The following is a 144,179-nucleotide window of genomic DNA, read 5'->3' as shown; positions in this document are numbered from 1 at the left end:
ATAGATCCTGGATATCAACCTTTTGTCTGTACTGTCATTTGCAAATATCTTCTCCCATTCCGTCGGTTGCCTCTTTGTTTTGTTGACTGTTTCCTTTGCTGTGCAGAAGCTTTTGATTTTGATGAAGTCCCAAAAGTTTATTTTCGCTTTTGTTTCCTTTGCCTTGGAGACGTATCTTGAAAGAAGTTGCTGTGGCTGATATCAAAGAGATTACTGCCTATGTTCTCCTCTAGGATTCTGATGGATTCCTGTCTCACATTGAGGTCTTTTATCCATTTTGAGTTTATCTTTGTGTACAGTGTAAGAGAATGGTCGAGTTTCATTCTTCTACATATAGCTGTCCAGTTTTCCCAGCACCATTTATTGAAGAGACTGTCTTTTTTCCACTGTATATTTTTTCCTGTTTTGTCGAAGATTAATTGCCCATAGAGTTGTGGGTCCATATCTGGGCTCTCTACTCAGTTCCACTGGTCTATGTGTCTGTTTTTATGCCGGTACCATACTGTCTTGGTGATCACAGCTTTGTAATAAAACTTGAAATCAGGTAACGTGATGCCGCCAGCTTTATTTTTGTTTTTCAACATTTCCTTAGCGATTCGGGGTCTCTTTTGATTCCATACAAATTTTAGGATTATTTGCTCCAGCTCTTTGAAGAATGCCGGTGGAATTTTGATCGGAATGGCATTAAAAGTATAGATTGCTCTAGGCAGTATAGACATTTTAACAATGTTTATTTTTCCGATCCAAGAGCATGGAATGGTCTTCCATCTATTTGTGTCTTCTTCAATTTCTTTCATGAGTGTTCTGTAGTTCCTCAAGTACAGATCCTTTACCTCTTTGGTTAGGTTTATTCCCAGGTATCTTATGGTTCTTGGTGCTATAGTAAATGGAATCGATTCTCTAATTTCCCTTTCTGTATTTTCATTGTTAGTGTATAGGAAAGCCACTGATTTCTGCACATTGACTTTGTATCCTGCCATGTTGCTGAATTGCTGTATGAGTTCTAGTAGTTTGGGGGTTGAGTCTTTTGGGTTTTCCATATAAAGAATCATGTCATCTGCGAAGAAAGAGAGTTTGACTTCTTCATTACCAATTTGGATACATTTTGTTTCTCTCTGTTGTCTGATTGGTGTTGCTAGGACTTCTAATACTATGTTGAACAAGAGTGGTGAAAGTGGGCATCCTTGTCTTGTTCCTGATCTCAATGGGAAGGCTGCAAGTTTTTTCCCATTGAGGATGATATTTGCTGTGAGTCTTTCATAGATAGATTTGATGAGGTTCAGGAATGTTCCCTCTATCCCTACACTTTGAAGCGTTTTAATCAGGAACGGATGCTGGATTTTGTCAAATGCTTTTTCTGCATCAATTGAGAGGACCATGTGGTTCTTCTCTCTTCTCATATTAATTTGTTGTATCACATTGATTGATTTGTGAATGTTGAACCATCCTTGTAGCCCAGGGATGAATCCCACCTGGTCATGGTGGATAATCTTTTTGATGTGCTGTTGGATCCTGTTGGCTAGGATCTTGTTGAGAATCTTAGCATCCATTTTCATCAGTGATATTGGTCTAAAATTCTCCTTTTTGGTAGGGTCCTTGCCTGGTTTGGGGATCAGGGTAATGCTGGCTTCATAGAAAGAGTCTGGAAGTTTTCCTTCTGCTTCAATTTTTTGAAACAGCTTCAGGAGAATAGGTGTTATTTCTTCTTTGAAGGTTTGGTAGAATTCCCCAGGGAATCCGTCAGGTCCTGGGCTCTTGTTTTTTGGGAGGTTTTTGATCACTGCTTCAATCTTGTTATAGATATCGGTCTATTCAGGTTGTCGATTTCTTCCTGCTTCAATGTTGGTAGTTTATATTTTTCCAGGAATGCATCCACTTCATCTAGGTTGCTAAGCTTATTGGCATATAACTGTTGATAGTAACTTCTGATGATTGTTTCTACTTCCTTGGTGTTAGTTGTGATCTCTCCCTTTTCATTCATAATTTTATGAATTTGGGCTTTCTCTCTTTTCTTTTGGATTAGTGTGGCCAGTGGCTTATCGATCTTATTGATTCTTTCAAAAAACCAGCTTCTAGTTTCATTGATACATTCTACTGTATCTCTGGTTTCTACCTCATTGATCTCAGCTCTAATCTTGATGATTTCCCTTCTTATGTGTGGAGTTGGTTTGATTTGTTGTTGATTCTCCAGTTCTTTAAGGTGTAGAGACAGCTGGTATGTTCTAGATTTTTCAATTTTTTTGAGGGAGACTTGGATGGCTATGTATTTTCCCCTTAGGTCCGCCTTTGCTGCAAAGGCGTTCCTAAGGGCAAAATACATAGTTTGGGTCCTTTTGCCTTTCATTTTGATAAATCTGGCCAGATGATTATTGATTTTATTAATTCTTTCAAAGAACTAACTCTTAGTTTCATTGATCTGTTCCACTGTTTTGTTGTGTTTTTTTTTAACTTATTTATTTCTGTATGATTTACTTCTGCTCTAATTTTTATTATCCTCCTTATTCTGCTTGCTTTAGGCTTTATTTTCTGTTCCTTTTCTAACTCCATTAACAGTAATATTAGGCTTTGTATTTGAGGCTTTTCATGCTTCTTGAGGTAGGTCTGTATTATTTTCATGATTTTTTTTTTCTATCCTCTCACTTTCAGTCTGAATATCTCTACAGGTCTGAAGTGAGCTTGTGTAAGCAGGATAGTGATGAGTTTTTATTCGTATCCATTCTGCCATCCTATATCTTTTGATTAGAGTATCTATACCATTTTCATTTTAAATGATTACTTATAGGTATGTACTAATTGCTTTTTTTGTTAAATAATTTCTGGTTGATTTTGTGGTCGTCTGTTCTTTTCTGTTTCTCTTACTCTTTCTCTTTTTAATGGCTTTCTTTAGTGTCACATTTAGGATAATTTGTGTTTATTTTTCATTTATCTATTACTTTTTTTTTTTAATGATTATTACCATGAAGTTTGTTTATACCATTCTTAGTATACAGCAATTTATATAAAACTGAGGGTCATTTAAGTTTGAATACAATCTAAAAGTATTCCTTTTTATTCCTTTCTTCACATTTTATGTAAATATTGTCATATTTCTCCCCTTTTATTAATAATTTTCTTATTTTTGAATTGTAGCCTCTTCTTTCTACTTAATGAAATCCCTTTAACATTTCTTGTAAGACTGGGTTAGTAGTGATGAATTCCTTTAACTTCTGATCATTTGGGTACTCTTTATCTTTTCTATATTCTGAAAATAGCCTTGGCAAATAGGTATTTTTAGTTGCAGATTTTTTTTCCCTTTAACCACTTTTAATATATCATCCCACTCCTTCTGTCCTGCAGAATTTTTGGCTGATAAATCAGCTGATAGCCTAACATAGTTTCACTTGTATGTAACTATTTTCTTCTCTCCTGTTGTTTTTCAAATTATCTTTTTATCTTTAATTCATGGCATTTAAATAACTATGTGACATGATGCAGAACTCCTTGTGTTCATCTTGTTTGGATCACTCTGTACTTCCTAAATTTGGATGTCTTCTCCCCAAGGTTAAGTTTTCTCAACTTCCTCAGAGAGATTTCAGGTATTATTTCTTCAAATAAGTTTTCTGCTTTTTTTTCTCCCTGTCCTAGGCCCTGTATAATGTGAATGTTCTCTTGATGTGGTGCATGAAATACCTTAACATATCCTGATTTTTTAAAAATTATTTTTGTTGTTGTTGTTCAGTTTGTGTTTGCTGTTGTTGTTGGTGGTGTTTTTATAACAAGAGGCAGTACTGAATGCCAAGAACCTAATCACTATAGACGTTAATAAGATGCCAGAACCAGAGCTCACAATAAATAAAGATATTTGCTGGGCTTGACAAAAGCATAGAAGATTGGGATTGGGGTGGCTCAGTGGGTTAAGCCTCTGACTTCAGCTCAGGTCATGATCTCAGGGTCCTGGGATCAAGCCATGCATCAGGCTCCCTGTTCAGTGGGAAGCCTGCTTCCTCCTCTTTCTCTGCCTGCCTCTCTGCCTACTTGTGATCTCTGTTAAGTAAAATCTTTAAAAAAAAAAGGAAAACACTAGAGAATCGTTTCTGGAGGAATAAAATAACTAAAATTTAACCAAGTTGAAATCAAAAAGGCTATTAATGAGATGCAATAAAAAAAAGGAAGCTCTAACTTCTAGGATAAATGAGGCAGAAGGGAGAAATAATGTTATTTCTATATCAGGCAATGGAGAATAAAGAAGCTGAGGAAAAGAGAGATAAACAATACTGGATTACAAGGGGAGAATTTGAAAGATAAATGATACCATGAAGCAAAACAAAATTAGAACAGTTAGGATTCCATAAAAAGAAGAAAGAAAGAGATGGCAGAAGGCTTACAGGAACAAAATAGAGCAGAAAATATTCCTAATCTGGGGAAGGAAACAGGCATCAAAATCTTGGAGGCACAGACAGGCCCCCAAAAAATAAATAAAAATAGGTCAACATCACAACATCTAATAGTGAAACTTACAAATCTCAGAGACAAAAAGAAAATCCTGAAAGCAGTTGGGGACAAGTGGTCTATAACCTACAAGGGGAGAAACATTAGATTGGCAGGAGACCTATCTATGGAGAACTGGCAGGCCAGAAAGGAGAGGCATGACATATTCAGGGTATTAAATGAGTAAAACATGCAGCCAAGAATTTTTAAGCTAGGATATAATTCAAAATAGAAAGAGTAATAAAAAGCTTCCAGGATAAACAGAAACTAAAATAATTTACAATCAAGAAACCAGTCCTACAAGAAATATTGAAAAGGGTCCTCTAAACAAAGAGAGAGCCCAAAGTTAGCATAGACCAAAAAGGAGGAAAGACAAAGTACAATACCAGTCACCTTACAGACAATACAATGGCACTAAATTCATATCTTTCAGTAGTTACTCTGAATGTAAATGGACTAAATGCCCCATTCAAAAGACACAGACTATCAGATTGGAAGCAATTTTATTTTTGCAAGACCCAACAATATATTGTCTGCAAGAGACTCATTTTAGACCCAAAGATTCCAGATTTAAAATGATAATGTATCATGCTAATGGACAGCAAAAGAAAGCTGAGTGACAATCCTAATATCAGACAAATTAGATTTTAAATCAAAGACTGTAATAAGAGATGAGTAAGGATGCTATATTATAATTAAAAGGTCTATGTAGCAAGAAGATATAACAATTATTAATATTTTAGCACCTAACATGGGATCAGCCACTTATATGCTAATTAATAACAAAATAAAAAAACACATTGTCAATAATATCCTAATAGTAAGGGACTTTTACACACCCCATCCCTTGTAACTGCAATGAACGGATCATTTAAACAAAAGATCAATAAGGAAATATGGGCTTTGAATGACACACTGGACCAGATGGACTTCACAGATATATTCAGAACATTCCATCCCAAAGCAACAGAATATACAATTTTCTTAAGGACACATGGAACATTCTCCAGAATAGATCACATCCTGAATCACAGATCAGGTCTCAACTGGTACCAAAAGATTAGGATCATTCCCTGCATATTTTCAAACCACAATGCTTTGAAACTAGAACTCAATCACAAGAGGAAAGTTGGAAAGAACTCAAATACATAGATGCTAAATCTATGTATTTAGCATCTATAAATGCTAAAGATCATTTTACTAAAGAATGAATAAGTCAACCAGGAAATTAAAGAAGATTTTTTTAAAAAAATTCATGGAAATAAATGAAAATGAAAACACTACTGTTCAAACCTTTGGAATGCATGCAGCAAAGATGTTCCTAAGAGGGAAGTATATAGCACTACAAGTCTTTCTCAAGAAAGAAGAAAGGTAGCAAGTACCCAATCTAACTTTACACCTAAAGGAACTGGGTGAAGAACAGAAAATAAAGCCCAATCCCAGTAGAACAGATCAACAAAACTAGGAGCTGATTCTTTTAAAGAATTCATACAATTGGGGCGCCTGGGTGGCTCAGTGGGTTAAAGCCTCTGCCTTCGGCTCAGGTCATGATCCCAGGGTTCTGGCATCAAGCCCCACATCTGGCTCTCTGCTCAGCAGGGAGCCTGCTTTCTCCTCTCTGCCTGCTTCTCTGCCTAGTTGTGATCTCTGTCTGTCAAATAAATAAATAAAATCTTAAAAAAAAAAAAAAGAATTCATAAGATTGATAAACCCCTGGCCAAACTTATCAAAAGAAAAGAGAAAGGACCCAAATTAATAAAATCATGAATGAAAGATTAGAGATCACAACCAACACTGATGAAATAAAAACGATTATAAGTACATTTTATGAGCAACTATCTGCCAACAAATTAGGCAATCTGAAGGAAATGGATGCATTCCTAAAGATGTATAAACTACCAAAACTTAACCAGGAAGAAATAGAAAACCTGAACAAATCAGGAAATGACAGATGTTGGTGAGAATATAGAGAAAGAAGAACCCTCTTACACTGTTGGTGTGAAAGCAAGCTGGTGCACCCACTCTAAAAATGGTATGGAGATTCCTCAGAAAATTGAAAATAAAGCTACTCTATGAACCAGCAATTGCACTACTGCAAAGATACAAATGTAGTGATTTATCGCAAAGATACAAAGGTAGAAATCCGAAGGGCCATCTGCACCCCAATGTTTATAACCAATATCAACAAAAAAAGCCCCAATGTCCCATCTGTCCATTGACAGATGAATGGAATATTATGCAGTCACAAAAAAGAGAGAGAGAGAGAGAAAGAAACTCTGCCTTTTGCAATGACATGGATGGAATTCGAGGATATTACTAAAGCAAACTAAATCAATCAGAGAAAGACAATTATCATATAATCTCACCAATATGAGGAATTTAAGAAACAAGGCGGAGTATCATATGGGAAGAGATGGAAAAAAATGAAACAAGTTGAAACCAGAGAGGTAGACAAACCATAAGAGTCTCATAATTTTAAAAAACAGGGTTGCTGGAGGAGAAGTAGGTTGAGGGATGGGGTGGCTGGGAGATGGACATTGGATAGGGTATGTGTTGTGGTGAGCCAGTGGGTGTTGTGTAAGACTGATGAATCACAGACCTGCACACCTGAAACAAATAATACACTTCATGTTAATTAAAAAAGATAAAACTAAAAAAGACATATGTTTAAAAAAAATAAAGAAAGAAAGAAAATAGTTTAGATGGTAAATTATATATTATGTGTATTTTACCCCAATAAAAAAAAAGAAAAATTCCAAAAAAAATAATGATTTTTTTTAAAATTTAAGAGAGAGAAGGAGGGAGCTCAAGTGGGGAGGAGAAAAGGGAGAAAGAATCTCTCCGCTGAGCCAGGAGCCTGATTCAGGGCTCGAACCCAGGACTCTGGTATCATAACCTAAACCAAAGGCAGATGTGTAGCTGATTTACCCACCCATATACCCCAGCTTGGATGTTTTCCATTACTACTATGTCCATCAAGTCATCCACACATTATTTTGTATCTTTTTAATCTACTGAAGATACTAGCTACTGTATTTCTCGTTTTAGTTATTGTATTATTCAACTCTGATTAGTTCTTTTTAATATTTTTTCACTCTTTAAGTCCTCACTGAGTTCCTCCACTCTTCTCCCTACTCTGGAGAGCATTCTGTTTAGTCCCTTTTCTGAGATTTTGGTTTATTTTTTTTTAAAGCTTTTACTTATTTATTTGAGAGAAAGAAAGATAGTGACAGAGATAGCAAAAGAGAGCACAGTCAGGAGAGGGAGAAGCAGGCTTCCGCTGAACAGGGAGCCCAATGAGGGTTACAATCTCAGGACCCAGGATCATGATCTGAGCCAAAGGCAGACACTTAATGGATTGAACCACCTAGCAACCCAGGTTTATTCTTTCGTTTGGAGCAAAATCCTCTGTTTCCTCATATTGCCTCACTTTGTGTTTCTATCTATGAATTAGGTGGAATAGGTACTTCTCCTAAATTAGAAATAATGATCTTGAATATAGTTTCCCTCCCTGGTTGACTATGTGTGCTTAGTGTTCTGACTGTTTAGCTTGAGCTATGGTTGTCTTGGGTGGGATGTCCTGAAGCACTCTGGTAGACCTGACCCACTAGGATGGCCAGAGCTAAAGTGGGTATACCTGGGATGGTTTTGTGACTCTTCATGTAGAGCATGCCCTGGTAGGAGAGCTGAAGCTAAAATGAGTGCAAGACATGGGTTTTCTAGTTTCCATGTGCAGAAGACACCCTGGTGAGAAGCTGAAATTGGTGCTAGATCGATTATCATGAGGTGCTTTATATAGGGAATACCATGGTGGGGTAGCTGGAGACAAGGTGGGCAAGGGAAGCCTTCCACTTTTGTCTGGGGTTCCTATCATGTGAATATTGTTTCACCTAAGAGTGTCCCAATATTGATCTAAGTTTCTTTCCATTTTTCATTCTTTTTTTTCTGTTTTCACCTCTAAGTAGAAAATTTCACATGATCATTCTGAGTTCAGATTCTTTCTTCTGGTTGATAATGTATGCTACTGAAGCTCTACATAACACTTTTCATTTCATTAATTGTATAATTTATCTCTATAATTTCACTTTTTAAAATTATTTCTACATATTTGTTGAATTTCTCTTTGTGTTTATGGTTTACTTTTCTAATTTCATTGAATTGTCCATCTAGCTTGCTTAGCTTCTTTAAAATCATTATTTTTAAATATTTGTTAAATAATTTATAGATTTCCTTTTTTTATGTTAGTTACTAGAAATCTATTGGGTTTCTTTGCTCATGTCATATTTCCTTGTTTTTCATGCTACTGGTATCTTTGAATCAATTTTTGCTTATGTGAATAAGTAGTTGCTTCTTACAGAATTTATAGACTGACTCTGGGTTGGTACAAGGGTACTGGTTGTGTGGTGTGCAGCAGCTCCCTTTCCAGGAATTTACAGTTTCATGGATTCTAGACAGCTTCATTACTGAGGCCAGTGTCAGTAAATATTTCAGGGGTTCTTGTTTACTAAGGCTGTGGATATCTGCAGTCGTGGCAGCATTTCTGGGTTCTTTAGTGCTGATGGATGTTGGGGTCCTTCTCTTCTCATTCTCCACCTTCTTGTAACAACACCATGCCTGAAGGATTCCTATCAGCCTTAGGATCTTAGAGAAGAGAGCCATGAATAACTCTCTCCTGTTCTGAAAAGATATAGCAGTATAGAGTCCAGGAAGTTCTGCCCTTTTTGGTCAGTGTGGGCAAAAATGGCAGGGGTTCTCCTTCTCTTCTTTTTCCTATGAGGAAAGTAGTAGTTTAAGTTATCCTTAGAGCTGAGCTGTTCTGGGATAGTGAATGGGAGGACAGATGTAAAATCCTGGGTCTTTTGTTTGTTTATTTATTTATTATTATTATTTTTTTAATGTAGCCAACCTTGTTTTTTTGTGCCCCAATGGGTTGCTGCAGCTTCTCCATTTTAATGTGGCATTTTCTAAAGGTTATGTCCATTTTTGTGAGAGGATGAGGGCTAGAAACTCCTAATCAATAAATTTGCTAACATCATTCCACTATAATTTCTTATTTGGCACATTGAATGATGTTTAATTTCTACATACTTGTTAATTTTTTAGTTTTTCTTCTGTTATTATTTCAAATGTGATCTCATAGTGGAAAAGATACTTTGGTTTTAATAGCTGTTCTATCCATTATTGGAAATTGTTGTATTGGGGGTGCCTGGGTGGCTCAGAGGTTAAAGCCTCTGCTTAGGCTCAGGTCATGATCCCAGGGTCCTGGGATCAAGCCCCACATTGGGCTCTCTGCTCCGTGGGGAGCCTGCTTCCTCCTATCTTTCTCTGCCTGCCTCTCTTCCTACTTGTGATCTCAGTCTGTCAAATAAATAAATAAAGTCTTTGGGGAAAAAAAAAAAGAAAACTGTTGTATTGAAGTGTCAAATTATTATTGTAGGACTATTTATCCCTTCAATTCTGGCAGGTTTTCTTTATATATTTTTGGTGCTCCGTTCTTTTTTGTGTGTACACATTAATAATATAGCTTCTTGACTGACCCTTTTAACAATGTATAATGTTCATTCTTGCCTCTTAATACAATTTTTAAAGCCTAGTTTATCTGACAATATCATAACCATATCTCATTTTATAATATTTTCATGATATTTTTTTTCTGTTTTTAAAATTTTTATGTCATAATTAAGTGTGTCTTTTTTAGACAGCATTTGGTTGGATCAACACAGCTCAATTATTCCAATCTCTACCTTTTGATTGAACAGCTTACTCTATTTACTTTAAACAATTATTGATAAGAAAGGAATTACCTCTGCCATTTTATTTTTTCTATATATTATTTTTTCGTTTAATTCCTCCATCACCACATTCTTTTATGATTAGTTACTATTTTCTAACGTACCATTCTAATTCTTTCTTGATTGCTTTTTATGTTTGTTGATTTGTGTTTGTTTTTGTTTTTAATGGCTATCCTGAAGATTATTATTAGTAACTTAACTTTATAGCTATCAAGATTAAACTAGTATCACCTTAAATGCATCAGTGTACAAAAACTTGGCTTCTTTACAGCTCTGTTGCCTTTATTTTTTTATTATAAAAAATAATTTTTGTACCTTTTATACTTATAACATGTATGTTTGTATTTATCTTTTAAATTGTATATGTATAAAGAAGTTCCAAAGTCAAAGTGCTCTACAATTAGCTTTTATTTTTAGCTATGTAGCTATATTTTCTTGCTCTTTATTTCTTTATATGTATTCTAGTTGCCACATAGTATCCTTTTATTTTAACTTAGACCACTCCCTTTAAGTTTTCTTCTTAGGTGGGTCCACTAGTAACTGGGTCTTTTTTTTTTTAAATAACATCTCAATTTTTCCTTGATATTTGAAGAATTTTGTCATATACAGACATTTTGGTATTCAGTTATTATTCATTTCAACACATTAAATATACATATAGATATAGATGTATAGATACAGATGATAGATAGATATAGATATAGATATATAGATATAGAGAGATAAATATATATCCCTGCCTTCACACTGTTTATGTTGTCTGAAGAGAAATTTGCTTTTAATAAAGATTATTTCTTTTTTCAAATGTTATATATTTGAGTTTATTATTATTAAATTAAATGGAACTTTAAGCAAGCTGATATGTAAGTTAGGAAATCTAAAATTTTTTTAAATTAACATATAATGTATTATTTGTTTCAGGGGTACAGTTCTGTGATTCATCAATCTTACACAATTCACAGCTCTCACCATAGCACATACCCTCCCTAATGTCCATCACCCAGCTACCCCATCTCTCACACTGACCTTCCCTCTAACAACCCTCATTTGTTTCTTGAGATTAAGAGTCTTGTAGTTTGTCTCCCGCTCTGGTTTCATCTTGTTTCACTTTTTCCTCCCTTCCTTTATGATCCTCTCTCTTGTTTCCCAAATTCCTCATATCAGCAAGAGCATATGATAATTGTCTTTATCTGATTGGCTTATTTCACTTAACATAATAGCCTCTAGTTCCAGCCACATTCCTACAAATTCAATTTTTGATGGCTGCATAGTATTCCTGTGCGTGTGTGTGTGTGTGTGTGTGTGTGTGTGTATACATCGTCTTAATCCACTCATCTGTTCATGGGCATCTAGACTCTTTCCATAGTTTGCTATTGTGGACATTGCTGCTAGAAACATTGGGTGCACGTGTCCCTTTGGATCACTACATTTGTATCTTTAGGGTAAATACCCAGTGGTATAGTTTCTGGGTCATAGGATAGTTCCATTTTCAACTTTTTGAGGAACCTCCACACTGTTTTCAGGGTGGCTGCACCAGCTTGCATTCCTACCAATAGTGTAAGAGGGTTCCTCTTTCTCCACATCCTCACCAACACCTGTTGTTTCCTGACTTGTAAATTTTTGCCACTCTGACTGGAATGCGGTGGTATCACACTGTGGTTTTGATTTGTATTTCTCTGATGCTGAGTTTTGAGGAGCACTTTTTCACATGTCTGTTGGCCATTTGGATGTCTTCTTTGTAGAAATGTCTGTTCATATATTCTGACCATTTCTTGACTGGGTTATTTGAGTTTGATAAGCTGAGTTTGATAAGTTCTTTATAGATTTTGGATATTAGCCCTTTATTTGATATGCCATTTACAAGTATCTTCCCCCATTCTGTCAGCTGTCCTTTGGTTTTGTTGACTGTTTCCTTTGCTGTGAAAAAGCTTTTTATCTTGATGAAGCTCCAATAGTTCATTTTTGCTCTTGCTTACCTTGCCTTTGGTGATGTTTCTAGGAAGAAGTTGCTGTGGCTGAGGTCAAGGAGGTTTCTGCCTGTGTTTTCCTCAAGGATTTTGATGGATTCTTGTCTCACATTGAGGTCTTTCATCCATTTTGAGTCTATTTTTTTTGTGGTGTAAGGAAATGGTCCAGTTTCACTTTTCTGCATGTGGCTGTCCAATTTTCCCAACACCATTTGCTGTAGAGGCTGTCTTTTTTCAATTGAACATTGTTTCCTGCTTTGTCGAAGATTAGTTGACCATAGAGTTGAGGGTCTATTTCTGGGCTCTCTCTTCTGTTCCATTGATCTATATGTATGTTTTTGTGCCAGTACCAAACTGTCTTGATGATGACAGCTTTGCAGTAGAGCTTGATGTCTGGAATTGTAATACTGCCAACTTTGGGTTTTCTTTTTCAATATTCCTCTGCCTATTAAGGGTCTTTTCTGGTTCCATATTAAATTTTAGGATTATTTGTTCAATTTCTCTGAAAATAGTTGATGATATTTTGATAAGGAATTCACTAAACGTGTACATTGCTCTAGGTAGCATAGATATTTTCACAATATTCATTCTTCCAATCCATGAGAAATGGAAAGTTCTTCCATTTCTTTGTCTTCCTCAATTTATTTCATGAGTACTTAATAGTTTTCTGAGTACAGATACTTTGTCTCTTTGGTTAGGTTTATTCCTAGGTATCTTATGGTTTGGGGTGCAATTGCAAATGGGATTTAATCTATGTAACAAATCACTCCTTTCTTGCTGTTTTTAAAATTTTTGATCTCTCTATGTTGTCCAAATATGAATCTCCTTGACTTTTTTTTTCTGAAGTTTATTGAGATTCTAGGAGATGTAGGTTAGTATTTTACATCAAGTTTGGAAAATTTTGAGACATTTTATCTACAAAAAAATTTAAGCCCTTTTTCTTCTCTGCCTATGGGACTCCCATTAAGTATATGTTGGGATTCTGTTAATTTTTTCTTAATCTTTATCTTTCCTATTCCTCAGATTCAATCTCACTTGACCTATCTTAAAATTTGCTTATACTTTCTCCTGCTCTCTGGAACTGCTGATGACCAACATCTCCAGCGATTTTTCCCCCTTTCAGCTTTGTAATTTTCAGCTCCAAAATGTCTATTTCATTCTTTTTTACATCTCCTTTTTGATATTCTGTTTGGTGAGGCATTATTCTCCTTGTTCCTGTTAGCTGTCTGTGGGTTGCTTGACCAATCAGAGTATATTTAAGATAGGTTTTGTATAGCACTTTTTTATTGAGTCCAACACCTAGATTTCTTCATGGATAATTTCTATTTTCTTGAATATAAGCTGTACTTTTTTTATCTTTTTTCTTTATATGTCTCAATTTTTTTTTTTTTGGTGTTGTTGAAAACAAAACATTTGATGGTTGTTGCTTGTGTTGTGACTTTTCTTAATAGCTTTTGAAATGTATGTGTTTCTTTTTCTATCTAGCCACTGAAGTGTGTGTCCCAATAGTTTAGTGATGTGCTAGTGTTTTGACAGTTTCCTTAAATATATGGATCCAGAATTTTTTTAAAAGATTTTATTTATTTATTTGACAGAGAGAGATCACAAGTAGGCAGAGAGGCAGGCAGAGAGAGAGGAGGAAGCAGGCTTTCTGCTGAGCAGAGAGCCCGATGCGGGACTCGATACCAGGGCCCTGAGATCATGACCTGAGCCGAAGGCAGCGGCTTAACCCACTGAGCCACCCAGGCGCCCCCAGAATTATTTTTTAACTAGAACTTAAAATGGTATCAACTCTTGATCTGTGCTTGTGGCAATATACTCTAGATGCTGTTTAAAGCATCTAGCACGTATGCTTCTTTTTTTTTTTTTCTTTTCTTTCTTTCTTTTTTTTTTTTTTTTATTTGACAGACAGAGATCACAAGCAGGCAGCGAGGCAGGCAGAGAGAGAGAGAGGAAGGGAAGAAGGCTCCCTGCTGAGAAGAGAGCCCGACAAGGGGCTCGATCCCAGGACCCTGAGACCATGACCTGAGCTGAAGGCAGAGGCTTAACCCACTGAGCCACCCAGGCGCCCCAAGCAGGTATGTTTCTTAAACTATAAATCAGATCATGGCACTTATCAGCATGAATCCACTTGAAGTTTCATATTAGCCTCTGATACTTTAAATGATGCCCCTATCTACCTCCCAATCACATTATAACCTTCTTCATTTTCATCTTTTAGTTACTCGAACATACTGACCTCTGTGGGTTCCTTGAATAGGCAAAATGTGGAAGCATGTTCATAGTTGGTTAAAAAAAAATAGAAAACATAACAAATAATAACAAAAAGTCAAATTATTGATTATTTGTGATTATTATCACTTGCTTAGAAATTGCAGATCAAAATATGTTTCATCATAGGCATTGAATTTAAATTGCTCTTTTTTAGATGGTTAATTTTTGACCACTCAACAGAAGTGTTATGGAAATAAAGTTTACAGCCCCCAAATTTTCAAGTACTTATCTGGAAGAATGAGTTCCAAATGCTCTGGCTTCCTTGTTCTTTGCTCTTAAATAGTATCATTAATCTATCACAGCAATCTTTTTAACTGTATACAACCTCATAGTCCTTCTCAACATAGTATTCTGGGCATCCATTACCAATTGATGATGATATTAATTAGCCATCTTTAATTAATAAATTATGGTAAATACCTTGATCAATTTTATGTTAGTGATGTACAGTAATTGGAATAACTGGAAAAAGTTGATTTGGAATAAAATATGGAGAATTTTGAAAAATCAAATTTTTAAGTGTAAAAGACTACATATTATAGCTTACAGTACACAGTAAAATGAACAGGTACCTTTTATAAAATGTTAAGTATGAAATTTCAATGTATTATTTCAAATATGTAATTTGATTTTGTTAATATATCTTTTGAGTATCAGAATCATTAAAAAATAAATATAGGATAATGGCATGACACTGGGTAGTTTTAAAGGCTTCATATTTACACAGTTGGAAAATAGGAAAAATTACCTTCATGAATAATATTTGTGTGAAAATTTGGAAACTTTAAATTTCAAGTATTTTTATAGTATCTTTTTAGCAAAGTGAGGTGCACAGCAAATTTCTATTAATTCATTCATATTTTACCATTGATTATCATCATGGGAGGAATGTACTGGGAAAAATACTTCTCTAGTACAAAATGTCTATGTGATGAGATGATATTTTCTGTAAAAATAGCAGCTAAACACATTGTGCTAGCAAATATGTCAAGAAAAGTGAAGTTATCTTAATATGGGGAATACTGAAACATATGATCCTAAAAGGAAAAGGAAATTACTAGCTGAGAATGAATGAAAAGTCAAGCCAGCTGGGTTTGAGAACCTCACGATCAGAGTCACATTCTGTAGACAAGCATACACTGACATCAACCAGTAGATTTCATGAATGAATTGTCATACTACATGATTCTCTACTGCTTCTTCTGCTTATGTCTGTTCAGCAAGGCTGAAATTCCCACTCTTGTAAAAGAGCTACCCACTTTTCCTTTGAAATTTGCAATCTTAGTTTCAGTTAGTACACTTTCAAATATATCTCAGTAAAGTACTGTCAAATCGAGATAATTTCTATTTTGGCCTAAACAGTATAGTATTATGGATAAGATCGTCAGTTCAGATTGGTTCAGTCACTTACTTAATATTCTACAACAAAAATAATTTCTTTTATTAGCACTTTTCCATTGTGAAAATGGGGATATCGATATCTTAGAATGCTAAGTCATTTATAGGATTCAATAATAAGTAGAGAAAGTATGTACTATAGTGACTAATCTATAGTAACATAAATATTAGGAACTATATAACTATAATAAATGCAAGCAGGATATCTATTATCATTTTTGTTACTTCTATTAACATAGTTAAAAATGTGAACTTGATAGTATTATTATATAGCTAAGCAAATAGTAACTATATATTTGCTAATACTTTAAAGTTATAACATTCACCTTCATTCCAACATTACTTTGATTTGTAAATCACAAAATCCTATTATAAGTACTAAATATATTATTAAAATGTCAGTAAATATATAAAATCTATTCTTGGAAAACTCGTATCTTTTATTTCTGCCAGGTTTTTGGAAGAATAATAGCTATATTAAAGAAAAGATGAGAACCACTGTTCTAAAGCATTCCCTATAGTGGAATATTTGAAACAACTTTATATTTGAAATTGGAAATCCCAAGATATAAATCCTTTCTTAGCTATTGCCAGTACCGTGGCTTCAGAAATGAGCTTAACCTCTTTAAATCTCTTTTATATTATTTCTAAATAGAAATAATAATTATTGCTTACCACGCAAGGTTGTGTAATATTCAATTTAATTAAGAAAATACATTGTGTGCTTTGAAACAATGTTTTTTTTTTCTTCTGAAAATCAGCTTGATGTAATTAGATTAAAAAAATTAGAGTCAAAACTTGCTGAGGTTCTAATCTTGACTTTACTTACTAGTTACCTCAATGCAAGCACATATTAGACCTAATGATTTAATGTGCAAACTACAGATAGTTATATGTTCTTGCTGGGTTACTGAGAGGATTAAATGAGATAAATAATATATTCCAAAGGTGTGCCTCTTAATAAAGAGACACCATTGCTATAGTTGTTTATAATTGTGATTGATAATATTGTTATTACCCACCTGTAAAGACTTTTCACTTTAGTTGATATTCCTACTATTTGATAATTGGTTAGGAATGTCACTTCAGTCATATGTTTCTAGGCAAACAGATAAAGGTTAGGCAATGTCCACTGTTTTGTGCTTTATTCCTCATCATTTTTTTCACTAATGTAAAATGCAAAGATATACATCCTTCCCATGTACTTAATGACAAAATAATGTGGTATTATCAGCTTAAGGTCACTCAATTGTCATAGCTACATTTTACTTATATTGACAAATGTTGAAAATAACATTTATAGAATTTATAGAATTTGGCTCAGGTTCATTATTTTTACTCACTCACCATGCAGCACAATATACAAAATTAATCAAAATGTTTATTACTATCTTTACCATTCTTATTTTCTCTTGGATATCCTTTCATTGGAATCCTGGATAGGGATAATAATAGTTTCCTACTTGAGGTTAAAATTATTCCCTTTTCAGTCTTTTGTGTGAGATTTTTGCTTCTCGACACAAACCACAATAACATATTTGTGAAATTCATATCATCTTTTGAAAAGCTCTACTTGGTGAAAGCATTGTGGGTTATTATCTAGAGACTGTCTTCTTGTCTTCATTGGCAATGGTAAGCTTTAAGATGAGCAATTATTGTTCTCTCTTGAAAGCAAATGTACTGAAGTGTCCTTAAGATCTCAGTAGAAGTGATTTTTACTTATAATAAGGGAAATTGTATCCATTGTGGATATCCCATGTTTTGCTACAATTTCTTTAAAAATATAGAATGTGGAAAAATGGACTTGATTCTGGAGGAAATTTTCTAAAACCTGGAAAACAGTAGTATCCCTGTTATTTTCTCAAAGATCAAAATGAAAAATCGGCTTTTTTTAATACCACATTCTGCATGTTTTTAGGTATACAACGTATTAAATGTACCAGAATGCACCAGATAGTGACACTACTGTTCATTCTGCCCTATTGTTCAGTTATGGGCATTTCTAATACAACAGTGATATTTTAGTGTTTTTCGTCTTTTGTTTTTTTTATTGCATGATGTTCTGATATAAAAATAATGTTCTCTTGCTGGAGTATCAATCCCAATGCCTGTGTGATTAGTACTTTCTGAACGGTAACTTCACTGTGCTTAGAGATTAATTGCCAAGTTTTTAATTTAGTAGAGAGATACCTGAAAATGTTGTACCACAAATAGGTCACAGATTATTTGTTCAGAAAAAAATAAACATTAAATAATAAATCTATAATAAAAGTACTCAGGATAATAGTACACTGAACTAATAGTCATTTTAGGCAGTCTGGTGAAATTTAAACCAGAGTGAGACTGTTAAAGGAGTTCAGGAGTCAGTAACTTAGCTTCATTTTGATTTTAAGAAAAGATGCTCCTGTTGAAATGATATGCCATTTCTGAGGTTTGTGGCATTTATGTGCTCATAAAACTGTATAACCATAAAATATCAAAGAAATTTTACAAAATTAGCCTCAAGGAACAATTTGAAATCAGTTGGTTGAATGAAATTACCTTGGCAATTTTTTTGTTTGTTTGTTTTTAAGACACACAAGAGCCAGAGAGGAGATTAAATGGAGGTTCAATCTCTTTCTTAAGTCTCTAAATGTCATGATTCCTACCTAATGGTCCTCAGGTTTTATTTTCCTCTGTATCACTTTTCTAAAACAAGTAATTCATTTGGAAAATACATTGTAAAAAACTACATTTTTGCCTAAATCCTTTGCCATCCCTGCTTTGCAGGTAGTCAGAATGACTTTCTTTCCACCAGCCTGGGAAACTTTCAGTTTGAGGTGAGACAATAGAGGGAAATTCGTATCCTCTCAAAGTTTTGAAGGCATTTCCAGTTCACATATTTCAGGATTGTTTTAAACTTTTGTTTATGCCATATATATATAGTATATATGTGGTATGTGTATATACACACACACACAGTATATATAATTACAGTATATATATTTTATATATACATGTATAATCTCTATCTACATATGCATTACAGAAAAAATATTTATCAGAAAAGATAGACTCCATATGCAAATGCACATCCATTTCACAAAGGATAAGAAGTTATGTCACCTTAAGTACACATACCAGTGCTAATTATGAAAGGAAAAAATTAAAATATACTAAATATCCTTAATAAATAAATAATTAAAACGACATATTCAAATGAATACAAACATTCATGGCAAACTTTCTATAAAATTTAATTGTAGGAGGGCGCCTGGGTGGCTCAGTGGGTTAACCCTCTGCCTTCCCCTCAGGTCATGATCCCAGCGTCCCAGGATCCCATGGATTGAGTCCTGCATCAGGCTTTCTGCTCAGCAGGAAGTCTGCTTCCCCGCAACTCTCTCTCTGCCTACTTGTGATCTCTCTCTCTCTCTCTGTCAAATAAACAACAACAAAAAAATCTAAAATTTAATTGTAGGAAAACAAACTAAATGCCAGATAAAGTGTTTATTTGATATGATGTTAATTTTGTTTAAATTTGTTTAAGAGTTTGTAAATGTAATAATGATTGCTTTTGACCATAGGAGTTATAAAATCAATTTTCTTACTTGTATTTCTATTAAGTTCACAATATCATGCATTAAAAAATGTTTAAAAATCTAAATAGATGATTTCATTGAAAGAAAACTCAGAAACAACTAATAATGATAAATGTAATGTTATTTTTAAGTATTGAAATTGTATGGATGTCCACCAACTATATGATTGAATTAAGAAATTAAAGTTATATGTGTTGCTTTCTATATATTTATTTGAAATTGCCTTTTTTTGTCATTACACCCTGTTTCATTAATTCTACACAAATATTACTAATTAAATTTAGTTGCAAATTTGTTTCTATTAGACATTAAAATTAATATAGTCATGATTCTATAGTACAATTTTTGTGGTTACAAAATTTTGTGGTTACCTACTCAACTGCTTATTGGGAAAATCTGATACATTTTTACATACATATTACACATAGATGGTGTTAAAGATATGTTGCCGGGAAGTTATTTAACTTCAAATTTAGTTTAAAAATAACACATGGTTTTACAGAAATGTCTTATTTTGTTTGTTGCCAATAGCTATTTTTTCACTAGATTGGATTTTGAATCTGTCGTGAAAATTGTACTTTGAAAGGAAATTCCAATACCTAGAAAATAACTTACTCTACATGAGATGTCTATAATTTGGAACCCACTGTTGTGTGATTCAGAATTAAACAGTGACTTTAAAAATATATATATATTTTTCCCAGATGGATAACTGCACAGGCAGAAAAGACAAAATTTTGCCATCAGATTTGTAAAATGATATGCATACCACTGGACTGGAATTAAAGAAAATGAAAGAGTAAAGGAAAAAAAATATGCTAAAATACATCTATAGAAAGTGTTTTACAACTATTTCAAGATGATTTATTCTAATTAAGATTCATTTTATGAACTTTAATATCACTTGTGACTAGGAATAGATATAGAATATATAAAACATATTTTGCTCACTTGAGGTAAGTTTAAATTTCTCAATTAAAATATCATGAAAGAAATTTTAAATAAAAAGCATATTTAATAGCACTGAAAATGTTTTAGCACTTTAAACTTTGCCTGAAATATGTTGTGTTTAATTTCCAAAACATCTCTTTGGTGCTTCAGGGCAGATGTTATTTTCACCCTTTCACCAATGAGACAACCAATAAGGCACAAAGAAGTTGAATTTGTGGCTTCAAATGAGGAATGTTTTCATATCTATATCACTAAAATTCTTAAATATTCTATTATTATAAAAAGTCCAGAAGGTAACTTTTTTTTTTTTAATAAATAAGTAGTGTAAATGGCATGCAATGGTTGCTTTTGTATATGAGAGGTAGTTTGACTCATTTCCTCACCACAGGGAAAGACAAAACACGATGATCCTTAAGCTATTTTTAGTAGAATGCCTAGAATAAATAATGGAAATAATGCTTGTTGAATGAATTAAATAAGTGTTTTCCCATAACTCGGAGTAGAAAATGGAACCCTTTCATCAAAATTCCTTTTTTTTTTTTTTTTTGAATTTCATTTACTGATTTGAGAGAGAGAGACAGTATGAGAGGGGCAGGGTCATAGGGAGAAGCAGACTCCCCACTGACTGGGAGCCTGAAGCAGGATTTGATCCCTGGGCACTAGAGTCATGAAATGAGCCAAAGACAGACACTTAACCAACTGAGTCACCCAGATATCCTCAAAATTCCTTTATTTTTATATTCTGGTTCATTCAACTAGATATCATGAACAAAACATTGAGAGCCCAGACACAAGTTCAAGTTGTATATGGTTATAGAAAATTGACCCACCTACTCGGTATGACAAGTATGACTACTGTAGATCTCAGGATGCTCTTTAACCATCAGCCTACAAAATGTGGGCTGAGGATGCGGGGACAGTTCTCCAGCTCTAAAGCTATTACTCTTCGTTTGAAGCATTATTTTGACATTGGTAACATTCAACTATGTTTGTGTCCTTTGATATTGGTAGAATTCTTAAACATAAGTTGCTTATTTTTAAAGGAAAAAAATGACACACAATATGCACTAGGAAACTAACTTTGGGTGTTGAATGTGTTCTTTGAGAATACAATGCAAATAGACATATTTAAAATTTACGGGAAATAAAACTTTTCCACTAGAACTGAATTTCTAAAACTGAGTTTAATAGAAACTGGATTTCCTACAATGTTAGTAAATGTCAAGTTCTCTGGGAAAATTTACAAAAAGTTTAAAAATTTTATTTACAATTATTTTCATGATGCACTCAAGTCATTTTTAAAGGTTCTGAGAAGACATTCTTCATGTAACTCAGTTAAATTTAATTTTCAGCTCTTCAAATTCATTATCTATGTATAATGTATATCTCTATATATCTCTCTCCTCTTTGTTTTTGTTATTGTTGTTGTTGTTGTTTTTAAATGTATGGAATTCCTTTTAGTAGCTTCAGAATCCACTGCTGCTTAAATCATGGGTTGGAAAGTGCTGCTCTAGCAGCATTTATGATATAAAACCTCAGTTTGAGTCATAACTCTGTCAGTTAAATTTGTTCTATAATTATTCTATAAATTAGATATTCTATAAATTAGAATATTAGTTTCTCAAGATTTTTTTTAACTTTGAAATTAATTTCTTTAAACGTTTAGTATATGTGTGTGTATGTGGTAAATACATTTTTTTTCAAGTATTTTATTTACTTGAGAAAGAGAGCATGAGTGGGGGGGTGGGAAGGGCAGAGGGAGAGAGAGAAGTAGGCTTTCTACTGATCATGGACCCTAAGGCAGGGCTCAATCCCAGGACCCCAGGATCATGACCTGGACTGAAGGCAGATGCTTAAGTGACTGAGCCACCAAGGTTATATATTTGGGAGCCATATTTATATATACGCACATACACATCTATAAATGCATACACATTGTATATGTTTATATGTCTTAATGTCTTTCACTCTCTTTTTAATCAACATATAACACTGCATTAGGTTTAAGGGTAGAACACAGTATATAAACATATATACCACATGGAGAGTTGACCATTGAAAAACAGGGGTTTGAAATTCATGGGTCCATTTATATACATATATTTTTGATAAATACAGTACTATACTATAAATGCATTTCACTTCCTTATGAGTTTCATAACATTTTCCCTAGCTTACTTTATTGTAATATAGTATATAAAACATATGATGTAAAAAATATATATATATTAATTTACTTATAGGAAAGATTTCTGATTAACAGTAGGCTATTAGTAGTGATATTTTGGGGGAGTGAAAAGTTATACATGCATTTTTTACTGCACTCGGGGTCAGCGCCCCAACCCCTCCACTTTGTATAAGAATCAATATTGCAAAGTGATTAGCATAGTAAGATAATATCTATTACCACACATAGTTTTTCTCATGATAAGAACTTTTAAGTTCTACACTCTTAGCAGTTTTCAAAATACAATATTAACTATACTCATCATGCTGTCCATTCCATCCCTGAGACTTATTTATTTTATGCTAAAAGTTTGTACTTTTTTACTACTTTCACCCATTTTGCTCCCCTCCCATCCTCATCTCTGGCAATGACCAACATATTTTTTGTATTCATGAGTTGTTTTTTGTTGTTGTTGTTGTTGTTTTATTAAGCATAATGTCCTCAAGTTCTAACCATGGTGCTCCAAATGGCAACATTTCCTTTTTCATGGTCAAATAATATTCATTGTATATAAATATATATACCACATCTTCTTTACCCATTCATCCAATGATAGACACTTACTGCTGTTTCCATGTATTGGGCATGGAAAATAATACTGGGAATAACAAGAGTGCAGATATTTTTTTGAGATTCTGAGTTTGTTTCCTTTTGGTCAATAACCAGATGTATAAATGCTAGTTCATATGTAGTTCTATTCCGAAATTTTTGAAGAAATTCCATATCAATTCCACAGAAGTTTCACCACTTCACTTTCTCACCAACAGTGCAGAAGAGGTCCCCTTTCAATACTTGTAATCCCTTGTCTTTTTTTTTAATTGTGTATTTATAGATTTATTTTTTATTTTTTTGTTGACACACAATGTCACATTACTTTCATGTGTGCAAATTAGTGATTTGACAAATTTATACATTATGCTATGTTCACAAGTATAGCTACCATCTGTCCCATTACTTTATTATTACTATATTGTTGACTGTATTCTTTATGTTCTGCTTTTTACTCTCATGATTTACTCATTCCATAACTAGAGGTCTATTTCTCTCTTTCCCCTCATTCATTTTGCCCAATCCCTTACCCCCTCCCTTCTTGTAACTATTATTGTGTTCTCTGTATTTATAGTTCTGATTATGCTTTTTGTATGTTTGTTCTTTTTTTCGATTCCATTTATGAGTGGGATAATATGGTATTTGTCTTACTCTGACTTATTTCACTTAGCATAACATCTCTAGGTCCATCCATGTTTTCTCAAATGACACAAGTTTATCCTTTTTTATGACTGTATAATATTCTAGTCTATATATATGTTCTAGTATGTGTGTGTGCGTATGTATATATATCTGTGTGTATATGTGTGCATATATACACTTTTTTTATATATACAAACATATACATTGTATATACACATATATTCATCCATTGATGGACACTTAAGTTGCTTCCATGTCTTGGCTATTATAAATAATGCTTCAGTAAACATAGGGATGGTTACGTTATATCTTTTGGAATTAGTGTTTTCATTTTCTCTGGGTAAATACCCAAAGGTGAAATTATTGAATAATATGGTATTCCTATTTTAAATTTTTTGAAAAACCTCCATACTTTTTTTTTTCTACAGTGGCTACACCAATTTAGATTCTTACCAACAGTGCACAAACATTCCTTTTCCTCCACATCCTTACCAAAATTTGTTTCTTATCTTCTGGATAACAGCCATCTAACAGCTTCAAGATGATATTCCATTATGCTTTTGATATGCATGTTCCTGATGATAAATGATGTTTCATTTACCCATAGGCTCTCTGTACTGCTTCTTTGGAAAAATGTTGATTTAGATCCTCTGTCCATTTTTTGTCTAATTGTTTCATTTTCCTACTGAGTTTCATAGTTATATATTTTGGATGCTAATGTCTTATCAGATATATGATTTGCAAATACCTTCTCCCATTCCATAATTTGCCTTTTATTGTGTTGATGGTTTCCTTTGCTGTACAGAAGTTTTTAGTATAATGCCATCCCATTTGTTTGCTTTAGTTGCCTCGACTTCTGGTGTCATATCAAGAAAGTCATTTTCAATACCAATATTGAGGAGTTAACTGTTTATGTTTTCTTCTAGGATTTAATATAGTTTTAGGCCCAGTAATTCTTTCATCCATTTTTGGTTTTACATATACAGTATAAGATAATGGTTTGTTTTCATTATTTTGCAGCTGTTGTCTATTTTGCCATTACCATAGTATTCTGCAGTCAAATGCTCTACCACTGAGCTATACCCCTTACAACAGAATACCATAGTATTCTGATTACCATATGTTGTAATTTAAGTTTAAAATTAAGAAGTATAATCCTTCCAAATTCATTATTCTCTTCCATGATTGTTTTGGCTATTCAGTGTCCTTTGTAGTTCCATACATATTTTAGGATTACTTTTTCTGTTTCTGTGAAAAATGCTATTGGGATTTTGATAGGGATTGCATGAGTCAGTGCAGACACTGGAACAACATTAATTCAACAGTCTATGAGAAAAGGTTATTTTTCTACTTATTTGTGACTTCTTTAAATTTTCTTTCTGATAGTTCATTGATTTTGTATCTTATAACTTTACTGATTAATTTGAGTTTTTAAAATTATATTTATTTATTTAACTGACAGAGATACAGCGAGAGAGGGAACACAAGCAGGAGGCAGAGAGAGTAGGAGAGGGAGAAGCAGACTTCCTGCTGAGTAGAGTGCCCAATTCAAGGCTCAATCCCATGACCTGGGAATCATGAGTGAGCCAAAGGCAGATGCTTAAAGACTGAGCCACCCAGGTGCCCCTAGTTTATGACTTCTAACAGTTTTTGTTGTTGTTGTTGTTGTTGTTGTTTTAATCATTAGGGTTAGATAAAGAGATACACAATTTGCATCTCTACAAATCAATATTACACAACACAGCTGTAGCAAACAAAAAGGCAGTTTTTACTTGGCTACCTGCCTAGGGTTCGATGCAGAAGAAGCAGACAAAACCATCCATTTCTCACTCTTCCTGAAAATGCTTTATCTGAATATTTTAAAAGCCGCTGAGAAGCTAGCTGTAGTCTTTCCTAAAGACTGGATGGCGTATTTCCCACGTTTTCTCTTCATCCAGCATCTCTGGAAGGAACGTGTACATATGTTTGGCATCAAAACTTTTGTCATTGCCATCTGAGAGACAGGCCTCTGATCACTGGCTTGATAGTCAAGAGGGTCTATGTTAACAAGTCCCAACACACTGTAGAAAACTAAGAAGCAGTTCTAATAGGTGCAGGAGTACTACTTCTGTGGCTTTATATCTGAGAAGGCAAAAATTTTCACCTCCTAATTTCTTCTCGGGTGTTAGTGATATACTTTTCTGGCAGGTATGAGGGTCCAGCCTCTAATCAGTTTACAGCAAGGTGCTGATTATAATTATACCCTAATGGATACTGATGGCTCTTAAGGCACCGTTACCTACTAGAAGCCTCTAAAGAACAAAGGAGGCAGCTTAATCACAAAACTTTGAGAGGTGTAAGAGCTCAAGCTGGGCTAACTGACATGATTTATCTCCAACACAAGACCATTCTATCAAGACTGGGAGAGATGAATGTTTTATCTAGTACACAGAAACTAAATGAGATATTTAAGGAAAATGAAGAAACAGAAGAACAATTTCTAAACAAAGAACAAGAGAAAACTCCCAAAGTAGATTTTAAAGAAACAGATAAATGATTCACTTGAGAGAGATTTCAAATTAGTGATCAATGAAGGCCAGGAGAATCATGCATAAACAAATTAAGAATATCAACAGAGAGAAAATATTTAAAAGTACGAAGCAGAAATCACTGAATAGAAAAATGCAGCAATTTCACTAGAAATTATAATAGTTGGTTTCAACATCAAACTAGACAAAAGAAAGAAAGGATCTATGAACTTGAAGACAGGGCACTAAAATTCTTTGAATCATAAGAGCAAAAAGAAAAAGATTTTAAAAAGAGTGAAGATAGAATATGGGTCTTATGAAACACCATCTACTGATCCAATATATTTATTATAAAGTGTCCCAGGAAGAAAAGAGAAAGAGAAAAGGCCAGAAAACTTATTCCATGAAATAATTGCTGAAAATTTCCTTAACCTGGGCGGGTGGGGGGGAGTGGGGGAACAGAAATCATAGACAAACAAAAAGAGTTCTAGAAAAGATGAATCTAAAGAGATACAAAAGAGAGACTCTTGAAGGCAGCAGGAGAAAAAATCATCATATTCAAGTGAATCCTAATAAGTTATCAGCAGATTTCTCAGCAGAAAGCTTGCAGACCAGAAGAGAGTGGGATGATTTATTCAACATGCTGAAATTGCCAAACAGGAACTCTAACCAATAATATTGTCCTTCAGGGGGCACCTGGGTGGCTCAGTGTGTTAAGCTTCTGCTTTCGGCTCAGGTCATGATCTTGGGGTCCTGGGATCGAGTCCCGCATTGGGCTTTCTGCTCAGTGGGGAGCCTGCTTCCTCTTCTCTCTCTCTCTGCCTAGCTCTCTGCCTACTTGTGGTCTCTCTCTGTCAAATAAATAAATAAATAATCTTTAAAAAATATAATAATACTGTCCTTCAGGATTTGAAAAAGGAACAGTTTTCCAGATAAATAAAAGCTCTAGGAGTTTATCACCATGAAACTGGTCTGACAAGAAATGCTAAGGTAACTTCTTCAAATGAAAACTGAAAGACGTCTTGAGGAACCTCTATACCATTTTCCAGAGTGGCTGCACCAGCTTGCATTCTCACCAACAGTGTAAGAGGGCCCCCCTTTCTCTGCATCCTTGCCAACATTTGTGTTGGTGTGATGAAGTATCTCTTTGTGGTTTTTGATTTGTATTTCCCCAATTCCAAGTGATGTGGAACATTTTTTCATGTGTCTATTGGCCATTTGTACGTCCTCTTTGGGGAAATTTCTGTTCACGTCCTCTGCCAATTTCTTGTCAGGATTATTTGTTTTGTGGGTGTTGAGTTTGATCAGTTCACATAAAATGATAAAGAAGTGTCTCATATATATATTCATATATATATATATATGAGAGAGAGAGAAAGGTAGATATAAGGATAGATATAGATAGATATATGTGTATATATAAATATCTAGATATGTGTAGATATACATGTATCTGCAATGGAATATTACTTAGCCATCAGATATGATAGTTACCATTTTTATTGATGTGGTTGGAACTGGAGCATTTTTTTTTTAAAGAATTTATTTATTTATCTGACAGAGAGAGATCACAAGTAGGCAGAGAGGCAGGCAGAGAGAGAGGGGGAAGCAGGCTCCCTGCTGAGCAGAGAGCCCGATGCAGGACTCGATCCCAGGACCCTGGGATCATGACCTGAGCCGAAGGCAGTGGCTTAACCCACTGAGCCACCCAGGCACCCGGAACTGGAGCATAATATGCTGAGTGAAATAAGTTAATCAGAGAAAGACAATTATATGGTTTTACTCATATGTGGAATATAAAAAACAGTGCAGAGGATCATAGGGGAAAGGAAGGAAAACTGAATGGGAAGTCATCAGAAAGGGAGAAAAACCGTGAGAGACTCACAACTATAGGAAACAAACTGAGGTTTGCTGGAGGGAAGATGGGTTGACTGGGTGATGTGCATTAAGGAGGGCATGTGATATAATGAGCATTGGGTGTTACATGCAACTGATGAATCATTATACTGCATCTGAAACTAAAAAGGTATTATATGTTGGCTAATTTAATTTAAATAAAAAAAAGAAAACCAAAAGGCTCTCATTAGTAACATGAAATGTATAAAACTTGTGCTAAAGAAGTGAATCCCTTATAAATCTAGTATGAAGCTTAAAAAAACAAAAGTATTAACTATAATTTCAATAATTTGTTGTGAAAACTACATAAAAATGGGATATATTATGACATCAAAAACCTAAGATCAGGAGAATACATATGGCTTTGCTATGTGTTCAGAGTTAAGTTGCTAATAGCTTAAAATAGACTGTTATATCTATAATATGTTTTATGTAAGCCAAATGGTAACTATAAAGCAAAAACCTACAGCAGATTCACAAAAGATAAAGAGAAAGTAATCAAAGCATACGACTAGAGAAAATCATCAAATCACAAAGGAAGAAAGCAAGACAGAAAATAAGGAACAATACAACTACAAAAAAACAATAAGAAAACAATGAACAAAATAGCATTAATAAGTACCTACCCACCATTACCTACTTTAAATGCAAGAATTTAGACTAAATTCTTCAATCAGAAAACAGAGCAACTAAATGGATCAAAGAGACTTAGTTGAAATCTAAGGACACATGTCGACTGAAAGTACAGAGATTAAAAAAAAAAAAAAAAAGATAATTCATGCATGTAGAGACCAAAAGAAAGAAGAGGTTTTGATACTTATATTTGACAAAATAGACTTTATGCCAAAGAATATAACAAGAGGCATTGTCATTATCAGTGATAAAGAGATTAGTTCATCAAGAGGGTATAATATATGCAAATATTAATAGACTGAAGAGAGAAATAGCAATACAATAATAGGAGCACATTTCCATATTCCAATTTCACTAATGAATACATCTTCCAGACAGAAAACCATCAAGGTAACCTGTATTTACACTACACTTTAGACCAGATGTACCTAATAAACAAAACATTCCATATAACAGCAGCAGAGTACACATTCTTCTCAAAAACACATGAAAGATTCTCTAGGCTAGATCATGTTAAACCACAAAATAATTCTTACTTAATCAATTTAGAAAGATTGAAGCCACACCAAGCATATTTCCTAACTGTAAGGGTATGACACTAGAATTTAATTTCACAAAGAAAACAGAAAGAACAATAAAAAATATATGGAGATTAAACAACTTGCTCCTGAAAAGCTATTGAGACAAAAAAGAAGTCAAAGGAGAAATAAAAGAATAAGCTAAGACAAACAAAAATGAACACACAGCCTGCTAAATTTTATAAGATGCAGCAAAAGTCATTTAACAATAAATGCCTATGTAAATAAACAAGAAAAATTGCATATAAAAAACCTAAGTTTATACATCAGAGCGTTAGAATAACAAGAATAAATGAAACCTAAAATTATTAAAAGGAAGAAAATAAAGATTAGAGAAGAACTTAAAACTAAAAAGGCAATAGAAAAGATCAATGGAAATAAGAACTGAGGTTTCTTTGTAAATAAAAAATAAACCTGTGGGGTGCCTGGGTGGCTCAGTGGGTTAAAGCCTCTGCCTTCGGCTTGCATGATCCCAGGGTCCTGGAATCGAGCCCTGCATCAGGCTCTCTGCTCCACAGAGGGCCTGCTTCCTCCTACTTGTGATCTGCCTGCCTCCCTGCCTACTTGTGATCTCTCTCTCTGTCAAATGAATAAATAAAATCTTTAAAATAAATAAATAAATAAACCTTTTACTAGATTTACCAAGAAGTGAGGGGACACAAATAAAATTATACATGAAAAAGGATATATTACAACTGATACTGAAGAAATACAAATGATTCTGAATCTAGTGTTATTAAAACATACAACCTAACAAAGCTGACTTGAAGAACTTCTTTACATATCAAAATATTTTGTGTTTAATAAGAAAAAAAGTAGCAATCCTTTATGGTCTCAAAAAATGCTGTCTTTTGGATAGAATTGATAAGATTTTTAAACTTTAGCTAAGGCAAAACTTAAACAATTAACTAAATATGAAAAGCTCTTTAAGTAGACTTTGCAAGAGTTCCAAATTCTATAAGTAATCTACAACTATACAAACCTGATTATTATTAATAATAATGGACAGGTGTGATTTTTCAGGCAAATACTGCCAACTTAGAATAAAATTATGAGCATCATTTCCATAATATAATTTACCTTAAGTGATTTCTACCCATCAGTAAGCAGTTAAAAACAAAATAGAATGCTATATGATTTTAGTGACAAAAGAAATTTCTAGCTTATATGTAAAAGGAAAGTTTCTTTGTAACTGAAAAGAATTGGAGTCTGTATCTGAACTTAGAGCATGTTTAAAAATATGGTGACATATATATATGGTGGGTTGAAGTGGGTTAAAGCCTCTGCCTTCGTCTCAGGTCATGATCTCAGGGTCCTGGGATCGAGCCCCACATTGGGCTCTCTGCTCAGCGGGGAGCCTGCTTCCTCATCTCTCTCTGCCTGCCTCTCTGCCTACTTGTGATTTCTGTTTGTCAAATAAATAAATTAAATCTTAAAAAAAAAAAGAAAAATATTTAATGTTACAGACGATGAAATGATGATTCTTAAAAAACAACAACAACAACAAACAAAATTGGCTAAGTAAATTAGAGAAATAAAAACAGCTCCATGTTTTTATATCTTATTATGTTCCAGGAAACTTTTTTTTTTTTGGCCTTTACTGATAATCAACAATTACTTCTCATCCACATTAACTGTCTGAAGATTTTTGAAAGTGGTGACAGATACAAAGGTAAAAAATGTGTAGAGTTTGTTTGGTAAATCTTAAGTTTTCTGGATAACCACACACAGGTACAGTATGGAACATTCCTTATTCTTTTGGCCCAGGCAACTGTGTTGAGCCTGGTGTCAGTGCACACACCACATCTCCTTATTGGCAAATTTCCAGATCTCTTTGAGTGCCCAGGGACACGCATCTTGAAACCCACTCCATGAATGTGTGTGTGAATGTTGATGATGTATTCTCTGGTCACTCCTTGTTAACAATAGAAAGGCCCTTCTCACCACTCTTCTTCACGGGAGCCATGCTGCCAGCCCTGGTTAGAAAGAAGAAAGCACGAGGTATTATGGGAGAGGGAAAGCAGCCTCAAAAGCATCAGCTTTTTTTTTTTTTTTTTTTTAACGTGGTATAAAATTTATTTCAACTTTTGCAAGTTACAGTGTAATTATTTGTACAATAAATCTTTAGAAAGAGATGATGTAAAAAGACTGCCTAATTATGTTCTGGAACTCTGCATATGAGCAGAGCAGCAATATCCATGCCTAAGTAAAATATTCTTACTGAAAAACTTTTCTCTTTATTGGTAACTTACAATTGCTAAAGCACATTCATATTCACTGCCTCATTAAATCCCTATATCAAACCTATGAGGTAGATTTTATTATCTGTTCTTAGTTTGTGAATGACTGGGGTTGAAAGATGCTTGGTTTGATCGAGGTCATCCACTAACTAAGTAGAAGATAACTAAATTAAATGCTGTTTGTTAAATTCAAGACCTAGTCTCTTACCAATATACTAATTGTTTTTCTTGTTTTTATTTTCTGGTTTCAAATTACATTTGAGTACCATGTTTTCTACTGTCATACTTGTTTATATTCTCTGGCTATATCATGTACATAGAATTTATTTTTTTAATCAAAATTAAGTGTCTTGTGAATAGGGACAATTTCTCTTTGTATATATGTGTATATTTCCTGGTTTACTTCTTACATTTTTCTGCATATAGTAGGTATCCAGTAGAGGCTTGCTGGATTAACATCTGATGAAAGTGCTACTCATTAATTTTATGTTTAAATAGTTTTACTTGGAACATTTTCATGAGTTAAGGAGGTTAAAACTCCTAAATATCTGAAAAAACAATTTCCCTTTAAAAGAAAATCAGGTGGGCTTATATTCTTTATGGGAGACTGTTAAATTAATCTTGATTCAGCCCTGGTGGAGCATGCAATTTTGAACTAGTTGGGTTATTTCATTTGCTTTCACTGCCTGTAATTTGATAGGACCTTTTAGTCTTCTCAGGGCTTTAATGGTATTCATGGAAAAGCAGACTGAATTTTTTAAAGCTAATGAGGTGTCAGCTTCCTCAGTGACTCATTTTCTCTTTTGTCCGCTATTTTCCGTTCTTTGCCTCTGAGACAATATAGAGTAACTAAAGCATGAGACTATTAACAAGAAAGCATTTGAGAACCTCGCTAAAACACTTAGTAAAAATCAGAACCAAGACTCAGCATTAATTTTAACAACTACTTAATATTTTCCTCCATTTCTAATTTACATCACAGAAAGATTGCTTATTTATAACCATTCATCTGATGATGATCTTTCAGCTCCGTCAACATTCTATCATCTTAGCTCTTCTGATGCTCTGGTAATAGATTGAGCCTCTGCCCACTAACACTAATTTGAAGTTTTCTAAACATTCTCTTATAAGCAATAGATCTTCTCTTTGGCCATTGTTGTCTGAAATTTTTATATTTTATTCCTATTACTCTGAGTAAGATTTTTATTAAAATGCAAGCATAGTAACTTGAAATTAACATATAAATATATTTATATGTTAGCACATATTAACCAACACATGAACAGAATGATTTGGAATGAATGCTTGTGACTGACATGATTTTTCTCCTAAGAAAGGGCCACTAAGAGGCAAATTCAGAAATCAAAGATGATGGGTGGTGATGGAATCAGGAGTACCACAGGCCATAATTAGGCACTCTCTTCATTTACATACTGAGGTGCAAATATAGTGACATCCACAAGATCTTGGGCATTGAGGGTTTATCAGTCGGTGTTGACTCTGTTAGCAACTGCAAAGGCTCATGACATAGGAAAATTGCTAATTATTTTTAAACACAACTTTAAATAGCATGTTTTATGACTGATATGGATAAGAGAAACAACTGTTTGTTTAAAAAAGTGTCACTTAATTTGACAAGGGATTATGTCCTATCATCAAAAATCCAGTTTCATGGGAGACTATGGACTCTGAAAAACAATCTGAGGGGTTTGAAGTGGCAGGGGGGTGGGAGGTTGGGGTACCAGGTGGTGGGTATTATAGAGGGCACGGCTTGCATGGAGCACTGGGTGTGGTGAAAAAATAATGAATACTGTTTTTCTGAAAATAAATAAATTGGAAAAAAAATTGTATTAAAAAAATCCAGTTTCATTCTTGTTTTGTAATTCCTATTTCAACACAAGTTTTAACTCATTGTGTATTTCTTAATTTCTAAGCAGGTTAGACTTTTGTAGGGCTGATTTTTTATTATGTATTTCTAATTTTATTTTATTATGAGTTGAGAAAAGGACTCATAATATCTCTAATTTTGACACCTTAGGTTTTCTATCTTTCTATACATATAAACAATATCCTTTGAGTTTATTAATATTATTATTTGGGTCTTCTTTGTCATTACTTGATTGTCTACAGATTTGGTCCATTTCATTGAGACAATTCTTATATAATACTTCCAATTAAGTTGTATTTTTAATCAATAAGCTCTCTTTTTCTCTCATTATAATTATCTCATCTATTATCTATCTATCTATCATCTATCTATCTATCTACTTTCTCCTTAATGGACTTTGAATATATAGATTAGGATCTTTTTTTATCTGAAGAATGGATTATTTTGTTACCTTTTTACTTTTTACATCTGTTCCATTTGTTTGATTTTATCCTACATCTCCAACTAAGCATTAGCTCCTCTGGAGTAATCCTCCAGTTTTGTTTTTTCCTATTCCTTACAATTTCCAAATATTTACATTTTGGGGGGCACCTGGGTGGATCAATGGTGTAAAGCCTCTGCTTTCGGCTCAGGTCATGATCTCAGGGTCCTGGGATCGAGCCCTGCATCAGGCTTTCTGCTTGGCTGGGAGCCTGCTTCCCTTCCTCTCTCTGCCTATCTCTCTACCTACTTATGATCTCTGTCAAATAAATAAATATTTTTTAATTACATTTTTCCATACTGCTTTGAGATATTTTCTATCTTTGATCTTTCATTCTGTACATGCCAGTTTATAAAATACTTGGCTCATTCAATTCATCTACTGCAGTTTTTTTTTTTATCTTTAGAAAGCCTTGTTTGAGGTATTATTTCTTATATCTTTATGTCGGTTTGTCCTACCTTAGTTCTGGTCCTTTAGAATTGTGCTTACTTTGTTCTGACTGACTTTTCTTTCTTTGATTGATGAGGAAACTTTAATGGTTCCACCGTGTTTTTGTTTGCCCACAAAGAAAGCTTAAAGTCTGAGATGGTTATTAAAAGACACTGTGTTTGGTAGAAGACAATGTGTTTGTTCACCAGCAAACTACTGGGTAGAAAAGGCAGCCCCTGCTGAGGAATCTGAAAGAGTCCACTTTACACTAGAGTGTTTTAAATAGCCTCTCAGCCTCAAAGAAAGTAGGACTCAGGCTACAGTGTAAGTTCCTTCATCCATATTGGACCAGACACATGACATACTTTATGAAAAATTGATACAGACTTTCCCTTGCAGTTCCCAGATCACTGAAAGTCATTTCTATGTAGACTTTACTTTGTATGCCCTAGAGTTCTATTGTGTTCTGGAATGGACACCAAACATTATGGCAAAAACCTGACACACAGTCTCCCTGCAGGGTCTCTTGCAGAGCTAAGGCATCACTTGTACCCAGTGGGCAGTCAGCCCAAACAGCAATTTTGCTCAGAGAGGAAGGTAATTTGGAGTTGCAGGGTAAGTTGGGTTGGAAAGAGAGCTCCATCATGGCCAAGCCCTAATTTGATCCCTGGAGTCACAACAGCAAATAAGAAAACCATATTTCCTACTCTAATAATTTCTGTGTTCTAGTTGAAAGAAGAAGAAAACATGTAAACTTACATACAGAAAAAAAAAAGTTAACAAATCTCAGTGATATACTATGAAGATAATCCAATAAGTGATAGGATATGCCTGGGAGATTTCAGAGTTGCATATGATTGGATAAGGAGGGCAGTGATCTGAAACAGATAGTAAGCTAAGAACTGCCGGATGTGCAAAATTCTTGGGTTATACATTCAAGGAATAGAAATGGCAAGAGCAACAGACCCAAAACAGGATTGGATTTATGTGTTAGAAGAATAAAGAGAAAGTCAGTGAAACTGGAGCATAATGGTCCAAGCATACTGATTGATACAGATAAATGCAATAACTTAAAAAGGGATAAAAAATATCTTTGTCCAACAGTGTTCTCAAAATGAGGTCAATGGCAAGTATTGACATTAATATTAACTAAAGATTTCTTAAAAAGAAAGAAAATATTCTATATCTTATCTAAAATTAAGAAAACTGTTACATAAGCACAAAAATATTTAAAAATAAAAAATGTTGGGGCACTTAGGCTGCTTAATTAGTTAAGCATCCAATTCTTGGTTTCAGTTCCAATCATGATCTCAGTATCATGAGATCAATTGCCACATCAGGCTCCACATTCAGTATAGAGTCTGCTTAAGATTATTTCTCTCTGCTCCTCCCCCGACTGTCTCTTTCAAATAAATAAATAAAATCCTTATAAAAATAAAAATACAAAAATGTATTTTGTAAAACTATTTCAAATAAGTGTATAATTCTCTGCACAGGAAGGTTTTCATTGTTGAAAATATATACCACAAACTTCACTGAGATATCTAAATATACAAAAATTTGCATATGATGTTAATTATCAGATCTATAATATTTATACCTCCAAAATATCAGGCAATTTCCTATTTTTATTCTATTCTATTTATACTGTTCCTTTAGAATGATAAGTAATATTTTTATTTTCATCTCCCTTAAAAATAAATTTCAGGACTAAAGACCAAAATGGACACATAGTAGAATCTAGCCTCTGTCCTTGCAACAAAGATCAACAATTAAAATACCCAACACATATATATATGAATGATATACACACACACAATGGAATATTAGCTAATAGAAGGATGAATATTTACCATTTACATAAACATGGATGAAACTGAAGGGTATTATGCTGTGTAAAATAAGTCAATCAGAGAAAGACAATTATATATTGTTTCATTGATATGTGGAATATAAGAAACAGAGCAGAGGATCATAGGGGAAGGGAGGGAAAACTGAATGGGAAGTCATCAGAGGGGGAGAAAATACATGAGAGACTCTTTGTTGTAGGAAATAATCTGAGGATTGCTGGAGGGGAGGTAGGTGAGAGGATAGGGTAATTGGTTTATGGGCATTAAGAAGGGCACGTGTTGTGATGAGCACTGGGTATTATACACAACCGATGAATTATTGAACACTACACCTGAAACTAATGATATATGTGAGATATTTGAATCTAAATAAAATAAGATAGCCATCCTCAAAGAAACACCTCTTGGCAGAACCCTAGAGTCCACTTAAGAAAATTTAGCAACACAATGGAACAAAAAACCCTGAAGATAACCGCACAGAAAGAGAAGGAGGGCTTAATTTTTTTTTTAAGATTTTATTTATTAATCCGACAGACAAAGATTACAAGTAGGCAGAGAGGCAGGCAGAGAGAGGAGAAAGCAGGCTCGCCGCTGAGCAGAGAGCCCGACGTGGGGCTGGATCCCAGGACCCCGGGACCATGACCCGAGCCGAAGACAGAGGCTTTAATCCACTGAGCCACCCAGGCGTCCCATGTCTTCATCATGCCCTCCCTCAAACCAGCACTGTCCACCACCAAAAGAAAATGTCCTGTCTTGGAAGAGTTCCCTGCACTAGGAAAGGAAGAGTGGGGTGAGAAATTAGTTTTCCAGCCTTCTGAAACACCCCATCGAGGTCTTGCTCTAGTTTCATTTCGCCAAGAAAAACTATGAAATGTAGAGATAAGTAGGAACAAAGAAGAATTACAGTGGATACCAAGAACAGCCATGTCCCAGGAGTGATAGTGGAACAAAGTGACATGCTTTGCAGACAACCCAGCAGATTGAACTGAGGAGGGAACAGAAGGCAAGCTGTGGACAAAGCAGAAACTGACACCCTGCAAACCCCCCAACAAAGGGATATTTGTGACCTCCCTCAGGCACTGCTGGCTGCCCTAAAGGAAAAACAAATAATTAACTTGTAAAGATCACAATCCTATAAGACCTGAGTCTTTCTCAGTTTATAATTGTCCTAGTGATTTATAAGGAAGAAGCTTTCTTAACAATAACCTAACTTCCAGAGACCCATAACTTAGTTCCTGAAGCCCTAACATCACCCTCCCCTCCATAAAATTGAGGAAGGCTAAGGTAGAGGGAAATGTAAATAAAGGTGAATTTCTTCTAAACCTAAAGCTCATTGACAAGGACATGTGGTAGGAGTGTGACATTCCTCCAGGAAGCTCTCAACTATCTTACTGTTAATGCCTTACTAAAAGGAAAAACAACCTTAACTTGACAAATAACAAAGCTTCCAGTATCTGACGTCTTCTTTAATACATGAAAGTTCTTTCAAACCCTCACCCCTTTTCAATACCTCCCCCACCCCCACAGTATACAACCAGCCTAACCAGCCTTCCCTCACAACCCTGGGGCAGCAACTCTTTCTATCCATGGGTCCTGTCCCCATGCTTTTAATAAAATCACCTCTTTGCACCAAAGATATCTTAAGAATTCTTCCTTGGTCATCAGCTCCAGACCTCACTTATATTCTAAAACTTTATCAATACAATTGAAAAAACTAATGGCCAGCACAGTCACTCATCAGATTTTACCAGCTTTCACAAGCATTTGCACAGCCCAGGCCTCCATGGTGAGTGTAAGATGCCAGCCTTGAACTGCATTGGGATGTCCATTCCAGGCATGCACTCGGGACAAGCCTGCTAGCTGTGTACTTGCATGCTGCTTGACATGCCTATCACTAACCTTCTCCATAGTGAGCAAGTCTAGGAATAAAAACTCTAGCTACAGGAGAGCATGCTGACAAGCCAGGCCCCTTATAGCTGTAATAAGCCAATAGCTGACCACACTTCTTGCTGCATGCCCTGCTTCCACCACAAAATTGTCAGTGTTAGCTATTTCCCATAGCATGCATGTCCACACTACTGGCTTCAGCCACTGCCTGCTTGTCCTTAGTTGCTGAGTTAGGAGGTGCTACTGAGGAACCCCAGCAGTCCTTGCCAGTAACACATAGTTGTTGATACTATAAACTACAGAGATTTGAGTTGAAGAATAATTACAAAGTGCTTGTCCTAATGCTACCACAAGTCCTCAGTCTTGGAGTACTGTACCACTCAACCAGGATCATAACATGCTCCCATCTGTAGGTGAAAATCTTCCCTTACCAATGTCAGTTAACAAAGTCTAGAAGAGATGACTTGTTCAAGTGTGTAAATACCTATGCAAGGCAATGGGAAACATAAGAATCAAACCTGACCTCCTTGTAAACCTTCAATAACTGGCACCAAAGAAGTGGAGATCTAAGTGTTGCCCAAAAAAGAATTTAAATAATTGTTATAAAGATGCTCATAGAGGTGCAAGAGAATGCAGATAAATAATTTAATGAAACCAGAAAAAAATCACATGAGCAAAATAGAAAGTTCAACAAGGAGACAGAAAGTTTAAAAAGAACAAAACAGAAATTTTGGAGCTGAAGAATACAATAAATGAAAGACAGAATTCAACAGAGAGTCTCAACACTATGCTTGACAAAGTAGAAGAGCGGATCAGTGAGTTAGAGGATAGATAAATTGAAATTATCCACTCAGAAGAACCAAAAGAAAAAGCTTTCAGGGGACAACATCAAGAGAAATCATATACACATCACTGGAGTCCCAGAAGGAAAAGAGAGGGAGAATACAGTACCAAACTTAAAGGAAATAATGGTTGAGAAGTTCACAAATCTAGAGAGACTTGAGCATCTAAACACATTAACCTAATAGGTCACCACAAATTTTCAATTCAAAATGACAAGCACAAAATTCTACATAGGGTTCCTAAGAAGGACAGGGACACAGGACAGGATGCAACAACTCCCCTGCATTCTGTAATGTGCTTGAAGGAAAAGAGATGAGAAGGAACACTTGAGGTTGAAAACACTGATTTTATAGGCAACTTTTTTTATATGTTTATGTTTATGACATAATAAAACTATCTATTCAAAGACAAAGAAAAGATTTTAAAAGTAAGAAGACAATTTCCTTTTTTTTTAAATATTTTATTTACTTATTTGACAGACAGAGATCACAAGTTGGCAGAGAGGAAGCCAGAGAGAGAGGGGGAAGCAGGCTCCCTGCTGAGCAGAGACCCTGATGTGGGGCTCGATTCCAGGACCCCAAGATCATGACCTGAGCCAACGGCAGAGGCTTTAACACAGTGAGCCACCCAGGCGCCCTAAGAAGAAAATTTTCTTATACAGGAAACCTCCATAAGTCCATAGAAATTAATGAAGCTAATAGAACATATAAACTCAGTGCAAAAAGACCTTCTCCAAGATACATTATAATGAAACTTGTCAAAAAGCGGTGATAAAGAATTTTAAAATTATACAGGAAAAAAAGAAAAGTAATCTATAAAGGAAAACCCATTGGCCATCAGATTTCTCAGTAAAAACCGCATGCCAGGAGATAAAATGACATATTCAAAGTACTGAAAGATAAAAATTGCCAGACAAGACTACTGCTGTACTTGACAAAAGTTATCCCTTAGAAATGAAGAAGAAATAAAGGCTTTCCCAGATAAACAAGAGCCAATGGAGTTCACCACAAATAGACTTGACTTGCTAGAAATGCTGAAAGTAGTTTTTTAAGCTGAAATGAAAAAGTCTCCTACTAGGGACACACAAGTAAAAGAAATAACACAAAACTGATAAAGGTAACAAATAGGGATGGCTGTGTGGCTCACTTGGTTAAGCCACTGCCTTTGGCTCAGGTCATGATCCCAGGGTCCTGGGATCAAGTCCCACATCAGGCTCCTTGCTTAGCGAGGAGACTGCTTCTCTCTCTTCCTCTGCCTGCTTGTACTCTCTCTCTTTCTCTCTGACAAATACATAAATAAGTAAAATATTTTTTAAAAGGTAACAAATAGTAAGGATTAGAAAACTGTAACTATTTTAGAATAGTGTATTAAACATTTAATTATACTATAAAATTTAAACAAAAGAACATCACAAAATGTAGCCACAATTTGTTAGTGAATTCATAGCATTAAAAGTGATAATCTGTACCATCAAAATATAAAAGCAAGGTGAAAAGGGTAAACCCTTTGTAGGCAAATGAAAATAAACTTCTATTAACATAAAAAATGATTATTTTATCTATGAGTTGTTTTATATAAATTTCACTCAAGGTAACCAGAAAGGAAAAATCTGGAACAGAGGGGTACCTGGGTGGCTCAGTGGATTAAGCCACTGCCTTTGGCTCGGGTCGTGATCTCAGTGTCCTGGGATCAAGCCCCACATGGGGCTCTTTGCTCAGCGGAGAGCCTGCTTCTCAGTCTCTCTCTCTCTCTCTCTCTGCCTGACTCTCTGCCTACTTGTGATCTCTCTGTCAAATAAATAAATAAAATCTTTAAAAAAAAAAATCTGGAACAGAGCACTATATATAAAAGCAGTAGTGACTTAGGAACTCACCATGGAAAACCATCATTTTAGGCATTTTAGGCAGACAGAAACAGAAGGAAAAAAGATACCATAGAGGTACAAAATAACCAGAAGTCAAAAGATAAGATGACAACATTAAGTTCTTACATATCAATAATTATGCAAAATGTGATATACTGAACTTACCAATCAAAAGATATAGAGTGTGTAGAAGGAAGAAAAACTAAAACACAACTATAAGCTATGTGGAAGAAATTTATTTCAGCTTTAAAGACACACAAAGGCTCCAAAAAGGAAGGAAGTAAGATGGTTCAAGCAAGTGGAAACCAAAATGAGGCAGAGTAATGATACTTCTATATCAGATAAAATAGACATGAAGGTAAAAATGGTAATAAGAGACAAGAAAGGCCAGTATATAATGATAAAGGGAAAAAAATTTGAGAAGAAAAACTAATCATAAATATATAAGATCCCAAACTTGAACACCAAAATATATTAAGCAAATACCAAAAGATATAAAGAGAGAAATAGACAATAGTAGTAAAAGACATCAATACCCCAGCAATGGATAGATCATCCAGGCAGAAAATCAACAAGGAAACGTAGGAATTGAATCATACTTTAGACCAGGTGCGGGGAGAGAGAGAGAAAGAGTGTGTGCATTATATCCAACAGCAGCAGAATACACATTCTACTCAAGTGCACATGAATTTTTTTTTTTCCAGGATACATCGTATCAGAGAACATCAAACAAGTCTCAGCAAATTTAAGAAGACTGAAGTCATACCAACTCTCTTTTCTGACCACAACTATATGAAACTAGAAATCAGTAAGAGAAAAGTAAGAAAATATACAAATATGTGGAAACAAAACACACTTCTCAACAATCATGAGTCAAAGAAAAACTCAAAAAGGAAATACAAAATTATCTCAAAACAAATGAAAATAAAAATACAATACATAATAACATGGAAAGCAGCAAAACTGTTCATAGAACAAAGTATATAACAATACATGCTTGTATTAAGAAATTAAAGCCCAGCCTAATTTTATACCTCAAAGAACTAGGAAAAAACACATTAAGGCCAAAGTTAGCAAAAGGAAACATGATAAATTTTGAAGAAAAAAATGAATGAAAAGACATGAGAAAAACTAAAGAAAGGATAAAAAAAATAAGAACCTTCTCTGAAAAGATATAAAAAAAAAAGACAAGTTTCTAGTTAGATTCACACATGCACTCAAAAAGACAAGATTCAAAATAAGAAATAAAGTGGAGGCATTAAAGTTGATACTACAGAAATACATCAGATCATCAGAGACTACTATGAATAAGTATATGTAAGCAAATTAGATAAACTAGAAAAAAAATGTCCACTTCTAGAAACACATAACCTACCTGGACTGCATCTGGAAAGAATAAAACATTTGAACAGACCAATACCAAATAAAAGATTGAATCAGTACTCAAAAACCTCCCAACACAGAAATCCCTAAGATTAGACAGCTTCCTTAGCAAATTTTGCCAAGTGTTTAAAGATGACTTAAATGAAAGATGTAATGTAATAAAAATTACATGATCACCTAAAAAGTACAAAAAAAGTCATTTGACGAAATACATCATTTCATAAAAAAAATCCTTGACAGACTGGATATAGATGGAACATACCTCAACATAATAAAAGCCATATATGAAAAAAAAGAATCTCCCTATTATATTCAAAGGAGAAAAAAAAAATGAAGGCTTTCCCTATAATATCAGGAACAAGATAAATTTGCCCACTCATACCACTGCTATTCAGTGTAGTATGAAAAGTTCTAACTATAGCAATAGTTCAAGACAAAGAAATAAAAATTCATCCAAATCAGAAGGGAAGAAGTAAAATCGTCACTACTTGCAGATGACATGATGTTATATATAGAAAACCTTAAAGATTCCACAAAAACTCTGAGAACTAATCAACAAATTAAGTAGTTTAAACATATAAAATCAACATACAGAAATCAGTTGCATTTTCATAAAACAATAATGAAATACCTGAAGAAGAAATAAAACTATCCTATTCACAAAAGCCTTAGAAACAATAAAATACCTAAGAATAAACTTAATGAAGTAAGTGAAAAATCTGTACAATGAAAACTACAAGAAGTTATTGAAAGAAATTTAAGAAGACACAAACAATTAGATGGCTTGAGTACAAGGATTGGACTAGAAATATTAATATTTTATCAGTATTGATATTAAAATACCAAAGTCATTCTTCACAGAAATAAAAGAAATAATCCTAAAATTTGCTTGAAACCACAAAAGACCCAAAATACCCAAAGGGACTCAGGAAAATAAAGATATAAATATCACACTTCCTTACTTCAGAGTATACTGCAAAGGTCTCATAATAAAAACAATAGGGTACTGGCACAAACCATAAAGCAATGCAACAAAATAAAGATCCCAAAATTAAATCCCTTGGTTTAATTAATATTTGATAAGGGAGCTAAGAACATCCAATGGGCAAAAGATAATTTCATCAATATATAGTGCTGAAGAACTGGATAAATACATGAAGAACCTTAAGGTGGATGCCCATCTTATGCCGCTCACAAAAACTAACTTGCAATGCACCAGAAGATATAAACATAAGACTTACTACTCTCAAACTCCATGAAACAAGATGGGATAGGGAGGGAGACAAACCATAAGTGACTCTTAATCTCACGAAACAAACTGTGGGTTGCTGGGGGGAGGGGGGTTGGGAGAAGGGGGATAGGGTTATGGACATTGGGGAGGGTATGTGCTTTTGGGTAAATGGAAGGGGAGATGAACCATGAGAGACTATGGACTCTGAAAAACAATCTGAGGGGTTTGAAGTGGTGGGGGGGTGGGAGGTTGGGGTACCAGGTGGTGGGTATTATAGAGGGCACAGCTTGCATGGAGCACTGGGTGTGGTGAAAAAATAATGAATACTGTTTTTCTGAAAATAAATAAATTGGAAAAAAAATAAAATAAAATGACATTAAAAAAAAAAAAAAAAAAAAAAAAAAAAACTCCTTGAAGAAAATGTGTGGGAGAAGCTCCTTGTTGTGGGTCTCAGTAATGAGTTTTGGGTATAACTCTAAAAGCACAACAGGAAAAAAAAAATCAATAAATCTGAATTCAACAAACTTAAATGTTTCTATAAAGAAAAAAAAAGAAATTACTTTTAGAATCCATAGAGTTTTTTGAAAACCATATACTGGATAAGGGATTTATTTCCAAAATATATAAATAACTCATATATTTAGTAACAATGAAAACATAAAATATATATATATATATATATATATATTTTTTTTTTTTTGAGAGAGAGAAAGATGTTGTGGGGCAAAGGAACAGAGATAATTCTTTTTTTTTAAGATTTTATTTATTTATTTGACAGACAGAGATTACAAGTAGGCAGAGAGGCAGGCAGAGAGAGAGGAAGGGAAGCAGGCTCCCTGCTGAGCAGACAACCCAATGCAGGACTCGATCCCAGGACTCTGGGATCATGACCTGAGCTGAAGGCAGCAGCCTATCCCACTGAGCCACCCAGGCACCATAAAATATAATTTAAAAATGGGAAGAAGGGGTGCCTGGGTGGCTCAGTGGGTTAAAGCCTCTGCCTTTGGCTCAGGTCATGATCCCAGGGTCCTGGGATCGAGCCCCACATCAGACTCTCTGCTCAGCGGGGAGCCTGCTTCCTCCTCTCCCTCTCTCTGCCTACTTGTGATCTCTGTCTGTCAAATAAATAAATAAAATCTTTTAAAAAATAATAAAAAAAAATAAAAATGGGAAGAAGTAAAGAGGTATCTTTTCAAGAAAGACATCCAAATGACAAACAAGTACATGAAAAAACTGCTTACCATCACCCATCATCAGTGAAATCCACATCAAAACAATAGTGAGATACCACTTTAAGAAGATAAGATAAAACAGGTGACATGATGTGGTGAAAAGGAAACCCTTGTACATTTTCAGTGGAAATGTAAGTTGGACCAATCACTATGGAAAACAGTATGCAGGCTCCTCAAAAAAAGAGAGAGAGAGAGAGAGAGATCTACCATAAGATACAACAATTTCACAAAAAAAAAATTGAAAACAGGATTTTGAAGATATAGATCTACTTTCATGATGATTGAATCATTCACAACAGTCAAAATATGGAATTGACTTATATGCCCATCAACACCATTGGATGAAGGATAAAGAAAATGTAGCGTGTGCATATTATACCTGTATACTATTATAATAAAATATTATTAAACCATGTGCAAGGAGGACATTCTATCATTTACAAGTCCATAGATTGACCTTGAGTAATTATAATAAATGAGATAAGTCAGAGGAATACAAATACTGTATGATATCACTTACATAAAGCATTTTATAAAAGGAAAACTCATGAAACAAGAATAAAATAATGGTTGTAATGGGATGCAGGGGTAAAGGGTTAGATAGATGCTCTTTAAGAGTAAAAACTTGCAATAAGTAATAAGTGAGCAACAGAGATCTAATAAACAACACAGGTTTGAACTGTGTGAGGTGACTTATGTGGAGTTTTTTTGATAAATATCAATACAATAAATGTATTTTCTCTTCCTTATGATGTTCTTAACATTTTTTTCTATAGCTTACTCTATTATAAGAATATAGTATATAATAAACACAACATATAAAATATATGTTAACTGTTTATGGTAACAGGGCTTCTGGTCAACAACAGATTATTAATAGTTAAGCTTTGGGTGAATCAAAAGATATAAGTAGATTTTGATTGCATGGAGTGTTGGTGCACCTTATCCTTCCAGTGTTCAAGGGGCAACTGTAAAATGAATATAGACAACACTATTGTGCTATAATCATCAAGCCAGCTAAAAGACTGGAACTTAATTTTTCCAACCATTAAAAAGTAAAGATAATTATGTAATGTGATAAAGGTGCTAAATATTCCAGTGATGGCAATCCTATCACAATACATAGATGTATCAAATTAATATTATGCTTCTTAAATTTACACATATGGCAAATAATCAAATAAAAATAGTTACAATTACAATATGTTAATGGATATGCAACATAAGTATGTCAATTATGACATTTAAACATAAAAAGAGGGAAAGTAAAATGTTGAAATTTGATGTGAGTGAAGTTAAATTGTTACCAGAATAAAATACAGTGTTATATCTATATTTTATGTAAAGCTCATGAGAACCATAAAACAAATGGCCATAGATTTAAGAGACAAGTGAAGGCAATAGAATACCGCAATAGAAAAATCATTAATTTGTAAAAGAAGGTAGGGGCTTCTGGGTGGCTTAGTTGGTTAAGTGCCCATCTCTTGATTTACAGTCAGGTCATGATCTCAGGGTTGTTAGACCAAGCCCTGTGTCAGGCTCTGTGCTGGAAAAGGGTGGGTGGGGGGGAGAAAAGAGAAAAGAAAAGAAGAGGAGGGGAAAGGAAAGGGAAGGGAAGCGAAGGGAAGAAAAAGGAAGGGAGAAAGAAAGAAGCAAGAGAGGAAGAAACAAGGGATCTACATATAGCCAGAAAACAATAAGATTCAATTTAAAGGTTTTACCTAATCAATAATTATGCTGAATATAAATGGAGTGAACTCTCCAAGCAAAATAGACATACTGCTGCCTAGATAGATTTAAAAAATAAATAAATAAAACCCTCCATATTCTGTCTACAAGAGACGTACTTCAGATTTTAAAACATATAGGCTTTACTAAAAATATAACAAAGACACTCCATGCAATATAAACCAAAAGAGGGTAGTAGTAGTTATACCTATACAAGACAAAATTGACTTTGTCAAAAATCATAAGAAAAAAGTCATTATATAATGACAAGGGGCCAATTCAACAAGAGAATATGACAATCATAAATATTAATGTACCCAATATTGGAACACCTAAATATATTAGGCAAACTAAAGGAGCTTAGCAAGAAATAAACAGCAAATAGAATATTAGTAGGGAAGTCTAATACACTACTTTCACCATAGATAAATCACCCAAACAGAAAAATCAACAAATAGATGTTATACTTGATATACACCTTACCAAGTAGACCAAAAAAAATATACAGAACATTCCATCCAACAGTAGCAGAATACACATTCCTTTAAAAGTATACATGAATATTATCCAGGAAAGATCTCATGATCATTCACAGAAGTCTTAGCCAATATAAAAGGATTAAAGTTATACCAAGTATATTTGTCTAGCACAGTGGTATAAAACTAGAAATCAATTACAAGAGGAAAGCTGGAAACTTTACAAATATGTGGAAATTAACACACTCCCAAATAACCAATGGGTCAAAAAAGGAAGGAATCAAAAGGGAAGTCAAAAATATCTTGAAACAAACAAAAATCGAAGCACAAGAGATGAAGCCTTATGGGATACTGCAAAGGAATTCTAAGAGGGCAAGTAAAAGCAATACAAAGAGAAAAGAAAGATCTCAAGGGAACAACCAAACTTTACAGCTCAAGGAACAAGAAAAACAAGAATAAACTAAGCATAACATTAGTAGGAGGAAGGAAATAAAGATCAGAGAAGCAATGAATGGAATAAAGACCATAAAACAACATAAAAGAGGGCTCCTGAGTGGCTCAGTGGGTTAAGCCGCTGCCTTTGGCTCTGGTCATGATCTCAGGGTCCCAGGATCGAGTCCCGCATAGGGGATCTCTGCTCAGCAGGGAGCCTGCTTCCCTCTATCTCCCTCTCTCTGCCTGCCTCTCCATCTACTTGTGATCTCTCTCTGTCAAATAAATAAATAAAATCTTTAAAAAAACAAAAACAATAATAAAACAACATAAAAGATCATGAAAATTAAGGCCTATTTTTTTTCAGAAAGATAAATCAAATTGATAAATTTTAGACTAAGTAAAAAGATTTAAATTTTTAAAAATAAGAAATGAATTATTAAAACTGACAATTTAGAAATACAAAGGTTGGGGCACCACAGTGATACAGTTGGTTAAGTGTCTGCCTTTGGCATGGGTCATGGTCCCACAGTCCTGGAATCCAGGCCCATGTTTGGCTCCCAACTCACAATGGAGTCTGCTTCTCCCTCTGTCTTTGCCCTTCCCCCTGTCAATGCTCTCTTTCTCACTCTTTCTCAAATAAACAAATGAAATCTTAAAAAAAAAAAAAAAGGAAATACAAACGTTAATAAGAGACTATATGTACAATATTACACTGAAGTAGATTAACCTAGAAGAAAACATGAAAAAATAGAAAATGTGAATACACTTATAGTGAGCATGGAGATTAAATTGTTATTCAAAAGCCTCCTAACACAGAAAAAGCTCAGGACTACATGGTTTTCCTGGTAATTTCTACCAAACTTCTAAAGAAAAATTAATAACAATTCTTCTCAAGCTCTTCCAAAAAATTGAGGAGGTAAAAACCCTACAACACTCATCTTACTGGAACAGCATTAGCCTTATAACATAAACACATAGAGACATTACAAGAAACTTATACTACAAATCAGTATCCTTGATTAATACAGATACAAAATCATCAACAAAATATTAGCAAACTAGATTCAATACCACATTAAAAGGAACAAACACAACAATTAAGTGAATTTATTGCTGACATGCAAGATTGGTTCAATAAATTTGGTATACCGTGTTACAAAAATAAAGGATAAAATCATATTATTGTAATAGAGAGAACACTTTTGAGGAAAAAATAATCTTTTTATTATAATTCAACAAACTGGGTATAGAATCTACACACCTAAGCAATTATAAGAGACATATATGAAAATCCCACAGCTAACATGATATTTAACATTTAGACATTGAACACTTTTTCTCTAAGATCAAGAACAAGATAAGTACGTCCACTCTTACCACTCCTGTGCAATATAGTAGTAGAAATCCTACCCAGGGCAATCAGACAAGAAAAAGAGATTAAAGATCCAAATCTGAAAGGAAGAAATAAAATTGTATTTGCTTGCATAGGATATATATAGAAAATACTCAATCCTCTGCAAAAAAAAAAAAAGAAAAAGAAAGAAGGAAAGAATGAAAGAAAACAAAAACAATAAAACCCTGTTAAAACCAGTGAACCAACTCAGTAAAATTGCAAAAAACACAATCAATATAGAAAAATCAACTGCATATCTATATACCAGCAAGGAAGCATTCAAAAAGAAATAAAGAGTACCATTCACAATAGCATCAAAAACAATAAAAATCCTTAGGAATAAAATTTATTAAGGAGTTGAAAGGTCTGTTCACTGAAAACTGTATGACTTCAATGACATGCATTATGATGGAAGAATCCACAAATAAATGGAAAGATAGTCATGTTCATGAATGAGAATAAAATAATATTATTTGAATATATGTACTAACCAAACCAAGTATAGATTCAGTGCAATTCCATCAAAATTCCAAAGGTAATTTTTGTAATAATAAAAGCATCCTAAAATTTATGTGGAATCACAAAAGAGCTCAAATAGCCAAAGCAATCATGAGAAAGAACAATGCAGGAGGTATCACACTTCTCAGTTCAAAATATACTACACAAAGCTATAGTAGTAAAAACAGTGTGCTACTGTAATAAAAAAAGAAACATGGGGAGGAGTCAAGATGGCGGAGAAGTAGCAGGCTGAGACTACCTCAGCTAGCAGGAGATCAGCTAGAGAGCTTATCTAAAGATTGCAAACACCTGCAAATCCATCGGCAGATCGAAGAGAAGAAGAACAGCAATTCTAGAAACAGAAAAACAACCACTTTCTGAAAGGTAGGACTGGCGGAGAAGTGAATCCAAAGCGATGGGAAGAGAGACCCCGGGGGGAGGGGCCGGCTCCCGGCAAGCGGCGGAGCAACGGAGCACAAAATCAGGACTTTTAAAAGTCTGTTCCGCTGAGGGACATCGCTCCGGAGGCTAAACCGGGGCGAAGCCCACACGGGGTCGGCGTGACCTCAGGTCCCGCGGGGTCACAGAAGGATCGGGGGTGTCTGAGTGTCACAGAGCTTGCGGTTATTGGAACGGGAAAGCCGGCTGCAGAGACAGAGCCGACAGTAAGCTCGCAGCTCGGAGTTGCCTTGAACCGGTCGCAAGCTTGGTGAGCTCGGAGCGCGGCCGGAGGTTAGGCAGACGCGAGTTACCAGGAGCAGTTCGCTGAGGGCGCACAGGGGAGCGGGGCCCTGGGCTCTCGGCTCCTCCGGGCCGGAGACCAGGAGGCCGCCATTTGTATTCCCGTCCTCCGGAACTCTACGGAAAGCGCTCAGGGAACAAAAGCTCCTGAAAGCAAAGCCGAGCAGATCACTCAGCCCCGGCCCCTGGTAAGGGCGGTGTAATTCCGCCTGGGGCAAAGACACTTGAGAATCACTACACCAGGCCCCTCCCCCAGAAGATCAACAAGAAATCCAGGCAAGACCAAGTTCACCTACAAAGGAGTGCAGTTTCAATACCAAGGAGAGAGCAGCAGAATTCCAGAGGAGGAGAAAACAAACCACGGAACTCATGGCTTTCTGCCGGTGATTTTTTAGTCTTGCAGTTAATTTATTTTTTTTTCTTTTTCATTTTTTTTTCTCTTCTTCTGCTAAAATTTTTTTATAATTTTACCCTTTTCGTTTTTTAACGTTTTTTAACTAGATTATCTAATATATATATATTTTGCTTTTTTATACTTTTCTTTATTCATTTTCTTTTTTTAATTCTTTTTTTTTCTTTCTTTCTTTTTGAACCTCTTTTTATCCCCAAATCAGAAGAGATCCTAATCTCTTCAATCTTTTTTTTCTTAACTCTTTTTTAAATTCTTGATTGAATTTTTAATTCAAACTCTTTTTTTAAATTCTTTTTTTCTTTTTTTCTTTCTTTCTTTTTGAACCTCTTTTTATCCCCAAATCAGAAGAGATCCCAAACAGAAGAGATTGGGAGATCCCAATCAGAAGAGATTGGGAGATCCCAATCAAAGGAGATCCCAATCAGAGGAGATCCCTCACCCAATCGTGAGGGGCGAGAAATCCCCCCACATGATTTGGGATCACTTCTGATTTGGTTAAAGCATATTTTCCTGGGATTGTTGCCACCCTTTTAGTATTTTACTTGCTCCCTCATATACTCTTAGCTGGACAAAATGACAAGGCGGAAGAATTCACAACAAAAAAAAGAACAAGAGGCAGTACCGAAGGCTAGGGACCTAATCAATACAGACATTGGTAATATGTCAGATCTAGAGTTCAAAATGACAATTCTCAAGGTTATAGACGGGCTTGAAAAAGGCATGGAAGATATTAGAGAAACCCTCTCCAGAGATATAAAAGCACTTTCTGGAGAAATAAAAGAACAAAAATCTAACCAAGTTGAAATCAAAAAGGCTATTAATGAAGTTCAATCAAAAATGGAGGCTCTCACTGCTAGGATAAATGAGGCAGAAGAAAGAATTAGCGATATAGAAGACCAAATGACAGAGAATAAAGAAGCTGAGCAAAAGAGGGACAAACAGCTACTGGACCATGAGGGGAGAATTCGAGAGATAAGTGACACCATAAGACAAAACAACATTAGAATAATTGGGATTCCAGAAGAAGAAGAAGGAGAGAGGGGAGCAGAAGGTATACTGGAGAGAATTATTGGGGAGAATATCCCCAATATGGCAAAGGGAACGAGCATCAAAATTCAGGAGGTTCAGAGAACGCCCCTCAAAATCAATAAGAATAGGCCCACACCCCGTCACCTAATAGTAAAACTTACAAGCCTTAGTGACAAAGAGAAAATCTTGAAAGCAGCCCGGGAAAAGAAGTCTGTAACATACAATGGTAAAAGTATTAGATTGGCAGCTGACTTATCCACAGAGACCTGGCAGGCCAGAAAGAGCTGGCATGACATTTTCAGAGCACTAAACGAGAAAAACATGCAGCCAAGAATACTATATCCAGCTAGGCTATCATTGAAAATAGAAGGAGAGATTAAAAGCTTCCAGGACAAACAAAAACTGAAAGAATTTGCAAACACCAAACCAGCTCTACAGGAAATACTGAAAGGGGTCCTCTAAGCAAAGAGAGAGCCTACAAGTGGTAGATCAGAAAGGAACAGAGACAATATACAGTAACAGTCACCTTACAGGCAATACAATGGCACTAAAATCATATCTCTCAATAGTTACCCTGAATGTTAATGGGCTAAATGCCCCAATCAAAAGACACAGGGTATCAGAATGGATAAAAAAACAAAACCCATCTATATGTTGCCTCCAAGAAACTCATTTTAAACCCGAAGACACCTCCAGACTTAAAGTGAGGGGGTGGAAAAGAATTTACCATGCTAATGGACATCAGAAAAAAGCAGGAGTGGCAATCCTTATATCAGATCAATTAGATTTTAAGCCAAAGACTATAATAAGAGATGAGGAAGGACACTATATCATACTCAAAGGGTCTGTCCAACAAGAAGATCTAACAATTTTAAATATCTATGCCCCCAACGTGGGCGCAGCCAACTATATAAACCAATTAATAACAAAATCAAAGAAACACATCAACAATAATACAATAATAGTAGGGGACTTTAACACTCCCCTCACTGAAATGGACAGATCATCCAAGCAAAAGATCAACAGGGAAATAAAGGCCTTAAATGATACACTGGATGAGATGGACATCACAGATATATTCAGAACATTTCATCCCAAAGCAACAGAATACACATTCTTCTCTAGTGCACATGGAACATTCTCCAGAATAGATCACATCCTCGGTCCTAAATCAGGACTCAACCAGTATCAAAAGATTGGGATCATTCCCTGCATATTTTCAGACCACAATGCTCTGAAGCTAGAACTCAACCACAAGAGGAAGTTTGGAAAGAACACAAATACATGGAGACTAAACAGCATCCTTCTAAAGAATGAATGGGTCAACCGGGAAATTAAAGAAGAATTGAAAAAAATCATGGAAACAAATGATAATGAAAATACAACGGTTCAAAATCTGTGGGACACAACAAAGGCAGTCCTGAGAGGAAAATATATAGCGGTACAAGCTTTTCTCAAGAAACAAGAAAGGTCTCAGGTACACAACCTAACCCTACACCTAAAGGAGCTGGAGAAAGAACAAGAAAGAAACCCTAAGCCCAGCAGGAGAAGAGAAATCATAAAGATCAGAGCAGAAATCAATGAAATAGAAACCAAAAAAACAATAGAACAAATCAACCAAACTAGGAGCTGGTTCTTTGAAAAAATTAATAAAATTGATAAACCCTTGGCCAGACTTATCAAAAAGAAAAGAGAAAGGACCCAAATAAATAAAATCATGAATGAAAGAGGAGAGATCACAACTAACACCAAAGAAATACAAACTATTATAAAAACATACTATGAGTAACTCTACGCCAACAAATTTGACAATCTGGAAGAAATGGATGCATTCCTAGAAACATATAAACTACCAAAATTGAACCAGGAAGAAATAGAAAGCCTGAACAGACCCATAACCAGTAAGGAGATTGAAACAGTCATTAAAAATCTCCAAACAAACAAAAGCCCAGGGCCAGATGGCTTCCCGGGGGAATTCTACAAAACATTTAAAGAAGAACTAATTCCTATTCTCCTGAAACTGTTCCAAAAAATAGAAATGGAAGGAAAACTCCCAAACTCATTTGATGAGGCCAGCATCACCTTGATCCCCAAACCAGACAAGGATCCCATCAAAAAAGAGAGCTATAGACCAATATCCTTGATGAACACAGATGCGAAAATTCTCACCAAAATACTAGCCAATAGGATTCAACAGTACATTAAAAGGATTATTCACCACGACCAAGTGGGATTTATCCCAGGGCTGCAAGGTTGGTTCAACATCCGCAAATCAGTCAATGTGATACAACACATCAATAAAAGAAAGAACAAGAACGATATGATACTCTCAATAGATGCTGAAAAAGCATTTGACAAAGTACAGCATCCCTTCCTGATCAAAACCCTTCAAAGTGTAGGGATAGAGGGAACATACCTCAATATCATCAAAGCCATCTATGAAAAACCCACTGCAAATATCATTCTCAATGGAGAAAAACTGAAAGCTTTTCCACTAAGGTCAGGAACACGGCAGGGATGTCCATTATCACCACTCTATTCAACATAGTACTAGAAGTCCTAGCCTCAGCAATCAGACAACAAAAGGAAATTAAAGGCATCCAAATCGGCAAAGAAGAAGTCAAATTATCACTCTTCGCGGATGATATGATACTCTATGTGGAAAACCCAAAAGACTCCACTCCAAAACTGCTACAACTTATACAGGAATTCAGTAAAGTGTCAGGATATAAGATCAATGCACAGAAATCAGTTGCATTTCTCTACACCAACAACAAGACAGAAGAAAGAGAAATTAAGGAGTCAATCCCATTTACAATTGCACCCCAAACCATAAGATACCTAGGAATAAACCTACCCAAAGAGGCACAGAATCTATACTCAGAAAACTATAAAGTACTCATGAAAGAAATTGAGGAAGACACAAAGAAATGGAAAAATGTTCCATGCTCCTGGATTGGAAGAATAAATATTGTGAAAATGTCTATGTTACCTAGAGCAATCTACACATTTAATGCAATTCCTATCAAAGTACCATCCATCTTCTTCAAAGAAATGGAACAAATAATTTTAAAATTTATATGGAACCAGAAAAGACCTCGAATAGCCAAAGGGATATTGAAAAACAAAGCCAAAGTTGGTGGCATCACAATTCCGGACTTCAAGCTTTATTACAAAGCTGTCATCATCAAGACAGCATGGTACTGGCACAAAAACAGACACATAGACCAATGGAATAGAATAGAGAGCCCAGAAATAGACCCTCAACTCTATGGTCAACTAATCTTCGACAAAGCAGGAAAGAATGTCCAATGGAAAAAAGACAGCCTCTTCAATAAATGGTGTTGGGAAAATTGGACAGCCACGTGCAGAAAAATGAAATTGGACCATTTCCTTACACCACACACAAAAATAGATTCAAAATGGATGAAGGACCTCAATGTGAGAAAGGAATCCATCAAAATACTTGAGGAGAACACAGGCAGCAACCTCTTCGACCTCAGCCGCAGCAACATCTTCCTAGGAACATCGCCAAAGGCAAGGGAAGCAAGGGCAAAAATGAACTTTTGGGATTTCATCAAAATCAAAAGCTTTTGCACAGCAAAGGAAACAGTTAACAAAACCAAAAGACAACTGACAGAATGGGAGAAGATATTTGCAAACGACATATCAGATAAAGGACTAGTGTCCAAAATCTATAAAGAACTTAACAAACTCAACACCCAAAGAACAAATAATCCAATCAAGAAATGGGCAGAGGACATGAACAGACGTTTCTGCAAAGAAGACATCCAGATGGCCAACAGACACATGAAAAAGTGCTCCATATCACTCGGCATCAGGGAAATACAAATCAAAACCACAATGAGATATCACCTCACACCAGTCAGAATGGCTAAAATCAACAAGTCAGGAAATGACAGATGCTGGCGAGGATGCGGAGAAAGGGGAACCCTCCTACACTGTTGGTGGGAATGCAAGCTGGTGCAACCACTCTGGAAAACAGCATGGAGGTTCCTCAAAATATTGAAAATAGAACTGCCCTATGACCCAGCAATTGCACTACTGGGAATTTACCCTAAAGATACAAACGTAGTGATCCAAAGGGGCACGTGCACCCGAATGTTTATAGCAGCAATGTCCACAATAGCCAAACTATGGAAAGAACCTAGATGTCCATCAACAGATGAATGGATCAAGAAGATGTGGTATATATACACAATGGAATACTATGCAGCCATCAAAAGAAACGAAATCTTGCCATTTGCGACAACATGGATGGAACTAGAGCGTATCATGCTTAGCGAAATAAGTCAAGCAGAGAAAGACAACTATCATATGATCTCCCTGATATGAGGGAGTGGTGATGCAACATGGGGGCTTAAGTGGGTAGGAGAAGAATCCATGAAACAAGATGGGATAGGGAGGGAGAGAAACCATAAGTGACTCTTAATCTCACGAAACAAACTGTGGGTTGCTGGGGGGAGGGGGGTTGGGAGAAGGGGGGTAGGGTTATGGACATTGGGGAGGGTATGTGCTTTTGGGTAAATTGGAAGGGGAGATGATCCATGAGAGACTATGGACTCTGAAAAACAATCTGAGGGGTTTGAAGTGGCGGGGGGGGGGGTGGGAGGTTGGGGTACCAGGTGGTGGGTATTATAGAGGGCACAGCTTGCATGGAGCACTGGGTGTGGTGAAAAAATAATGAATACTGTTTTTCTGAAAATAAATAAATTGGAAAAAAAAAAAAAAGAAACATAAACCAATGGATTAGAATGAAGAACCCAGAAAAAAACTCATACATACACAACTGACGGATGTTTTACAAGGGAACTATGAATACTAAATAGGGAAATGATAGCCTCTTCAATAAACGGCATAGGAAAACTGGCTAAACATGAAATTGGAACTCTATGTTACACCACTCACAAACCTGACTTGAAATGGATTAAAGATTTAAAAATAAGAACCAAAGAGTGCCTGAGTGGCTCACTGGGTTAAGCCTCTGCCTTTAGCTGGGGTCATGATCTCAGGGTCCTGGGATGTAGCCCCACATCAGGCTCTCTGTTCAGCAGAAGGCCTGTTTCCCTCTCCCCCTCTGCCTGCCTTTGTGTCTACTTGTGATCTCTCTCTGTCAAATAAATAAATAAAATCTTTAAAAAATAAAAATAAGACCCAAAACTATAAAACACCTAGAAGAAAACATAGTAAAAATTATCTGAAAGATTGGTATTGACACTGATTTTTGGATATGATACTAAATGCACAAGCAGAAAAAACAAATTATGAAGTGAGACTGCATCAAACTGAAAAGCTTGCGCACAGCAAAAGAAATAACAATGAAAATCCAACCTATGGAATAAGTGAAAATATTTGTAAAGCATTTATCTGACAAGGAGGTAATATCCAAAATATATAGAAGACTCTTACAATTTAATAGCAAACAAATAAACAATTTAAAAGCAGGCATAGGAAGTAAACAGATATATATATATATTTTTTAGAAGACACACAGGGGCACCTGCATGTCTCATTTAATTAGGTGTTTGCCTTAGGCTCTGGCCATGACCTGAAGGTCCTGGGATTGAGTCCTACATCAGGCTCCCTGCTCAGTGGGGAGCCTGCTTCTTCTTGTCCCTCTACCCCTCCCCCTGCTCATGCTCTCTCTCTCAAATAAACAAAATCTTAAAAAAATAATAAAAGGCATGCAAATGGCCAACAGGTACATAAAAACATGCTCAAGTTACCTAATCATTAGGGAAATGCAAAGCAAAACCACAATATCACCCCACACCTATTAGAATTGCTATCATAAATAAGACCAGAGATAACAAGTGTTAGGAGGATGCGGACAAAGGGGAACCCTATGCTTTGATGGTGGGAATGTATATTGGTACAGCAACTATGGAAAACATTACGGAGGTTTTTAAAAAAATTAAAAAATAGAATTACAGTATGATCTAGCAATCCTACTTCAGCATATATAATCAAAGGAAATGAAAATATGATCTCAAAGAGTTACCTGTACTCTCATGCTTATTGTAATATTATTGATAATATCTGAGTATTGATAAGTATCTGTGAATGATGAATGAAAAAAAAGTGGTGTATATACATAGTAGAATATTATTCAGTCATGACAAAAAAGGAGATCCTATTTGCAAAAACATGAGTGGACCTTAAAAGTGTTATGCTAAATGAAATGAAACTGACAGAGAAAGACAAATACAGTATAACTTATAATGTGTATCTAAAGAAAAGGAACCCCTAGAAACAGAACTTAAAATGGTGGTTAGATGGGTGTGGAATTAAGGAGAGACATCAGTCAAAGGAGACAAATTTCCAGTTGCAAGAAAACTAAGTTCTGGAAATATAATAAACAGCATGATGATTTTAATTAATAATACTGTGCTATAAACTTGGAAGTTGCAAAAAATATAAACCTTATATCCTGTCATTACAAAATAGAAATGTAATTATAAGAGATAAAGTTGTTAACTAATCCTAGTACAATAATCATTTTGTGATATCTGTATCAATCACTTTATTATATACCTTAAACTTACACAATTGTATATGTAAATTATTTCTCAATATAGCTGAAAAGTATTTTAAAAGAATCACAAATAATGTGTTATCCTCAGATGATACCTCATCTAGCCTCTAAAATTATTTGAGTTTTCCTTTGTCCCCCCATTGGAAGTTCATGCAAACCTCTATACCATTTATAACAATTAAATAAACCTAAAACCCCCTCCTCCATTTTATGAGTTTTTCTGTTTAAGTCATTTTTCTATACTGAAATCTTAACCCCAATAACTGGCACACAGTATATGTTCAGAAAACACTGGTAATGCATAAGGAAGAGACAAAGCTAATGGAAACATTGAAAGGATAAAAGAAGGGAAGTGAATAGTGCCCAAATGTGTGGATTAAGTATGGAGGCTAGAAGGAAAAGGGAATTGAGATCTAGAAATCAACTTATAATTTGCAGCTTAGGTTGGATCATGTACATCTGTTAGAAACATTAATCTTCTGGATAATGTCAAAATTGTATTGTTATGAACAATGGGGTACGATCACCCTTCTTTTCATTATATCTGGAGAAAATACTCAGTAGTGCAATTGCAGGGTCATAGGGTAGCTCTATTTTTAATTTCTTAAGGAATCTCCAAGTGGCTGCACCAACTTGCATTGCCACCAACAGTGTAAGAGAGTTCCCCTTTCTCCACATCCTTGTTGTTTACTGTCTTGTTGATTTTGGCCATTCTAACTGGTGTAAGGTTGTATCTCAATGTGGTTTTGAATCTCCCTGATGGCTAATGATGATGAACATTTTTTTTTCATGTGTCTGTTAGCTATTTGTATGTCTTCTTTGGAGAAGTGTCTGTTCATGTCTTCTGCCCATTTTTCATAGCAGCAATGGCCACAGTTGCCAAACTGTGGAAAGAACTGAGATGCCCTTCAACAGACAAATGGATAAAGAAGATATGGTCCATATATACAATGGAACATTATGTCTCCAGCAGAAAGGACGAATACCCAACTTCTGTATCAACTTGGACAGGACTGGCGGAGATTATGCTGAGTGAAGTAAGTCAAGCAGAGAGAATCAATTATCATACAGTTTCAGTTACTTGTGGAGCACAAGGAATAACATGGAGGACATAGGGAGATGGAGAGGAGAAGGGAGTTGGGGGAAATCAGAGGTGGAGACAAAATATGGGAGACTGTGGACTCTGAGAAACAAACAGGATTTTGGGGGGGTGGGTGTTTGGGTGAGCTTGGTTTTGGGTATTAAAAAGGGCACGTATTGCATGGAGCACTGGGTGTGTTGCATAAACACTGAATTTTGGAATACATACACACACACACACACACAAATAAAATAAATTAAATTAAAATATAAATAATAATTATTGGAAATGAAAATATTAAATTAAATTAAATTAATTAGATTAAATTTAAAAGTATTTTTTAAATTGTATTGTTATGCAGTTCTAAAAATTTATTGTATATGTATTAATTGGTATGTGGGAAACTCAGAAAAATGGAATATTAAAATACACTAAAGATTAGCATCAAGTGATTCTTTCAAAGACTTATGAACAGAATAAGCCAACCTACAACAAAAGGGAATATTGCTCAGGCTACAGGAAAACCACCACAAATAAGAGATATTTGATTGCTTATGGTATATTTCTTATTCTTACTAGAATCCTACCAATATTCTTGGTAGGATTCATATTTTTCCTGTCTTTACTCTTACCCAGTGAGTAACTGGCTACCCAAGTTAACTAATTCCTCAAGTATGGACTGCTCACAGGAAGTGGCTTTTGCTCAAATACTGCTGAATCCAAAGATCACTAAAATGCATCTCTTCTGGGTTGGACTTCAGGGAAACCTAAGTAACACCAGCACACAGCAGCTGTTTTATGAAGATAAAATACTTAGTGTTAGAAGTGCAATCTTGAGAATGTAGCATAATTGAGTTTGCAGGAAAACTAATACAGCAGACAAATAGGCCCATGAAAGACTTGCAATAAGAGATGGAATAGTTATGAAATCTGGCTATGATCAGATAGGATGGAGAGTGAAAAACCCTGAAGATAGTATGTATTACTATGGCTAAACATCAGAAAATGAAGTTCTCAGCACCATATCAAGAGGGTTTGATTTATTTTGTGTGTGTGTTAATAATTTTTTTATGAGCAGCTCACTTGAATTAGCACAGTGCATTGAGAAAAATATAGTTCAATACTTCATTAAGTTTTAGCTTGTATGTACATATAAAATTCCTGTAAATAGGAGCTTTCTTTATTCCAATGTGATTTAAGCTTGAAACTTCAAGGCCAAATTCTGAAATAGTATTTTAGCAATGGAATTCAGTGCCTCTTCATCCATACGCATCATACTTTGTGACATTTTGCATAGGAAACTGAAATTCTTTAAGTGCCTGTGTGTATTTGTGAAATCTGTGTAATAATTATAAAATTGCATTGTTTCCAGCAGATTAAATGGTGGTTAGTACATAAAGTAACACATATGCATAATTATTTATTTTTTTTTAATTTTTAAAAGATTTTATTTATTTATTTATTTGAGAGAGAGAAACAGAGATAACAAGAGAGAGACAAACAGAGAAGAGAGGGAAAAGCAGACTCCCTGCCAAACAGGGAGCCGGACACAGGGCTTGATCCCAGGACCCGGGGATCATAACCTCAGCCAAAGGCAGACACTTAACTGACAGAACCACCCAGGTGCCCCCACAAATGCATATTTAAATAATAGTTATAGTACATACTCTAATTTGATCGATCAGAAAACATGTCCTGACCAAATTTTTCTAAATGCTATTATTTTTAGCATGCTACAGCTGGGGGAAAAAAAAAAGAAAGAAAAAAAGAAAACAAAACATTTGTTGGCATTCTGCACAATAATGTATACAAGAGTTTTGGGAGGTGGACAATAGCATAGGATTGCAGAAAATCTGTAATGTGAAGGATCAGAAGTGGTTTATATCACTCCTCTCCTCTCCCACACACACTTATCTTCATTTTACCTATGTTGAACTATATCCTTATATCTCAGAGTTGTAGCAGAATTCTGATAAAACAGAAGGGATAATTCAATCCCAGAGATACCAATCTATTCAGCCTCATCCACTGCATTTCAGGTTGCAGTGCTGAATCTTTATTGCAAAGAGTGCTATAACCACCCTATGCTCCCCTCAGACCATCATTATCAAGACCCATTATCAGGGTTGTGCTGCTGCTACTCTAAATACCCACTTACCAGGTTCTAGGTCACAGGTGTGGGAAATCATTGCCAGGGGCTCTGCTGCTCCCTTGAGCCCTAGCCCCTCTCCCAGTTCAAGACTCTGAGCTGACATTACTGAGGAAGGTAACAGCCATGCTAGACTCTTGCTAGGGGTATTGTCATTACCCTGAGTTCTACCCCCATAGTAGGTTGAGGCGCTCACCCACCACTGTTGGAACTGCAACTCACAGCCCTAAGTCCTTGTCGCAGACTGTGCCCTAACCCATTATACTGAGACTGTGCACACTTAAATGTCAACTACACTCACAGGCTAAAAGTAAAAAGATGAGGAAAAAATATTTCAGACAAATGGAAATCAAAAGAAAACAGGGTAGCTTTATTTATATCAGACAAATTAGACTAAATAAAAAAATATAAAAAAGTATAGTCATTATGTAATGATAAAGGGATCAATTCATGAAGAGGATATAACAATTATAAAATATACAAACTGAATCAGAACATACATATTAATTATTAACAGACATTAAGAGAGAAATAGACAACACAATAATAGTAGGGATACCAATATCCCATTTTCAACAATGGATAGATTATCCATACAGAAAAATCAATAAGGAAATAATGGATTTGAATGACATTTTAGACCAAATGGACGTAACAGATATATATAGATTACTTCATTCAATACATCAGAACCATCATTCTTCACAAAAACACAATGAACATTTTCCAGGATTGATCATGTTAAGGCACAAAACAAGTTAATAAATTTTATTTATTTAAAGATCTTATTTATTTGACAGAGATCACAAGTAGACAGAGAAGCAGGAAGCAGGTGCCCTGCTGAGCAGAGAGCCTGATGTGGGGCTCTATCCCAGGACCCGTGGATCATGACCTGAGCCAAAGGCAGAGGCTTTAACCCACTCAGCCACCCAGGAGCCAATAAATTTAAGAGGATTGAAATGATACCAAGTCTCTTCTTACCCTAAAGACATGACACTAGGAATCAATTTCTTAAAAAAAAAAAAAAAAAGATTTATTTATTTATTTTAGAAAGAAAAAGAGAGCATGTGTGAGTTGGGGGAGGGGTAGATGGAGAGGGAGAGAGAGAATCTTGAACAGATTCCCTGCTGAGCATGGAGTCCCATGCAGGGCTCAATCTCAAGATCCTGAGATCATGACCTGAGCCAAAAATCAAGAATTAGATGCTTAACTCACTGAGCCACTAAGGTGCTCCTAGAAATCAAATTCATGAAGGAAACAAACAAAAAATCCAATAACACATGGAGTTTGAACAATATGAAAGTGAACAATCAATAATTCAAAGAAGAAATTTAAGAAATATCTTAGAACAAACAAAAATGGGAACAAAACATATCAAAACTTAAGGGATGTTGCAAAGGCAATGTTTAGAGAGAAGTTTATATTGATGAATGCATACATTAAGAAATAAGAAAGATCTGAAACAAACTCAACATATACTTTAAGAACAAACTAAGCTCAAATTTAGAAGTGAGACGGAAATAAGAAAGATCACAGTAGAAATAAGTGAAAGAGATAAAAAATCAATAAAAAAGATCAAATACAGAGCTGGCTCTTTGAAAAGATAAACAAACTGACAAACATTTGGCCAGATTAACTAAAAACAGGAAGAGCAAAGATATAAATAAAATCAGAAATGAAAGAGAAAATATTATATTTGATACCAATAAAATACAAAGAACCATGACTGATTACGATGAACAATCATATGTTGGGACGCCTGGGTGGCTCAGTGGGTTAAAACCTTCAGCTCAGGTCATGATCTCAGAGTCCTGGGATCAAGTTCCACATCGGGCTCCTTGTTCAGGAGGGAGCCTGCTTCTCTCTCCACCTCTGCCTGCCTCTCTGCCTGCTTGTGTGCTTTCTCTCTTTCTCTTCCTCTCTGACAAATAAATAAATAAATAAATAATCTTTAAAAAACAAATAACAAAAAACAATCATATGTCACCAAACTGGGTAATCTAGAATAAATAGATAAATTTCTAGAAACGAAAAAACATACCAAGACTGAATCATGAATAAATAGTCTAAATTAATAATAAATAGGAGATTGGATCAGTAATCAAAAACCTCACAACACAGAAAAACATGAAACCAGATGGTTTCCCTGGTGAATTCTACAAACTTTCAAAGAAGACTTAACACTTACATATAACATCCAGTTCTCAAATTAACACCAATTCTCACACTTTTCCAAAAAAACTGAAGTGGAAGGGGTACTGTCAAACTCACTTTAGAAAGCCATTATTACCCTGATATAAAAGCCAAAGATAATGTAAGAAAATGAAGTTAGAGTCCAAAATCTTTGATGAATATGATGAAAAAGTTCTCAACAATAACCAAACTGAATTCAATCATACACTGAAAGGGTCATTTAATATGAGCAAGTAGGAATTATCCCCTGCAAGAATAATTGTATGCAAATCAATACATGTGATATACTTCATTAATAGAATAAAATGTAAAAATCATATGACCATCTAAGTAATTGCATAAAAAGCATTTGACAAAATACAGTATCTTTCATACTAAAACTCTCAACAAAATGCACACAGAAATAATGTTCCTTAGCATAATAAAGGCCATACATAAAGCTCACAGCTAACATCATAGTTAATGATGAAAAGTTAAAGTCCTTTCCTCTAAGATCAAGAACAAGCCAAGGCTGCCCAATCTCACCATTTCTTTAGTTAGGGAGAAAAAGAAATACAAGGCACCTATACTGTAAAGGAAGAAGTAAAATTATCTCTGTTTGCAGATGACATTTCTTTTTTTTTTTAAATGTCCTGATTTTATATATAGAAAACCTTGAAGACCCGCTAAAAACTAATTACATTCAATAAAGTTTCAGGATACAAAATAAAAATGCAAAAATCTGTTGCTTTTCTTTATACTAATAACAAACAATCAGAAAGAGAAATTACAAAACAATCCCATTTACAATTGATCCAAAAAGAACAGAATACCTAACAATAAATTTAACCAAGGAAGTAAAGGACTTGTATATTGAAATCTATGACATTAACGAAAGAGGGACTCCTGAGTCAGTTAAGCATTGAACTGCTTTGGCTCAGGTTATGATCTCAGTGTTGTGAGCCCCATGTCAAGCTCCATGCTGGGCTTGGAGTCTGTTTAAGATTCTCTGCTCCCCCTCTTGCCCCTCCTGACTCCCTCTCTTTAAAAATAAATAAATAAATAAATAAATAAATTTAAAAATAAATAAATAAATTAATTAAATTAAATACAGAATAAAAGAAGTTGAAGAAGAACCAAATAAAGATATCCCATGTTCCTAGATTGAAACAATTAATATTGTGACTATGCCCATACTACTCAAAATGATCTACAGGTTTCATGCAGTCCTGATCAAAATTTCAATGACATTTTTTACAGAAATAGAAGAAAAAGTACTATCTTAAAATTTGTTTGGAACCACAAAGTAACCCAACGGCAAAGCTATCCTGCGAAAGAACAAATTTGAGGTATCAAAATACCTGATTTTAAGGAATATTACAAAGCTATAGTAATTAAAGCAGTACAGTATTGACATAAAAACAGACAGATAAATTAAATAGAGAGCATAAATAAACACCTGCATATATGGTTGACTAATTTACAGCAAAGGATCCAAGAACATACAATGGGGAAAGAACTACCTCTTCGATAAACGGGGCTGTGAAAAAACAGAACAGCCATAAGCAAAAGAATGAAACTCAACCACTATCTTATACCATACATAAAAATGAACTCAAAATTGATTCAGAACTTGAATATAAGATCTGAAATTATGCAACTTCTAGAAAAAACCATAGGCAGTAAGGTTCTTGCACTGGTCTTAGCAGTGATTTTTTTTTAGATCTGACACCAAAGCAGAGACATTAAAACAAAAATAACCAGTGGGACTACATCAAACTGAGAAGCTTCTACAAAGCAAAGGAAACTTAAAAAAAAAAAATTCAAAGGCAACATACTGCATGAAAGAAAATATTTGGAAATTATATATCTAAAAAGGGATTAATATCCACAATATATGAATAACTGATACAACAACAAACAAAACGGATAAGCAATCTGATTTTAAAATAGGCAGAGGAATTAAAAAGACTTTTTTTTTTCCCCCCAGAGAACACATACAGAAGGCCAAGAGGACATTACACATGCTCAAGATCACTAATTTTCAGGGACATGTATATGGAAATAATGAGATATCACCTTATACTTTTCAAACTTTTGTAAAGAAGATGACAAACAAGTGCTGACAAATGCTGGTAAGGATGTGGAGAATTCTACAAACTTTTAAAGAAGAATTCACACCGATTCCCAAGCTTCTAAAAATAAAATAGAAGTGGAGGAAGCACTCTCAAACTCATTTTAAGAGACCGTCATTATCTAAATACTAAAGCCAGATGAAAATAATGTGACAAAAGGTTACAGACCAATATCCTTGATGAATACAGATGCAAAAAGAAAAGCAAGAACTTTGATAAAATCTCTGATGAGAAGGATCAGAAATGGCTAATACCATTCCTTCCCTCTCCCCATTCACTTATCTCCATTCTTCCTAGGTTGGTGACTTATTTTTCAGAGTTGTGGCATAATTTTACTAATAAAAACAGAAGGGATAATAGAATCATAGACATCAATCCAGTTGTCAAGTCTACTGAAACTGACTTCACAGACCTCTAGCTATGTGTAAAAATATAAATAAATAAGTAATTTCTACGCTAAATCACTTTAAGTAAGGTTTTCTGACATATACAACTAAATTTAATACAAATTTAGAGAAAGGCTAATTTTAATATTATTTTACTATGGAATTAAAACTCCTCACTGTAGTAAACTTCACCTTCCTGAATAAAAACATGGATTGAACGCTTAAGACTTAGCAGAATATTGTGACAAATAAATGGTTGTATTGACACAACACTAAAAATTTAAATAATGTTATAGGAGTCTATATGTTAATATTAAATATCATAAAAATATAAACAAAAGATATTACTTATAGTATGTATTTCTTTTTTTTAATTTAATTTTATTTTTTCAGTGTTCCAAGATTCATTGTTTATGTGCCTCACCTAGTGCTCCATGCAATATGTGCCCTCCTTAATACCCACCACAAGGCTCACCCAAACCCCCACCACCCTCCCCTCCAAATCCCTCAGTTTGTTTCTCAGAGTCCACAGTCTCCCATGGTTTGTCTCCACCTCCGATTTCCCCTAACTCCCTTCTCCTCTCCTTCTCCCAATATCCTCCATGTTATTCCTTAAGCTCCACAAGTAACTGAAACTGTATGATAATTGATTCTCTCTGCTTGGCTTACTTCACTCAGCATAATCTCCACCAGTCCCATCCAAGCTGATAAAAAAGTTGGGTATTCATCCTTTCTGATGGAGACATTCTGTTGAAGGGCATCTCAGTTCTTTCCACAGTTTGGCGACTGTGACCATTGCTGCTATGAAAAATGGGCAGAAGACATGAACAGACACTTTTCCAAAGAAGACATACAAATAGCTAACAGACACATGAAAAAAAAAAAATGTTCATCATCATTAGCCATCAGGGAGATTCAAATCAAAACCACATTGAGATACAACCTTACACCAGTTAGAATGGCCAAAATCAACAAGACAGTCAACAACATGTTTTGGAGAGGATGTGGAGAAAGGGAACCCTCTTATACTGTTGGTGGTAATGCAAGTTGGTGCAGCCACTTTGGAAAACAATGTGGAGATTCCTTAAGAAATTAAAAATAGAGTTACCTTATGACCCTGCAATTGCACTACTGGGTATTTACCCCAAAGATACAGATGTAATGAAAAGAAGGGTCATCTGTACCCCAATGTTCATAGCAGCAATAGCCACAGTTGCCACACTGTGGAAAGAACCAAGATGCTTTTCAACAGACGAATGGATAAAGAAGATGAGGGAGTCCTGTGAGCATGAACCCCACTGTTGTAGAGCTTCCAAGCAGAGAGCTTCTAAGAACTGTTATGAACTAGGAGGTGTTACACAGGATGTTATAGCTGACCGCAGATTGGCCACCAGGATATGGTGTACATGCTACAAGCAACATCGCACGAACAGCAGACGAGCAGCATCGCACGTACAACAAACAGCAATTTAACCACAAGCGCCTTTGACGTAGAAACTGAACTTGCATATAAGCAGCACTGGCCCTCTGCTTGTCAGAGTGTGCTCTTGGGACACTCTCGCTCAGATCATCCTCCCGGTCGATGCACCCAAAAGTTGTGCTCCAGGGAGGGGATCGGTCACCTTCTCGGTCAATGCACCCAAACGGTGTGCTCCAGAGAAGGGGATCAAGCGGGAGTACCCTGGGCCCTCTCCCTAGCCCAAGTGGGTAGAGTTGTCTGTCTTGTATTAGTTATTGTGTGGCACGCGATAATAAACAGCTTTCACTTTCAGTTCTGGTGTGTGATCCGTTTGCTCCCACCATCGGACTGGCTCACTCCCCTGGGAGTTCCGTGAGCGGCTGAGAGCTCCCAGTTGGCGAGTCAGCCAGGAGGACACAGACAAAGTAGAGTGAGCCATCCTTCAAGCCTCTAAAGCCTCGGTGGTGAGTACTCCCCGAGATCTTGAAACAGAGATCTGAAACTGTCCCAAGAGGGGATAGGAAAAACAGCCATGGGGGCTGGGTTAAGTAAAAATGATGAGAAGCAGCTGCAGCAGGTCTTCAAGGTGATGTCCAGAGTAAGAAAATGTTTGGGGAGTAAGGAGACAGTTACCAGGGGTAACTGTATCTGGGCCTTGAAGACAGCCATTGAGGCAACCAGGACACCGGTTAAGGAGGTGACAGAGGAAACACTAGAGGAACTAATTCGGAGATGGGTAGAAGCAAAAGGAAATAAACCAGATGGGTTATACAAGGTCTGCTTGGAAACTTTATGTTGCATTTGGTGTCTTCTTAAAAAATTTAAGATAAGAAAAGCATAGGAGGAGGAGGAGTCAAGATGGCACAGAAGTAGCAGGCTGAGACTACCTCAGCTAGCAGGAGATCAGCTAGAGAGCTTATCTAAAGATTGCAAACACCTGCAAATCCATCGGCAGATCGAAGAGAAGAAGAACAGCAATTCTAGAAACAGAAAAACAACCACTTTCTGAAAGGTAGGACTGGCGGAGAAGTGAATCCAAAGCGACGGGAAGATAGACCCCGGGGGGAAGGGCCGGCTCCCGGCAAGCGGCGGAGCAACGGAGCACAGAATCAGGACTTTTAAAAGTCTGTTCCGCTGAGGGACATCGCTCCGGAGGCTAAACCGGGGCGAAGCCCACACGGGGTCGGCGTGACCTCAGGTCCCGCGGGGTCACAGAAGGATCGGGGGTGTCTGAGTGTCGCAGAGCTTGCGGATATTGGAACGGGAAAGCCGGCTGCAGAGACAGAGCCGACAGTAAGCTCACAGCTCGGAGTTGCCTTGAACCAGTCGCAAGCTCGGTGAGCTCAGAGCGCGGCCGGAGGTTAGGCAGACGCGAGTTACTAGGAGCTGTTCGCTGAGGGCGCACTGGGGAGCGGGGCCCTGGGCTCTCGGCTCCTCCGGGCCGGAGACCAGGAGGCCGCCATTTGTATTCCCGTCCTCCGGAACTCTACGGAAAGCGCTCAGGGAACAAAAGCTCCTGAAAGCAAAGCCGAGCAGATCACTCAGCCCAGCCCCTGGTAAGGGCGGTGTAATTCCGCCTGGGGCAAAGACACTTGAGAATCACTACACCAGGCCCCTCCCCCAGAAGATCAACAAGAAATCCAGGCAAGACCAAGTTCACCTACCAAAGAGTGCAGTTTCAATGCCAAGGACAGAGCAGCAGAATTCCAGAGGAAGAGAAAACAAACCACGGAACTCATGGCTTTCTGCCTGTGATTTTTTAGTCTTGCAGTTAATTTATTTTTTTTTCTTTTTCATTTTTTTTTCTCTTCTTCTAAAATTTTTTATAATTTTACCCTTTTCTTTTTTAACGTTTTTTAACTAGTTATCTAATATATATATATTTTGCTTTTTTATACTTTTCTTTACTCATTTTCTTTTTTTTTAATTCTTTTTTTTTCTTTCTTTCTTTTTGAACCTCTTTTTATCCCCAAATCAGAAGAGATCCTAATCTCTTCAATCTTTTTTTTCTTAATTCTTTTTTAAATTCTTGATTGAATTTTTAATTCAATCTCTTTATTTTAATTATTTTTTTCTTTTTTTTCTTTCTTTCTTTTTGAACCTCTTTTTATCCCCAAATCAGAAGAGATCCCAATCAGAATAGATTGGAAGATCCTAATCAGAAGAGATTGGGAGATCCCAATCAAAGGAGATCCCAATCAGAGGAGATCCCTCACCCAATCGTGAGGGGGGAGAAATCCCCCCGCATGATTTGGGATCTCTTCTGATTTGGTTAAAGCATATTTTCCTGGGATTTTTGCCACCCTTTTAGTATTTTACTTGCTCCTTCATATACTCTTAGCTGGACAAAATGACAAGGCGGAAAAATTCACAACAAAAAAAAGAACAAGAGGCAGTACCGAAGGCTAGGGACCCAATCAATACAGACATTGGTAATATGTCAGATCTAGAGTTCAAAATGACAATTCTCAAGGTTATAGCCGGGCTTGAAAAAGGCATGGAAGATATTAGAGAAACCCTCTCCAGAGATATAAAAGCCCTTTCTGGAGAAATAAAAGAACTAAAATCTAACCAAATTGAAATGAAAAAAGCTATTAATGAAGTTCAATCAAAAATGGAGGCTCTCACTGCTAGGATAAATGAGGCAGAAGAAAGAATTAGCGATATAGAAGACCAAATGACAGAGAATAAAGAAGCTGAGCAAAAGAGGGACAAACAGCTACTGGACCATGAGGGGAGAATTCGAGAGATAAGTGACACCATAAGACGAAACAACATTAGAATAATTGGGATTCCAGAAGAAGAAGAAAGAGAGAGGGGAGCAGAAGGTATACTGGAGAGAATTATTGGGGAGAATTTCCCCAATATGGCAAAGGGAACGAGCATCAAAATTCAGGAGGTTCAGAGAACGCCCCCAAAATCAGTAAGAATAGGCCCACACCCCGTCACCTAATAGTAAAATTTACAAGCCTTAGTGACAAAGAGAAAATCCTGAAAGCAGCCCGGGAAAAGAAGTCTGTAACATACAATGGTAAAAGTATTAGATTGGCAGCTGACTTATCCACAGAGACCTGGCAGGCCAGAAAGAGCTGGCATGATATTTTCAGAGCACTAAACGAGAAAAACATGCAGCCAAGAATACTATATCCAGCTAGGCTATCATTGAAAATAGAAGGAGAGATTAAAAGCTTCCAGGACAAACAAAAACTGAAAGAATTTGCAAACACCAAACCAGCTCTACAGGAAATACTGAAAGGGGTCCTCTAAGCAAAGAGAGAGCCTACAAGTGGTAGATCAGAAAGGAACAGAGACAATATACAGTAACAGTCACCTTACAGGCAATACAATGGCACTAAAATCATATCTCTCAATAGTTACCCTGAATGTTAATGGGCTAAATGCCCCAATCAAAAGACACAGGGTATCAGAATGGATAAAAAAACAAAACCCATCTATATGTTGCCTCCAAGAAACTCATTTTAAACCCGAAGACACCTCCAGACTTAAAGTGAGGGGGTGGAAAAGAATTTACCATGCTAATGGACATCAGAAAAAAGCAGGAGTGGCAATCCTTATATCAGATCAATTAGATTTTAAGCCAAAGACTATAATAAGAGATGAGGAAGGACACTATATCATACTCAAAGGCTCTGTCCAACAAGAAGATCTAACAATTTTAAATATCTATGCCCCCAACGTGGGCGCAGCCAACTATATAAACCAATTAATAACAAAATCAAAGAAACACATCAACAATAATACAATAATAGTAGGGGATTTTAACACGCCCCTCACTGAAATGGACAGATCATCCAAGCAAAAGATCAACAGGGAAATAAAGGCCTTAAATGATACACTGGATGAGATGGACATCACAGATATATTCAGAACATTTCATCCCAAGCAACAGAATACACATTCTTCTCTAGTGCACATGGAACATTCTCCAGAATAGATCACATCCTCGGTCCTAAATCAGGACTCAACCGGTATCAAAAGATTGGGATCATTCCCTGCATATTTTCAGACCACAATGCTCTGAAGCTAGAACTCAACCACAAGAGGAAGTATGGAAAGAACACAAATACATGGAGACTAAACAGCATCCTTCTAAAGAATGAATGGGTCAACCGGGAAATTAAAGAAGAATTGAAAAAAATCATGGAAACAAATGATAATGAAAATACAACGGTTCAAAATCTGTGGGACACAACAAAGGCAGTCCTGAGAGGAAAATATATAGCGGTACAAGCTTTTCTCAAGAAACAAGAAAGGTCTCAGGTACACAACCTAACCCTACACCTAAAGGAGCTGGAGAAAGAACAAGAAAGAAACCCTAAGCCCAGCAGGAGAAGAGAAATCATAAAGATCAGAGCAGAAATCAATGAAATAGAAACCAAAAAAACAATAGAACAAATCAACCAAACTAGGAGCTGGTTCTTTGAAAAAATTAATAAAATTGATAAACCCTTGGCCAGACTTATCAAAAAGAAAAGAGAAAGGACCCAAATAAATAAAATCATGAATGAAAGAGGAGAGATCACAACTAACACCAAAGAAATACAAACTATTATAAGAACATACCATGAGCAACTCTACGCCAACAAATTTGACAATCTGGAAGAAATGGATGCATTCCTAGAAACATATAAACTACCAAATTTGAACCATTAAGAAATAGAAAGCCTGAACAGACCCATAACCAGTAAGGAGATTGAAACAGTCATCAAAAATCTCCAAACAAACAAAAGCCCAGGGCCAGATGGCTTCCCGGGGGAATTCTACCAAACATTTAAAGAAGAACTAATTCCTATTCTCCTGAAACTGTTACAAAAAACAGAAATGGAAGGAAAACTCCCAAACTCATTTTATGAGGCCAGCATCACCTTGATCCCAAAACCAGACAAGGACCCCATAAAAAAGAGAGCTATAGACCAATATCCTTGATGAACACAGATGCGAAAATTCTCACCAAAATACTAGCCAATAGGATTCAGCAGTACATTAAAAGGATTATACACCACGACCAAGTGGGATTTATCCCAGGGCTGCAAGGTTGGTCCAACATCCGCAAATCAGTCAATGTGATACAACACATCAATAAAAGAAAGAACAAGAACCATATGATACTCTCAATAGATGCTGAAAAAGCATTTGACAAAGTACAGCATCCCTTCCTGATCAAAACCCTTCAAAGTGTAGGGATAGAGGGCACATACCTCAATATCATCAAAGCCATCTATGAAAAACCCACTGCAAATATCATTCTCAATGGAGAAAAACTGAAAGCTTTTCCACTAAGGTCAGGAACACGGCAGGGATGTCCATTATCACCACTGCTATTCAACATAGTACTAGAAGTGCTAGCCTCAGCAATCAGACAACAAAAGGAAATTAAAGGCATCCAAATCGGCAAAGAAGAAGTCAAATTATCTCTCTTTGCAGATGATATGATACTCTATGTGGAAAACCCAAAAGACTGCACTCCAAAACTTCTAGAACTTATACAGGAATTCAGTAAAGTGTCAGGATATAAGATCAATGCACAGAAATCAGTTGCATTTCTCTACACCAACAAGAAGACAGAAGAAAGAGAAATTAAGGAGTCAATCCCATTTACAATTGCACCCCAAACGATAAGATACCTAGGAATAAACCTAACCAAAGAGGCTAAGAATCTATACTCAGAATACTATAAAGTACTCATGAAAGAAATTGAGGAAGACACAAAGAAATGGAAAAATGTTCCATGCTCCTGGATTGGAAGAATAAATATTGTGAAAATGTCTATGCTACCTAAAGCAATCTACACATTTAATGCAATTCCTATCAAAGTACCATCCATCTTCTTCAAAGAAATGGAACAAATAATTTTAAAATTTATATGGAACCAGAAAAGACCTCGAATAGCCAAAGGGATATTGAAAAACAAAGCCAAAGTTGGTGGCATCACAATTCCGGACTTCAAGCTTTACTACAAAGCTGTCATCATCAAGACAGCATGGTACTGGCACAAAAACAGACACATAGACCAATGGAACAGAATAGAGAGCCCAGAAATAGACCCTCAACTCTATGGTCAACTAATCTTCGACAAAGCAGGAAAGAATGTCCAATGGAAAAAAGACAGCCTCTTCAATAAATGGTGTTGGGAAAATTGGACAGCCACGTGCAGAAAAATGAAATTGGACCATTTCCTTACACCACACACAAAAATAGATTCAAAATGGATGAAGGACCTCAATGTGAGAAAGGAATCCATCAAAATCCTTGAGGAGAACACAGGCAGCAACCTCTTCGACCTCAGCCACAGCAACATCTTCCTAGGAACATCGCCAAAGGCAAGGGAAGCAAGGGCAAAAATGAACTTTTGGGATTTCATCAAAATCAAAAGCTTTTGCACAGCAAAGGAAACAGTTAACAAAACCAAAAGACAACTGACAGAATGGGAGAAGATATTTGCAAACGACATATCAGATAAAGGACTAGTGTCCAAAATCTATAAAGAACTTAACAAACTCAACACCCAAAGAACAAATAATCCAATCAAGAAATGGGCAGAGGACATGAACAGACGTTTCTGCAAAGAAGACATCCAGATGGCCAACAGACACATGAAAAAGTGCTCCATATCACTCGGCATCAGGGAAATACAAATCAAAACCACAATGAGATATCACCTCACACCCGTCAGAATGGCTAAAATCAACAAGTCAGGAAATGACAGATGCTGGCGAGGATGCGGAGAAAGGGGAACCCTCCTACACTGTTGGTGGGAATGCAAGCTGGTGCAACCACTCTGGAAAACAGCATGGAGGTTCCTCAAAATGTTGAAAATAGAACTGCCCTATGACCCAGCAATTGCACTACTGGGAATTTACCCTAAAGATACCAACGTAGTGATCCAAAGGGGCACGTGCACCCGAATGTTTATAGCAGCAATGTCCACAATAGCCAAACTATGGAAAGAACCTAGATGTCCATCAACAGATGAATGGATCAAGAAGATGTGGTATATATACACAATGGAATACTATGCAGCCATCAAAAGAAACGAAATCTTGCCATTTGCGACAACATGGATGGAACTAGAGCGTATCATGCTTAGCGAAATAAGTCAAGCGGAGAAAGACAACTATCATATGATCTCCCTGATATGAGGGAGTGGTGATGCAACATGGGGGCTTAAGTGGGTAGGAGAAGAATCCATGAAACAAGATGGGATAGGGAGGGAGACAAACCATAAGTGACTCTTAATCTCACGAAACAAACTGTGGGTTGCTGGGGGGGAGGGGGTTGGGAGAAGGGGGGTAGGGTTATGGACATTGGGGAGGGTATGTGCTTTTGGGTAAATTGGAAGGGGAGATGAACCATGAGAGACTATGGACTCTGAAAAACAATCTGAGGGGTTTGAAGTGGCGGGGGTGTTGGAGGTTGGGGTACCAGGTGGTGGGTATTATAGAGGGCACATCTTGCATGGAGCACTGGGTGTGGTGAAAAAATAATGAATACTGTTTTTCTGAAAATAAATAAATTGGAAAAAGAAAAAAAAAATTTAAGATAAGAGCGTTGTCAGAAGGACTTGTGCAATACAAGGTTTGTTATCCAAGCTTTAGAGATGAGGATGTCAAAAATCCCCCAAAGCAGGATGATCAAAAGGTCCAGGCTGCATATCCATAGTTGTTAGGCATGGCCAACAAGAATATGAACAATTTAATCCCAGATTCTATAGCAGTTGGATGGGCAAGGTACAGGAGTCAGGACTTCTTGCTTAGGCAACTCTCCAATATTTTGGGATCATCACGGCAAGTAGTATTGCTCCGGAGATGAATGAGCTCTTAGACATAGTCCCAGGGGCCTCAGGGCAAAAGGAACTTTTGCTCGCCAAATTGAATGAGAGGCTAGAAGAATATGAGAGGATGCATCCACCACCAGGCCCTGGTGCAGCAGGACCTCGCCACCTGACGGTGGCAGAAATTAGAGGTCTAAACGTGACAAATGAAGAAGCTGCCAGACCAGAATGGAATGTGGCTAGAAACCTATATAGAAACATGATTCTTGAAGCCTTCCAGGATGCCATCAGAGTCTATAAAGGGGCTTCTAAAGCCACATCCATCAGACAGGGCCCAAAAGAACCTTATCTGGATTTCATAGATAAATTATTTGGCCAAATAGATCAAGAAATAACAGATCAGGAAATCAAGGCATACCTAAAACAGCAGCTAAGTATAAATAATGCTAATGAGGACTGCAAGGCAGCCATGAGAAATCTAAGACCAGAAGATCCTCTAGAGGACAAAATGTATGCCTGTAGGGAGATAGGGTCAAATAAACACAAAATGGCTCTCCTAGCCGAAGCCCTGCAGGCGGGGCTGCAACAAGGAGGGCGGGGAAATAGAGGAAAATGTTTTAATTGTGGTAAACCTGGTCACATAGCAAGGCAATGTTGGCCGCCCAAGAAACAACAAAAAATTACTTGCTTTAAATGTGGAAAACCAGGCCACATGCAAAAGGAATGCAAACAGGGAAACGGGCAGCTCCCCCAGGGAATGTCCCCTGGGAAAGTAATACAAGCAAGCGAATCCACCCATCAGGAGGGGAGGACCAACAAACTATATCCCTCTCTGTCCTTAGCCTAAATAGTAGGCCTATAACCCCAGTGTATGTTAATGAAAAGGAGATTCATATGCTGATAGACACTGGGGCCGATAAATCAATTATCAGCAACAAGGAAGCAAGAAAATTGGATCTAGGACCATGCTTAGAGGTAGTCAACATAGTTGGAGTAGGAGGTCTCCAAAGATTTCAAAAATATGGTCCCATAAATATTCAAGTAGAAGGAAAAAAGATTTCTTCAAAAATCTTGGTAGGAGAAGTCCCCCTGAATCTCTTAGGAAGAGATATTTTAAAGAAATTAGGGGTAAAATTAATATGTGCTAATTTATTAGATAAGATTAGGCCCTACAAAGTACAATTTAAGGACCCTACCAAGGGACCCCAAATAAAACAATGGCCCCTTAGCAAGGATAAGTTGGAGGGAATTACAGAAATCATAGAGAAGTTATTAAAGGAAGGGAAAATAGAAGAAGCAACATGGGATAACCCCTGGAACACACCCATATTTTGCATAAAAAAGAAGTCAGGAAAATACAGACTGTTAATAGATTTCAGGGAGCTTAATAAAATGACCTTAAAAGGAGAAGAAATACAATTGGGAATTCCCTTCCCTGCAGGGTTGCCAGAAAAAAAGATATATAACAGTTCTAGATATAGCAGATGCCTACTTTACTATCCCATTGGATTCTGATTTTAGGCCTTACACAGCATTCACCCTACCCTCCTTGAACAATCAGGGACAAGCCAGAAGGTTCCAATGGTGCTGTCTCCCACAAGGTTGGAGTTACAGCCCTGCTATATATCAGGGTACCCTCAGAGATATTCTCTTGCCCTGGAGAGAACAACATCCTGAGATATTGTTATACCAATACATGAATGATTTACTAATAGGATCAGATTTAAGCAAAAAGGAGCATCAAAGGGTAGTGCAAAATCTTAGAGACATGCTACTTCAATGGGGGTTTGAGACCCCAGAGGAGAAACTACAAGAAACTCCCCCATATAAATGGATGGGGGTATGAATTAGAACCTAAAACCTGCAAATTGCAAAAATGGGAACTGGAAATCCCGGAAAAACCAACTTTAAACCAACTGCAAAAGGTATTAGGGAAGATCAATTGGGCTAGCTCCATGATACCAGGATTAAAGATAAAAAACTTATGTAATTTAATGAGAGGCAATATGCAATTAGACTCCCGTAGGGAATGGACAGCCAAAGCTTTATAGGAAGTAAAATATGCCCAACAAAAGATAGCAGAAAATCAGGGATATCATTACTACATACCAGAAAAGGAGGTTTATTGCAAAATTGTAAAGGATTCTCAGGAAATAAATTATGGAATATATCAGGAAGAGCAAGGGAAAAAACAAATGCTATGGGTTGGAAGACAATCATTAAAAAAGGATATTGGGAAATCTATCCTAGATAAATTAGCCATAGCTATTCAAAATATTTGCACAGAATGCAAGACCAGATTAGGGGTAGAACCCATTATTCTACTCCCCATGGAAAAAAGAACCTTAGAAAATTGGTACAGCCAACAAAATTATCTTCGCTGGTTTCCCCATATTAAACTAATAAATGCAGATTTAATGTTTAAGGAAGTCCTAGCAAACCAAAGTGATGATCCTTTAGAGGGTGTGGAAGTCTTTTATACAGATGGAGGGAGAAAGGAACAACAAACAAAGGCAGAGAGTTCCCAGAAGATACAGTCCATATATACATCAGAGTATTATGGTTCCATCAGAAAATATGAATACCCAACTTTAAAAATATATATATTTATTTGACATACAGAGATCACAATAGGCAGAGAGGCAGGCGGGCTGGAGGGGGGAAGCAGGTTCCCTGCTGAGCAGAGAGCCTCATATGGGGCTCAATCCCAGGACCCTTGGACCATTACCTGAGCTGAAGGCAGAGGTTTTAACCCACTAAGACGCCCAGGTGCCCCCAATTTTTCTATCAACATGGATAGGACTGGAAGAGATTATGCTGAGTGAAATAAGTCAAGCAGAGAGAGTCAATTACCATATGGTTTCACTTACTTGAGAGCATAAGGAATAATATGGAAGATATTGGGAGATGGAGTGGAGAAGTGAGTTGGGGGAAATTGGAGGGGAGACAAACCATGGGAAACTTCGGACTCTGAGAAACAACTGAGGATTTTGGAGGGGAGGGTGGTGGGGGTTTGAGTGAGCCTGGTTGTGGGTATTAAGGAGGGCATGCATTGCATGGAGCACTGGGTGTGGTGCATAAACAATGAATCTTGGAACATTGAAAATAATAAATAAATAGAATTTTAAAAATAGGTAAAAATAGAAGCTGAATACCACTTTAAAAAAATTAAAATATTCTAAATGCTCCAATCAAAAGATAGAGGTTGACAGAATTGATACAAATCAAAACTTATCTATATGCTGCTTACAACAAATCAATTTAGAAGTAAAGACTTATGTAGACAGAAAATGAAAGTATAGAAAAAATTATATGAAAATAGAAGTGAAAAGAACTGGAGTAGTACAAAATACAAGAAGAGCACTGCATAATGATAACTGGAGATAATGGAGATAAGTCCAATAGGAGGCTATAACAATTGTAAAGAACCATGCACTTAACATCAGAGCTCCTAAATATATAAAATAGTTACTAACAAATATAAAATGAAAAAATTGTCAGTGATAAAATAAGAGTTGGGGACTTTAACACTGCACTTACATCAATGGAGAGATCATTCAGGCAGAAAATTGATAAGGAAATAATGTATTTAAATGATACATTGAACAAAGATGAACTTAAAGATATATTTAGAATATTCCATCCAAAAACAACACACTACATATTTCTTTAAAGCAAACAGGAACATTCTCCAGGAAAAATCACATATTAAATCACAATAAAAGTCTCAATAAATTTAAGAGGATTGAAATCATATCATACATCATTTCTGACCACAGTGGTATGAAACTACAAGTCAAGCACAAGAAAAATCTGGAAAAAAACACAAACACATAGAAGCTGAACAACTGGATACTAAGCAATTGATGGGAAAATAAAGATACTAAAGAGGAAATACGAAAATGCATGGAGACAAATGAAAGTATGAACAAATAATCCAAAATCTTGAGACATAGCAAAAGCAGTTCTAGGGAGAATTTATAATAACATAGACCTATCTTAAAAAAACAAACAAACAAACAACAACAACAAAAAAAAAAACTCAAAAAAGCAATCTAACCTTATAACCTTATAGCCTGAAGAAGTAGAAAAAGAACATACAAAGCCTAAGGTTAATATAAGGAAGGAAATATAAAAATCAGAGCAGAAATAGAGAATTAAAAAAAAACAGTAAAAATGATTAATGAAACCAAGAACTGGTTATTTGAAAAGAAAACAGAATTGATAAATCTTTAGCCAGAATCATCAAGAGAAAAAGAGAAAGGGCTCAATAAAATAAGAAAAGAAAAAAGAGAAGTAACAACTGACAACACAGGGATGCAAAGGATTATACAGATTCTTATAAGATATTATATGCCAACAAATTGAACAACCTAAGGATTATAAAGACTATTGCAAGAAATTATAGGTCAACAAATTGGACAACCTAGAAGAAATAGATAAATTCCTAGAAACACACAATCTTACAAAACTGAATGTGGAAGACATAGATCATTGAAACAGACCCATTCCTAATAAGGAAATTGAATCAGTAATCAAACTACCAGTTAAACAAAAACCTATAACTAGATGAATTCACCAAATAAAGGTGCATTCTCTAAGCATTTAAAGAAGACTTGATAATTATTTTCCTCAAACTATTCCAAATAACATAAAAGAGAAAGATAGTTTCTTAATACATTCTAAGACTAGCATTACACTGATAACAAAGCCTGAAAAAGGCAGTACAAAAAGCAAGAGACTACAGGCCAATAACACTGGAGAATATAAATGCAGAAATCCTCAAGAAAATATTAACAAATTGTATTCGGTAGTACATTGAAAAGATAGTTCACTGGCATCAAGTGAGTTTTATTGTGGGAAATCAATCAATGTGATACACCATGTTAATGAAACAAAGGATAAGAAAATATATAGTCATTTTAATGATACAGAAAAAGCATCCGACAAAAGTCAACATCCATTCATGATAAAAACTCGCCACACCATGGGTATTAGGGAACATACCTCAACATACTAAAGATCATATACAAAAAAAAAAAAAAAAGATACTTGATGTCCATCAACAGATGAATGGATAAAGAAGATGTGGTATATATATACAATGGAATACTATGCAGTCATCAAAAGAAATGAAATCTTGCCATTTGCAACAACATGGATGGAACTAGAGCGTATCATGCTTAGCGAAATAAGTCAAGCAGAGAAAGACAACTATCATATGATCTCCCTGATATGAGGAAGTGGTGATGCAACATGGGGTCTTAAGTGGGTAGAAGAATGAATGAAACAAGATGGGATTGGGAGGGAGACAAACCATAAGTGACTCTTAATCTCACAAAACAAACAGAGGGTTGCTGGGGGGAGGGGGGTTGGGAAGGGGGGTGGGGTTATGGACATTGGGGAGGGTATGTGCTTTGGTGAGTGCTGTGAAGTGTGTAAACCTGGCGATTCACAGACCTGTACCCCTGGGGATTAAAATATATGTGTATAAAAAATTAAAAATTAAAAAAAAAAAAACCACAGCTAACATCATACTCAGTGAAAAACTGAGAGATTTTCCTTTAAGATCAGGAATAAGACAAGGATGTCCAGTCTTGCCATTTTTATCCAACATGGTACTGGAAATCTTAACTATAGAAATCAGACAAGAAATCACCAAATTAACAAGGAAGTAGTTACACTGTCAGTGTTTGTAGATGACATGATACTGTACATAGAAAATTCTAAAGACTCCACCAAAAGACTATTAGAATAAATGATTTTGGTAAAGTTACATGATACAAAATTAATACACAGGCTTATGTTGCATTTCTATATACTATTAACAGAGTAGCAGAAAGATAAACTAAGAAAATAATTCCATTTACAATAGCACCAAAAAGGATAAAATACCTAAGAGTAAACTTGATCAAGGAGTAGGTTAACCTATCTTCTGCAAACTATGACATTGATGAGAAAAACTGAAGATGATACAAATGAATGAAAAGATATCCTATGTTCATGGACTAGAAGGATATTTTCAAAGTTCATATTACTCAAAGCAATCTACAGATTCAATCCAATCCCTATGAAATTACCAACAACATTTACCACAGACTAGAACACTAATACTAAAACTTATACAGAATCACAGAAGACCTGGAAATTATCAACAAATAAGGCAACCCTACTGAATGGGAAAGATGTTTGCATATGATATATCTAATAAGGGACTAATATCCATACAGGAACTTAGAGAACTTAAAACCAGAAAACAAAACAAAACAAAGCAAATAATCTAATAAAAAGAATGGGCAGAAGACCTACAGATGGCCAAGAGATGCATGAAAAGATGCTCAACATCACAAACCATCAAGGAAATAAAAATCAAAACCACAATGAGATATCTAACTCCTGTCAAAATGGCTAGAATCAAAAAGACAAGAAATAAAAAATGTTGGCAATGGTGTGGAGAAAAAGGAACACTCGTGCAGTATCGGTGGGAATGTAAACTATGCAACTGCTGTGGAAGACATTATGGACATTCCTCAAAAAATGGAAAATGGAAATACCTTAAGATCCAGTAATTCCTCTTCTGAGTGTTTACCATAGAAAATGAAAACACTATTGGAAAATATATATGCATCCCTATGCTTCTTGCAACATTATTTACAATACCCAATTTATGTAAGCAATTAAGTATCTCTCACTTGATGAACAAATAAATGGGTAATTAAATAAAAAAGATGTGATACACACACCACACACACAAACACACACACATACACTTACACAATGTAATATTACTTAGCCATATATGAGAGTAAGTTCTTTCCATTTGTGACAACATGGATGGACTCAGAGAGTATCATTCTAAGTAAATAATTCAGGCAGAGAATGACTAATACCATGTTATTCCATTTATATGTAGAATATAAAGAAGCAAAATCAACCAATGAGGCAATGAGAAAATGAAAATCAGAAATGGATCCAAAAAGGGAGAGGAGTCAAGATGGCGGAGAAGTAGCAGGCTGAGACTACCTCAGCTAGCAGGAGATCAGCTAGAGAGCTTATCTAAAGATTGCAAACACCTGCAAATCCATCGGCAGATCAAAGAGAAGAAGAACAGCAATTCTAGAAACAGAAAAACAACCACTTTCTGAAAGGTAGGACTGGCGGAGAAGTGAATCCAAAGAGATGGGAAGATAGACCCCGGGGGGAGGGGCCGGCTCCCGGCAAGCGGCGGAGCAACGGAGCACAAAATCAGGACTTTTAAAAGTCTGTTCCGCTGAGGGACATCGCTCCGGAGGCTAAACCGAGGCGAACCCACGCGGGGTCGGCGTGACCTCAGGTCCCGCGGGGTCACAGAAGGATTGGGGGTGTCTGAGTATCGCAGAGGTTGCGGATATTGGAACGGGAAAGCCGGCTGCAGAGACAGAGCCGACAGTAAGCTCACAGCTCGGAGTTGCCTTGAACGGGTCGCAAGCTCGGTGAGCTCGGAGCGCGGCCGGAGGTTAGGCAGACGCGAGTTACTAGGAGCTGTTCGCTGAGGGCGCACTGGGGAGCGGGGCCCCGGGCTCTCGGCTCCTCCGGGCTGGAGACCAGGAGGCCGCCATTTGTATTCCCGTCCTCCGGAACTCTACGGATAGCGCTCAGGGAACAAAAGCTCCTGAAAGCAAAGCCGAGCAGGTCACTCAGCCCGGCCCCTGGTAAGGGCGGTGTAATTCCGCCTGGGGCAAAGACACTTGAGAATCACTACACCAGGCCCCTCCCCCAGAAGATCAACAAGAAATCCAGGCAAGACCAAGTTCACCTACCAAGGAGTGCAGTTTCAATACCAAGGAGAGAGCAGCAGAATTCCAGAGGAGGAGAAAACAAACCATGGAACTCATGGCTTTCTGCCTGTGATTTTTTAGTCTTGCAGTTAATTTAATTTTTTCTTTTTCATTTTTTTTCTCTTCTTCTGCTAAAATTTTTTATAACTTTTACCCTTTTCTTTTTTAACGTTTATTAACTAGATTATCTAATATATATATTTTTCTTTTTTATACTTTTCTTTATTCATTTTCTTTTTTTTAGTTCTTTTTTTTTTCTTCTTTTTTCTTTCTTTCTTTTTGAACCTCTTTTTATCCCCAAATCAGAAGAGATCCTAATCTCTTCAATCTTTTTTTTTCTTAATTCTTTTTTAAATTCTTGATTGAATTTTTAATTCAATCTCTTTTTTTTAATTATTTTTTTCTTTTTTTTCTTTCTTTCTTTTAGAACCTCTTTTTATCCCCAAATCAGAAGAGATCCCAATCAGAAGAGATTGGGAGATCCCAATCAGAAGAGATTGGGAGATCCCAATCAATGGAGATCCCAATCAGAGGAGATCCCTCACCCAATCGTGATAGGGGAGAAATCCCCCCTCACGATTTGGGATCTCTTCTGATTTGGTTAAAGCATACTTTCCTGGTATTGTTGCCACTCTTTTAGTATTTTACTTGCTCCTTCATATACTCTTAGCAGGACAAAATGAAAAGGCAGAAAAATTCACAACAAAAAAAAGAACAAGAGGCAGTACCGAAGGCTAGGGACCTAATCAATACAGACATTGGTAATATGTCAGATCTAGAGTTCAAAATGACAATTCTCAAGGTTATAGCCGGGCTTGAAAAAGGCATGGAAGATATTAGAGAAACCCTCTCCAGAGATATAAAAGCCCTTTCTGGAGAAATAAAAGAACTAAAATCTAACCAAATTGAAATGAAAAAAGCTATTAATGAAGTTCAATCAAAAATGGAGGCTCTCACTGCTAGGATAAATGAGGCAGAAGAAAGAATTAGCGATATAGAAGACCAAATGACAGAGAATAAAGAAGCTGAGCAAAAGAGGGACAAACAGCTACTGGACCATGAGGGGAGAATTCGAGAGATAAGTGACACCATAAGACGAAACAACATTAGAATAATTGGGATTCCAGAAGAAGAAGAAAGAGAGAGGGGAGCAGAAGGTGTACTGGAGAGAATTATTGGGGAGAATATCCCCAATATGGCAAAGGGAACGAGCATCAAAATTCAGGAGGTTCAGAGAACACCCCTCAAAATCAATAAGAATAGGCCCACACCCTGTCACCTAATAGTAAAATTTACAAGCCTTAGTGACAAAGAGAAAATCCTGAAAGCAACCCGGGAAAAGAAGTCTGTAACATACAATGGTAAAAGTATTAGATTGGCAGCTGACTTATCCACAGAGACCTGGCAGGCCAGAAAGAGCTGGGATGATATTTTCAGAGCACTAAACGAGAAAAACATGCAGCCAAGAATACTATATCCAGCTAGGCTATCATTGAAAATAGAAGGAGAGATTAAAAGCTTCCAGGACAAACAAAAACTGAAAGAATTTGCAAACACCAAACCAGCTCTACAGGAAATACTGAAAGGGGTCCTCTAAGCAAAGAGAGAGCCTACAAGTGGTAGATCAGAAAGGAACAGAGACAATATACAGTAACAGTCACCTTACAGGCAATACAATGGCACTAAAATCATATCTCTCAATAGTTACCCTGAATGTTAATGGGCTAAATGCCCCAATCAAAAGACACAGGGTATCAGAATGGATAAAAAAACAAAACCCATCTATATGTTGCCTCCAAGAAACTCATTTTAAACCCGAAGACACCTCCAGACTTAAAGTGAGGGGGTAGAAAAGAATTTACCATGCTAATGGACATCAAAAAAAGCAGGAGTGGCAATCCTTATATCAGATCAATTAGATTTTAAGCCAAAGACTATAATAAGAGATGAAGAAGGACAGTATATCATAATCAAAGGCTCTGTCCAACAAGAAGATCTAACAATTTTAAATATCTATGCCCCCAACGTGGGCGCAGCAAATTATATAAACCAATTTATACAAAATCAAAGAAACACATCAACAATAATACAATAATAGTAGGGGACTTTAACACTCCCCTCACTGAAATGGACAGATCATCCAAGCAAAAGATCAACAGGGAAATAAAGGCCTTAAATGATACACTGGATGAGATGGACATCACAGATATATTCAGCACATTCCATCCCAAAGCAACAGAATACACATTCTTCTCTAGTGCACATGGAACATTCTCCAGAATAGATCACATCCTCAGTCCTAAATCAATACTACTCAACCAGTATCAAAAAATTGGGATCATTCCCTGCATATTTTCAGACCACAATGCTCTGAAGCTAGAACTCAACCACAAGAGGAAGTTTGGAAAGAACCCAAATACATGGAGACTAAATAGCATCCTTCTATAGAATGAATGGGTCAACCGGGAAATTAAAGAAGAATTGAAAAAAATCATGGAAACAAATGATAATGAAAATACAACGGTTCAAAATCTGTGGGACACAACAAAGGCAGTCCTGAGAGGAAAATATATAGCGGTATAAGCTTTTCTCAAGAAACACCAAAGAAATACAAACTATTATAAGAACATACCATGAGCAACTCTACGCCAACAAATTTGACAATCTGGAAGAAATGGATGCATTCCAGGAAACATATAAACTACCAAAATTGAACCAGGAAGAAATAGAAAGCCTGAACAGACCCATAACCAGTAAGGAGATTGAAACAGTCATTAAAAATCTCCAAACAAACAAAAGCCCAGGGCCAGATGGCTTCCCGGGGGAATTCTACCAAACATTTAAAGAAGAACTAATTCCTATTCTCCTGAAACTGTTCCAAAAAATAGAAATGGAAGGAAAACTTCCAAACTCATTTTATGAGGCCAGCATCACCTTGATCCCAAAACCAGACAAGGACCCCATCAAAAAAGAGAGCTATAGACCAATATCCTTGATGAACACAGATGTAAAAATTCTCACCAAAATACTAGCCAATAGGATTCAACAGTACATTAAAAGGATTATTCACCACGACCATGTGGGATTTATCCCAGGGCTGCAAGGTTTTTCAACATCCGCAAATCAGTCAATGTGATACAACACATCAATAAAAGAAAGAACAAGAACCATATGATACTCTCAATAGATGCTGAAAAAGCATTTGACAAAGTACAGCATCCCTTCCTGATCAAAACCCTTCAAAGTGTAGGGATAGAGGGCACATACCTCAATATCATCAAAGCCATCTATGAAAAACCCACTGCAAATATCATTCTCAATGGAGAAAAACTGAAAGCTTTTCCACTAAGGTCAGGAACACGGCAGGGATGTCCATTATCACCACTGCTATTCAACATAGTACTAGAAGTGCTAGCCTCAGCAATCAGACAACAAAAGGAAATTAAAGGCATCCAAATCGGCAAAGAAGAAGTCAAATTATCACTCTTCGCAGATGATATGATACTCTATGTGGAAAACCCAAAGACTCCACTCCAAAACTGCTAGAACTTATACAGGAATTCAGTAAAGTGTCAGGATATAAGATCAGTGCACAGAAATCAGTTGCATTTCTCTACACCAAGAACAAGACAGAAGAAAGAGAAATTAAGGAGTCAATCCCATTTACAATTGCACCCCAAACCATAAGATACCTAGGAATAAACCTAACCAAAGAGGCTAAGAATCTATACTCAGAAAACTATAAAGTACTCATGAAAGAAATTGAAGAAGACACAAAGAAATGGAAAAATGGTCCATGCTCCTGGATTGGAAGAATAAATATTGTGAAAATGTCTATGCTACCTAAAGCAATCTACACATTTAATGCAATTCCTATCAAAGTACCATCCATCTTTTTCAAAGAAATGGAACAAATAATTTTAAAATTTATATGGAACCAGAAAAGACCTCGAATAGCCAAAGGGATATTGAAAAACAAAGCCAAAGTTGGTGGCATCACAATTCCGGACTTCAAGCTTTACTACAAAGCTGTCATCATCAAGACAGCATGGTACTGGCACAAAAACAGACACATAGACCAATGGAACAGAATAGAGAGCCCAGAAATAGACCCTCAACTCTATGGTCAACTAATCTTCGACAAAGCAGGAAAGAATGTCCAATGGAAAAAAGACAGCCTCTTCAATAAATGGTGTTGGGAAAATTGGACAGCCACGTGCAGAAAAATGAAATTGGACCATTTCCTTACACCACACACAAAAATAGATTCAAAATGGATGAAGGACCTCAATGTGAGAAAGGAATCCATCAAAATCCTTGAGGAGAACACAGGCAGCAACCTCTTCGACCTCAGCCGCAGCAACATCTTCCTAGGAACATCGCCAAAGGCAAGGGAAGCAAGGGCAAAAATGAACTTTTGGGATTTCATCAAAATCAAAAGCTTTTGCACAGCAAAGGAAACAGTTAACAAAACCAAAAGACAACTGACAGAATGGGAGAAGATATTTGCAAACGACATATCAGATAAAGGACTAGTGTCCAAAATCTATAAAGAACTTAACAAACTCAACACCCAAAGAACAAATAATCCAATCAAGAAATGGGCAGAGGACATGAACAGACGTTTCTGCAAAGAAGACATCCAGATGGCCAACAGACACATGAAAAAGTGCTCCATATCACTCGGCATCAGGGAAATACAAATCAAAACCACAATGAGATATCACCTCACACCCATCAGAATGGCTAAAATCAACAAGTCAGGAAATGACAGATGCTGGCGAGGATGCGGAGAAAGGGGAACCCTCCTACACTGTTGGTGGGAATGCAAGCTGGTGCAACCACTCTGGAAAACAGCATGGAGGTTCCTCAAAATATTGAAAATAGAACTGCCCTATGACCCAGCAATTGCACTACTGGGAATTTACCCTAAAGATACAAACGTAGTGATCCAAAGGGGCACGTGCACCCGAATGTTTATAGCAGCAATGTCCACAATAGCCAAACTATGGAAAGAACCTAGATGTCCATCAACAGATGAATGGATCAAGAAGATGTGGTATATATACACAATGGAATACTATGCAGCCATCAAAAGAAACGAAATCTTGCCATTTGCGACAACATGGATGGAACTAGAGCGTATCATGCTTAGCGAAATAAGTCAAGCGGAGAAAGACAAATATCATATGATCTCCCTGATATGAGGAAGTGGTGATGCAACATGGGGGCTTAAGTGGGTAGGAGAAGAATCCATGAAACAAGATGGGATAGGGAGGGAGACAAATCATGAGTGACTCTTAATCTCACGAAACAAACTGTGGGTTGCTGGGGGGTGGGGGTTTGGGAGAAGGGGGGTGGGGTTATGGACATTGGGGAGGGTATGTGCTTTTGGGTCAATTGGAAGGGGAGATGAACCATGAGAGACTATGGACTCTGAAAAACAATCTGAAGGGTTTGAAGTGGCGGGGGGGTGGGAGGTTGGGGTACCAGGTGGTGGGTATTATAGAGGGCACAGCTTGCATGGAGCACTGGGTGTGGTGAAAAAATAATGAATACTGTTTTTCTGAAAATAAATAAATTGGAAAAAAGAAAAAAATAAATGGATCCGTAAATACAGAAATCAAACTGGTGGTTGTCAGTAAACATGGGGAAGGGGAATGGACAAAATAAGTTAAGGGGAGTGGGAGATAAAGCTTTCAGTTATGGAAAGAATAATTCCTGGCAATAAAATATACAGCAATGATATTATAATAGCAATGGAGTGTAGATGACAGCTACCCTTGTGGTGAGCATAACATAATGTATAGGCTTGTTGAATCATTATGTTGTACACATGAAACTAATACAATATTGTGTGACTCTACTTCAATTTAAAAAACCCACAATACCATTCATAGTTTCACTCTAAAAATGCAATACTTACTATACATATAACAAAATATGTACAACAACAATACCTATAGGAGAAAAACTCCAAATACTGATGTAATACATAGAAAATATATAGAGAAATATTCCATAGAAAGTCCACAGAAAGACTTAATAGTGTCTTGATTTCAATACTTCCCAGCCTGATGTATAGATTCAATGCAACACAAAATTCCAGCCAATTATTTTATGGCTATTGATAAGCTAACTATAAAGCTTATATGGAACAGCAAGAGATCCATAATAGCCAATATTAAAAAAGAACAAATTTGTGGGACTTAAACTATCCAATTCAAGACTTACTTTAATGCTACTATAGTAATCAAGACAGTGTGGTATTGGCAAAAGAATACACAAATAGATCAATGCAACAGAAGAGAAAGCCAAGAAATAGTCCACCATGAACGTAGTTAACTGATCTTTGACCAAGGGGCAAAGGAAATACAATTTTAAAAAGTACTCTCTTCAGCAAATGGTGCTGGAACAACTGGACATCCACATGCAAAAGAAAATCAATCTAGACACAGACCTTATATTCCTTACAAAAATAACTCGAAGTGGATCGAAGACACAAATTTACAAATGTAAAACTATAGAATTCTTAGAAGGTAACATAGGAGAAATCCCAGATGACAATTACTGACTTTTTAGATATAACACCAAAGGCAAAATCCAAGACAGAATTGATGAACTAGATTTTATTAAAGTTAAACATCTCCATGATGAGAAAGCACTGTCAAGAGAATGAAAATAAAAACCACAGGCTGGAAAAATATGTTTACAAAAGACACATCTAATAAAGGACTATTGTCCAAAAGACATGAAAAATAAGAACACAAATAACTCAATTAAAAAAATGGGCCAAATACCTGAATGGATACTTAGCCAAAGAAGATAACAAGTGACCAAAAAACAAATGAAAAGATGTTTTATATCTTATATTATCAGGGAAATACAAATTAAAACAAGATATCACTGCATGCCTATTAGATGGGCCAAAATCCAAAACATGAACAATACCAAATACTGTTGAGGATGTGGAACAACAGGATTTCTCACTCATTGCTAGTGGGCATGAGAAATGTATAACCACTTTGAAAGACAGTTTGGCAGATTCTAACAAAAGTCAAATATATTATCCATATGATCTAGCAATCATCCTTATTTACATTTATATTTACCCAAAAGAGTTGGAAACTTATGTCCATATAAAAACCTGTGCATGGTTATTTATAGAAGCTTTCTCCATAATTGCCAGTACTTGCTAACCACCAAGATTTCTTTCTTTAGATGAATGAATAAATAAAGGGGTATACTCAGATAATGGACTATAATTCAGTCCTAAGAAGAAATTAGCTATCAAGTTATGAAAAACAATGGAGGAAATTTAAATGCATATTACTACATGAAATGACCAATCTGAAAAAGCTGCATACCACATATATGATACTAACTCCATAACATTCTGACAAATGCAAAACTATCGAGACACTAAAGACATCCGTGTTTGTCAGAGGCTAGGTGGGAGGGAGGGATGAATAAGTGGAACACAGAAGATTTTTAGAATGGTGAAAACATGCTGAATGATACCATAAAGATTGAGACATGTCATTATATATTTGTCCAACCCTTCTGAACATACAACACACAGAGTGAACCCTAAAGTAAACTATGGATGTCGGGTAATTATCGTGTCTCAAAGTGGGTTTATCCTTGACAAAAAGAATGTACCATTCCAGTTTGTGATGTTGTAAGGAAGCAGGGTGTGTATGTGTGGGGGTGGTGGCCATATTGAAAATCTCTGTACTTTAATCTCAATTTATAGTAAGCCTCTAATTGTATTAAAAAATAGTCTTTTTTTAAAAAGATCAGTGGTTGCCAGAGGTGAGCAGAGAGGGAGACATGAATAAGCAGAGGACAGAATTTTTAGGGAAGTGAAATTACTCTGGATGGTGAATACATGCCATTATATATTTTAAAAGACATATAATGTGCAATATCATATGTGTACCCTAATGTAAAATATGGACTTTGGATGGAAATACCATGTCGTTAATGGTTCATGAGTTCTGACAAATGTATCACTCTGGTGTCGGATGTTGAGAATTAGGAGGTTTTGCATATGCGGGTTGAGAGGACATGAAAAATCCACATGCCTTCCATCCAGTTTTGTTGTGAACTTGAAGCTGCTTTTAAAAAATAGTCTATTTTTAAATTTAATAGTAAATATAATGCTGTGTGTCTCTGTGTGTGTGTGTGTGTGTGTTTTGTGAGTTTTTCTAGTGCATTATCAAACTTGCACAGGTAGTGGGAATTTTGATTCTACGGTCTGATGGTCATATGTGAGAGAGCTTGAGAACATCCAAACTTTACCCCCTAACATGTGAAGTTTGGCCTAAATCCAAGTAGTTGATTTCAAATGTAATCACAGATTGAAATAGATAAAATAGAAGGCAATGAAAATTGAGCATGATCCTCAAATCACTTCTTAAAGTTTGTCTTTATTTTAGATACTCCTAAAATTTTATCTTACTGACCTTCTGTTTCAAAGGGTCATTTGGATTTTCCACGAGTGACATGATGAGGGTCTTACCCTTCAATTTTTAAGACTCTCAATGAATAATTTGCTTTCATTGTCTACATTTATTCACACTTTTATCTGCAGACCAGCCTCCACATTCCAGCAACAGTGAATTTTACAAAATAGAAAAACTCTTTACATGATTCCATGGGGGGAAAAGGCCTTTAATAGCTTCTCAATGCTCTAGAGATAAATATCCTGACTTAAGATGGTTTCTCGTTCTCTTATCATAGAGTTCTTGGATTTTTCCTTCAACCTCATTCCTACCAAGTCACAAATATCTCCCTACACACAAGCCACTGCAGCCTTCTTTCTGATGCACAAATATGACATGAACTTGCTCCTCATGACTATCTTCTTAAATTCTGTGTATCTTTGGAGTCAGCCATCAGGAGGAGAGAGCCACACTGCCAACATGATGAGGCCAATATGAAATATGGGAAAAAAGAGATGACAGGTACTTTAGAAGTAAAAGAGACAGTCCCTAGTGACAGACTGTTTCTGAGGGGCAATTCACCCCAAACAATGATAAAAATGGAACCAACTGCTATGAAATGAGAGAGTTCGAGTTCAGCTTTCCCATAATTAATGTACTAGGTGAATGCCTAATTCTCTCACATTTTTCTTTATTCAGTTTAGTGAAAAAAAATGATTGAATATTAGAACAACAAAAAAAATTCCTTCCTTGGGATAAAGGCATTATTCACCTAACATTTTCCCTGACACCTTCTCCAGTAATCTGAATATATTAATTAGGCTTCACTATAGACTAGAAAAATAAAGACATATTTGAGTTATTATAATCACATGACATTATTTTAAGAATTATAATTATTTTTAAAGTACCAACAAAAACCTATAGATTATGCTTGAATAGCTGTTTGAGAAATACCACCTTGTAGTGATTTCTTATTTTTGATCCAAGTCTGGTTGCTGAATGAAAGATTTGTCATTTCACATATGAAGTCAACTAGAAATTTTTACTAATTTTTTTTCTACTAAACACTTAACTATAAACAAAGGTAGCAAACATGGATGTTACAAAGCTTAAAAAATGCAGTGGAAATAATCTGTTTTCTAGTGTTAGAATCTTCGAGAATGGAAAATTAGGACCTTGTCAGTCTTCTGCTGTTATTATTTTAAAAAACAAGCCTTCCATATGTCTTCTGTTCTTCAGCCCTTTCCTTTCAAAGGGAAGGGCAAGGGGTCTCATTTCCCCAAAGTCCCTCTTGCCTAACCTAAAGATGTTGCTACAAAAAAATAGGCTAAACAGGTAGACTTAAAAATTAATTACGTCGGGGCACCTGGGTGGCTCAGTGAGTTAAAGCCTCTGCCTTTGGCTCAGGTCATGATCCCAGGGTTGTGGGATCAAGCACCGCATTGGGCTCTCTGCTCAGCAGGGAGCCTGCCTCCCCCTCTCTCTGTGCCTGCCTCTCTGCCTACTTGTGATTTCTGTCTGTCAAATAAATAAATAAAATCTTAAAAAATAATAATTATGTATTGGGGTACCTGGGTGGTGTTGGTTGAGTGTCCTGCTTTTGGATTTGGCTCAGGTCATGACCTCCAGGTCATGAGATTGAGCCCTTGTCAGACTGTGCTCAGTTTCGTCTGTTTGAGGTGTCTTTCCTCCTGCCTCTGCCCTTCCTGCTCATGCGTCCTCTCTCTTTCTTTCTCTCTTTCTCTTTCTCTCAAATAAATAAATAAACCTTTAAAAAATTACATATTAAGGTAAAATATAAAGGAAATTAAATTACATAAATTATTTATTTCCAGAGAATAATATATTTTTTCTCATATGTCTCTTGACTCTGGATTATACAATAAAATGGGTGAAAAGAGTTCTTTCAATTCTTTAAATGCTGTCTTAAGCCATAGTTTATTTTTTAATTAATTAAATGTAAAGATGATTATATATAGGAAATGAAATTGCATCTACATTTTTTCATAGATGGTTTATACATGTATCTTTCTTTTAAACTCTGGATTATGAAATTATATCAGTGAAAAAGTGATTTAATTTTTTAAAACTCTTTGAGCCTTACACATATGCATATATTTTTAATTTCTTGTTCTGAGGAATCAAAGAAACAACCCCCAAACTCTATGAAAGGCAACGTATTTTAAGAAGATCTTTTAGCTATTTATACTATTCAATGAAAAACAAAATAAAGCTTAATCAAATTACACACTCTAACAGTGTACACATGTAGTGAAGGTCATAAGAACATCTATTTGAAGGGCAGGCTAAACCTAATGTATCCTTGAAGTGTATTCGCCTCTTTTGAGGGTAAAAATTTTGAAAGATCTCAGATACATTAGAGAAAAAAGGTTTTATTTTTTATTAAAAATCAATATTACTTATTTCACAAAATATATGTAGACTGGGGCCATTTAGATACCTGCCAGTATCCTCCAAACTCATAATACAAAAGTTTAAATCTCTCTAGAGGGTGGGGCAGGGAGTAGGAGATAAACATTATCTGCTGAATCCCCTTCAATTCTCAGACAATATACTGACTGTGTACCTGGCAGTGTACCCAATCATGGTGTATGAAGCAATAAATACCATGGGTTCATGACCTGAAATTAGCTGAAGAGTTTTGAAAAGTTAATGTGATTTACTCATAGTATGATTTAGAAGGGAAGTCGGTCCAAAATGTGTTAAGTATTGACTGCAAAAGCAATTCCACATTGTGGGAGCTGTGCCAGATTGTAGAAGAGGATAAAAGTCTGGCCTCCACTGCATTCCCCAACCTGTAATTTCTGAAGTTACAAGAAAAAAATTGACTTTGAAAGTATTTCAGAAAGCCCATATGGAGAAAAGTACACTATGGAAAAGGCTGACTTATCAGTGAGATTTTGTATGTGATATGTTTGAAGCTAAATATGGAAATAGCATCCTTGCTGTAATTAAGGACTTGGGAAACATCTAGCAGATTTCTGTATAGTTTAATAATATAATAAATAAAGGATTAGATATTCTTTGTGCTGCTCAAAATTTCTTCAGGAGAAATATATCAGGGTTTGGATCTTTGCAGTGCAATGATGATTATGAAGAATACCTGTGCCCAACACAAATGCCTGACAGGGATTTTATTTTACATTTTGTATTTTACTATTAATGTTAGGATAAACCGGCCGTTTCCTCATTAAGCAGAAATTATTCTGCCCAAATGCTGAAGGGTGCTATAACTAGGCTCTTCATGCCATAAAAGCTTTAAGAAATAAATAGCTATTAAGTGTCACTTATTCCTCTTTTCAGGTATTGCTTGGTAACAGTAAAAATCAACTTCCTTTCACTTAGTCCCTTCATAATCCAATTATAGCTTCAAAGTTTATGCTATGTGTACTAACAAGAAAATTCACATGTAATTTTACATAGAGACATGTAATTTCCAAGTTAATAACTTAATATAGAAATAAATTATTTGAAACTTGACTTCTATTTCCTACAAAATTATTGGCATTTTGATACATTAAAGACATACAAAATACGAAACTGTTTTTGGTGGCAGCCATTTTATATCACTTGATAACTTGTTCTGAAGATCCTGCCATGTCTTGAAGAAGTAAACACTTTCTGCTTTTACAAGAGATAAATTGAAATTTTGGATTCAGTCTAAAACCAGATCATGGTTCAATTGAATCACCATGTGGCCCTGAACAGTCATTCAGACTTCCCTATTTCCCAACATTTTATTGTGGTGATGTATGATGATTAATTAAAGGAGGTTATTTCTCAAAAAGACAAATCCTGACACTTCCTCCTGCTGATACCAATGCTTTTGGAAACCCTAGTCTTATAACTAAATTAGAGTGTCAAAATGTGCTGATGACCTTTGCATTGAAGAGAACTATATGGAAATTAATGGGAATGGGGTATTTATACTGTAACTATCTTATTAACCCAAGCATGTACTATAGCCAACAATAATGTATTGCAAGCATTTTATTATCACAAGGAGTAGAAGATTTGCTTAGTTAAGCAGCTAATGCACAAATATTTGACAATTCTTATCTTTAATATAGTCTAAAAGAATTACAAAATAAAATAAAGCAAGATAATAGAAATATACCATTTCTGTGGATTCAAAGTGCAGAAGGAGCATGGCCAATTTTAACACTCTATACACACACCTATGCATGAATACACACATGCACACACACACACCCCCCCACACACACACACTGGATGTAAATTATTGTCTCTTTTATCTCTTCCCCTTTTCCTCAGTTTCACTTTTTTGATTGGACTCTACCAATTCCATAGTTTAAAAAAAACAACTGCAAGCATTTAGTGTTGAAAATTAATGCTATTAATAAAATGGTTGATACAACTAGATTTTAACTTCAATTACAGTATCTAACTTTATACTATAAAACAGATAATTGTTTTTAAAGTATGCATAAAGACTCTAAGGAAAGGAGGGTTTGGAAGATGTGGAAAGGAAAGAATTAAAAAGTGACAGAGCAAATAAAAGAGGGAAAGAGAAACTTTAAGAGGAAGGACCTGTGCAGGCAGTAAATGTGTTTTGGCGGAGGAAGGAGGCACAACTGGCACATGTGCAAGCAGAAGACACACACTTAGAGGAATTCCAAGTAGAAAAGTTGTGTATATAGAGAGAGACAGCTGTCTCCTGGAAAAATTTATGTCTCCTTGGTAACCCCCAATTGCTCCAGTTGCTCCATTCCTCAAAACCTGAAAATCATCTGCTTGATATCTAATTCCATCTAATTAAGCACAATGTGGATTTGTTCCCTACCACCCTGCCTGGTAGAGTAGGGGGCATATTTGGTTTTCTCTGGTTGGTCCTAAAACGGAAGGGTGAAAAATTAAGCAAACCAATAGTTATGGCCTACGTCCTTTAGTCCATAATTCCAAAAACCAGTTGCTGCAGATTGAGGGTCAAAGTTCAGTTTGTATATATGGTTTGGTCATTGTCAGTTTGCTCCTTTGGTCTCTCGATAGCTGCTCAGATTACTGCTTCTTTCTTCAAACAATCTCCCTTTGAACAAGATGCTGAGATATAACTGACCTGTGAATAAATAACTATGCAGTAACTGTCCATATCTAAATTGTATCAAGTAAGATATAAGTGGCTTGGGGACAACAATGACCATGTTCATAAATTGCTTATCTAGATTTATAGTTAAACATCAAAGATGTAAATAAAACCTTTTTCTTTAGAATGCAAGTGCTCAAGAATGCAGGTTACTTTTTTTTTTTTTTTCCCAGTGAACCTCGGTTTCCATATCTATAAGAAAAAGTACTTGAAAGCCCCTGTCCAGCTCTCACACACTATGCTATGTGAAGTGACAAACTTTCAGACACTTTGGAATTTTAAGGATGCCAGCTAATGTAGACTTCCAGTAGGTATTCCTTTGGCATTCAGGTTTCTGTTTGCCTTGTGAGTAATAGACTCCATTTGAATGAGCTTGCCCCATTCAACAATATCCAATGACTGCAATTCTTTAAAAAGAATTACTTAATTGTTTCTAATTAATCTCTGTTCTAGCTCCTCTCTCCCCATACACAAAAGTGCCTAAAATATTTATTTTTTTCTTAAGTTGGTCCTAAATTTAAATATGACATGAGAAAAGGTAATTAATCATAAAAAATAAAACCTTTAAAAAGCTATTAAGGTGAAAGAAGAAAGCTAACTTCAGTTAACAGATAATCAATTCTCCTTATTAAATATTCAGAAGTTCCATTCTGTATGGATGGTACAGAAACCTCAATTTAAAAATACTGAATCCTGGGACCTCTCTTAAAGTCCATCAGGGAAATCCAAACACTGCCTCCATCAAGAAAAACCACCATTAGTGAATTATTAACTATCAATGAAAATATTCAATATGAAAAATAGCATTATGCCTACTTATCTCTTAAATACATGCATAAGGAAAAATTATGAGAATAGGCCAATGCAGAAAAATAGCTCTAAAGAAAAACATTAAGGTAGTAGAAATAATAAAGATGGGGGAGGATTAAAATCTTGCTTTTTTGGATTTCATATTGTCAGAAAATCATGATCTTAGTTTCAAAGTACATCATTAAGGGTGAAACTCCTATAAGGAAACAACATTTGATACTTTGAAATATAAAAGATTCACTTATAAAATGTATAAATATAAAGATTTTATATCTTAACATAAGATGTAATTATTTTAACAAATTTCTAATATCTAGAAAATTAAGAGTAATATGAATTGTGATTTTAATATATAGAGGCTATCAGAATTTCTATTTTTCAATTTTTCCTTCTGGTCTGTTCCCGTCAGTGCATGTTCATAGTATGCAGTGTTCTTGTTTTAATGGATTTTATAAAATAGTATTGCTTGCTTGTATAATATCGTATCCTGAATTTTTTAGTTGAAACTATATTTTTGGCATTTAGCCTTGTCAATTTTTCAGTATCATTATTTTTAATAATTGAATAATGGTCTATTTTAAACTTTAAGTTTCTAATTTTATGCTCATAAAAAAGAAGTCAATGCATTTCCTTATATGGATAATTCATTAAATCAATCATGCTTATTTCTACATTTTATATTTTACAAAATTATTAGAGTGTATGGATTTTATCGAGGCTTTTGGGTCATTTTTTCATGTTAAGATTCACAAAATTTGGATCAATCAGGTTTACTTAAAAAAAGTCACAAAATAATAGTAAACATGGCATATGATCAGTTATAAAAATAATTGACAATTTGATAGGTGACAATATCCCATTTATTTTTTAAATAAATAATTTTTTAAATAAATAATTTTTTATTTAAAAATATTTAAAATATTGGGGCGCCTGGGTGGCTCAGTGGGTTAAGCCGCTGCCTTCAGCTCGGGTCATGATCTCAGGGTCCTGGGATCGAGTCCCACATCAGGCTCTCTGCTCAGCGGGGAGCCTGCTTCCTCCTCTCTCTCTGCCTGCCTCTCTGCCTACTTGTGATCTCTGTCTGTCAAATAAATAAATAAAATCTTTAAAAAACATTTAAAATATTAAAAATATTTTAAAATATTTTTAAAAATTTTTTAAAATTTTTAAAAATTTTAAAAATATTTAAAATATTTTTAAAAATATTTTTAAATAAATAATTTTTTTAAAAAGGGATAACTGCCAAAAAACACAAAAATAAATAAACTAAATAAAAAGGGTAACTGCTAAAACACATTTCATTAGTCACTAATCTGTTCTTGAAGATTTTACTTCTAAAATGCTATAGTGGCTATACATTATTGCTCTGACTATTGAGATAAATAAAAACAATTGTGTAGTAATGTTCCAAGTTTGCAGTAGCATTAATTGCTTATATTCCAGCAATAATATTATTTCAAACCAGGTATATAATAATACTCAATTGTACCATTCTGAAAATGGTTGGGGTTTCTCAAGAAGAATTTAATGGCTTCAAATTTAGAAGCTTTGAATTCTGTCTCCATTTTTAGATCCTTTCTCTGAGTTCATTCACAGAGTAACTTTGATTAGTTTTTATATTTACTGGGATTTTTATATTTACTGGGATTTTACAATATACAGCATGAACTTGGCAAGATTTATCTCACTTGAGTTCCGCTTCCACAGTTAGATAAGGTAGAATAATTCCACAGTTAGATGAGGTAGAATAATTATTACAATTCTCTCATAAAATTTCTTTATAGCAAATTGACAGAATTTGGAGCCCATTACAACATTAATGTCCTTTGATGCTGAATGGCTAATATTTTACCTACTATTTTCTTTTGTGTAAAATTAATGATATTGAAGGCTATAATGTTAAAATGAAACAGAAAGATGAATGGGACCTAAACACAGAAGATCTGAATCATGCTTCCAATTTTGTCACTTATTCCATGACACCTCAATATGATAGAATTTTGGTAAGTTTAGAGGTCTTTCCTCAATGTGAGTAACACATCTTTTTTTTTTTTTTTAAGATTTTATTTATTTATTTGACAGAGAGAAGTCACAAGTAGATGGAGAGGCAGGCAGAGAGAAAGAGGGAAGCAGGCTCCCCGCTGAGCAGAGAGCCTGATGCGGGACTCGATCCCAGGACCCTGAGATCATGACCTGAGCCCAAGGCAGCGGCTTAACCCACTGAGCCACCCAGGTGCCCCAGTAACACATCTTTCTTAATTCAAATTATAATAGTATCAAAAAAATAACATACTAAGTAATTAACTTAACCAGGATGGTGAACATTTGTAAAATGAAAACTACAAAACGATGCTGAAAGAAATTAAAGAAAACATAAATAAATGAAAGTCTTCCCATGTTCATTAGTTGGAAAATTCAGTATTGTTGTCAATACTATTCTAAGCTATCTACAGATTCATTGAAATTCCTATCAAAATCCCAAGGATGTTTTTTGCAGAAATAGAAATATCCATTCTAAGATTTATTTGGAATCTCAAGAAACCCCATGTAGCCAAAACAATCTCGAAAAAGAGAACAATGGCTCTGGGGAAAACTGAAAATTCACATACAAAAGAATGAAGTTGGACCCTTATCTAACACCATATACAAAAATGAGTTTAAAATATCACAGACCTAAACTTAAGAGATAAACCTATAAAATTCTTAGAAGAAAACAGTGGAAAATATTTATGACATTGATCTCAACAATGATTTCTTGGATATAATGCCAAAAGCATAGGCAACAAAGAATAGACACATTAGATTTTATCAAAATTAAAAACTCTTGTGCATCAAAGGATACTATCAACAGAATAAAAAGACATCCCACAGAATAGGAGAAATATTTGCAAGCTGCCTATTTGATTAGGGATGATATCCAAATATACTAAAAACAAACTCCACAACGACCAAAAACCCAATTAAAAAATAATCAGAGATGAATAAACAGTTTTCCAAAGACACACAAATAGCAGTGCATGAAAATGTGCTCAACATCACTGTCAGGGGAATGCAAATCCAAATTACAGTGAGACACTACTTCATAGTCATTAGGACAAACAATATTTTAAAAGGTAATAGTAAGTGTTAGTAATGATATAGAGACATTGCAACCCTTGTGCACTGGCAGAGGGAATGTAAAACACTGTTGTAGTCACTATAGAAAAAGTAACACAGTTCCTCAAAAAATTAAAAATAGAATTACCATATGATCCAGAAATCTCACTTCTGGGTTTATACCTAAAATAACTGAAACTAGGGACATGAACAGATATCTTTACATCCATGTTTATAGCAGCATTATTCAGAATTGACAAAAGGTAGAAGCAACCCAAGCATACACTGACATTTGTATGTGTAAACAAAATATGGTACACTCATAAAATGGAGGGTTATTCAACTTTGAAAAGGAATGCAATTCTGATACATGCTACCACATGAATGATCTTCAAAGACGTTATGCTAAGTGAAATTATGCTAAGACATTATGCCAGTCAAAAAAGACAAACACTGTATGATTCCATTCATATGAGGTAACTAGGGCAGTCAAATTCATAAAGAAAACAGAATGGTGCTTACAATGGGCTGGATGAAGTAGAGAATAGGGATTTGCTTAATGGGTCCAGAGTTTGTTTTACAGATGAAAAAAGTTCTAAAGATAGATGGTAGTGATGAATACACACCAAGATGAATATATTTTATGTAAGTGTAAATGTACTCTTAAAAATGATGAAAACTGTAAATTTTGTGTTATGTATATATTACCAATTTTTTTAAAAAAATCAAACACAAATGACAGTACAGACAAAAGGTTGATATCCAGGATCTATAATGAACTCCTCAAACTCAACACACACGAAACAGGCAACACATCAAAAGATGGGCAGAAGATATGAACAGACACTTCTCCAATCAAGACATACAAATGGCTATCAGACACATGAAAAAATGTTCATCATCATTAGCCCTCAGGGAGATTCAAATTAAAACCACATTAAGATATCACCTTACACCAGTTAGAATGGCCAAAATTAACAGAACAGGAAACAACATGTGTTGGAGAGGATGTGGAGAAAGGGGAACCCTCTTACACTGTTGGTGGGAATGCAAGTTGGTGCAGCCTCTTTGGAGAACAGTGTGGAGATTCCTCAAGAAATTAAAAATAGAGCTTCCCTATGACCCTGCAATTGCACTCCTGGGTATTTACCCCAAAGACACAGATGTCGTGAAAAGAAGGGCCATCTGTACCCCAATGTTTATAGCAGCAATGGCCACGGTCGCCAAACTATGGAAAGAACCAAGATGCCCTTCAACGGATGAATGGATAAGGAAGATGTGGTCCATATACACTATGGAGTATTATGCCTCCATCAGAAAGGATGAATACCCAACTTTTGTATCAACATGGACGGGACTGGAAGAGATTATGCTGAGTGAAATAAGTCAAGCAGAGAGAGTCAATTATCATATGGTTTCACTTATTTGTGGAGCATAACAAATAGCATGGAGGACAAGGGGCATTAGAGAGGAGAAGGGAATTTGGGTAAATGGGAAGGGGAGGTGAACCATGAGACACTATGGACTCTGAAAAACAATCTGAGGGGTTTGAAGTGGCGGGGGTGGTGGGAGGTTGGGGTACCAGGTGGTGGGTATTATAGAGGGCACAGCTTGCATGGAGCACTGGGTGTGGTGAAAAAATAATGAATAATGTTTTTCTGAAAATAAATAAATTGGAAAAAAATAAAAATAAAATAAAAATAAAAAAATAAAAAATCAAACAAAAATCATATGCTGCAAAAGAAGCATTTCAAATGGGACAGAGTTCAAGCTAGTGTAATACCGATGAGTGAATGTTTTGAAGCCGCTCAAGTACTTAGGCCATTAAAATAAAATTAAGGAAGGGGAAGAAAGAGCATTCCTTTCAAATAATCTCTCTGTTGGCTTTTTAGGAAAACAAGTAACTGCTAAATGGCTGAGTCATCAAAATGATTACACATATTTACAACTTTGAAGCTTGCTTATAAAGTTTTAATTTGAAACCTTTACCTGACATTGTCAGCAGTGAGAACAATTATGGTTTCCAATAAAAATCTCATGTTTTTTGTATTTTGAAAATATACTAAAAGTGGAGGAACTCAAGACTTGTAAATACAGACAATTCAAATTGTCACATTGGCATTTTGTTATTTTCTTAATAAATATAACTAAAGGAGTTACCTGCAAACTCATTTTTAAAATGCATTTTGGAAAACTAAAACAATCACAAAACTCAATGTGTTGAAAAAATTTTTTTTAAAAATTTAGAATGCATGTGTGTGAGTTTAGCCCCCTTGAGGTAGGGATATATAGGAGAGGGTATATAGATTTTTTTTTTCCCTTCTTAACAAATAAAGTTTTTATCTTATTTTTTTGGAAAGAGTTGCTATATAGAATAGTGTTGGGTTCTTAGTTTCAAGTATTGGAAACATACTCTAACTTCAGTGGGAAAGGAAATTATTAAAAAAGTGTGACTTAAGTCTTCAGAAAAATCAAAGAATCAAGTTGGGGAGTTACATATCTAAGAGAAATGCTACAATAATGCCAAATAACCTTTTAATTCTATCCTGTCAGCTTGTACTCCTAGACACTGAGCTAATATTTCCACTACTGTATTCACCTGCAATTGGATGAGTCTCCCGCTGCCATGCTTTCTGAGATGGGCTATATTCATTCCCAGCTGTTCACCTAATTTGTAATGTCTATCACGGGGTGGGCATCACTGACTTGAGCCCTCAGAATAAACGAAGTCTTATAAACACAGAAGGCCAGGAGAGTAAAGAGCTGGTATTATCAACTTTTATCATGAGAGATGCAGAAATGGAGGTCACATGTTAGACTGTGGAACAAAATGAAAAATATCAAGAGGGTTGAGCACTCAAAAAAAAAAAAATGAGAGAGAGAGAGAAACAGAAAGATTCAGGGGGCTATTCAAAATTAAGGTTCTATTATTAGTTTGCTGTATGATATTTAACATCTGACCAAGATGGCCTTAATGTTCTCCTCAGCTTGACTAAACTTTAGACAGGTTTCCTCCTTATTTAAGTCCCTTAGAACATGCACTCTAGAAAACTTGAAAGTGTAAATTATTTCCCTCTCTGTTTGGATGTAAATCTTTTTCTGCCTCTTGCCAGTTTCATATCTGAAGATAGTCATTCTCAAGGACATGGGAGCCATTCCTTTGAAATACAATCATCTAGAATATTAGGGCCTTTATCTCCTGCTCTTTGTGGAGGAAGCCTAACTTCAGTAAATACCAATTAGCAAACACAGATGGGCTTAAACATATGACAACTTCCCCACTAATGTCCATTCTACTGGTTTTCCACTAGCTCGCCCAAGCATCTGCATCTTTTATGTTAATGGATTTCAACCTCTCTCCCTATTGGAGTAGTGTTGATCCTTATTGCATTATCTTTATTTTTTTAAGATTTTATTTGTCAGAGAGAGAGAGTGCACAAGCATGGAGAGCAGCAGGCAAAGGGAGAAGCAGGTTTCCTGCTGAGCCAGGAGCCCCATTTGGGACTTGATCTCAGGGTCCTGGGATCACAACCTGAGCCAAAGGCAGATGCCCAAACCAACTGAGCCACCGAGGCATCCCATTACTGCAGTAATCTTGAATAAAGTCCTCCATACCCATTTAATTCCATGTAGTGTAATGTTTCTCTGACACAAATGATTAAATATGTATAATTATATTAAAAAGGAGGTACAGATATGATATATATGATAATTGTATAATACACACATACATATATTACATGGCATATCTCTTTATCCCTGTCCTACTAAAATGTAATTTTCATAAGAGGATAAAATCATCACTCACATGCAGATATAAAAATGAATTCTGTGGAAAAACACATAAATAACATTTATTCTTGTTTTTTAAAATAATGCTAAAAGGCTGAAGTAAAATGTAAGAAGCTATAAATAAACAAATCTATTATTTCCTTTTGTGTACAGAACAAGCCTCTTTTTCTGTTTGGCACCTCTGTCATTGCGTGTTCTAAATATTTTACATAGCTTTCTCCAAGATTGTGTTTTGATCAACCTCCTGGCAGGACTGGGACTTGCTCATTTCTGCTTCTAGTATATATGTTGCTCAGATTTTGTTGTTTTGTTTCATGGAATTCAATACAGTGGAAGAGTGGCATATTCCTCTAGGGAAATGGGCTCCTGAGTTGACCCACAAAATAGCATGATGTTCTTTGAGTTTTGCTTCTTAGCCTTGCAATGGAACAATCTGAAACGGTATTTCAAAGTCCATGAAAAAATGTACAAAATAGTAAGAGAAATTATATTGTCAGCAAAGCTATGGAGAATGTTTTACTTAGAGTGTGTGAATGGTATAGTTCTCAATGGAGGACTGTGATATTCATGTCCAACTTTTACCCAAGAGAATGTATGCAGTGCATTTCTAATTAGATTCTCTTGCATGGAAGTGATGAATCATAATTTTAATCCTTGATATATGGCATTTTATTATTCTGACCTTTCAGTAAAGGTACATGCTTGATTAGAAAACATTTGAAACACCCTTGCCATTGGAAGACAGAGTTGTAAATGGTAAAAGCAATGAAATAAGCCCCCAACTCAATATAGACTCTCCAAAGGTCAAGATGAAGCAGCCCGTCTATTTAACTGCACAAATATATGAGTCATTCATTGAAGTACAAGGCAGTTTCATGACAAAGATCATAAAACAAAAGCAATGGCCTTACATTGAGTTTATAGTCTGTATTAATAAGATAAAATTCCATGTATTTTAATATACATATATGTAATATTCTAGAAACTATAAATCTGTAGGTGACAACAGCAATTTTTATTCTATAAAGTTTGACAGATATTCCATTAGTTTAAGAAGGCTGCCAATGAATGAAAGAAGTTTCATCAACAAAGGCATTCCTAATAACTTCTTAAAAACAAAACAAAACAAAAAAACTTTCCTTATTCAATTTTGTCACTGTTTTGCTTTTCTCTGAGAATTAATGGAGTGTTTTCTGTTCTCTTGAATTATTAAGCTTCCTGATATACTTTTTTTAAGCCACTGTCTGTAAAGGCTACCTTCAGAACTGTTGCCTCAGCACAAATAAATGAGTTTGAAAAATCAAAACAAAACAAAAAACTATTGACTTAAACACAGATATATTTGAAGGGGGGAAAAGGAAATAATGTTATCATTAGGCTTTTTGTGTTTATAGTGTATACTTTTAAATCATATATTGTGACCTGACTAAGGTAATTCTAGTTACCTGAAGGGAACTTTTTAACTTTTTGAATTTTTTTTTATTCATCCAATTTATAAAATGGGAAAAGCTAATAGGGTTTTTTAAAAGTATTAAGTATTTCAATAAAACAGTGAAGATACAAGTTCTTCAGTCCTAGAAATTGTTGTTTAATCTATTTAAGTAAGGCTTTGTTGAGTTTTAAAAATATAGTTTTCCTTATATTAATTTGATATATACAAATGGACCAATTGCTTCAATTCTTATTCCCCATTTAATCATACTACTGAACAAAAGTTCTAAAAATCCTTTTGCCATCATTCACAAATATTTTATATTTGAAAATCTATTACATCAATATTCCTCTACATATCCTATGTACTTCTTATGTAGAGCTAACTTTTCTCAATATTTAATTGTCCTCTTCTGGCTTTCATGGAATAAATTAACTTGACCTCATTATTTATACCTTTGACCTACATGTAGGGCAATGGGATTTATGTGTGATGTTCACTGGTACTGTTAAACAGGATGCTCATTTTCTAACATGAATGAGACATTCAGAACATTTTTTTTCAAGTCTCATTGCTTTGCCATTCATGAGAATGAAGTATATTAATGTGATATAGGAATAAAGGGAAAATTAGCAGTATTTTTAATTATAATACAATATGATATCTTCTGGGGGAAAAACGTGAATTATGTACATTCCTCAAAGATAAAATAAAAGCACCAATATTATAGGATCTTTACAGGCTTCAAAACACTATAATAATATTGTTTCATAAAATTAAACAAGATTGCTGGGATAATATAGTAAGACTATTGTGCCCATGTTAAACAACGAGAACACAGAAAAAATGAAGAAAAAGAAAAAAAGGAATAAATGACTCACATGTGTCTGAAAAGCAATTTAGTAACTGAAGCAATCATTTCACAATGGCACTAGCTGCAAAAGGTTCAAAACATCATTTTCTCTCAAACTTTCAGACTGTTTCTAATCTATACAAGTTAACATAAAGGAGACTGGAAGGAGAACCTGGAGTAGTTAAGTGTTTAGGGTGGGGAAAGTGGTCTGTGTTGGAAGTAGATGACTCAAGATTGCTCCCACTCAGAGGAAGAAGAAACACTGTGATTCAGTTTGTAGCTATTAAAACAGCTAAGTTCATTTTAGTTTGTCTCCATATGTAAAAATCTTAACCCCTTCTTTGACACTTTACCCATTTCCAGCATATCATTTAGGAATCAAGTTTGCTTTTTAATGAACCTGACCTTCTCATAAAACAAGTCTACAATTAGCAGAGGGAGTTTAGGCATCCTTGGCAAAGAAGGTTGAATTAATAACCACTTCATTGAAAACAAGACTAAAAAGACAGAATTTCTGACAGTACTTTAGAACAGGGAAGGGCTAGGGAGCAAGTGGAGGGACAGCCTGGTGTGAGGGCAAGATCCCAGCTATAGAAGGCTGATTAAGCACTGGGTACTTGGAAACATGGAATGAATAAATGGAATTAAAATTTTGATTCTCGGTACAATGGTTAAAGAATGTCTTTAAGTCTCTTGTATATCCTGTAGATGACAGCGAAGGTCTATGTATTCTTTAGATATTTTCTTTTATTTAGGCATGTTAAAATTTATTAGTTGTCTTTTTTAAGGTAAGGTTTTCAGTTAATTCTTTTATATATTACTATGTTTTGCTGAACGTGTTTTACTGGTTGTCCCCAGAGCACAAAAGTAAACCCTATTCCACCCATAATTAATATGGATGTCCAAGCACATGATACCACACACATGCTAATGAGATACAAAAAGATCTCCTACTCATATATTGAGGTTTTCTGAGGAGCTGAGGGTAGCCAACCAAACTGGTCTGAAATGGCTTGAGCAAGGAGTATGCTTCTGATTGCAGATGGGCAGGGGAGTAGGGAGACGGGAGGATGTTTTTGTGGGCTCAGATTTCCATGGATTGAACTTTCTCACCAATGATAAGGGAGGCACCAAGCATGCAGTATCATTTGTTCATCCAAATGTGGGCCAAGAAGGAAGTGAGGAAAAGTAGTCAGCATTCAAAAATCAAAACTTGATCTGACTGCCCTTGTTAGATGGATAAATAAAAAAATACAATTTTATTTAGAGACAGAAACATCAGGAGTAAAGTAAAAGTCAAGCTATCCTCTACAATTTTCTGTTTTAGTTATGAGCCCTAATAAAAACTTTCTTCTATAAAATGATCCCTTTTCATGACCTATTTGAATTACACCTACTTATCCTTAATAATCACTGCTAATGACAAATGTTTTCTATTCCAAAAAACCCTATCTTTTTTTTTTCATTTATTTATTTTCAGCATAACTGTATCATTATTTTTTCACCACACCCAGTGCTCCATGCAATCCATGCCCTCTATAATACCCACCACCTGGTACCCCCGACCTCCCACCCCCCTGCCACTTCAAACCCCTCAGATTGTTTTTCAGAATCCATAGTCTCTCATGAATCACCTCCCCTTCCAATTTACCCCAACCCCCTTCTCTCTAACGCCCCATGTCCTCCATGCTTTTTGTTATGCTCCACAAATAAATGAAACCATATGATAATTGACTCTCTCTGCTTGACTTATACACTAACAATGAAAATACAGAAAGGGAAATTAGAGAATCGATTCCATTTACTATAGCTCCAAGAACCATAAGATACCTGGGAATAAACCTAACCAAAGAGGTAAAGGATCTGTACTCAAGGAACTACAGAACACTCATGAAAGAAATTGAAGAAGACACAAAAAGATGGAAGACCATTCCATGCTCTTGGATTGGAAGAATAAACATTGTCAAAAACCCCTATCTTGAGTTTCCAAGTGGACTTTAATTCTCCCCTCCGTGTTTCCTTAGTGACTCATTAATATATTTACTGTAACATCTCCCATTTTGTGTGAGCATTTGTTACATGTTGTTGAATCATGTTTTTCTTACTCTCTGGAATTTAGGACGGAAGTCTGAAGCTTAGGAAAAAAAAAAAAAAAAAAACGTTATTAAGGACCTTGAGCTATCATTCATTTGATCATCCACTCTCCAACTTTCTCCATCTTTCTCCATTCTTCTCTCTACCCCACATAAAACACATTAGATTTTCTTGCCCTCTGGCTTTTATTTGGTTTTAGCCAATGGGGAACATTGGAAGATACAGAAAGGATAATCTAGGGAGGTATGTGATTAACCTTGGAGTAACTGCAACCTCTCTACTCAATTTCTTCTTTAGTTTCTGATAAATGTTTCCTCCTCTTGTTTTTTTAATGTTGTCAGAGCCTGAGGGTTCTGCCCACACTTTATGATTCTCTTCTCTTTGTCCATCACTTTGTCAGATGTACTATTATTAAACTCTGCTTGAAAAATATTGAGGATGTCATTTATTTTCTGTCAGGAGACTGCTTTATACATATTCCAAGATTATTGAAAAATGCTGCAAAAATCTGTGCAGGAATTACTAAGGGATACAACAGAACACTCAGCTTTATCACTCGTGAAAGTTTTTAAGAGGAGACCAGAGATTCAGAAAGAGATTCATTGATAATTTTATGATTGCTTTGATTATTCTCCTCTACTCTCCCAAACTCTAGATGCATGGATTGTTTGCAAGAAGGAAAGCCAGGCACTTCAGTCTTAAGTTACAGAATTGCTGGTTGCAGAAATTATTGAACCATCTTCTTATAGATTCTTGAATGCAGTATTGTGTATTTGTTTTCTGTTGTAGCTGTAACAAACTGCCACACTTAGTGGTTTAAAGCAATGCACATTATTATTTAATAGTCCTGAAGGCCAGAAATCTGAAATGAGTCTTTATAGGACTAAAATTAGAGCTGTTTAGAGCTCTATTCCTTCTATAGCTCTCTGTTCCTTGCTCTTTTTCAGCTTGCAGAAACTCCTTGCATTCATTTTCCACATCATTAAAAACTCTGCTCCCATTGTTACCTCTTCTCTTTCTATGTTATATGGATCTGGTGATTACTGGGCCTACCTAGATAATTTTGGATAATCAACTCCCATTTCAAGTTTCTTAAGATAAGCACATATACAAAACCCTTTGTTCCATATAAGGTAACACGTTCAAAAGGTCTGAGTATTGGAATATAGATATCTTTGAGGGGGGTCATTATTCAACCTACCACACATGGTGACTTTGGGGGATATGTAGTAATTGGGGCATGTGTGAGGATACACTCGAGTTCTTGCCTACCAAGTTAAAAAAAAAATATGAAGATTAATTGCAAGCTGTACTTGTTGCCATTTGTATAAATTGCACTTTTACCTTTTGGAAGGACTAGGATATGTGGCATTCTATGGCATAATGAACTCATTGGGAATAGATGGAGTCAGTCATTACCGAGAAATCAAACTATAGGCGCCTTATCAGTGAGGATGAACTTCAGCAGTAAGAAGTTTTGTGTGGCATACCTGCTCCAGAACATAATATAATGTGGAGGGAGGGTGGTACCACAAGATCAGTGGAAGAAGCGATGTCCCATGTCAGAGAATGGTGCAGTGTGTCAACGTAGAGAGAAAAGGTAAATACAAGTGCAGTGAAGATACTATGTGAGTATTTGCAATGCCAGTGGCACAATGGCTAGCAAATCTCATCTAGAAAAATAGTTAAAACAGCACCAGGCAAACAAGGGGGCTGTACCACCTTTTATCCCCATCCTCTCTTAGCCATGTCCCTAGAATATCAGGAAGGGAAGAGGAAATAAAAAGCAAGCAATATACACTATGGAGTATTATGCCTCCATCAGAAAGGACGAATATCCAACTTTTGTAGCAACATGGACGGGACTGGAAGAGATTATGCTGAGTGAAATCAGTCAAGCAGAGAGAGTCAATTATCATATGGTTTCACTCATTTGTGGAGCATAACCAATAGCATAGAGGACAAGGGGCGTTAGAGAGGAGTAGGGAATTTGGGTAAATTGGAAGGGGAGGTGAACCATGAGAGACTATGGACTCTGAAAAACAGTCTGAGGGGTTTGAAGTGGCGGGGGGGTGGGAGGTTGGGGTACCAGGTGGTGGGTATTATAGAGGGCACAGCTTGCATGGAGCACTGGGTGTGGTGAAAAAATAATGAATACTGTTTTTCTGAAAATAAATAAATTGGGAAAAAAAAAAAAGCAAGCATTCTGGTGTGGACACTTTGACAATGGTGATTCCTGAACTGCAGGAAAGCACTGTGTTAAGGAAAAGGGCATTATTGGCATTTTATGTGAGATTTGGTATTTTTTTTTTACGATTAAATGGGATTGGATGTTTTAATAAGTAAACACAATATATTTCATAATTATAGAAATTGCTCTGGTATATGTTTGAGAGTGTGAACAAAAAAATCCAAGAGAGCACATTTGAACATAATAAAATATAACCATAGTTTATTTTTAGCTTATCAAGTACATCTCATTCAAAAAGGAAAAAAAAACTATACAGATTAACATCATTAATGTTAAATTCCTTTTCTCTACTTTCTGATTCTGAGTACAAACTGTACTAATCATTTGAGTGTGATGGGTTATGCCTCTATATATCCCTTCTTTTGTTTATTTAATTATATTCTGGAGGAAATGGGAAATTTTTAAATTAATAATGCATCAATGCATGCTCTGATAAATGCTAAATATTACAAAAAGAAAAGTTATTTGTTTGTATATATTTGTTTTCTGGTATATGTGAAAGACTTTAAAAAAATGTACAAAAGACTGCAGATACTTTCCTGGACATTCTAAATTGGGTTCAGAAAATTAGTTTTTACATTGCAGCACACCCAGGTGGAATAAAGTTAGCAAGAATAACAATAAAAACAATAACACAAACACATGCACCAATAAAACTAACAAAAAACATGCAAATTTAAAAAAAAGACTTTGGGGCTCGTAAGAAGGTAAAGGAATAAAACTAAGGGAAAGAAGGAAAATCAGGAATAACCTTTATAAGTTAACACAACCAACTTTGGAGTAGAAAACAAAGTATACATTTTATACCATTTACCAGAAATACAGTGTATTCATCATCATCAAATAAGGCATAATAAGTAATGAACAGAAGCTTTCAGAAAATATGAAAGTTTCTCATAAAAATGGTATTTCATGGATTTCTTTGTTTTGCATTTCATGGGTATCCACCACTTAACATTCTAAAGCTGAGGAGTGTACCAGCATGTTTACCATGAAAAAACTTTTTTTTAAAAAACTTAGGTTTAATTAAAGCAAGGTACAACATCATCATATCAAAATTCCAAGTGCCGTAAAAGAAAAAAAATATTGATCTGTGTAAATAGCATATATAAACTTATAATTACAGAATAATTTGTATCAATCGTATTTAATTAGAATAGTATTTTTGCCTTTCATTGCAATTTCTCCTGTTAATCTGACATTTTTCATATACAGTCCTCTACATCAACATAACAATAGGGTATAGACATTTATCTCTAATCAACAGAAATACATTATTCATATTTATTATCAAAAACAACAATGACAACAACAAAATAAACAAAGTAGAAAGGAATAGGATAGAACAGTTAAATAGCACTCATTTATTATTATTTCTGCTTTCTGGTTTTTATTACATTGGAGTGATACATTTTTTTATGAAAAATAATGTCTATTATAGCCCACATACTCTGTGATACAAGTATCATATAGGGTCCATGGGAGTTACCCAAACATTTTAGGTATTTTTGGAAGCTAATTGTATCAAATAATTGTTTGAAGTATAGACAATTTCAACATTTATGTTTTACCATTAGTGTAGAAATTACAGGAAATGAAATGGGCTATCTGTTCATAACCATCAATTCATAAATTTAGTCCACTTCTTGAAGTCTTAATATGGTTGTCTTTAGAAAAGTTTCTGGCAATTAAGTTTTTATTAAGTGACAGCAATTATTGTATTGTTGCTTTAGGTGTTCTAAGTATTGGATTTGGAAAATTGACGAAAGTTCTGTAAAATTTCACAACAAAGATAAGAACCCTTGTCAGTGGTAAAATCATTTCTTTTCGAGATTTTACAGGTCATGTTATTGTTCAGTCTGGACTTACATTCTTTGCTAGGATTTATAGATGGATTAATATGTGAATATCAAAGATATTTGTCATTAAAACCATTTGACATATACGTAATTGTTATTTTCTTGCCCTAATAAATACCTCTATCTATAAATTTATATGTTGAAAATTAAAAATAGGAAAAGTCCACAAGAGATTTCTTGGAATATTCTAACAATATTTTAAAAAATCAAAATCCCATCCATAATCTTAGATATCAATGGGGAAATAAGGAAATAAAACTTACTTGAAGTGATCAGGTGTAGAGATAAATTACCTAATTTAGACAAGGCATTTAATTCTGTGGAAGAATAACTTACCTTGCAAAGGGTCTTTATTTCCAAAGGGAAGAACACTTTATTCTCTCTGTAAAATGATGCTCACATCTGACAACAATTAAGAGAAATGGTACCATTTAGCCTCTTGAACTGCAACAATCACAAGAGAGCAAAGAATTGGAGAAGGAAATGCTAAATGATTGAGTGCAAATGAACCACTGTGTGAAACAATTCAGATAAAATATTTCAGGTCCAAAAATAATGTTTTCAGGGAACAGTACTTTGACTACTTATTATGTAACTCATAACTTAACAGAGGCAATGACCCTGACTTCTGAGATTTTGTGAGCAATTTTAATTTAGAGGTGTATAGCTGGAAATCCACACAGTTTTCAGCAAGTCAATTAGAAACAAACAGGAAGTTCCCCTAATAGACTCACAAATTATAGTGTCTCTTCCCAGTACTTTTAACTTAAGTAACATCTATTATGGGCTAAGCAAGCAATATCATTGTTCAAATTTTTCTCAGTCCATTTTTTTTCTTAACTCTAGAGAACTAATGCTGCCAAAGATGTCTCAGAACATGTGTCTATAATTCCCTTACATGACCGCTGGGTCACTGGGAAACTGTTAACATTTAGTGAACTTTACACAATTAGCTCTGTCCTTTGGGTGTTCAAACACATTTCCTTTATCCTTACACTGTGTTTCGGAAAGGAAAATTTACAGTGGAGATGTAGTAATGCAGTCTTCTTCATTACAGTCTCCCAGGGCACTTTACAATCATTAAAAGTTATAATTAGCACTGAAGTACATTCAACTCCTAAAAGGATCATTTTTTAAACTAATAACTTTTCTAACATCTGTATTTTAAAATCTCAAAACAGTTTAAGAGCTCCCAACCTCAAAAGATAATGACTTCCTAAACATAGAAAAAAGAACCCAAAATGTTTTTAAATGCTCTGAAACATATTTCCTGATCCCCTCTAGATTCTGCTCATTGAAAACAGTAAACAATTTATGCCATTTAAATAGTTTTTTTTTTTTTTTAAGAAGTGTCAGGTAAGGAGATGAATAAAACTATAGTACTTTGGCAAAGGAGACCATGGTAAGAGTTATGAATTTGATTGTTGTAAGCATATTACTAGTTAAATTTAGGCCTTTACATTAATTTCTTCTGCATGTATTTTAAGGAGTTTAGCTTCATAAGTTATACGTTGTTGGTTGGAAACTCAAGCTGTATATACAGTCTTTTCTCCCTAGTCATCATCCAGGTGGAGATATATATGTGACACAAATCTAGCCAATGTCATTTTCAGGAACTCCAAAAGATCTTACGCTATTTGTAAGCTAACAAATTTGCCCATCACAGTTTCACAGATGATGGTAGAAGATGCAACTCTCCTGGATCAGAGGACAGGCCTGGATCAAGGACAGTTCACAACAGCAGTAACTAAGCATCATCATTTTATTTTTTAACTTGATTTTTTTCAATTCCTAAGAATTTTATTTTTTATCATTATTATTGTTTTTATTTAAATTCAGTTTGCCAGCATATAGTACATCATTAATTTCAGATGTAGTGTTCAATAATTCATCAGTTGTATAGAACTCCCGTGCTCATCACGTCACATGTCCTCTTTAATCCCCATCACCCATTTGCCCCATCCTTCCCCACCTCCTCTTTTGCAACCCATAGTTTGTTTCCCTGAGTCAAGAGTCTCTCATGGTTTGTCTCCCTCTCTGATTTCCTCCCATTCAGTATTCCCTCCCTTCTAATTTCTTATTAAGGCAAAGCTGAAAAATTTGGCCAGTAAAGGGCAAGACCTTTAAAGATTGAATCTATTACATAGATAACAAAAAGCAAGAAAGGCAAAGGTGACTTCTTCTGTGCCATTTGTCCCTAAATACAACATTGAAACAAAAGGGGACAGATGCCATGACAATACAGCCTGAGTGTTGGGAGACCCCATGCTAAAGGAGCTGATACACATCAGCTAAGCAATTTTAGAACCTGCAGCTGGCCCCCAAGAAAGCAAGGCAGATAGCCTCACAGCTCATCATGAACTGGAAGTTTATGAAAAAATGTCTTATGACAGCTTCCCAGGGGATGTGTCAGGCAAGTGGAAAGTGGCGTGGTAACAACTCTTCATAAACTTCTCATGATCTCATGAGATAGAAGATAATAGGATATTTAGCAAAGACTGAAATCTCTTGCCCACGTAGTCTATGTAGAAATGTGTAAGTCCGTAAGGGTACCACCACTCATGCCCACAGATCACTTCCCGTAGGCAATACAGTAAGAGCCAGATGTACCATGCACTCACAGTGGGTCACATTACAGGAAATGGACTTTCTGTTTATGAAACCCCAAACTTTTATAATGGTTGCAAGCTAATATGTTTATCCTTTATCCCAGAAGGTGACACTATCTTGACTTTACAGGACAGTACACAAACTTGTCCTTTACACTGGAGGAAGAATCTATTTCCAAGTCTGTTCATCATATAAATAACTGAAATATTACAGAAAATGAAACACTGTCAGTGACTTTGCATACATGCAAAAGCATAAGAGACTCACAGAGAATTGTCTCCAAATAGTCATACATTAAGAAGTAGCAGATGGCATTTCTCAGGAAAGCTTCTCAGAAAGATTTTGCTTTCCAGACTAAAACAAACAAACAAAAAAAAATAATTTCAGCAGTTCCAACTTTGAATTCATAGACTTTGCACCTACCTACTCCCTCCCTCCAATAGAAATATAATGTCTAATGTATGGTAGGGACCCAGGAGCAGAGGACAAGAAGATTATACACAATACAGATGGTAGAATGGAAAAATAGAAGCCTATTTTGACAAAATATTGTTAAAGAGTTTTTATTGCTTTGGACTGCCCTTCTTCCTTTTTATATGAATTGTGTGAGTGTGTGTGTGTGTGTGCACATGTGAACATGAGGAGAAGAGAAGGAAGATGCTATTTGCTTAAGCAACTGAGAGGTAAATACTCTGTTGTTTGTATTTGAAAACATTCCTAATCAAAATAGCTTGAATTCAGAGGAAAATATATGTCATGATCCCTTGATATTGAATACAATCTCAAATCTCCATTATTGAATAGAGCCTAACTCTCAAGTGATGCTATTATTTCTAAGTTGACATTACTGCCCTATGCTTAGATGTGTGACTTTAGGAAATATACTTAATCCACAGTGGACTGTTTCCTCTTTTGACACATTTGGGATAACAGTATCTAGTTGTGGTAGGAAGATTAAGTTATAATCATTATAAATATATCTCCTGAGGCCCAAATTGGCTTAATAAATATCGGTTTCCTTAGAGCAATTGCCCCTGCTAATCTCCTGTGAAGATAATGATGATTGAGATTTCTTTTATCCACATTCTGCTTCAAAAACCTTTTTACTAATTTCTAAGCATATCCTTTAAATCAAAAGTTTAATATGGTTTTTCACATATATTTTATCCTGACATCATGTTTGGTAATAATTTATGTTCATAAAATTTTTTTTCCAATTTATTTATTTTCAGAAAAACAGTATTCATTATTTTTTCACCACACCCAGTGCTCCATGCAAGCTGTGCCCTCTATAATACCCACCACCTGGTACCCCAATCTCCCACCCCCCCCACCACTTCAAACCCCTCAGATTGTTTTTCAGAGTCCATAGTCTCTCATGGTTCATCTCCCCTTCCAATTTACCCAAAAGCACATACCCTCCCCAATGTCCATAACCCTACCCCCCTTCTTCCAACCCCCCTCCCCCCAGCAACCCACAGTTTGTTTCGTGAGATTAAGAGTCACTCATGGTTTGTCTCCCTCCCTATCCCATCTTGTTTCATGGATTCTTCTCCTACCCACTTAAGCCCCCATGTTGCATCACCACTTCCTCATATCAGGGAGATCATATGATAGTTGTCTTTCTCCGCTTGACTTATTTCGCTAAGCATGATACGCTCTAGTTCCATCCATGTTGTCGCAAATGGCAAGATTTCATTTCTTTTGATGGCTGCATAGTATTCCATTGTGTATATATACCACATCTTCTTGATCCATTCATCTGTTGATGGACATCTAGGTTCTTTCCATAGTTTGGCTATTGTGGACATTGCTGCTATAAACATTCGGGTGCACGTGCCCCTTTGGATCACTACGTTTGTATCTTTAGGGTAAATTCCCAGTAGTGCAATTGCTGGGTCATAGGGCAGTTCTATTTTCAACATTTTGAGGAACCTCCATGCTGTTTTCCAGAGTGGTTGCACCAGCTTGCATTCCCACCAGCTTGCATTCCCATTGTAGGAGGGTTCCCCTTTCTCCGCATCCTCGCCAGCATCTGTCATTTCCTGACTTGTTGATTTTAGCCATTCTGACGGGTGTGAGGTGATATCTCATTGTGGTTTTGATTTGTATTTCCCTGATGCCGAGTGATATGGAGCACTTTTTCATGTGTCTGTTGGCCATCTGGATGTCTTCTTTGCAGAAACGTCTGTTCATGTCCTCTGCCCATTTCTTGATTGGATTATTTGTTCTTTGGGTGTTGAGTTTGTTAAGTTCTTTATAGATTTTGGACACTAGTCCTTTATCTGATATGTCGTTTGCAAATATCTTCTCCCATTCTGTCAGTTGTCTTTTGGTTTTGTTAACTGTTTCCTTTGCTGTGCAAAAGTTTTGATTTTGATGAAATCCCAAAAGTTCATTTTTGCCTTTGCTTCCCTTGCCTTTGGCAATGTTCCTAGGAAGATGTTGCTGCGGCTGAGGTCGAAGAGGTTGCTGCCTGTGTTCTCCTCAAGGATTTTGATGGATTCCTTTCTCACATTGAGGTCCTTCATCCATTTTGAATCTATTTTTGTGTGTGGTGTAAGGAAATGGTCCAATTTCATTTTTCTGCACGTGGCTGTCCAATTTTCCAACACCATTTATTGAAGAGGCTGTCTTTTATCCATTGGACATTCTTTCCTGCTTTGTCGAAGATTAGTTGACCATAGAGTTGAGGGTCTATTTCTGGGCTCTCTATTCTGTTCCATTGGTCTATGTGTCTTTTTTTGTGCCAGTACCATGCTGTCTTGATGATGACAGCTTTGTAATAAAGCTTGAAGTCCGGAATTGTGATGCCACCAACTTTGGCTTTGTTTTTCAATATCCCTTTGGCTATTCGAGGTCTTTTCTGGTTCCATATAAATTTTAGGATTATTTGTTCCATTTCTTTGAAAAAGATGGATGGTACTTTGATAGGAATTGCATTAAATGTGTAGATTGCTTTAGGTAGCATAGACATTTTCACAATATTTATTCTTCCAATCCAGGAGCATGGAACATTTTTCCATTTCTTTGTGTCTTCCTCAATTTCTTTCATGAGTACTTTATAGTTTTCTGAGTATAGATTCTTAGCCTCTTTGGTTAGGTTTATTCCTAGGTAGCTTATGGTTTGGGGTGCAATTGTAAATGGGATTGACTCCTTAATTTCTCTTTCTTCTGTCTTGTTGTTGGTGTAGAGAAATGCAACTGATTTCTGTGCATTGATCCGGGGGAATTCTACCAAACATTTAAAGAAGAACTAATTCCTATTCTCCTGAAACTGTTCCAAAAAATAGAAATTGAAGGAAAACTCCCAAACTCATTTGATGAGCCCAGCATCACCTTGATCCCAAAACCAGACAAGGATCCCATCAAAAAAGAGAGCTATAGACCAATATCCTTGATGAACACAGATGCAAAAATTCTCACCAAAATACTAGCCAATAGGATTCAACAGTACATTAAAAGGATTATTCTCCACGACCAAGTGGGATTTATCCCAGGGCTGCAAGGTTGGTTCAACATCCGCAAATCAGTCAATGTGATACAACACATCAATAAAAGAAAGAACAAGAACCATATGATACTCTCAATAGATGCTGAAAAAGCATTTGACAAAGTACGGCATCCCTTCCTGATCAAAACCCTTCAAAGTGTAGGGATAGAGGGCACATACCTCAATATCATCAAAGCCATCTATGAAAAACCCACTGCAAATATCATTCTCAATGGAGAAAAACTGAAAGCTTTTCCACTAAGGTCAGGAACACGGCAGGGATGTCCATTATCACCACTGCTATTCAACATAGTACTAGAAGTCCTAGCCTCAGCAATCAGACAACAAAAGGAAATTAAAGGCATCCAAATCGGCAAAGAAGAAGTCAAATTATCACTCTTCGCAGATGATATGATACTCTATGTGGAAAACCCAAAAGACTCCACTCCAAAACTGCTAGAACTTATACAGGAATTCAGTAAAGTGTCAGGTCATAAAATTTTTTTAACTGTTTTATCATGGAACCAAACATATCAGCAGTAATTTGGTTGACCTTTATTCTACTGTAAAATGGGTTTACTTAAATTTCTTTTAACAAGTCTTGGGGGAAAAAAACAAGTATTTTAATTCACCTATAAACAAAGCAATATTTATTTTTTGTTTTGTCATCTTTGTTGTTTTACTAAGCCCATAACATTTTAGGTAGATATTTAGGTAGGTATTTTAGGTAAACATGTTTATCTATAGAGGGAAAAATAAGAATGCTTTTAAAACAAGTGGTAATTTGGAGTTTGAGTGGAGTAATAGATTTTGAAACACTTGTCCATTTTGGATTCAACTTGCAAATATTTTGTTGAAAATTTTTGAATCAATATTCATAAGCGATATTGGTCTGCAGTTTTCCTCCACAGTAATGTGTATCTGATTTTGTTTAGGGTAATGATGGCCTTATAGAATAAATTATGAAGCATTTATTCCACTCCTAATATCTAGAAGAAATTATGGAGAAATAATATCATTTTTTATAAATGATTGGTAAAGATAATCTCAACAAATATTAACTATAAGAATATGTGAATGTGCTCATGATCAGTGTCCAGAAGTTGAGAAAAAAAAAAAAACTATAGTGTAGCTCCAAACAGTTGAGCTATAAAAAATGTTAATAGTGACTATAAAATCACGATAACTAATTACTATAACATTAATTATAGTAGTTATTTAAAAAGAATGATATTATTCTATTACACTAATCAAAATGAACTGAGACATTAATTTTTCAGGAATGACTGACTGGACATAAGAGTGAAAGTGTGAAGGACTGAGTTCAGTGTTTTCAGCATTTGGGCTGAATTCAAGACCTAGCCAAACGTCAACATGGTGCACTAAAGGAATTTGTACCCAGTGATTGAATATCAAGGGCATTGCTAATTATGACAGTAATCTCATTAAATAGTGCTACTCCAGGTCTCCGTATTTCACAAAGGATAATGCTTGAAGAAAAAGCTAACAATTTTGAATTTCTTTCACTCTAGCAACCTGCTACTCCCACAAGACACCATGCTGATTCCCTGGATCAAAAGATAGAACTCTCTGTAAAGGCATCAGATGATAGGATTTAGGAACCTTCTGCTAATTTATGATAATCTTATCCTAGTCATTTAGCATTAATACTACACTTATGCTAGTATTAGTGATTAGAAGCCTGGACAAATGGAAAGATAGACGGGTGGAGTCATATTAGAAACAAGAAGTGGCGGGGGGGTGGGAGGTTGGGGTACCAGGTGGTGGGTATTATAGAGGGCACAGCTTGCATGGAGCACTGGGTGTGGTGAAAAAATAATGAATACTGTTTTTCTGAAAATAAATAAAATTTAAAAATACAAACAATGAAAAATTTATTTTTGGGGAAAAAAAAAAAGAAACAAGAGGTTTTCAAGATCCTCAAAAGAAGTTTGGATATATTTTTCATTTCCTGTCACTCTTGAGCAAGAAATCACATTCTCCCTGATCCTCAAGATCTCAAATTAAAGTCCTAGGGAGAAGGCAATAGAATTAAAGCTGAAGGGCAAGTCTCTAAGATGTTATAAACCTGAGGAGGTACGGCATTGGGTCTCCTCAAATAAATGAGTTTGGAACTCAGGTTGGGTAGAGGTACTTTTTTTTTACTTCATCAAAATTAGTAGACCTTAGCAGTACTGGCATGAGGACTCTGTAAATTCATGATTCTGGTTCTAGGAATTTTGGCAAAGTCAATCATCTTCAGTTATGCAGTACATTAATGGGGGACAATTCAGATGGATGTTAATAGCAAAATAACCATTAACAGTAGTAGTGGCAGCCCTGAAAGCTGACTTCATATAGTGTTGTAAAATGTATATATTGCCTTTAAAATACATGAAGAATTTATTTTCTGCAACTTATTTGAGATTCTGTAAGAGCTCCTGTCCCATTCATTGGTAGCAGGTGTAAGGAAAAATGGTGAAGACACCAAAATGGCCAAAAATGATTACTCCCCCACTGAGTGTCCCTTCCAGGTTATCTTTGCTTTTCATTGATTTAGCCACTTAAAAAATTTGAAAGTTGTATAAATAATTTAAACATTAAACATTTTTGTCCATAAAAATACAAATTGTGTCTGTTGAAGACACATAAAAATTGTCTTGTGGATATTGACCGTTTTACAATTTAATTTTAGCCTTCCTGTGTGCCCGGCTAGCTCAGTCGGTAGAGCATGAGACTCTTAATTTTAGCCTTCCTAATAGCCATTTACATGAGTATTTTAAAATTGTCCTTTGAACTACATGTGACACCTACTGGTTACATCATTAATTAATGAATTGATAAAAATCTTTGAGACAAGAAAAATGTGTTTTTTTTTCTGCAAGTAAAATAATTTATTTAGACCTTGTACTTTTTTGATGATATGTTAATTAATTATTTGATTTCTTTTGTAGATCCATCCAGATTATCTATTTTTCTTTGCATGAATTTTGGTAGTTTGCATCTTTTGAGAAGTTTATCTACTTAATACAATTATCAAATTTAAGAGAATAGATTTGTTCTTAGTATTGCTTTGTTGTCTTTTAATGTCCACAAATCAGTACTGATGACCTATTTTTTTTATTTCTTATATTGGTATTTGTAGTTTCTGTCTTTTCTTAATTACCCTAGATAGACACTTATCAATTTTACTGATCTTGTCAAAGAACTTTCTTTTTTACTTTTCACTATTGTTTTCCTGTTTTCAATTTGATTGATTTCTGCTCTTTTTTCTCCTTCTGCTTACTGTGAGTTTTTAATTGCTCTATTCTTACTAGCCTGCTAGAATGGAAAATTTGATACCTGAATTTTTATTTTCTTACACATATATATCCAATATTATGTTTCTCCTCTAAATACAATTGATATTATGGTTTACAAAATTTGATGGGTTCCCTTATTATGTTCATTTACTTAAAATAATTTTTCATTTCTTTTGAGGCTTTCTTTGACCCAAGGTAGTTAGAAGTGTGATTTCATTGCCACCTGTTTACCACTATTTTACTCCCTTTAAAACAAAAATCCTTGAAAAAGTCATCTCTATTTGTTTCTCCCAAGTGTTCAGTTTCTATTCTTTCAAAAGTCAGTCAAATTGACCAATGTTTGTTGCATTAGGGTCCTGATTGTCCCTATTTACAGATGACATAATTCTTATATAGAAAGTCTTGAAGACCACATGCACGGTTAGAATTCAGGACAGTGGTAGGATACCAAGTCATCAACAAACAAAAATTAGCTATGTTTTTATAAACTAATATTAAACTATCCAAAAAGAAAATTAGGAAAGCAATTTCATTCACAGTAACATTCAAAATAATAAAATACTTAGGAACAAACTTAACCAAGGAGATGGGAGACTTGTATACTGAAAACTACAAAGCCCTGATTAAAGACATTTTAAAAATACAAACAATGAAAAACCATCATTTGTTTATGGATTGAAAGACTTAAAATTTTAAAGTGTCCACACTACCCAAAGTGATAAAAAGTTGAATGAAAAGAAATATCTATCAAAATTCCAATGTCATTTTTTACAGAAATAAAGGGATAAACACGAATCAGATCCCTGATAGTCAAATCAATCTTAAGAGAGAACAAAGCTGGAGGAATCAGATATCCTTATTTCAAAATATATCACAAAGCTACAGTACTTAATACAGTGCAGTACTGTCATAAAGATAGATATATAGAACAATGGAATAGAATTGAGACCAAAAATAAATACTCATCTATAAAATCAACTACATCTATAAAGTCAACTGATCATTTTCAAGTGTGCCAAGGATGTACAATGGGCAGCGTCTCTCCCATTAAATTATTTTGGGGAAATTGGATATGAACAAGCAAAATAAAATTGGACTCATTTTAAATCATCAACAAACAAGCAAACAAAACAATTCAAAAATGAACTAAAGACTTACATGTAAGACCTGAAATCATATAATTTCTGGAAGAAAACAAAGGGGAAAAGTTCCTCAACATTGGTCTTGGCACTGGTTTGGTAGATATGAAACAATAAGCACAGTCAACAACAACAAAAACATAAAAGTATATCAACATAGAACAACAAAACATTTTGGGCAGCCCATAGTCAAAGAAGTGAAAGGCAGAATGGGAGAAAATATTTGCAAACCAGATATCTGATAAATAATTAATTTTAAAAATTTATAAGGAAGTGCTACAACTCAATAGAAACAAACAAAAAAAACTAATTAAAAAATGGTCTATAAGCTTGAATAGACATATCTCTAAAGAAGACATAAGAATAGGCATCAGGAACATCAAAAGATGCCTGGTACCTCGTGGCTCTGTTGGTTATGTGTCCAACTCTTGATTTTGGCTCAGGTCTTGATCTTGGGATCATGAGATCAAACCCACATGGGACTCCTCAGTCAGCTAGGTGTCTGTTTCTCTCTCTTTCTTTCTCCCTCTTCCTCTTCCTGCCCTCCTCATGCATGTGCACTCTCTCTCTAAAACAAATAACTCTCAAAAAATCTTAAGAAAAAAGAAAAGGTGTTCAATACCACAATCATCAGGAAAATGTAAACCTATACCACAATGAGAAGACATCTCACTTCTGTTAAAATGACAATTATTAAAAAAATAAATAGAAGTATGGGCAAGCATGTGGAGAAATTGGAACTCTTATTTATGTGGTGGGCATCTGATATAGAAAATAGTATGAAAATTCCTTAAAAACTAAAAATAGAACTACCATATTGGGTAATAAGAACTACCCACATTTGGGTAATATTCAAAATAAGTGAAATCAGAATCTTGAAGTGATATTAACATCCTTCTGTTTTTTCCAGCACTAGTCATAATACCCAAGTTCTAATCACAAGAGCCAAAAACCTTAAATGTCTACTGATGGATTAATATAAAAGAAAATGTAAAGAAAATACCTACAATAGAATATTATTCAGCTTTTAAAAAGAAGGAACTCCTGTAGTATACAACATGGATGAAAATATATAAGAAAACTACAGACAATATCTCTCATTAATAAAGATGCAAAAAATCTCCCCAAAATATTAGCAAGCTAAATCCAACAATGAATGAAAAGAATGATACACCATGACTAACTGGATTTTTTCCCAGGTACTCAAGGCTGATTTAACAATTGAAAATTAATTAATGTAATCCATCATATCAATAGGCTGAAGAACCAAAAAACATGATCAATAAATACAGAATAAACATTTGACAAAAAAATCCATCTGCTATTCATAATACCCATTCTCAGTAAACTACAACAGAGGGAAATTTTCTGTATTTGATAAAAAGTATTTGCAAAAATCCTACTGCTAACATCATAATGAATGGTAAGCTCAAATCTTTCCTAGATTAAGAAAAAGACCAAAAACAGTCCTTCTCACCATGCTTTTCAACATCATACTGGAAGTTCTAGCCATAAGAGAAGAGGAAACAAAAGTTATAGAGATGGAGAAATAAGAAGAAAAAACATTCTGGTTTGCAAATGACATGGTGGTCATTTATGTAGAATATCTGAAGGAGTCAATAAAGAAACTCCTGGAACTGACAAGTAATTGTAGCATATGAATTTAAAAGATAACAATTAATATAAATGTAAGTGTATTTGGAGTATGCAAATAATTAAAGAAAGCAAATAGTTAAAAGTTGGATTTTTTAATGTAGAAATAAAATATGCAGTAGATATTTAAACCAGAATTTAAACTGGATTCAGTTGAGGAGAGAATTTTAGTAAATTACATATAAGACTAATTCCTTGGATTTATGGAGGCTCTTAAGTCCAAGATCGATATTTTATACCATTTAGTTTCTCCTGAGAGTTCTCTCCTTGGCTTGCAAATGGCTGCCTTTTAGGTGTGTCCTCACGCGGCAAAGAGAGAGCAATTTGCATTGTTTCTCTTTTTAGAGGAACACTATCCTATTGGACTGGAGTCCCACCCTTATAGCCTCAATCTAATCTTTATTACCTCCTGAAGGCCCAGTTTTAAAAGCAGTCATATTGTGAGCTAAGGCTTCAACGTATAACAACGTATGGATGTATGTCCAACGTATGGACAAACTCAGTCCATATCATGGATGCATCTTACAAGCACGATCCTGGGTAACAGAAGTCAAAGACAAAATGTATATACTGTATGATTGTACTGATATAAAATGCAAAATATGGAAAACATGCTTTTAGAGGTTAGGGTAGTGGTTGTTTGCCCTTGAAGAAGGGTCTGGCATTGACTAGAGGAAGCATGAGCTAGGTTTCTGCAGCTGGTAATATCTGGTGTCTTAATTTGGGTATGGTGGCACGGTTGTGTTTGATTAGTGAAAATTCATCAATGTATAGTTATAGTATATGCATTTTCTTCATACACTCACTTCAATGAAATGTTTATAAAACATTTCAGCTTTTGCTCACATACATCTATATGTCTTCACTCTTTTTAAACAAGGTACAGAGAAGACTGCTACAAAATAAATACCTGTAAAATATAAAAGAATGTAGAAAGTTTGAGAATAGAGGCAAATAGGTAGATAAATATAAAAATAAGGCTAATGTAGCAATTTTAATATCAGAATAGAATAAATATAAACATGAAGTTAGGCATAAAAATGACAGTGATAAAGCACAATATACTTAAAAACAAAAACAAAAACTGGCACTTGTTTGTTGTCAATGATAGAGTCCTTAAATATAGAAAGCAAGACATAGCTAACTTAAAAAGAGAAGCTAGCAAATTTATGGCCATAGTGGGATATGTTAACATGTCTATATCAGAATATGAAAGATCCTGCTGGCAAAACAACAACAACAACAAAACACTATATGAAAGATCACAGAAAGAAAATTAATTAGCTCTTCAAATTTAAGACAGTGGCTACAAAGAACTCTGCAAGCAAGATATGGAGAGCATGATTTTCAAATGAAAGTAAAATATTTGCAAAACCTGTCACCTAGTATTTCACTAAAAAAATACAAATATAAAATACTGTATAAAATATATTCTGTGGGAGACAGCAAAAAGGAGAAAATGGTTTAAAAAGAATCCTAAGTAATGAAGTAGAAAACAAACTAGAGTGTTAAAAAAAATCTAGTCCTATGGAAAGAGTAATAAATTATACACTTTGCTTTAAAGTGGTTATTAAAAAAGTAAGAAAGACAGAAAGGAAAAAAAATCAGAAACAATTTTATTAGTGTCAGTGCTATCATTTACGACAAAGCAACTAATTACATTGCTTTAAGTCAAGTGTTTGTGAAAAATGCATAGTTAAAATTTTAAAAAGAAAGAAATGATTCCTCAGGTACATAGTTAAAATTAATTGTTAGTTTGAGGCCATAATTATTTTATTATGTCTTTTCCAGCTCTCACCACAGAAGTGACCTGCAATTAAGATGTACCCTTTACCCTTATTACAAAAACTTTGCTTACGTGGGAAGAATAGATCTCATATATGGGGTAAGGAAGTAGAAAATGCTCACAAAGCATCTTTTGAGAAAACATAGAGTCCAAATCACAGGCCTCCCACTGCCCAAATTGTGATTCTTTGGTTAACAAATAAAAATACTTCTGGGCACCTGGGTGGCTCAGTGGGTTAAAGTCTCTGCCTTCAGCTCAGGTCATGATCCCAGGGTTCTGGGATTGAGCCTCACATCAGGTTCTCTGCTCAGCGGGAAGCCTGCTTCCTCCTCTCTCCCTGCCTGCCTCTCTGACTACTTGTAATCTCTATCAAACAAATAAATAAAATCTTTAAAAAAAAAAAGAAAAAATACTCCTTAATTAAAACAGCCTGAAACAGCCTCCTCATAATACTTAATATTAATTATACTTAAGTATAGTTTGCTTTAAATCACAAGGAATATATTCAGTATTACAATTTAAAACCATTACTAACATAGTAATCTATTATTATTACATTATGTTTAATAGATGCTTTCAAAATAAATACCATATTACCCAAATATTTATATCCAAATAACTAGTACAAAAAAGAAGGGAAATTTTTACTACAACACAGTGACCATTTATACATTAGGTACTACTGAGATAATTACACAGTTTTTTAAAGTACATTTTTTCATTACATGTTCAAGTGACTTTTTCATTAAATCCAAAAAAATATGTCAAAATCTGCAGTCTGGTCTAGAAGTCTATATCAAGATTCAATCAGAACTAGATCATTTTAGATGTCAAGTGTAAAGAACAGAAAAATTTATGCCATTGTGTGATAATTAGTCCCCGCTATAAACTCACTGACCTTCATGATATGTTCCACTCATTCGCAGTAATTTGCCAACTTCATCATAGGTCAGATTTAGGCTTTGTTCTACCAGAAATTCAGGACAGGTTTACATTCTTTTTTTTGCAAGGCTTTTATAATCACCTCCTCTTATCTAAAGAAAAATCCTTATTTTTTCCCCTCACATTAGAGAACATATAGGACATAAAATGTTCATTATTACATCATCTCTTCTTCATAAAATATGTCACTTAATAAATAATAGTTTGTACAATTTTCCATTTATCTCAATGAACAATGGTTTTGATAATATAGAGTGGGATACTGCCCAAATAAGAGATTTTCTTTACTTCCTACACATATAATGATTGGACAGTTAGGGAGAACTATTAACTTTCATAATCTCATTAAGGAACTAACAAAATTATCTTAATAAAACAGCCAAACACCTTGTAGATTAGTAAGAACACAACCAAATTATTTGGGCTCAATTTATTAAAATACAAATTGCACCTATAATTCTTGGCTTGCTGAAGATAGAAAAATAATTATACAAGTAATCTTCATAACACTATAATGAAATACTAAAAGTTGATTTAATAATACAGAGGAAAATGTGGAAAAAGTTATACCAAACACATTTTTAGAAGTGGAGAGAAAAATTACATTCAATTAAAAAATAAGGGAATAAAGGTTTTCTTTCAAAAAACTTTTAAAAGTAAATGCTAAAGATAAATTTTATAAAGGCTAACACTGGATAATTGTCTTTAGGAGACAAATCTACTACAAATATATTTAGCTCTTGGTTATAAAGAGTAAAAACTTTTGGTTTTTATTGTTCCAAAATCACTTAAAATAATTTTTAGATAATATCATAAGTCATAAAGAGAGAAATGCAAAAGTTGATAGTGTTTAAAATTGTGACACTTGATAGAAATGATTTATCAATACATTTATGAGGCTTTAGTCAAAAATATATTCTATCAAATTTGTGTAATAAAATTTATTTCTGTGTTGACTAAATATGGGTATTTGAAATGTTAAAATTATTAAGGTAGCAGTACAATATTAAAAAGCTAAAGAGTTTGCAAATATCTTCTCCCATTCTGTCAGTTGTCTTTTGGTTTTGTTAACTGTTTCCTTTGCTGTGCAAAAGCTTTTGATTTTGATGAAATCCCAAAAGTTCATTTTTGCCCTTGCTTCCCTTGCCTTTGGTGATGTTCCTAGGAAGATGTTGCTGTGGCTGAGGTCGAAGAGGTTGCTGCCTGTGTTCTCCTCAAGGATTTTGATGGATTCCTTTCTCACATTGAGGTCCTTCATCCATTTTGAGTCTATTTTTGTGTGTGGTGTAAGGAAATGGTCCAATTTCATTTTTCTGCACGTGGCTGTCCAATTTTCCAACACCATTTATTGAAGAGGCTGAATTTTTTCCATTGGACATTCTTTCCTGCTTTGTCGAAGATTAGTTGACCATAGAGTTGAGGGTCTATTTCTGGGCTCTCTATTCTGTTCCATCAGATAAAGGACTAGTGTCCAAAATCTATAAAGAACTTAACAAACTCAACACCCAAAGAACAAATAATCCAATCAAGAAATGGGCAGAGGACATGAACAGACGTTTCTGCAAAGAAGACATCCAGATGGCCAACAGACACATGAAAAAGTGCTCCATATCACTCGGCATCAGGGAAATACAAATCAAAACCACAATGAGATATCACCTCACACCCGTCAGAATGGCTAAAATCAACAAGTCAGGAAATGACAGATGCTGGCGAGGATGCGGAGAAAGGGGAACCCTCCTACAATGGGAATGCAAGCTGGTGGGAATGCAAGCTGGTGCAACCACTCTGGAAAACAGCATGGAGGTTCCTCAAAATGTTGAAAATAGAACTGCCCTATGACCCAGCAATTGCACTACTGGGAATTTACCCTAAAGATACAAACGTAGTGATCCAAAGGGGCACGTGCACCCGAATGTTTATAGCAGCAATGTCCACAATAGCCAAACTATGGAAAGAACCTAGATGTCCATCAACAGATGAATGGATCAAGAAGATGTGGTATATATACACAATGGAATACTATGCAGCCATCAAAAGAAATGAAATCTTGCCATTTGCGACAACATGGATGGAACTAGAGCGTATCATGCTTAGCGAAATAAGTCAAGCAGAGAAAGACAACTATCATATGATCTCCCTGATATGAGGAAGTGGTGATGCAACATGGGGGCTTAAGTGGGTAGGAGAAGAATCCATGAAACAAGATGGGATAGGGAGGGAGACAAACCATGAGTGACTCTTAATCTCACGAAACAAACTGTGGGTTGCTGGGGGGAGGGGGGTTGGAAGAAGGGGGGTAGGGTTATGGACATTGGGGAGGGTATGTGCTTTTGGGTAAATTGGAAGGGGAGATGAACCATGAGAGACTATGGACTCTGAAAAACAATCTGAGGGGTTTGAAGTGGCGGGGGGGTGGGAGGTTGGGGTACCAGGTGATGGGTATTATAGAGGGCACAGCTTGCATGGAGCACTGGGTGTGGTGAAAAAATAATGAATACTGTTTTTCTGAAAATAAATAAATTGGAAAAAAAAAAAGCTAAAGAGTATGCCAAGTTTCTTAGTGTTAATAAATTTCATCTACCATACCCACAAAAACTTCACAAATATACTTACATAGATAATTTTTCCAAATGATATTTCAAATTACTTAAACTCACAATTAATTTTCAAGGTTTAATTTAGCATTTTATCTCAAAATATGTAATTATAATTTCTACCAAATAAACATACATGCTCACATATCCCTTTACATGTGCCCAGAATTATGCCGCTTGGCTCAGCCCTCCATATGACGGTTTCATTCTGATTATTTTAATAATCAAATTAATAATAAGATTGTATTGCAGGCCATGGGTATATATGCTGAGGTATAGTTAGTGAAGACAGCTCTATTCTTATCTTTAAGCAGAGTGAAATGCCTACATAATGCCTAAATCTAAACTATAAATCAGTAAGATTATAATATTATCTAGATTTAGGGGAATAATACCAAAAGTGGTAGCCAAAAGTCTACCTCTGGGAAATAGAGAGGAAGGACACAAGAACAGGGGGAAGACTTATGAAATAATTTATGTTATTTGGGTATATAGTAAAGTTAAACTGAAGGAACACGAAGGTACATAAATTTATATCAATTATTAAATGAATCTTTTTGTGATAGTAAAAACATGACTGTATTTTCCTCAAGTTAGCCATTATAAACAAAGAACTTTAATTTGTGAGGAGCTCTTCTATTATGTTAGTTTCCCTTCACACATACTATAAGTTGTTTGATTTCTTTTTGTAAGTTTCATTTTTCCCTATGTTGCCTTCTTTTTTTTCTTCTTTCTCTTCTTTCTTTCTTTTTATATCAGCAGTTTGTTTCTGTCTATACCTTGATGCTGGTCAGATCATGGGAGTCTAGCTCTTGCTAGCTAAGCAAGAAATATGATGAAATTTGATGAACTGGATATTTGGTAGAAGTTAGTCCAGACAGTAGACAAAACCATTACAAAACATACATAATCTGCCCCATATATGGGATCTATTCTTCCCAAGTTAGCAAAATCTGTTCACTGAAGCTATAGATTCTGCAGAAAGTCTGATTCCTTTACCTCCTTAGATGTTATGTAGACAAATCAGGTTACCTTTTTTTTGCATCAAGGGATGATAATCATTCCTTCAGAATGCACATTCTTTCCATATTTGTACAGTATATTTATTCAGGTTATATTTAACCTGGGCTAATTTAAATGTCTCCCCTTTCCCATAACATGGCTTTGCCTTTAACAGTCAGAAAGCAAAGACTGCAAGCATTTTAAAAATATGGATAATTCCTCACTGAGGTTTATGGGACCATCAATATGTTTAATCATGTCTTTTTCACAGTTGACTATCAATATTGATTCAACTTTCATCATTTTAACGCAAACTTCATCTCATGTTTCACTAGATAGGATTTTTTTTAAAAAAGTGTATAATGCCAGGCTTAATTTCAGTGGCTTTACTCTGTGTGAATTTAATCATGGCTATGCATTTTCTCTCTTTTTATGTGAATGTTGCTGAATGACATTTTAAGTGATTACAAGCAAAACCCAATATTGCAAACCCAGACCTCTTGGTCTCAGTGAAAACTAAGCTCATTAGTTCTGGGGTGGGGAGGAGATCACAGAAGAGTTACATCATACTTCTGATGTGACACCTGTTCTTGTTTAGTTAAATTTACTTGAATATGCATAATATATTCATTGCCTACCTCTTTCTCACATTTTTGTTCTTTTCTGCAGCACAAAATCTTAGAATACATGTGGGTATCACAAGACTGAACATGGTCTAGTTTTATAATTTTCTCAAGTTATTTTAGGTTGTTAAAGTTTATTTTGTTCCATACCATGAGTAGATCAAATTCCATCCACATAAATGAATGGTCTAGATTCACTTACAGAAATACCATCTACATGTTCTAGAAAGTTGACTTGTTCCTTGAACCTGGGTTTCTTGGGAGTTAAATTTGAAATTAAAAATCCCTCACTAATGCCCACATATCATTAAAAGTATTGATAACTCTAAGGGGCACCAGGGTGCCTCAGTGGCTTAAGCCTTTGCCTCGGCTGGGGTCATGATCTCGGGGTCCTGGGATGGAGCCCCACATCGGGCTCTCTGCTCAGCAGAGAGCCTGCTTACTCCTCTATCTACCTGCTTTTTTGCTTACTTGTGATCTCTGTCAAATAAATAAATAAAATCTTTTTAAAAAAGTATTGATAAGTCTTTTATTTATACTGATGTTTTTCTGCCATATGGGTGTGAGAGAGTCTGAGCTCTTTCCCATCTCCTCTAGAAGGGGAACAAGAGATGTTGGCAAATCAAAACCACAATGTTCAAAAATTTTTAATCACAAAGTGCATTGGACATAGAGGAACTCATAAATAACATTTTCATTGCAATGACTCACTGGCATGAATATTTGTTATGAGAATAATTCATATGAGTGTTGTAAGACTATAAAGGTTGCATTAAGACTGAAAGTGTCTCTGTCTCTGAATTATGCTTTCTTTGAGACCATTTGGAATGTGATAAATGAAGGAAATCTCATTTCAAGAATTTTTAAAAATCCAAAGTATTGGAGATTTATGCATCCCACATAAAAGCAATGACACTGAGGGGCACCTGGGTGGCTCAGTGGGTTAAACCTCTGCCTTCGGCTCAGGTCATGATCTCAGGTCCTGGGATCGAGTCCCACATAAGGCTCTCTACTCAGCGGAGAGTCTGCTCCCCCCTGCCACCTGCCTCTCTGCCTACTTGTGATCTCTGTCAAATAAATAAATAAAATCTTTGTTTAAAAAAGCAATGACACTGAATAGTGTGTGCGTACACAAATATTCTGGAGATAGTGTGTGCTTATACAAATATTCTGATACACAGGTGTGTATAACTAAAGTTTCAATAAAAATACCAAGGAATTTGTGAGCACAGAGAAGAAAAAGGAAAACCTGATAGCTTAAGCATAATTTTTTCAATTAATTAATAAAAATTATTCTATGTCATAATTAATGTCAACTTTACCTTAAAAAAATAAACATAAATTCTGCGATCTATATCCCCATTATATTTAAATGAAATCTATGATAACACTTGCAACACATATACATTTAACATTTTCTTTTCAGAAAAAAACAAATTTGACAAGTCATTTTCTTGTTTTCTTTCATAGAGTCCTCCAAACTATAAATGTCAGGTGTTTTAAGAAATCACCTCTGAACCCCCTCAAAATCTTTGCTAGTAAAGCACATATAATTAAAGAAGAAATAATTACCAACTTTATTAATCCATGTAGAAAACAGGTAACCTCACATTAAAAAGGCATTGCTAAAAGCTCAGTTGGATGAAGCAAATTATACTTTTACCTCACCTAAATCCTCATCATAAATCTTGCCTTGGAATTATCAAGAGCCCTTAGACAGAAGATAGATCAAACTTTCCACCTTACGCCTCTGGAATGTTGTGATTAATATGGGCAGAAGATTGTGTCTAGACCAGGAAGAAAGAGGCAGATAGAGAGAATACTGTATTTGAATTAAGGAGGATTTTAAAAAGATGTTCTGGATCTTTCTTTGAAACAAATTAGTAAAAGGTGATCACAATGCATTAAAGATCACATTCCAATCAATCATCATAAGCACGTTTCTCCTTTGGGGAGATGAGTTAACAAGATAGAGTTCTTACCAGGAATTCCCTCTCTTGTTCCAGACGCTAGAATCTGGAGAGAAACCATCAACAGTCCTTCCAACCTTAGCATCCTTTTCCAGTATGTCTGTCATATTAGATTATTTGCATAACTATCTTGTTGGTATTAGGAGAGCAAAGCATTTATTCAACATTTTTATTAATATTCATTATTATGAGCATTATTCAACTTTTGTCTCAATGGTTCAGTTTTCCTCTACTGTTACTTTAGCATCTTCATTGGTCTTTAAGAACACTGGTTGTGTATATATATATATATATATATACACACACACACACACACACACATACATACACACACACACACACATAGGAAATCAGATTGAACATTTCAGTAATGGGTGAGAGAAATGAAGTAACAGGGCAACTGTGCAGGGCTCATCAAGAGAAGAAAAGAGTGTGTAAAGAACACTTATTTCTCTATAGCACAAAACACCAAAGGCTATAAGAGCCCTTGTATATACAGAATAGGGCAATGATGCTTCACTCCGAAACAGGTTTCTGGATGGTGTAAAAAGACAGAGAGGGGCACAGAGAGGGGAGTGAAGAGTGTGCTCCCTGCAAAAAATGAAGGGTAGAGGGGGAGAGGGATCTTCTCTCAGGTCTAGAGGCAGGAGCTGGAGACACACTCAGGGGACAGGTAGAAAAGTCCCTACAGGTGCTGGATGTGCATGGGGGATCAGGCAGATGCAGAAAGATGATAGTGTTCACCTGCCCCAGCCTCTTGGCTCCCTGCTCTTTGGCCTTCAGCTTGGAGTGGGTTTCTGAATGGGGACAGGCCAGGTGGACTAACTGGCCAGACAGATGTGAAATTTAGATTTCCAAGAAGATTGGCAATGTTGGGGCAACAGGGTGGCTCGTTAAGCATCTGCCTTCAGTTGAGGCCCTGATCTCAGTGTCCTGGGACTGAGCCCTAGGATAGAGCCAAAAGTTTTTAGCCTTTATAAACAAGAATTTATAAATACTTTGGGGAGGAGTTCCCTACTCAGCAGGGATTCTGCTTCTACCTCTCCCTCTGCTCACCCCCGCCTGTGTTCTTTCCCTCAAATAAATAAATAAACTCAAAAAAAAAAAAGGGGGCAATGTTTACATTTGTACCAAATTTGTATTTTCTTATGTGTGGGCATGTGTAAGAGATTCTTATTTTAACATACGAACATTACCCAGAAATGAAAAACTCTGAGCTTTTGGTACTATGTTCTATCTGAAACATAAAAGGAAATAAAATGTTAGGACCACTATCTTCTTTTTATTTCAAATCATTTCCCACTTCTCACTATACGTGGATCTCTAGCATATTAGAATGTTGAATAAGGAAAAAATGAAAGTCTTCAGTCTTGGTCCTCTTGGGCCCTCATCGCTACTTGTATACATATTTCCATAAAACTTAGTAGTTTAAGAAGTTTGTGAACCCAGACTGTAAGAGTCTGGGAAGTTGCCAAGCTGTGCTAACAAGTAGGAAACTAAACAAACAGAAGATCAACAATTCTTCTTAGATCCTTAGAAGAAGTGAGTACATAAAGTATTACCTAAAAAACAAGAGATACAGGTAAATACAGAGAATCACAAATTATCAGAGAAGGAAACATCCACCTAAACAATTCCAGGTAAGGAAACCAGAAATATCATGAACAGGGACACCAGGGTTTCTCAGTCAGTTAAGCATCTGACTCTTGATCCTGGCTCAGATCAAGATATTAGGGTTGTGAGACTGAGCCCTGCTTTGGCTCTAAGGTGGGTGTGGAGGCTACTTAAGATTCCTCTCTGCCGGGCGCCTGGGTGGCTCAGTGGGTTAAGCCCCTGCCTTCGGCTCAGGTCATGATCTCAGGGTCCTGGGATCGAGTCCCGCATCGGGCTCTCTGCTCAGCAGGGAGCCTGCTTCCTCCTCTCTCTCTCTCTCTGCCTGCCTCTCTGCCTGCTTGTGATCTCGCTCTGTCAAATAAATAAATAAAATCTTTAAAAAAAAAAAAGAAATTCCTCTCTGCCCCTCCCCATCTCTAAAGAAAAAAAAAAAATACAAAAAACAAAAACAACAACAAAAAAACCCACAACTATTACTGACAAATTGCTGGAGGCTCAGAGTGCATTACTATGTGTTAAAAACAAAAACAAAAAACAAATAGAGAAACAACAACAACAACAAGAAACCTGAGGGAGACCCAGTAACTGGAGTTCTACTTAGACCCTGCTTCCACCACAGGGAGAGCACAAGGGACTATTTTGAAATATACGAGGACATTTTATACTTCTTTAAGAGAGCATCCTTCAGGAGAAACTAATTACCTTGATGTTAACCAGCTGGAGTACTATCAGAGCTTAACTGATCCAGGGTAACAGAAATAGCCAACTCTAGATGGCTAACCTTCCAGGTCAAGGAGAGAAAATAACCATTTCCTGCCCACTCTTTGCCCAGCCCACTTCTTGTCCTACAAGGAAGGGGACCACTGAAGAGCACATGTGGAACTCACAGTATAGAGGCACAGACTCACTGAAAAACTGAAACCTAATCACAGGATTAGAGAATGCTTCCCTTCCCCCAACACCACATCACCACATTACTAAGGCCTATTTACAGCCATTCTTCCACTGCTACATCATGGAGAGGTACGAAGAAAAAAATATAAGGTAAACCAAAAGGCCAACAAACAAACAACAACAACAACAACAAAACGCAAAATGCGGGGACAGGGCAAGCATTAGAACCAGACATAGTAGAGATGTTAGAATTATCAGGACTGGAATTTAAACCAATTATGAAGGATTGGCTAAAATCTCTAATGGATAGAGTAGAGAGGATGCAGGCAGAGAGATGGAAATCCTAAGAAAGAATCAAAAAGAAATGTTGGAGATCAAAAACACTGGGATGTGGGGTGCCTGGGTGGCTCAGTGGGTTAAGCCTCTGTTTTCCGTTCAGGTCATGATCCCAGGGTCCTGGGATCGAGCCCTGCATCGGGCTCTCTGCTCAGTGGGGAGCCTGCTTCCTCCTCTCTCCTTGCCTGCCTCTCTCACTACTTGTATCTTTGTCTATCAAATAAATAAATAAAATCTTAAAAAAAAAAAAAAAAAACACTGGGATGCTAGAGAAGAAATGAAGTGCCTTTGCTAGGGTTATTAGTAGAGTGGTCACAGCTAAGGAAAGTATTCCTTGCCTTCAGCACTTCTCAATAGAAGCCTCCAAAATTGCAAAGTAGAGAAAAAGTATAATTAAACACACACACACACACACACACACACACAAACAAACAGAATATCCAAGAATACTGGGATAGTTACAATAAGTAAAAATATATGCAAAATGGGAATACTGGGAAAAGAAAGAGAAAAAGGAAAAGAAAGAAATATTTAAGACAATAATGACTGAGAATTTCCCCCAAAAGACACCCAGATCCAGGAAAGTTAGAGAGACCAAGCAGAATAAATACCCAAAAAAATATACTTGGGCATATCATTTTCAAACTATTGAAAAACAAAGGTAAAGAAAAAAAAATTGAAAGAAGACAGAGATGGGTGGAAAAGCTTATTTATAGAGAAACAAAGAATTGAATCTCACATAGAAAAAAAAAATACAAACAAGAAGAGAGTAGAGAGAAATAAAGTGTTGGAAAGAAGAGAAAGAATCCTTCAGTGTAAATTTCTGTCTCCTGTAAAATTATCCTTCAAAAATGAAGGGAAAAAAAAAACACTTTTTAAACAAACAAAAATTGAAGGAATTTGTTACAAGTAATTTTGCCTTGTAGGAAATATTTAAAAAATAAAATAGAACAATGGAAATGGTATAGATCAGACATAGATATACACAAAAAGAAGCACAGGAGAATGAATAAATGAAAGAGAAACTTTTATTCTTACTTCATCTCACAGATAAGAGTTTGTTCAAAATAATAACCACAATGTATTAAATTATATATGTACATATATATTTATATATTTTATATATGTTTATACATAAATGAAATTGAATGACATCAATGATGCAAGGAACCAGAAGGAAAAATTAGAATTAGTTTGTTATCAAAAGGTATTTGTATTACCAGTGAAGTAAAGTGAAAATGAACTTGGACTAGTTGTAAACATGTATCAAATACTCCAGGGCAACAATTTGAAAAAGTAGAAAATGTGCAACATATATGCTGAGAAAGAAGTAAATATGGAACCATATCAAATCTCAACTGAAACCATAAAGGACAGGAAGAGATAAGAAGACAGTAGAGGAGAAAAGCAAGAATGACAAATAGAAAGCTAACAAATATTGTAGATATGAGTCCAACTATCTTAACAATTTCTTTGAACATAAACAATGTGAATGCACCAATTAAAAGATAGATTATAAAAATGGATCAAAAACAAACCCAAATATATGTTGTTTATAAGAAAACCATTTTAAACATAAAGACAAATAGTTTAAAAGGAAATGGATGGAGAAAGATGTACCATGCTAACACTAATCAAAAGAAAGCAGGAGTAACTATACTAATTTCAAATAGAGCAAACTTTATTTACTTTTAAAGATTTTATTTACTTACTTGAGAGAAAGACAGATAATGGTAGAGATAGTGAGAGAGAGCACAAGTGGGGAGGAGTGGAAGAAACAGGCTCCCACTGAGCAGGACCCTGGGGTCTTCCCAGCAGACACTTCCCTCTATCCCAGGACCTTGGGTTCATGACTTGAACCAAAGGTATATGCTTGACTGACCCACCAAGATGCCCTTCAAATAGAGCAAGCTTTAAAGAAAGAAATATTATCACAAAAAATGAAAAATGTTATGTAATAAAAAAGGAGTCAAAGTTCCAAAAACACTTAATAACTTCTTAAGTATCTGTGCCTAACAACAATATTGAAATATATGAAGAAAAATTTAACACATAAAACTGCAAGGAGGAAGCAATGAATCTATTATTACAGTGGAGACTTTAACTCTCCTGTAGCAAAAACGGATGGACCCCAGCATGCAGAATATCAGTAAAGATATAGTAGAACTCAACTTTACCATCAATCAACTGGATATAGTGGAAATTTACAGATCACTTCATCCAGTGTCAGCAGACACTTTATTCTCAAGTTCATAAGGAACATTCATCAAGATAGATTACATTTGGGGCCATAAAATATGCCTTGACAAACTTTTCTTTTATATTTATGTTTATTTATGAATTAACACATTTGCCAAGAAAATATCATTTTGTAGAAAAGCTTGTTTATTTTTTGTTTGTGCTCTAAGAAAAATATTTTGCATATATCTGAGGTCTATCTTAATATGTCATCATTTTTATAACTTGTTTTACTTATTCTGCTATTTTGTGAACCTATCAAGGCTACTAAAACGTCCCATAATTTTATGTAAACTCTGTGAAATGAATGGATTTCAGGAAAATAGCATAAATCTAATTAATATAAGGGATATGTAGAATCTATATTTTAAAATGATTGAAATAGTAATAAATATTATAAGTATATTATGCATAAGGAAATTTAGTTCTTAAACTAGGCAAGGTAGGCACTAATATATAATTTGACTTTTAGGATTTTGGATAAAATCTCAAATTCAAATATATCTAGTCATAAATGATGCATTATCCCAAAATACATGATTGTTACCTATCAATACATATGGTAATTTTATTTTCAGTATCATATCAAATAAAAATACAATTGAAAGTATATTTAAATTACTCTTCCAACTCTTCCAAAAAGAAATGTTTTTTCTATCTCTTTTTTTCGAAAGTCCATAAATTTTATTGAACTAATTTTTATGTTAAATTGCATATGGTAAATGCATAGTAAGTGGGTTAAATCTTAAATTTATCAAAAAGTTTCAAAGGAATAACTTTTTGGAAACTTTTTGTATTAACACTTAAATCTATTATTGGGAATTACAAAAATTCCATGTGAAACTTGCTGATTTTAATACTCTGTAACTCATTTTACAAGAAAACCTTTATGAATAGGATTATACCTTAAGGTTGCATTTAGAGTATTTTTTTTTAAGATTTTATTTATTTGTCAGAGAGAGAGAGGGAGAGAGAGAGCAAGCACAGGCAGACAGAATGGTAGGCAGAGACAGAGGGAGAAGCAGGCTCCCTGCCGAGCAAGGAGCCCAATGCGGGACTCGATCCCAGGACGCCGGGATCATGACCTGAGCCGAAGGCAGCTGCTTAACCAACTGAGCCACCCAGGCATCCCAAGTATTTTGTTCTTTAATCTACAATTTTTTTTTATGTTTTAATGATGTTAATAAGCATTCTTTTCTTTCCATTCAAAGAACACCCTTTAACATTTCTTCTTGTAAGGCAGTCTGGTGATTATGAACTCTTCCAGCTTTTGTTTGTTTAGGAAATTCTTTATCCCACCTTTATTTCTTTTCTTTTCCTTCCTTTCTTTCTTTCTTTCTTTCTTTCTTTCTTTCTTTCTTTCTTTCTTTCTTTCTTTCTTTTTCTTTCTTCCTTTTTATTAACATACTAATGTATTATTAGCCCCAGGGATACAGGTCTGCGAATCACCAGGTTTGCACACTTCAGAGCACTCACCATGTCACATGCCCTCCACAATGTCCATAACTCCACCACCCTCTCCCTGCCCGCCTACCCCCAGCAACCTTCAGTTCGTTTTTTGAGATTGAGTCTTTTATGGTTTGTCTCCCTCCGGATTCCATCTTGTTTCATTCATTCTTTTCCTATCCTCCAAATGCCCCACGTTGCATCTCCACTTCCTCATATCAGGGAGATCATATGATAGTTGTCATTATCCAATTGACTTATTTCCCTAAGCATAATACCCTCTAGTTCCATCCACGTTGTCACAATGGCAAGATTTCATTTCTTTTGGTGGCTGCAAGATTTCATTTCTTTTGATGGCTGCATATATTCCATTGTGTATATATACCACTTCTTCTTTATCCATTCATCTGTTGATGGACATCTAGGTTCTTTCCATAGTTTGGCTATTGTGAACATGGCTGCTATAAACATTCAGGTACACGTGCCCCTTTGGATCACTACGTTTGTATCTTTAGGGTAAATACCCAGTAGTGCAATTGCTGGGTCGTGAGGTAGCTCTATTTTCAACTTTTTGAGGAAGCTCCATGCTGTTTTCTAGAGTGGTTGCACCAGCTTGCATTCCCACCAACAGTGTAGGAGGGTTCCCTTTTTTCCGCATCCTCGCCAGCATCTGTCATTTCCTGACTTGTTAATTTCAGCCATTCTACCGGTGTGAGGTGGTATCTCATTGTGGTTTCGAATTGTATTTCCCTGATGCTGAGTGATGTGGAATACTTTTTCATGTGTCTGTTGGCCATCTGGATGTCTTTTTTGCAGAAATGTCTGTTCGTGTCCTCTGCCCATTTCTTGATTGGATTATAAATTATTTGGGTGTTGAGTTTGCTAAGCTCTTTAAAGATTTTGGATACTAGCCCTTTATCTGATATGTCATTTGCAAATATCTTCTACCATTCTGTCAGTGGTCTTTTGATTTTGTTAACTGTTTCCTCTGCTGTGCAAAAGCTTTTGATCTTGATGAAATCCCAATAGTTCATTTTTGCCCTTGCTTCCCTTGCCTTTGGTGATGTTCCTAGGAAAAAGGTGCTGGGCTGAGGTGGAAGAGGTTGCTGCCTATGTCCTCCTCAAGGATTTTTTGTTGTTGTTTTTGTTTAATTTTTTATTTTTTATAAACATATATTTTTATCCCCAGGGGTACAGGTCTGTGAATCGCCAGGTTTACACACTTCACAGCACTCACCAAAGCACATACCCTCCCCAATGTCCATAACCCCACTCCCCTACTCCCAACCCCCCTCCCCCCAGCAACCCTCAGTTTGTTTCGTGAGATTAAGAGTCACTTATGGTTTGTCTCCCTCCCAATCCCATCTTGTTTCATTTATTCTTCTCCTACCCACTTAAGCCCCCATGTTGCATCACCACTTCCTCATATCAGGGAGATCATATGATAATTGTCTTTCTCCACTTGAAATATTTCGCTAAGCATGATACTCTCTAGTTCCATTCCTGTTGTCGCAAATGGCAAGATTTCGTTTCTTTTGATGGCTGCATAGTATTCCATTGTGTATATATACCACCTCTTCTTTATCCATTCATCTGTTGATGGACATCTAGGTTCTTTCCATAGTTTAGCTATTGTGGACATTGCTGCTATAAACATTCAGGTGCACGTGTCCCTTCGGATCACTACATTTGTATCTTTAGGGTAAATACCCAGTAGTGCAATTGCTGGGTCATAGGACAGTTCTATTTTCAACATTTTGAGGAACCTCCATACTGTTTTCCAGAGTGGTTGTACCAGCTTGCATTCCCACCAACAGTGTAGGAGGGTTCCCCTTTCTCCGCATCCTTGCCAGCATCTATCATTTCCTGACTTGTTGATTTTAGCCATTCTGACGGGTGTGAGGTGATATCTCATTGTGGTTCTCCTCAAGGATTTTGATGGATTCCTTTCTCACATTGAGGTCCTTCATCCGTTTTGAGTATATTTTCATGTGTGGTGTAAGGAAATGGTCCAATTTCATTTTTGTGCATGTGGCTGTCCAATTTTCCCAACACTATTTGTTGAAGAGGCTGTCTTTTTTCCATTGAACATTCTTTCTTCCTTTGTTGAAGATTAGTTGACCATAGAGTTGATGGTCTATTTCTGAGCTCTCTATTCTGTTCCATTGATCTATGTGTCTGTTTTTGTGCCAGTACCATACTGTCTTGATGATGACAGCTTTGTAATAGAGCTTGAAGTCCAGATTTGTGATGCCACCAATGTTGGCTTTCTTTTTCAATATTCCTCTGGCTATTCAAGGTCTTTTCTGGTTCCATACAAATTTTAGGATTATTTGTTCCATTCTTTTGAAAAAAATGGATGGGATTTTGATAGGCATTGTATTAAATGTGTAGATGGTTTTAGGTATCATGGACATTTTCACAATATTTGTTCTTTCAATCCATGAGCATGGAACATTTTTCCATTTCTTTGTGTCTTCCTCAATTTCTTTCATGAGTACTTTATAGTTTTCTGAGTATAGATTCTTAGGCACTTTGGTTAGGTTTATTCCTAGGTATCTTATTGTTTTGGGTGCAGTTGTAAATGGGATTGACTCCTTAATTTCTCTTTCCTCTGTCTTGTTGTTGGTGTAAAGAAATGCAACTGATTTCTGTGCATTGACTTTATATCCTGACAATTTACTGAATTCCTGTACAAGTTCTAGCAGATTTGGAGTGGAGTCTTTTGGGTTTTCCACATATAGTATCATATCATCTGCAAAGAGTGATAGTATGGCTTCTTCTTTGCCGATTTGGATGTCTTTAATTTCTTTTTGTTGTTTAATTGCTGAGGCTAGGACTTCTAGTACTATGTTGAATAGCAGTGATAATAATGGACATCCCTGCCGTGTTCCTGACCTTAGCAGAAAAGCTCTCAATTTTTCTCCATTGAGAATGATATTTGCGGTGGTTTTTTCATAGATGGCTGTGATGATATTGAGGTATGTAACCTCTATCCCTACACTTTGCAGAGTTTTGATCAGGAAAGGATGCTGTACTTTGTCAAATGCTTTTTCAGCATCTATTGAGAGTATCATATGTCTCTTGTTCTTTCTTTTATTAATGTATTGTATCACAGTGATTGATATGCAGATATTGAACCAAACTTGCAGCCATGGAATAAATCCTACTTGGTCATGGTGAATAATCCTTTTAATGTACTGTTGTATCCTATTGGCTAGTATTTGGTGAGAATTTTTGCCTCTGTGTTCATCAAGGATATTGGTCTGTAATTCTCTTTTTTGATGGAATCCTTTTCTGGTTTTGGGATCATGGTAATGCTGGCCTCATAAAATGAGTTTGGAAGTTTTCCTTCCATTTCTATTTTTTGGAACAGTTTCAGGAGAATAGGTTTTAATTCTTCATTGATGTTTGGTAGAATTCCCCTGGGAATCCGTCTGGCCCTGGGCTCTTGTTTTTTGGGAGAATTTTGATGACTGCTTCAATCTCCATACTGGTTATGGGTCTGTTCAGGTTTTGTATTTCTTCCTGATTCAGTTGTGGTAGTTTATATGTCTCTAGGAATACATCCATTTCCAGACTGTCAAATTTGCTGGCATATAGTTGCTAATAATACGTTCTCATAATTGTTCGTATTTCTTTGGTGTTGGTTGTAATCTCTCCTCTTTCATTCTTGATTTTATTGATTTGGTTCCTTTCTCTTTTCTTTTTGATAAGTCTGGTCAG

This window comes from Neovison vison, chromosome 9 (assembly GCF_020171115.1).
Source record: "Neovison vison isolate M4711 chromosome 9, ASM_NN_V1, whole genome shotgun sequence".
NCBI lineage: Eukaryota > Metazoa > Chordata > Mammalia > Carnivora > Mustelidae > Neogale > Neogale vison.
Note: the sequence above shows the minus strand (reverse complement) of the source record.